This window comes from Psammomys obesus, unplaced genomic scaffold (assembly GCF_907164565.1).
Source record: "Psammomys obesus unplaced genomic scaffold, mPsaObe1.curated_primary_1811, whole genome shotgun sequence".
NCBI classification, from domain to species: domain Eukaryota; kingdom Metazoa; phylum Chordata; class Mammalia; order Rodentia; family Muridae; genus Psammomys; species Psammomys obesus.
The window spans coordinates 3,820,906-3,963,194 of NW_026596225.1; the positions used below are offsets into that span (position 1 = coordinate 3,820,906).

A 142,289-nucleotide genomic window follows, 5' to 3' on the forward strand; every position below is an offset into this window, starting at 1 on the left:
AAATATTTTCTTTTGTAAGAGTTACCTTGGCCATGGTGTCTCTTCACAGCAACAAAACCCTAAGATGGTTACTGAGGAACAGAATAATCTAATTAAGCTCTCTAGATAGAGACTCAGTTCTACCACAGCTGGGTCATTTTACCTGTCATCCTGAGTGTCAGTGTCCCAACTGCAAAGGGAGAGTGATACCACACACCGTAAGCTCAAGGCAGTGGTTTTCAACTTCCCTTGTGCCACGACCCTTCAATACAGCTCCTCGTGTTGTGGGGATCCCCAACCATAAAATTACTCATTGCCACATTGTAGCTAATTTTCCAGTGTTCTGCCTCATAATATAGATATTTGCTGTGCAGGATATCTGATATGTGACCCCCGAAGGGGTTGCCTTCCACAGGTTGAGAACAGGCTCAAGACAGTGTGAAAACACATTGCTCAGGGCCAGCCTCTGGGGGCACCATTGGCAAATTTTTGCAGCATGAACCTTGACGTTTCCGAATCATAACCTGATCAGTAGCTACCAACAGATGTGGCAGCCAGGCATCCTAGATGGAACCCAGCTGTGCTTGGTTCAAACCCTAAGCTTCCCTGAACACTCCACTGTTTTCTCTCTCTGAAATGAGCATTATCATTCCTGCCTCACAGTGCTGTTAGGAGGAAGTGGTGAGGTGATGTCTATCTAGGACCTGCATGCATGTCCAATAGCCCATGCTGGGCACATTCTGGGCTGTAACTAGTGATGGATGGGTTTTTAGCAAGCCCATACTCCTGAGCATGTCAGAAGTCCAGGCAGGCATCTATCAGGACACATACATGCCTTGGGAACCAAACCCAGACCTCTGGATAAAGTGTATACTTGCCCAGCGGCCACAGGCCTAGGGGGAGGATTTATATAGCCTGAGTCTTTTTTCTTCTTCCTTCTTCCGTCTGGTGGACAGCCTCGCAGTCATGTGTCACTCTTCCATACCCCCAGGCTCCGTTATCAGCTTGTCTTTCATTGCCTCACAAGGCTTCCAGCCAGGCAGTCATCTGGAGTGTGCTAATTCTCCTCTGTTGCTGGCAGAGCTCTGGGATCAGCTCTGCATTAGGACAAGTTGTAAGTAAACACACATTACTCAGTGTGGCCCTTTTCCCTACCACATTGTCTCAGAATTGTTTAACTTCAAGCCAGGGAACCAAAGAGTGACTGGGGAAAAATACGTATGTTATTTAATTCAGACAATTAATTTTATACAGAGAAGTTGATGGTGCTTGGTTACACTGCCAGGGCCTCGAAGGAAACTTGACAACAGACACAGTGCTCGGAGACCAGGCCTTCTGATTCTTAGTCTAAAATTCTGGTTATCTCCTGGATTTTTCTTGATCATTCAGTCACTCCAACATCTGATGTAAGCTTTGCTTGTACATTTTGAGAACAGAGTTGAAAAAGAGAGTCTCTGTTCTTCAAATCCCAGAAACATTCCCTCCTTCCTCCCTCCCTCCCTCTGTCCCCTTTCTCTTCTTCCCTCCTTTGAAGTCCCTTCCTCTTTCCCTCCTCAAAACCTAACTTCCTTTCTCCATCCACACACACCATCATCTACTCTGCACGCAGCTACCTGTGACTTTCCAGTCATGTGTTGACCTGGCCACACAGTCTGTTTGTACTTCCCTCTGTCTTCTTCTCTTTCCAGCCCTCATCGATACATGTATTTTTGCCTTAGCTGATTATCTGGCTATCAATCGATCTCAAGCCCTGACTCCCGGGCTGTGTGGATGACCACAGTAAACGGCATTCCTTTCTCTTTAGGCTTTCACCTCTCCTGGAGGAAACGGCCCCTCAGGATGTATCCAGGGCTCTTTATACAAGCAAGGGGACCTGCCTCTTATTTCTGAGAAGGCTTCATTCAGAGTGGGAAAGCACTCGCCTTAGGAGTTCCCAGTGGTAATGATCAGGAAGAAAGTTCTAGGTTGAGGGAACAATGGCAAAGCCAGAGTGTTCGGTGGGCTTGGGAGGTGGAGTGTAATGTCATTTGATGACTCTTTTCAGGAGTGACCTATCTAGTTGACAGTGGAGAGAGGTTTTTAAAGGAGAACCTTCAATTGCAGACTCGGAGGCAGAATGCTGCCCTGTAGGTATCTGGAAACCATTGCAAGGCTCTCAGCAGGCAGGGACATAGGGCAGTGAGCATTTAGAAAGATCTCTCTCGGTGGTTGGATCTCAGGAGCAACTGGCAGTATTAAGAGTATTTAAAGCCTGCTCTAATAGCCCCAAGAGAATTGATGTTGTGACATCTTAGCAAAAGAGCTGGAAACTGGAGGTGGGGTTTCAGAGACTGCAGGGAAAATGAACGATGACCATGCCCTTTGCTTAAAGACCACAGGAAGAAGAGGATGTCTGTGGGTGAAAACAGTTAACATACTTAGTTTTAGGTATCTGTGGAAACACTGAGGGGAGAGCTAGGGAGCAGTTAGTTTTAAAACCTGAAACTTCTGCAAGATGGCAGAGGGGCATTGGTGGTGATGGTGAGATGGAGTGGAGAGCATCACAGCACATAGAATGATAGCTGCCACGGAGGTTGGAACCAATAGTTTCTGGGGAGAGTTCTCTGGTCAGCAGTGGTCAGTATAGAGAAGGAGTAGAAGGATGAGAACTTTGATGACTGTACTATGGTATGTCTGTTATTAACATTAGAGGGAACAGGGTGATGCGTATTTGTGTTATTCAGAGTTCTCTAGAGGAATACAACCAATAGAATGAATATATATATAGATGGATGTTTTTCTTAACCTAGAAATGCTTCCACTAAAACTATGTTGTTATATCTCTTATGTAGCAACTTCCTAAGAGTTGAAACATTCATTCTGAAGGGAGGCTTGTTAAGACTCAGGAAGACAACTCAAAAGTCTCAGGAAGTCCATAAAACTTACCAGATGCACAAGGCTCCTCAAGGTTATATAAGCAGTCAGCCCTGCTGAGGAGAGGAGACTCTGACTTGGTGAGCTGCCTGCATGTCATAAACAGAGTCCTAGAGATGCAGCTTTCATGACTATCGTCCATGCTTGTGTGGGCTTTCAGTGATGCAGCTTTGAATTACACATATTCACGTGGGTAACCTCAATAAACTCACACCAGTGTTGGGGTGTTGCCTGGATCTGATGTTAGTTTCCTCTCTGAGGTGAGAAGATGTTTGTTCATATCTTTTCATAAAAGCGTCACACAACATAAACTGAACAAGGGCAGACAGACTAAAAAAAAAAGAGTTGGGGAGGAGTGCATGCCTCCTACAGTGGGCACTGAGACGGACAGGTGAGTGGGAGTGTCTGCAGGGGAGGTTCATATGGTGGCGGGGCACGTCCTCACAGTGCCAGTTGCATCATCGGTGTGACGGACGAAAGGACACGCCGCCGAGTCTGAGGTGTCTGAGAAGAAAGCACTCGCATGGTGGCATCCCAGGGCGGCCATCTTCCTCTGCTTGGCATGTGGGGAGGCACGCTGCTTTGACGAGGAGTCTACCTGTTGAGAACAGGGATGCCCTGTCGACATCTGCTAGACTCAGAATGTGTCACAGTCCCTTCGAGAAGCACACAGGAGACAGAACTGTAAACAGACTGAGGTATCAGCTGCACAAGCCCTGTTCAGGGCAGGCAGGCATGCAGCTGAGGCTCGGCCGTCTTCCCAGAGAGAACCTGGGCATTTAGAGGAGCAATTAGAGTGGGAGGAACCTGCAGTTGCTACTGGCCTCTATGCTTGCTTCTCATGGAAAAGAAAGTGAAAGAAAAAGGGAGGCTGAGAGAGAGGTTGGCTTAATATTTTTTATGCCTTAGGACCCTAAAGGTAAAGAGAACTCAGCTCTATCTTAAAGAGTCCCCTCCCAAAAGTTGGAAATGGGGGAGTATCCAGACAGTGAAAGAGAAGAGAGAGCAAGCTAAAGTTGGCAGAAGATAACAGAGAAAGGGAAAATCCACAATTCCATGTACAGATTGAGAGCCAAAACATGACCTGATGGGAGGGGCCGTGGTAGCCATGGAGCATTCTGTCTCACCACAGCTTGAGTTGACTTTAAATAAGTAACAGAAGGGGCTGTCACAGCCTAGCACATAAGGCTGTGGGATATGGAGTAGATGCGGTTACTGAGTCCTGTGGCAGAAACTGAGCAACGTAACTACTAGCCATCCGAGATGAAGGTTACATCACCGATGTGAAGAAAACTAGTCTTCAGTGGACCGGCTTATAAGGGCCATTGGGGATGTGTGTTTTTCAACTGCTGAGGTCCCTGTGAATATCAGGGCCAGGAAGACAGGAGAGGAAGGACAGGTGTTACTGAGAGCGTTGGGCATGAGAGAGGAAGTTCCTGATATTTATGGGAGAGCTGAAAAGGAGACTGACCAGTAGGGACCTCAGGAACGATTTAGGGCTTTAGGGACTTTGCTGACCCTTGTACACTGTTGAACACTGGCTGAGCTGCATGGCTTTGATCTAAATATAAACAGGATCCATAAGGTGTAAAGACAATCAAGAAGGGATACAAGAAAAACAAAACCGTTTAAGTGCTCAAAGGCAAATACGCAAGGTCTGCATGGAGCTGGATTATCTGGAGAAAAACATTCAGCAGAAAGCCAAGTGCTGTGCTGGTGAGTTTCCAAAAGCCGTTAAACCCCAAGCAACAGTTTAGATACGGAAAGATTAAGCCAGTCCTAGGGACGCCATTATTCTCTCAGAGTGTGTGGCGTAAAGTGTATGGTGGTGGTGGGGGCACATTAAAGACTATTCAGCAGGCTGGGGCCCTTATGCCAGCTGGGTGTGGCTGATGGAAAGGCTGCCAGAACAAAGGAGCCAGCTCCAGCAGCAGGCATGGTAGGCCAGAGGGCAGCCCTTGGGCCTGAGCCAGATCAAACAGCACGGGATGGCCCTGCTGGCACCATAGAGGCAAAGAGGTGCACAGCAGCTCTGCAGTGGCTGCATGCGGGTGAGGAGGGCAGGTGAGAGGGTGCATGGGTTACAGAGGAGGCGGGGTAGAGTCTCCCCCACATGTCCCTGTACCCAGCATTACACTTTTTTGGTGAAAGGACTGATAAAAGTGGTGAGATACTTAGTTGGAATGGAAGATCATGGCCTTCAGAGATTCTGCCCACTCTCTGTAAAAAATAAAACAAAACAAGACAAAAAACAAACAAACAAACAAAAAAAAAAACAAACAAAAAAAAAAACACCAAAAAAACTTTCTTACATAATGGTAACTAACCTTTGAGTGTCTTACAGATTTATACAAACATCTTTTTAAAAAGACAGTTAAAAATCCCAGTATAATTTTAGAAAAGGTTATCCCACACGTTTGGGGGTGAGGTGGGAAAAGGCACTCTCAAGAGCCTTAAGGCTGTTAAATTAAAAATCCCAGGGCCGGAGATGACTTAGCACCCTCTGAGTTGTTGGTTAGGGAGGCCCCAGGAGCCCCGCAGTGGTGAGGCCACTGTCGCCCTTCTAGTTGCCTGCTGGACTGTATGGAAAGCCTCCACTGCAGGTGTTGTCACGCAATGGTCACCAGACACGGAAGTCAGAGCTGGGCCGCAGGGAAGCCTTCCGGCTGCTGCTGGCTTTTGGAATGCTAAGGTGCTTCATGGGCACTAAGCACTACACCTACTTAGCTGTAGAGAACACTATCAAAATGCCAAGCAGGACATGAGCACGTGTGCAGGAGTGACAGAGAGGGGTTCGGATACCAACAGCTTTCTGATTGAATTCAAAGTCGCCTTCGTAGACTCTGAACTCATTTTCGGAGCTGTAAGTCGGGGAGGGGGGAACCTCTGTTGGGGACGTCGTGGGTCCCAGTGGGGAAACAACGGCACTGTTTTATTAGGTGAACATACTGTGCCTGTCAAGTGTCTTCTAAGAATTAACGCCTGGGCCCACAGATTGCTGTCGTCAGCTGGTAGTGGAAAGAAACCTCCTTTACAAGTGATGATGTACCCTAGAGATGCACAATTGCTTCAGAAATACCTTGGAATAAATCTATGAAGGAAGTAAAAGGCCTCTCTATGTTGAACCCTTTAAAACACTCAAGATATTAAAGAAGGCACTAGGAGCCCCCATGCTCATACTTCAGAAGAATTGTGAAAATGGCTAACTTACCAAAAGCTCATCCAGTATAATCCTCTTCAAAATTCCAACGTCCTCCCATATAGAAATAGAAAAAAAAAAACCCTAAAGTTCATACACAAACACAAAACATTCCAGATAGTGAGAGCGAAAAGAATAATGCTCTATAGAGGCATCACCACAGCTGGTTTCAGGTTAGCCTATACTGTCCTAGTGAATAGACACAAAACCGAACACACAGATCAATAGAATAGAAGGCCTAGATGTAACCCACACAGCAGCAGCCATCTGAGTTTTGACAAAGAGAAGCAAAAATAAGCACTGGAGGAAAGATGGCCTCTCCAATGGGCGGTTCTACGGAAACCGAGTGTCTTCATGAAGAATGTAGCTAGGCCATCTGCACAAACAGTGACGCCAAGTAGACCGAAGACCTTAGGGTTGACACGTGAAATGGCTAGAGGAAAATATGTGGAAACACTTTAAGTATAGTCAACTGAGAAGCCAGTGCCTCTGTTGGCTTTGATGGAACCACTACACTTACGGTTTTCAGACGGGACCACACTGTGTACCAGTGTGACACAACCCCATCTGCTACCCACACCCCTCCTTCCTCCCTTGCCGCCCAAGTGCCAAGAGTACAGGTACACATAACCAGGCCTGGCACTATTTTTGTATAAATATTCTGCTATTTTTTCCCCCACATAATGCTTTCATTGATTCTCTGAAAATTTTACATCATGTGTACCCTGATCACAGCCCCTTTCCAGTCCTTCCAGGTCCTCCTCCCCCTTGTGACCTCCTCCACAAAAGAAGTAAGAAATAAAAAGGAGATGAAGAAGGAGGAAGAGAAAAAGAAGAAGGAGGAGAAGAAGGAGGAGGAAGACTCCACTTTGTGTTATCTACATACACATTGGGGCTGGTCCAACTCATAATGACCCACCTTTTAAATAGTACTGAGCTCTTCCCCTCCCCTGCCTCCACCAGAAGCCACCAACTGTGGAGAGCTATACTTCAGCATCTCCATCATACTCCCCCACTACCTCCTGAGACAGGGTTTCTTTGTGTAATAAGCCCTGGCTGTCCTGGACTGCTTTATAGACTAGGCTGGCCTTGAACTCACAGAGACCTGCCTGCCTCTGCCTCCTGAATGCTGGGATTAAAGGCAAGAGCCACCAGGCCTGGCTCCATCAGAACTTTAAGAGCTTTGTTTGGTGGCTTCCTGTTTAGGCTATTACTTTGGAGGGGGGGAGTACGGGTTGTCTCAGAAGCCTTCCATGTCCCTCCCTCTCAGCTATGCTCAGCAGCAGCAAGAACATCAGCATGGCCTCAGGGAGAGCCCAGGCCTCTGGGGGCAGCATGGCTGCAGCACAGACCCTGGTCCTCACTGGCAGCATGAGCTGTGGCTATCATCCTGGTCCCTGGCAGGGCACAGCAGGTGGGGCACAGGCAGTCACAAGCCCAGCTGCCTCAGCAGGTTGCTAGCTATTCTACCATGCACCTGTCCCTCTGGCATTTTTTTTTTTTTTTAAGAGTTCCAAGGGATAGGGAGGAAAATCTTATATACTCACTGATATGTTTCAATTTTTTGGTGCTTTCTGCTCCTCCGTGTAGTTCTAGACTCCTATATAAGTATGATTTTCCCTTACCTGAGGGACTTCTGTTAACACGACACCTATGCAATTGTTACTTCTCTAGCTTGCTGTATCATGTGCCTTTTTTTTCTGGCTGCCTTTAAGATGTTAGATAGTTTGGGTAAAACTGGTTGTACTGTGTCATTTTATTCTCTTTACAAAACTTTTTATTGTTTCTTTGACTGTTGTCTTCTCCTCATCACTCCTGACTTGGAACAGACTCTCTGGCCCTTGTTTACAAATCAGTGCTGTGTGTGTGTGCACTTACTGTTTTTTTTTTTTGTTTTTTTTTTTTAATAAAAGTCGCAGTATAATTTTCAGCTTTAGAAGTTTGCTTTAGGGCTGGAGAGATGGCTCAGTGGTTAAGAGCACTGGCTGCTCTTCCAGAGGTCCTGAGTTCAATTCCCAGCAACCACATGGTGGCTCATAACCATCTATAATGAGATCTGGTGCCCTCTTCTGGCATGTAGGCAGAACACTGTATATGTAATTAATAAAAATAAAAAGCCTTTAAAAAAAAAAAAAGAAGTTTGCTTTGGGTGTTTTTCATTTTAAGTTCAGATAGATGCTTAACTTTCTGAATTGATGGATTATAGCTATCTTAGCTGTTTTAATGTCCTCATTTGCTAATTCCAGCATCTGTGTCACTTCTCAGTGCCAATTCGTGGGTTATTCTTTTCATTGTGGTTTATTCTTACTCTTTGCATTTCTTGATAATCTTTGATTGGATGCCAGCTGGTATGAATTCTGTTGCTGTTGGATATGTCCCTGTGAATCCATTCTCTGGCATGAAGTCAAGTTATCTGAAAACAGTTTGATCTCGCTGGGTCCTGCTTCTGTGTTTTGTTGGGAAGGCTCATGACAGTGTTTTGTCTCTGAGTCATGATTCCATATGACTCAAGGAAGACCCTCAGGAGTATTCCATTGATGTACTGTGAAGTTTTAGCCTTTGCTGTTTGGCTGTTGGTACTAAGTCCTGTCTTTAGCTCTATGTGGAATGCCAGGTAGCAATTCCTTCAGCTCTTTCAGACGAGTATTTCCACAGCCTAAGTGTTCTCCTTGTCTGCACCAGCTGAGTGAGCCTGTTTGCTGTTCCGGGCAGCTTTCTGAGCTCTGGACTCTAACGTGGGAATTCTGACCTTCTTGGTCCAGCTCTTTGACTTCTGGTATCTACTGACCTTGGCTTCTTCTGGATAGCCACAAACTTCATCCTGTTTATATCATGCCTCTCAGAGACCGTTGGCCTCTGTTGCCTGATGTTCAACATCTTAGAGACTGTTGTTTTATGTATTTTAATGGCTTCTTTGATGCTTTCAGTGGGAGGATAACCAAACCAAAACATCTGTGACTCCGGTCTCTAAAGGCTCGCTCTTCATGAACCAGCCTGCCTCCATCTTAGGCTGCAAAGTCATCTTATAGTAAAGACAAACCAGGTTTGTTCCTATTTTCAATTAAACCTCTGTTTCTCAAGGATTGGGCTATGCCCCACCTGAAACCTTAACCATAAATGGTTCTGTACTGCCTGCTCTAGGAGACGGCAACCATGTTGTTTTAAAGAGGTGTAATGACCATCTTGCAACCCTACCTGTGTTTCAATAGGTTGTTATAAGCCACCTTGTTATGACTGCTTTGCTGTGTTCTGCTGCTGTAACCCCGACTATTTTGAGCACTAAATGCCCCTACCCTTCGAAAACTCCCTACCATGGAGCTATAAAAACTTTATCTTTTCCATGTCAATTGCTGATCTCTTTAACCCTACCTTAGGGGGAGGCAGCCTGTGTACACGAATAGAAAAGCTTACTTTAGTGCACATTCACATATGCCCACAAAATAATACAATTTTAAAAAGCTTCCTTTAATTAACCTGGCCGTGATGACTGGGGTCAGCTGTCTTTCTCCTTGCATCTTTGGGATTAACAGTCTGTGTGGACTGGCTCTCATTCCTGGGTCAGTGTAGCATTTTCTCCATTATTTAACAAAGGATTAGTGAATAACTCAGTGAAGAAAGAATTTCAGGCTTCATTGTAGAGAAGTACAATCAGATGAGGTAAAGTTTCATTATCAGTACACAGCAGAGTGTAGGTTCAAAACAGACCCACTGACCTGGTCATTATAATGGAACATGGTTATATGGTTATAGTGAATGCTGCTTTAAAGAAAAGCATTTTGTTAGATGTTTAAAGCTATCTCTAGTTAACACAAATTTATGGTTGAGTCTCAGATTTGCCCTTTATTAACACTGTGGTCTTGGACGAGGGCCTTCCTCTCCTCATCTCCTCCTTTTTTCCTCCCCCTCATCTTTGTTTTCCTGGAGCCTTACTTAACACCTATAACGGGGGAATGGAAACTCTTAAATCACAGAGGTTCCTCATGGGTTAGATGCTTATAGAAGGCTCTATGCAGTATCTGGTAGTGTAAATAGAGGCCTCTCTCTCAGGTCTATTGATTCCAGGCTTCACTGGAGCGGAGGGGCAGCATAAAAACAGGACCTGTGGGGATTGTGGAGCCTGGGGCGGCATTGTTTGAAGAGAACATATACATTGCCATTGAAAGGAACCAGGTTCATTTGTGATTCTGTAATTCAGTTCTAACCCATGGGGACTTAAATTCTGGGTATAGATCAAATTTTCTAAGATAAGTCGAAAACCTCAATTTGCTTTGTGGATTCTCATGATTTTTTTTGTTTTGTTTTGTTTTAATGTCAGTATCCAATTAAAACAGAAACTATGTGGGCCAAACAATGAAGCTCTTGACTGCAGGTGAAAGGTATTCTGGGCAACAGAGCTCCCTTGGGACAAGGCTGGCAGGAGCTAAAGCTGGCTTTCCAGGGAGCTGCCGTACAGTGGAGAGGAAAAGCCTTTCACACAGGGAGGATTGGATATTGTGGGATTGGACCTTAATTATCTTTGACCTTCTTAGGCTTTCATCTATAGAATTCTCTCTTTCTTCTTTTGCTGAAATGCTGAAATTGAAGCAGAAAGCACTTCTGTGGCTCATAGAGGGAGTGCCTTCTTAGGAAAGAACGGCTTTCTCCTATCATGTGATTCATTCCTCCGGTGAGCAATAATTCCATTTTCCTTGCAGGGCCTTTGAGACTCAGACAGTAAGAATCTGAGAGTCCAACAGACCGGGGTAGGAGGGGCAAGCCTGGGCCCAGGTCTTCGTTGCCTGTTTCTCATGTGGCTACACAGTGCTCAGGGAGGGACGAAGAAATGGGCCTTGATGATGCTTGAACACGGAAGCTTCATGTTAATCTCAGAGGGCCCTGAGGTCAACCCTGTGGCTAATGTGACCAACCCTACTTCAGAGCCAAGTTGAGGTCCAGAGGGATGGGAAAGAGACTCACCGAAAGGCAGCCTCTTACAGGCTGGCACCTTCAAGCTGTCTGAGGAGTAACACGCTAGACCTGCACTCCACTGCATTTCACAGAATGCCCCAAACTGCCAGCAGATCCTCACCGGATCAGTGATTCCAGCTTGGCAAAGCACGGCTGATTTAGGCAGAGTCCTTCCTGGTTCCAAAGACCCTGCCATTAGGTCCCCTACACTGGCTCCTGGATAAGAGAATGATCTTAGAGTCTAACTCATGCGAGGGTGCATGGTTCTATTGCTAGCTAGCTTATTCCCCATCTATGGGGTGGGATTCACTTATTTGACAAACCACTCTCTGGATTTCTGGCATATGATCCGGCCATTGTTCCAAGTACTGAAGACACTGCAATGTCTTAACATCCCTGCTGTCGGTAACTTTTATCTTTGTGAGGGTATAAAGGCAGTGAAGCGGTAAAGAGTATGCAACCCATTGACAAATGCTATGAAGAAGAATGGGGTAAGGGGGCAGGGTATTCTGTGGGTGTGGCTCAGCCATTTTTTTGTATCACATGGCCAGAAGCTTCTCTGATGGTCATCTAACCGGAGACCAGATGAAAGGAGGCAGCAGGCAGCCACATGAATTTTCAGGGGGAAGATCCAGCCGCTGGGACCAGCAACATGCTCATACTCGGTGAGGCGCTACTCCAAGGGGTTCCATTGCGAATAAAACAGTAGCTTTCCAGATTGCACACTACTGTCGTAGGAAACTCCATTAGACTCAAAGGCAGCTTTGACTCCATCTTGAGGGAGAAGGATGACTGTAGCCCTGGGTGGACCTAGAAGCTGTACCATCTGTTAGACAGCTCCATGCAGCACAGCAATAAATGTCTTATCCCTGGGAACAGAAAGGGAGCCACCTTTCTGTTGGGGTGAACTGAAACTTAGAGGGCACATGGGTGATTAAAATATCAGGGAGACCAGGACAAGAACTTACTGGCCATATCAGACCGAGGAAAGTTTGTAGCTCCCTCGCCTCAACCCCATAAAGGGCTGGACAGCCAACACTGGACTGCATGGCCCCACGCCAGCCTGTCATCTGGTACTCAGCTCTTCTGCAGGCAAAAAAGTTTCTTTTTCCTTGAAGGAACACAGTACCAGTGAGTTCCACATTTGATGCAGCAGTAAAATAAGGATCCGATCAGGGTTAAGTTTGGTGATTGTGGACAGAGTTGGGGGAGGGGGAGTAGGAGAGGGGGGAGGCAATAAATGGATGCGGTAACTGTGCCCCAACAGCTCCTAAGCAGCGGTGAGCTAACCAGACTAGAGGGAAGACCTAGGAAAGGGGCTCCCACCACCAGACCCCAGCTCCGGGAGCTCCCACTCTATTCGGGGTCTGCACCACCTGATAACAAACTTCTTGCTTTGTTCTGCATGCATTACCTGTCTTCTAATTCTCTAATCAATGGAGAAAAAGAACCCACCAGCCTGGCTGCCTAGCCTCTTTGGTCATCACTCGCCGTAGTTATCTTTTTACTCCTAGTCCGAAGCAATTACTTCTTTACTTCTTGTGTATATATGGGTTAGCCTATCCTGAGCATTTCATATAAATGGAATCACACAGTCTGCAATATCTTTGTGTCTGGGAGATTCTTTATATAATATATTACATTATATGTAATATAATATATTAATATATAATATATAACATATTAATTCTATGATATGTACATATTGAAAATCAGGCACTGTACGTGCTTTACAGATACGTTCCTCAAACTTGTGGCTATTTATTTTCAAACTTAATATTGTTTTTTAAAATTTCCATTAAAATTACACTACAGCACCATGCTTTAGTATAATAATTTGTGTTAGTATCTGATTATATGGTCCTCCAAGACCCATATCCAGAGTGTTTAGTGATGAAAGTATCTCTTTCCTTATAAGAAACAATTTTACAAGCCAGGCATGGTGGTACACACCTTCAGTCCCAGCACTCTGGAAAGCAAAGGAAGGTGGATCTCTGTGAGTTCAAGGCTGGCCTGTCTACAAAGTGAGTCTAGGATAGCCAAGGTTACACAGAGAAACCTTGTCTCAAAAAAAAAACAACAAAACCAACCAACCAACCAACCAACCAACCAAACAAACAAACAATCAAAAAAAAAAAAAAAGATTCTACACAGGTCTATTTTAAGCAGATGCACGCAGCATCTGCGCGTTTCCACACTGCAGAAACTTAAGGAATTTTCCTGCTTTAATTTTACTTTGAAAATCCTTTCTGCTGTGTTTTCATGTGGAGAAGAATTTTTAATTTTGCTCAAGTGCAGCTTATCAATTTTTTTTTCTCTCAAGTCATTCTTTTAGAGTTGTAATGAAGAAATCTTTGCCCTAACCTATAATCATGAACATGGAGGAAGGCCATGATTAAGAGACTAGGAAAATGGAAGAAGTCACAGTGGGGAGATTTTCACAAGCTAGGTCTAGCAATCCCAAACAGAAAAGCCTCACCCCCCAGCCAAGCCCAGAGCAGCAGAGTGCTGCAACCCCCTGCGGGGCTAAAGCCCAGGGCTGCTCCAGCCTCTGTTCGCGTCTGAACATCAAGAACCTACCGTGCCCTTGAGTTGCACGGCTGGGATTGCCGATCTGGAACACACACACAGTGCTCACACTCACCTTCCAGGACTGAACAGCAACCAGTGTGGACTGCCCTCACTTACGCGCCAGGAAGTGGAACACAAAACTATCATAACTGGGCAAATGCTTTTCTAGGAAGGGCTCCTGCAAGCCCAGCCTACAGCCTCACATTGCAGGAGGGGCTCTGGTCAGTCCTTGATTCTACTTTGATCCAAAGGATGAATGAATTCTCGGCTATGGAGGTAGCCAGTTGACCACAATAAGGATTTTCCTCAATTTTTTACTGTCAAAGATTTTCTTTTTAAAGAGACACAAGAAACAAATTTTTTATAGTAAGTAAAACATGTATATAGTGTTAGTATTTAGGCAGCCTGCTTCTGGGCTGCCTAGCAACCTATGAGGTCATCATGTGTCCCCTGCCAGGTAGCCACACCTGGCAGGCATGGTTAAGTTTCTCCTTAAAAGTTTCAACCTGCACTTTGTCACTCTCTTGCCCTCTCGTCTCTTGCCCTCCTACCCTCTTGCTCTCTCCTCTTTCTCTGTCGAGGCACCCTCTCCCTTCCCCTATCATATCTCGATCTCTCTTTCCTCTTTCTTCATCTCCTTCTGATAAACCTCTTTCATATAAAATCTGTGTTCACATCATCGTTTCATTGGTTTTAACATTGGTGCGTTGGCTGGAAACCGAACCCTTATATTTATGGTTGTGAGCCTAGCCTTTAACGGCTGAGCGATCTCTCCAGCTCCTGCCTAAATACTGACATATAGACCCTTAGTTTTTATAGTGTTTAGCCATACTTGGGTCATTTTTTGATCTGTAAAGTCAGATATTCATGTAGTTCAAGTTCATGCTCTTTGCCCCTTACTAAATCATCAGCTATTAGTCAAGGCACAGGTATCTCTGCTATAGTTCACTCCTTGCACTAGTCTTTTGGTCGGGTCCTTGAATTTGCTAAACATCTGTCACAGAGGCTACAAGGAGACTGGTGGAGATGTGCTGTGTTGCTGGGGGTGCCCTGCAGGGCTCCACACAGACTTACACATAACAGAGCTCCATGCTGTCCTGGCATCCTGCCCTCTAAAACCGAGTCCTCCACACACACCTTCCTGGAGCACCACAGTTTACACATGTGCTTAGCTATTCAAACACCAATTGTGGTAGATGGTTAGGAATGTCCCCCAAAGGTCCTGTTGTAGTAAATTGAAAATAAATGGCTGTTGGGCTATACAAGGTTTATTATTAGCCCTAAGGTTACCACAGCAGTATTATCTAACCTGCTGTCACAGACAACAGGACACAGACCCCTGTTGGAGTTATAACTGCTTATTTACCTTGCGCCGGGCGGATATTTCACTTACACTGGCTCAGTATCCTCACCATCCATCTCCCAGCTGCCACCCAATGCCATCCACCTTAATCCTCCTCAGATGGACTACCTGCCATCCATAATCCCAAGGCACTTGCTTAGATTCTCCATCTGGGCCTTTTCACGCCATTATTGGGGTTCTTCCTCGGCCCTCATTCCTCCACTTTCCTCTCTTTGCATAGTTCCTCATGGGTTTCTCCAAAGCCTGGGAACTTTAGCCACACTCACCTCATTCTGCCCTACCCAGATATAGGCTGCTTAATTAGCAGATTGGGTATAATGAATTTAGGCAGGTTTACACAGAGGGCCAGTAATTAGCATCAGACCATCTTTCCAAAGGCTCCTTGTTAAAAGGTTTGTCAGCGGGTGGTGCCAGCATTCCCTAGTGGCTGGTCCCTTTGGTCACTAGGGTCCTGCTCTTGAAGGGGTTGTGGGGCCTTGATCTCTTCCTCTTCCTCTTTGTTTCCTTGGTCGGGCAATCGTCGTACTGCCTCACACCATGGGGTCAATTGCTTATGTACTAAAACCTCTCTCCTGTGAGCCAAATGTGACTTTGTGTTGCTATGGCAAGATGCCTAAAGCCATTTAAAGGAGAAAGGATTTACTTTGAAATTTCAGAGTTCTCACTAAAGGAGTATGTGATCAAGGAGAATGCTCACCTCATGGTTCTTGGAAGGAGGGAGACCAAAACACACCCTCTAACTTCCTGTTTCCAGTGACCCACTTCCTCCAGGCAGCCTAACCTTCCTTACTTCTACCACGTCCCCTTTTCAAATTTCTCAGTGCACTCACTTCTTATTGATTAGGTGTGAGTCCTCGTTAGCTAGCTGTGTCCGGCACGTCCTCTCGGACATTTCATAGAATGCTCTCAGTCTTTTTAAGTTAACAGTCAAGATTAACCATCACGGTGACTGGGTGTGTGGGTGTTCTGGTTGTGACATCTGTCACCCCAGCAGTTGCTGGGGTTGGTTCAGCTGACTTGGCTGTTTAGGCACCTGTCTGATTCTTCTGTCCGGGTTCCATGTTTGTCCCTCACTGAGCCCGGTGCTCAGTGGATGAGGAAGACCTTCCCAGAATAGAGGGGCACTGGTTCTCCAGGGTCTGCGTGTGGCTGTGCTGTTCTGTTAGGACCTCCAAAAAATCTCCAAAGCATCACAGGTAATTTTTCTTTTCCTTTTATTTTGGTTTTTGAGACAGAATTTCTTTGTGTGTGGGCATCGGGAACCGAGGAAAAGGGGAGTGGGGTAGAGCCCACGAGGAATCCTGGGAATCAGACTCTGGAGACCAGACAAGGATCTAACTTTATTGTCCAGGGTAAGAGCCTTTCAACGATTGAAAGGCCAATCAAACCATCTCCTGCTAGCCTCAAGCACCAATAACAATCTACTAGGTTCGAACAAGTATAAGGAATTGGGGTGGGGTGGGGGCAAGGTCACCTTAGAAGGCTTCCTTAAAGAAGGGAAAGCAGTTACCGCCCTAGCTATTTTGAGTCCATCTTGAGACCTCACTAGTGTGCCAGGAGGTCCTAGTGGATCAGCACTGTGTGCAGTGGATCAGGATCTTTTGAGGAGTTGTAGAAGTCACTGACCCTTCAGTCACCATTCCCCATGGGCCTCCAGAAGGCTCAGCTCACATTTGTGTAGGCCTGCCTATTCTGGAACTCACTCTTTAGACCAGGCTGGCCTGGAACTCACAGAGATCTGTCTGCTTCTGCTTCTGCCTCCTGAGAGTTGGGATTAAAGGTGTGGGCCCCCACCGCCCGACCCATCACGGCTAGTTTCATGTCTAATAGTTTGCTTAGCAATGGTGATAACAAGGGTAATAACAAGAACGACTGGGCATGATGTGTGCTGATGTTGGACATTTTGGCAACAGCCAACACAGTTTCTTCTCACTGAAGTTTCTCTTGTCATAGCTGCATAATTAAAGAGAATTCTGAAATTGCAAGCAAATCTAGCTTTTGAATACTCTTAACATTCTTAGTTCCTATTCTTTGGCAGACTAGAAGTTTTTAAAATATTTGCATGCTAAAAATACTTGAAAGTTTTGCAGCCTAAAAACATTGGCTCTGGGTTGCAGTGTGGTGAAATATGACACATCTGTCATCCATGACTTCTTATTCTCTTTATCCACCAGCACATTCTCTTTGTGCCCCACGATTAGCCAATGACTGACCCATATTATGGTTTGGATCTTAAATGTCCTTTCAATTCCTAACGCCGAAGGCGTGGTTTCCAGTATTCCTTGGGAGGTGGGTCCTGCTAAAAGGCCATTGTCATGTGCTCTAGAATCGATATTGGGATTCTGGTATCTCCTCCTCTCTCTCTGATTAATGGATCCAGTGAGGTAAACCAGCCTCCCTTCCCATGTGTCCCCACCATGAGCTCAAACCAACAGGGCTAAGTGAAGCCTTCAAAATTGTGAGTTGAAATAAACCTTTCCTCCTTAACAGCTGATTATCTTGGGAATTTCATCACAGTAGCAGGAAGCTAACCAATGCGCCCGATAACAAGTCAGTGCTACACCAGCGGTTACATTCCCTGGCATGTGAATTGAGGTGTGTGAGGCCCAAATGGGGTGTGGGCAATAGTGAATGTTCTTTCTTCCCCTTCTGTAGAAGATAAGCCTTTACTATGGTGGGATAAAAAATAACCTGAGGGTGGGATTCAAGGTGGCTGGCTGGGGAGGTGGGGGAACAGTTCCCTGAGCTGCACTGACCAGCAGGAGCAGGAAGCCAGTCTTGTTTGTTAAGACGCTGAGCTGCTGATGCTGGTCTTTCCTGGATTACGCTAGATTAAGCAAAGAAGATGAAATTTTTATTAGAACAGAGCTTTTTATTTGTTCTGTATTGGGTTCCTTCTATTATTTATTAAAATATAAAGCATTCTTTTACTTCCAGAAGGTTCCAGAATCAGTGACTGACTTTAAGTTGGATTTTATAGAAGCAGAGATTCCAGCTCGAAAGAGAGGTGATTTGTCTGGGGCTACTGAGTGGAGGCCAGCCTAGATAACTCCGACATCTGTAGCTGGGGCCCGTTCTTTGGTAAGGGCCATTGACTATCCATTGCCCTTATTGGCACTTCATCTCTCAGCTCCAGGCCTGCCCGATTTGGCTCCCGGCTCCCGGCTCCCAGGGATTAGATTTGTGATGGTCATGTGACCCACAACAGCTCAAATCCCAGCCAGGCCAAGCGCCCTCGCTGCAATGTCTGGGCTGTGGGTCAGTATGGGTCATCAGCTCTGGGGCTATCTTAGCACAACAAATTAGATATGAAGACAACAGTGGGGAGCGGAGCTGCCAATGCCGGCAGACGAGGGGCCTGGCGACAGTGTTGGAGTTCCTGTATCCAGCCGTGCACAGAGCCGGGACCAGCACCTTTCCTCTTCTTGCTTATGTTTTGTTTTGTTTTGTTGTTGGTGCAAGTTTCGATTGATGTTTCTGACACTTGAACCTGATTTGTGCATACTGCTGTCACTTTTTCCTCAAGGGACAGGAGTCCCTGATTTCTGTTCAGTGGTGTTTTCTGCTGATAGCAGGGAGGCCCAGGCAGCTTGTGATCACATGCTTCCAATCCTAAAGGCTTGTGACTCCCTCAGGAATGCTCCACATAGGAGTTCTCTACTGCATCATTGAACCCCACCAGAGTCCAGAAACCCACGGGGGAACACTGAACACAACATTCACCCCAAACTGACTTGCTGCTGAAGCATTGCTGAAACAGAAAGAGACATTTCTACAAGGAGCGTGCAGAGTGTGAGGGAGAAGCTCTCAGAACTTCTGAACTCACAGCCTGTGCACTAACAGATACGTAGTGTTACCGGGACTCCAGGTGCAAGAGCTGCTGTCCCCAGTGAGTGTGCTGAAGGTTGTCTGGGCGTGGGGAACCGTTCAGGGGCACCGGAAGTGGGAGGGCAGTGCGGCCCCGCCTTTCCAGAGCATAACCTGCTGGCAAGTATTCCAGTGGGGAAGGCAGGAAGGCAGGTGGCCTCCCGCTTAGAACTCGGCTCTGCAAATAAACCTTGATGAGTTTGCAAAGGTGTAAGGAGATGCAAATGGGGAGGAAGGAATTTGTGATAGCAAAAATACTGGTCACCATTACTCTCAGACAGAGAACTGTCTTCATCAGTCCCAGGACCTCCAAACCACAAATCAGTTCCAATGGCTAAGACGAATGAGGTCACCCCGGATGCAGAGGGGTGGAAAGGCGTTGAGGGTATATGAAGCTATTAATGTTGAGACAAAAATAAGCTCTTTCTGAAGTTAAGATGAAGTTGGGAAGTAGGGCTAGGGAGCAGGGGACTTTAATTTTCCGCTAATTAATCTTCGTCCACACTGGAGAGGTGGCTCACTGGTTAAGAGCAGACACGGTCCACCGCCCGTAAATTCAGGTCCAGAGGAATCTGATGCCCTCTCCTGGACTCTGCAGGCACTTGTACTCATGCACGCACCCTCCCCCATCTCCTACCCATTAAAGAAATCAAGATAAATCTTTAAAAAAATCTTTACAATTTGATTTTTTCAATTGCGCGAGCATATATTACCTTACATAGTCATTGGAAAACTAATATTAATAATGCATGGAGTGAAAAATTCAAGAGGCTCAAGGGGTACAGATAACTGTGCCAGTTATCTGTAACCAACTGATCTGGAATTAATTTGTTCCTAGCATGTACTTATGGCTTCGAGGAGGAGGAGGATGGGTGAAGAAGGCCGGAGGACACTGGGGGTTACTTCTCTGTCTTTCTCACAGTCGTTCTTTGTGCATGGGCTGGCTGACATGAGGCTTCCTGAGCTCCACTGAAGTCCTTAGAAAGCCTTCGGGGGTACCCTACCCATGGTCCTGGCTGTGGTTCTCCTAGGTCCGGATCCTGAACCAGGGGAACTAGACAGTAAGGCACTGGGTCCCCCAGGACTGGCCCCTTCCTGCCAGCTCCCTTGAGCCAGGCTTGCCTGGCAGATACTCAAACACTCATTAGGCAAGACAGATCTGTAGGCAAATATTTATCCCCGTGCAGCTGCGGGCTGCAGGTGCAGGGCCGAGGCCTGTTTACCTAGAGCGCAGCCAGGCAGGCGCTGCCTGTTTGCTAAGTGCCCTTCTGGCTCTGCTTAGATGCCCACCTGGGAGAAGGCTGAGGCAGACCGGTCAGGTTAGAGGCCGAGAGATGCTGCCCTGGCAGGGAAGCCTTGCAAAGGCCCCAGTATCCAGTTCTGATGTGGCTTACATGGTAACATGGGCTCTGCTCCCTTCCTCTCTACTGCAACCGTCTCTTGCATCATCTGCGAAGGTGGTCATTGCCCACTTCTTTCTGGGGTCTTTCTTGGCATTCAGCTCCCATGCTCACCCATCAGGGTCTTCATAACTCACTTCTACTCCAGAGTGGTTGGGGACACTATCAAGCCACTGTGGTGATCCCAGCAATTACCACATGGTAATGATGGCTGGTAACATACGGTTGTTTCTGGGACTCCTTGCCAAGACCAAGGAGGAAGGATGCCCATGGCCCTTAGATACTTTATGTGTGTGTGTGTGGTGCTGGAGCTCAACTCCAAGGCTCAGGCAAAGGTTCTACTCCTGAGCTACAGTCCTCCCAGGATTTCTATGCTTGGAATCATCTCTAGACACTTATATGTCTAACCCCGTGTAAACGCTGTGTGAAAGCATGTTGTATCACACGGCTCAGAGAACACCAAACACAGACAGATCTCTGTATGCTCAACACAGTTTCTCTCCTGAGCCGGGAACCTACAGATGTGGAGGGTGTCCACACTTTCTTTTTTTTTTTGTAGATTTGTTAATTTTAATTTATCGGTGTGAGTGTTTTGTGTGTGTATGTTTGTGACCACAGGCATATCTGGTGCCCAAGAAGGCCAGATGTCACGGTTAGGTGGCCTGTCAGTTGGTTACCATCTTGTGAGCTGCTGTGTGGGGGTTGGGAGTTGACATGCTTCTAAGTGCTGCGCTGTTTCTCCAGCTTCCTTGCTTGCTTTTCCACGCTCACCTGGCTCATGTTAGTGTTGGAGAGAGAATTGGTAGACAAGGACAGGGGCTTTTGCAGACCGTTCTTTCCCCAGGACTTCCCAGGGAGTAGAGTGCCCAGCAGATATCTGCTTAGGGTCAGCCTGATTGAAGCCAGTCCAAAAGGCTTGACCGATACACTGGGGAGGAGGGTTTTTTCTAGCCAGAGATGGGAAAGTGTTGGGTAAGGAAATGCCAATAATGTAAACAAGAAAATGATAATCCGGATGCTCTGGAGTGAGCAATATAGATTCTCTAAGGCTCTGCAATGCCTGCTCTCCCAGTCACACCCCTTCCCTCGCTCTCTCCCCTCACCCCAGTCCACTGGCCTCTTTGCTATTCCTTTGAAAAAAAAAAAAAAAAACAAACAAACCAAAAACCAAAAACAAAACAAAAACCAAAACGATGTATTTATTTTTATATTACATCTATGGGTGTTTGGCCTGCACATATATCTGCGCCATTTGTGTGCATTGCTTATTCAGGAGAACGGAAGAGGGAATCAGGTCTCTTGGAACCAGAAGATGGAAGAGCAGCTGCCTTAACCTCTGAGCCATCTCTCCAGCCTCCCCCGCCCCCCAGCCCGAGGCTCTGCTGCAGTCTGCGGCGGCAGCAGGCAGCATCCGAGTCCTCTCAAGGCTTTGTGCGGAAGATGGGGTGGGGCCTTTGGGACACAATTGGCTCTAAGTGTGTGTGGGGTCCTCGGTAGTGAAATAGTGGCAACAGGACGTCTCCACAAGTGCTGTGCTTGAGTGCATCTTCCAGAGTGTGTGTGCTGGGACTAGCTCCTCTCTGCTCCAGTGCAGTAGTCCTGAGAGATGGGGCATCTGAGAGGGATTACTTAGCAGGCTCGGAATAGTTTAATACTGCTGCTGCCTCAGGAATGGGATCCTGATAAAAGGGTGAATTTAGTCTCCTCTTTCACTCTCCCCATTCCTTCTCTCTCTCATCCCCCACCTTCCCACATTCTTTTGCATCTTCCCATATGATTGGGGTGGTGCTTCGGGAAAACCTGGTCTCTAGAAATGAAAGAATTAACCCTTCCTTCCTTCCTTTCTTCCTTCCTTCCTTCCTTCCTTCCTTCCTTCCTTCCTTCCTTCCTTCCTTCCTTCCTTCTTCCTTCCTTTTTACTTTCTTATTAATAAATTGCCTAACCTGTAGCATTCTGCTATAGTAGCTCAAGATGGATTAGGTCAATGAACTGTCTGTCTATGATGGTATTTTGTTAGAGCAACCTAAACAGACAAGATAGGGCCTTCAAACTCACTGTTTTATTGTCTAGAACTGGTTCCCTTGAATGTCACCTGACCAGACAACCCTTCCTTTTAGCACAAAGGAGCCTCCTTGGCACCCCACCCCCACCCCATCCCCATCCTGCTCATTTACATTTCTAACAGCTGAATCTGCTCACTTGCTTATTGCCTGTCTTGGCCCCTGGTACAGAAAATAGGAATGCCATCCATGTGTGTCTTGCTGTGAGCCCAGAACACAAAGCTTTAGACTCAGCAAACGACTGCTGAATGAATGAGTGAATGTGGAATAGTAAACTAAGCTACCCTGAATCTGGAATGAGCTAATGCCTCTCGCAGGGCCCACGGTGGCCCTGTTTGCAGGGCCTCACTTAACCCCCTTTGCTCCGCATGTCAGCAGGAAGAGGATTATGACAAGCCTTAAAAAGTGATTAGTGACCCTGCAGGAGCTTCACAGCCACACGAGCTGGGAGCCTGCAGGCTCACGGCTGCAGCACAACCCAGTTTTAAACTTTGATGTGCGATAATTGCAGCCGTGTGTTTTGTTTTGAAACAGTGGTTCCCTGGGTTCAGCTCCCAGCTCTTCTGTGTACTGTATGGCCTGAGACTAGGAAAGCCTCTACTGTGAGCCTCGGCTAGCCCTAGAACAGGGACAGCATAGAAAACATTTCAACAGGGCCATTTCCTGGACTACAGCATTCGCGCTGCATCCTTTTAGGGACCTGGGTAAGCTGGGTCTGTGCGTTGCTTAATCGGCTGGTTGTTTCTGGATACAGAACACAACAGTCTTTCCCATGCACTGACCGTACTGGGAGGTTGGCTAAGCCTTCCAGTTCAGGCACCTGAACTTCCGGTTCAGGCACCTCTGCAACCCCATTGTGTGCTGCTTTGCCAATGATGTCACATAACTCAGAGCAATGGGAGGTCTGGGATTGGAAGCCACACTTATTCTTGAGTTGTTCTAACTTTCTGCGTGGGAGTAGAATCTTGTTCCTTTAAAAATGTTAATTTATTTATTGTTTTGGACAAGATTTTACTATGTAGCTCAGGCTGGCCCCAAACTCATGCTCTTCCTGCCTCAGCCTCCAGAGGGCTGGAATTACAGGTGTGCTACCACACTTTGGCTTACTTCTGTTTTAAAGGTTGTGGAAAAAGAGGCTCAGGGAGAGCAGAGACTTTCCCTGGGCAAAGCTGGGAAGAGCTGGGGCCCAGATCTGTTGGCTTCTGTCTGTGCTCTCCTTTGGCCTTTGCACGTTGGGGCAACAGCCAAGTGTCACACTTCTCCTGAACGGTGGGCAGTGAGTGACTAGAGAGGGCTGAGCTTTCAAGTGTCTGCTCCATCACCAGCGTCAGAATTGAGGACAGGCGGGGTGGGGTGTGTGGATGCTGGGGAACAGAAAACCCTGTCCCAGTCTACACACGGTCTCCTCGTCCTTTCTGCTGCGTCTCTTTCTCCCCCTTTCCCTCTCTTGCCTCCCAGAGAGCTCTGCACTAATTAATCAGCAGACATTAGCTATTCCAGCTGGGACCAAGTGGGGTAGACTCATTAGTACAGAATGACATTAATGTAACATTGTTTGAGGCAAATGCAATGATTTGGGGTAGGCGCCTATGGAGGGCTGCCTGCGGAACTGGCACGGGCAAAGAAACAGTTGTGAGAGGCAGAGAGGAAGCCATGCGGATGCGGAAGGAGGGCCAGCAGGCCCGGTCTCCAAGATGACTGGACAGAGGAAAGGCACAGAGCATCTGTAGCTGAGGCAGGGACTTTTGTCCTCCAGTGCTTACTGGTATTGACTGGTTCATTCCTCAAAACCTTTGGTGGAGACCCAGCAGCTCTCCTTACCCTGTTTTAGGAAGTCTTTCTCCCTGTGCTAGCTTCTCACCGACCGAGAACCTCTCCAGTGTGGGACAGGGACTCATTGCTGACTGGCTGGTTCCTCTGGGAGGCATGTGGGGTAGCATTATGGAAATGAACCCAGAAAACATGACTCCCCCAGCATCAGCAGGTTGGAGTGCTTGCTGTGCAGCAGCTTTTGGGCCTGGATGGTTTGGGACAGGGGCTGTTGAAGCCCATGGGGGTGACATCCATCATGGAGCATGTACCAGGGGAAAGGGAATGGCCTTCTTCCCCACCTTCCTTTCAGTCTTCATTTTCTACTTAGGAGAGCTGAACAATTCTTGGGTATAAAACATTATGCGTATTGTATGTTTGCATCATGTGGGGGGGGACATGCGCGCCCCAGTGCAGGCATGGCGGTGTCTATGGAGTGAGTTATCTCCTCCCACCCTGCCATGGCTCCCAGAGATTGACTCAGGTTGCCGAGCTCGAGCAGCAAGGGCAGCTACCTGTGAGCCATCTCAGCGGTCCTCAACATCAACCCTCTTTACCTTCAGAGACAATAGACTCGCATGAGCCCTGTGCAGGGAGACTTCGAAATTGATTTCAGCCTGCTTCCCGTGCTAGGATTCATTTCTTCACTCCCTCATGTATTCATCCACACAGTAAGAGCCTCCCATGTGACAGCTGGACTGGACGACGAGGTGAAGGAGGATGTGACACCATGCTTCTGTGGGGAAGATAATTGCTAGACTACAGAATAAGGAGGGCTGTTGGATTTTCCCAAGATAGGATTTCAGATGCACTGTCTCCTGGTCCTGGCCACCACCCGAGCTGCTCTCACCTTCATTTCTTCAGAAAACGTAGCTGATGTGCCTATCATCTTAGACGCTGTGGAAAGGTGTCACTCAGGAGAAGTGAGTGTTCTAGTTTCTATCTGAAGTGTCATGTGTTGAAAACTTGTGTAGCTCATTGTGCTGTTGGGAGGAGGTGGTGGAATCTACAGGAGGTCCGTGAGGGGCCGTGCCTTTGAAGCGTACATCAAATCCTGGGGGGCCCATTATCTAACCCAGGCAGGTGGCTTTGTTCTGCCATGTGCTCCGAGGAATGGTATAGCTGGCTCATATAGTAATTCTATTTCGGTTCTTTGAGAGGCATCCACACTGAATCCCAAACTTACACCAGAGTGTGTAGGGGTTCCTTTTTCTACGCATCCTCACCAGCATTTGGTGCCATTTGCTTCTTTAGTGATGGCTATTCCAACTCATGAAGTCTTAATTTGCATTTCTCTGATGACTAAGGATGCTGAACATTTTTTTCCGTATGCTCATTCGTCATCTGCACTTCATGTTTGGAGAACTGTCTGTTCACTTCATTGGCTCTTTTACTGATTGAGGTTGTTTTTGGTATTTAGGTTTTACAAAGTTCATTATGTATTCCAGATATTAATCATCTGCCGGATGTATAGCCAGCAAGGATTTTTCCTCCTGTTCTGTAGGCATCTCCTTCTCTCTGTCTTTTATTGTGTGTATGCATGATTTGTGTGTGTGTGTGCTGTTGTAGGTAACAACTGGAAAACGACTTTGTGGAGCTGGTCTGTCCTTCAGTCTTTATATGGCATCCAAGTTTCAAGCCAGGTCGCCAGACTTCTGAAGCAAGTCCTGTTACCTCCTGAGGCATCACTCCTGCCCCTCAGTTCTCTCCTAATTCAATTAACTGTTGAATTGCTGTGTAAAAGCCCTTAATTTCATGTAATCCCATTTTTCAGCTCACGGCATTATATTCCGAGCCACTGTGATCCTGCAGGACGTCCTTCCCTAGGCTCACATCTCGAGGGGTTTTCACTACACCTCCCTGTAACGGTTTTCAGGTCTCAGATGAATGTCTCTCTTCCACGTTGAGTTCATGTCTGTAAACAGTGGTAAACAGAGACCTGCTTTCATTCTTCTACAGTGGATGTCCAGCTTTTGCAGAATTATTTACTGAAGAACTTGTCTTTCCTTCGAAATAGGGTCTTTGTAGGGAAAAACTCAGGTGACTGTAGCTATGTGTGTTTAGTTCTGTGTACACCACCCTGATCTGCTGATTGCCTGCCTGTTTTTGTTGCTATGGGTCTATGCTATAACTTGATGCCAGGCATGGTGATACTTATAACATTGCATTTTTTTTTGTTGTTGTTGTTTTTGTTTTTTGACCAGGATTGCTTTGGCTGTTTGGGCTGTTTTGTGTTACCATGTGGATTTTAGACTGTATTTTCTATCTCTGTGAAGAATGGCATCGGTTGGGGCTGGCAATGGAATTTAAATGGGTATTGCACTCTCTGAATCACTTTCTCATGTGTTATTGCTTGAACTAAGACTTCAAGGACTGTGCTGAAGGGTGAACACTCATGGTTATTTTAATTTTGGATTTTTTTTTTTTTTAATCTGCGGTGGTTAGTATCGTTTGTTAACTTGACAGGTGTGGTGGTTTGGATAGGAAGGGCCCCGTAGATTCACATGTTTGAATGCTTGGCCCATAGGTGCTGTTAGGAGGTGTGGCTTTGTTGGAGGAGGTATTGCCTTGCTGGAGGAAGTGTGTCACTGTGGGGGTGGGCTTTTAGGTGTCCTATGCTCAAGCTATGCCCAGTGTGCCACACAGTTTCCTGCTTCCTGTGGATCCAGATGTAGAACTCTCAGCTCCTTCTCCAGCACCGTGTCTGCCTGCACACTGCCATGCTTCCTGCCATGATGTGGACTAAACCTCTGAAGCTATAAGCTAGCCCCAGTTAAATGTTTTTCTTTATAAGAGTTGCCTTGGCCACGGTGTTTCTTCACAGCAATGGAACCCTGACTAAGGCTTCAAGACCTAGACTCGGTTAGGAGAAAAGCCTCTGGGCGTGTCTGTAAGACTTGAGTTGTCTATACTGGGCTAGTTAAAGTGGGACGACTTCCCTTAAATTCGGGCAACACCATAATGGCTGTGGCCTGAGACTCACTAACAAGGAGGAAGTGATCTGAGCCTGGGCTTTCATCGCTTTCTGCTTCCTGAGTGCATACGACATGACCAGCTATCTCATGTTCTTGGGGCCATGATGGAATCCACCCTCAAACTGTGAGCCCCAATTAACCCTTACTTCCTTAAGTTGCTCTTATGAGGTATTGGTATGGGACCATTGCTGAGATAAACCTGGCCTTGTGATCATCCTTAGGCCTTTGGAATTGACTTGTGGTAGGATCGTGGAAGAGTTTGCAACTTTGTGCTTAGGAAAGCCCTAGAATGGCCTCTGTCTCTTGTCAGTAAACACTCAGTGTGGCTTTTCTGAGTTCTCTTATAAACTTTGGGTGCCAATTATAACTGGACATTCTTGTACTGACAGCTCCCAATAATGACTCGGAGACTTTTTATTGATTACTGATGCTTGGCCTTAGCTTAAGCCTATTTCCCAGCTGGCTCTCAGCTTAACCTAACCCGTTTATATTAACCTACATTCTGCTAGTGTCTCGTTACCTTTCCTCAGTTTCTCAGTCCCAGACCCGTTTCTTCCTGTCTGGCTGGCTGACCTTTCCACCTCAGGTTCTTTCCTGGAGTTCCTCTCTCTGGGCATCCTGCCTTCCTCTCCTTCCTTCGCTATTTGCCATTCAGCTCTTTATTAAACCCATCAGAGGGAGTGTTTATAAAATATGATGCAAATACCAAAGTCCAGCGTGTCCTCGGTTCCCTGCTGTACAGAGATCAGCATTAGAGTGATACAAAGACAATCTTCACACGGTACACAGAAAGGTCGCCCAACATTCTCTCTTCATCTTAAGAGGCAGTCCCAAGCATTTGTAGTTGCCGTTGCTACTTTTTGGGAAATAAGCACTCCCTGCTGAGGCTGAGCCCCTAGGAAGGCCTCTAGACTCTTTAATTCTGCCTCCTAAAGTTGCCTTTCTTTCTTTGTTTACCGCAAACCAAAAGGTAGTTGCTCTGGACTAACCCCCTCCCCAGAGCTTCTAGCGTCCCCCCGTGTGTGCCACCCGCCATTGTCCTTTTTCAGGGAGCGTTTAAAACAGATCTCCACACTGCTGGGGTTTGCAGGGGACTGTTAGTAACTGCAGCCACGGTATTGACCAACCTCCTCAGCCCTCCCACTCACCCTAACCCCTGGTAAAGTTTTTCTTTAATTTTGTCTTTCAAGACAGGGTTTCTCTGTGGAGCCCAGGCTGTCCTGAAACTTGCTTAGTAGATGGGGCTGGCTTGGAGATTCACTGTCCCTGCCTCCCGACTGCTGGGATTAAAGGCGTGTACCACCCCACTAGGCTTACCCCTGAGAAATTCTAAGATTTTACTCCGTTTCTGTTTTTTTTTTTCTTTTTGACATTTCCAGATTCCACATATAAATGTGATATCATGTGACATTTGTCTTTCTGTGTCTAGCTCACTTCTCTTCACATAAATTTAACTGGGTATCCTGATTTTCAGTTACTTCCCACTTTTGACACTTTGGCTTTGCTGAAATGGAAGCCACTGGAAGGTGTGGGGCGGAGCGGGAAGGGACAGTTTCACAGCTAGCCTCTGGGAACTTTTTTCAGAGGGCAAAGACAGAGACTTATTTTGTAACTTTGCAGATAAGGAATGGTGGACTCGCCGCTGGGGAGGCACTTCAGAGAGTGCTGAGCGTGTTTTGAAGGCAGAGCTGAGCCCATGTGTGTGGGTTGGGAGAGAAATGGAGGGTTCAAGGAGGAATACAGGGCTCTTGGCTTGAGCGGCTGGAAAAGATCCCAAGGAGACGCCACTGTGTACGTCAGTGTGAAGAGATGCTTGTGAGGTAGCAGCTGTGGTCACTGTCCTGACTTCATTCGGCTGTTGGGACAAATGTCATCAGGGGCTGGGCAGCTGGCTAGACCGCCATGGAGGCGCAGACACTGCTGTGCCGCTCTGCCGCCGGCACTGGGACTTTGAGGGTCTAGTGCGCTGCTCCTCTGCAGGACACCGAGTATGGCTGTTTCTCCTTACGTGCTACGGAAAGTGGAATGGGCACAGCCTTAAGAGCAGGAGCTGTGGGGCTTCTGAGCTCGGGGACTGACACGGAAGATCTCTGATATTGGGTCCTTTGCAAGAGAGAGGGTTTGAAGGGCCGCTAGGGGACTTGACCTTGCTAGCCCTGGCCCCACATGAGGAGGCTTGGCCCACGGCAGTGGCTGGGGTTCAGGGACGGGAAGGCAAAAAGGGAGAGTGGGTTTGTGCGCGGAACTGATGGGGCTGGATGGCAGATGGACAGGAGGAGCAGGAAGATGGATGCTAGAGCCTTAAGCTCTCCCAGAGGGTCCTCGTGCTTGTCTCAGAGGCGTGCAGGCTGTCCTCACCGCATCCCCCAGCACCCTATGGCCAGTGTGCTTGTTAACAAGGAACACTCCTCAGAGGAAACATATGTGCTGTTATTTTTAGGTGATTAGCCACACTTCGTGGTGTGTTTGACAGTCGTGGGTAAACAAAAGCCATTTGTCAAAATGAGATGTTCCAGCCTCGTCCCCTTCAGCAGGCCAGTTGCCGCGCTGTGAATTTCTGTTGCAGCCGAAGCCAGGCTAATTAGCACCATGGCTCCTGAATAATAACGTCTGCGTCTGCTCAGGCTCCTGTGTGCAGGGCCGGCTTCCGGGACTCACAGGTGCAGCTTTTTTTGTTGCCACTGTTTTAGAGTTGGAGGAGCTGAGGTTAATGGAGGGAGAGTGAGTTCCTCATGGCTCCAGATCCTTGGACTGGGACTGCGAGGGGCTTCTCTGTACTCTCTGAATCCCTCTCCCTCTCCCATCCTGAGAAATGCCCTAGCAGCTTGGTGTTTAGAGGACTGCCTTTCTTCACATGGAGCTCAAATCTCGTTTCCGGGGATTCCATCCAAGCCATTCCCCATCCTTCCGCGGTGACTCAGGTAACGAGGAAACTGCCAATTTAAAGCCCTAGTGTGGAGCTGCTAAGGGAGTGAAAAACAGAGTTGGAGTCTAGGTCCAGCCCACGGGGATGCCTTGGCCCGTGGTCCCACCCAGCGGTCTCCAAATTACCACATACAGTTGCCCCTCTGTATCTGTGGGTTCTACATGAGTGGATTTTTACCAGTCAAAGGCTGAAAACAGAGAAAGGGTTTTGTTTGTGCTAAACACATACATAATATTTCCTGATGCCAGAGGTTTAAGTCAGTTTATAGAACTCAGGGAGAGGTGCCGAGGCTACACACAAACACCCATGCCATTGTGTGTGTCTATGACAGCTGACCATGCTCAGGTGGGCACCCACGGGGGTTCTGGACCCTCCCACATTGGCAAATGGAGGGATGACTGTATTTTCTTACAGAATTCTGAGTGTAAGAAGACAGACATCTGTGCTTTCAACTCTTTCTTCCCCGATGCTATAGAGAGAACCAGGCCTGACCTCCCACCCTGAAACTCACCAGTCCCAGGAACTAGGCCATAGCTCACCAATTCCAACAACAAGACAATAAAATTACCCACCCAAGGAACAGCCTGGAGGTAACCACAAGAATGGGAAGGTATCTTATCTCAGGGTGGGGCATCTGTGCTGGGCAGCCCCTTGGATCTTATAGCAGAACATTCTGGGCACAGAAATACCTAACATTCCTCAGGTCTATAGATAGCTTGCTCAATGTTAGTTAGCCACAATTGCTTTGTAACAAGCTTGCCCTTGCTGAAAGTCACCCAATTGTGTAACTGCTAAGCTGTAATTTCCCAAGCCTTGCTGTAACCCTAAATAAAAACCGCTCTCTCCATGAGCTTGGGGCTCTACACTCAAGAATCACTGTGTCAGTTATGGTATAGGCCGGAGCTCAAGCTTGTAATAAAGACCCTACTGCGTTTGCATCAGAATCGGCAACTTGGTGGTCTCTGGGGTCCATGAGACTTGGGCATAACACTATGAGACAGTTCCAAAATGGCATTGCCAGCTGCCTGCTCTGCCTGTAGAGAGGATCCTCACAGAACTTCTAAGTGTGCACTCCTGAAAGCTGGAGGCCTTGTGGAGTGGACGTTGTTTGGTGGATGCTGAGTCTATGCTGATGTGTATGTGTGGGGAGAGAGGGGTTCTGCTCCTGTGTAGTACTTTTCTGACACCTCCTGGGCTATACCCTCAGAACATGTTCTCGAAGCATCCTGTAGCTCTCTGGAGGGGTATCTCTCTCTTTTCTATCAAGCCCAGCATACCCATAGCTTGTGATTTTTTCCCCTTGTCTTTGGCTTAGTCTATTTTCTGTTGCTATGTTGGGATGCCCGAGCCTGGGAAGTGAAGTTTATTTTGGCTCATGCTTTTAGATGTTGGGAGGTCCAAGAGCATTGCTTAGCCTCTCGGGAGGTGACTGTCTCATGGGGGAAGCAGAGGGGACGATGGAAGGAGGAATCTGCTTGTGCTGTATCAGTATGCTCCGGGGGAACATTCAAGTGTTTGAGGACTCTCCCAAGAGACAGCAGCAATCCATCCTGAGGGTGGTGCCTACCTGAGCTGAACATTTCTCTTCTGGCCCCACCTCCCAACCCTGCCACAGCGGAAATAGAATTTCAACCTGTGTTTTGAAGAAACCAGCCATATTTGACTCACAGCCCTGGCCTGGTGGCCAGGAAGAGCAATGGAAATTAGAGGCAGGAGACATGACAGGAGTGTTAGCCTTCAGCGGGGAAGGAGGCCCATTTATGTTGGCTCCTAAATCCAAAGGGAGCTAGAGAGGAAACATCTGCCAAGTCTCCATTCCAGATATTGCCAATTCCACCTTGTGCTTCTGAGATGAGTGCCCCCTAGGGGCCGGCAGGGGCCTGTCATTGTTGACCAGCCTTTTTCTTTTTTTCTTTCTTTCTCTCTTTCTTTCTTTCTTTCTTTCTTTCTTTCTTTCTTTCTTTCTTTCTTTCTTTCTTTCTTTCTTTCTTTCTTTCTTTCTTTCTTTCTTTCTCTCTCTCTCTCTCTCTCTCTCTCTTTCTTTCTTTCTTTCTTAAATCGTTTTCTAGACCAACTGTGTTTAACAATGGCCACTAGTTAAATGTTCCTTCTAGTCACCCCTTTGCTCACATCTTACAAGTGTAGCACACCAGTTAATGAGTTCTTCCATCACATGCGCCAGGGCATATCCGAGCTGCGCTCCTCCGAGGGAGCCAGCAGCAGGCAGCTCAGCCAGGCAGCATTCATCCCAGGATCTGCCTTTATGACTTGCTTTCCATAGCACCTGTCACAAGCTGGGTTCCTGGAAAGGATGCTGACAGCTCAGCACATGGGACATTAATTAAGAGCAAGTCTTAGGTTGGCGTCAGTGGCAGGGAAGTGACGGGAGCAAGCTGGGGCAGAGTGGCGGCCTCAGCTGACATGTGGGAGTTCTGAAAGCGTCCTGACCCTTTAGCAGCGTTCCCAGTTAGGGCAGAAGGTCCTAGTCTTCCGACCCTGGTACTGGGCAGTTATTGAGCTCAGCGGCCCTGGGACAGCAGGCGACCATGGGTAGGGTAGGCCCTTTCTGCCCAGGTGTGGCACTTCCCACACCTGGGAAACAGGGGGACATATTTGGTGTGTCACAATATTCATTGTACCCCCTGTACACTGTTCAGACACGGTGGCACACGCCTTTAATCCCAGCCCTCAGTGAGGCAGAGCCAGGCAGATCACTGTGAGTTCAAGACCAGCCTTGTCTATAAAGCAAGTCTTGGACTTCGAGGTTACAGAGAGAAACCTCGTCTCAAAAAACAAAATAACAACAACAACAAATGGTATTTGGCTAAGTGCAGAGGCCTCCACAGGAATAGCTGTTCCGTATCAAACAGGCACTTATTTGTGGGTATTTACAAGTGAATCAACTTCAACTCAATTCATTTTCTTTAAGGGTGTGGCTTCTGGTAGGAGGGCCGTGCTCTAGTGCCATGCCATAGCCCGATGTTCAGGAGTAAAAGGGGAGCAGATTGGAGTCAGTGGGTAGCTAAAAACAAAGAGGGAGGTCACGAAGTGGGCATAGGAAGGTGAGAGTGGATCTGGAGGGAGGCAGGGCAAGAGTAGAGTGGAGACTATGATCAAAAGACATGAAATTTTCAAAGGATTAATAAAAACATTTTAGCATGGCGGTGGTGGATGCCTTTAATCCCAGCACTCAGGAGGCTCGAGGCAGGTGAGTTCCAGGCCAGCCTGGTCTACAAAGTGAGTTCCAGGACAGCCAGGATGGCTACAGAGAGAAACGCTGCCAAAAAAAAAAAAAAAAAAAAGTTTAACTGAAATGAATTTAAGCAACGAGAGGGAGTTATTTGTTCACGTACTCAGGAAAACCTCTTCAGGAATGGATGGGTCCAGGATTGTCCTGTGTTACTCAGATTACCAACGCGCCGTGAAGACCCCTACCCCACCCCCATCCCTTGTCTCTAAGTTTTCTGAGCTGGCCTCACTTCAGGCAGTATACCTTGGTGAATGGAGGCCTGCATCTCGTGAGCGCTGAGACACTAGCAGAGCAGGGTGAAAACCAGACTGAAGCAGGAAAAACCAACCCACCCAAACTGGCTAACAGCGCCAAGTTAAATCACATGGCAGGACACTCATTAAGCCAGACCTGGGTCATAGACCTTCCGTGGACTCCAACCCCTCTTGATAGGAAGCTCAAGAGATTTCCAAGAGGAGACTGATAGCCCCCCCCCAATGAGAGAAAATCTAGTCAAATCAAAGACAGCTGTTTCCTTCATCAGTTGGGCACCTCGGCCACCCTTCCAGTTGGCAGAAGGGCTTCAGGTTGTCCAGTGAAGGGTTATTGAGCTAATAGCCACAGGCAGGCAGAGAAGCTCCTGACTGGCTGATAAAATCTGCAGGCATTTGGGAATAGGGAGTCCACATAGCGACAGGAATTCACGACCTTGGGAAAGCAGAAAATAGATGCACTCATGACACATGGAATTTCCCACCCGAAAGTTCCATTTTCAGCTTTATAAAGGTCTCATCTCCCCCTGAACCTCGGAGCTGGGTCTCCACTGTGAGAGATGGCTGTCCTTCACCGACAATCTGCTTTGGTTGAGATGGATCTCCCCACATTATGATCTAACAGGCTCACAGGCCCACATGTGTAACAGATTTGTGTGTGGGTGCCTACATGTGTAACAGGTTTGTGTGGCTGCTGGGAAACACACTGCATGGTTGTCCTGGCCGCATTTCTGGGGTCCATGCGCAGGGTCCCAGCCTCTGGGTGAATGGAAGACAGATTTGGGTGGATTCTGTGTGATCTTGGGGCTGTGTCTTCCGCTGTCCCCGAGCACCGGTGCCCAGCAGCATGTTTCCCTGAAGCGCAGGGCAGACTCTGGCAGGGAGGATTAGGTGGGAGTGCGTGTAAAAAGCATCTGGCAGAAAGCCCGGCACACCGTTTGTTCGGGTATTAAACATGAGAATATTTTAAGCTACACTTCTTGGACAATCAGAGTCTGATTAGGAGGGGGTGGTTACCCTGGAAACACAGGTTTCTCTGCACAGAAAGGTCAGGAACTCCTAAGGTCTGCATTTGTCTTTCTGCCTTTACCTGGGGCAGAGATCTGGGGGTTTTGATCTGAGGGAAAAGCCTTTACCACGTTCCCCAGGGGCCCTCCTTTCCGCCTCTGAATTCTGGACTCCAGTTCCTTAAAAACCTCTTGGCAGCAGGTCCTTTGCTCAGTCAGGCCCTGGAGACAATCCTGTCCTGGCTCTGAAACGGAGACCAGGTGAGCTGGGACGCCCACACAGACCAGTTCATTTCAGAATCATTCCTTCCCTCTGCTTGTGTCCATTTAGTGTGTAGTTAGCGTCTACTTTTGCTAGCCCCAGGATTGGCTCTGGTGACCACATCTCATCTTAATTTCCGGTGGGAGGCTGAGGTCTGGGCCACACTGAGTGCCATGACTGAGTGACAGTGTGCCCACACTGGGAGGAGATGGAGTCTGCAGGAGGAGTGAGACACTGGCTTCTCCCCTCACTCTGGCCTCTGAGCAGCTCTGTCCCCTCCCTGTGAGGAGACTCAGCCAAGAAGGCTGTCACTCTTGCTTGATGAAGGTGCCTAGTTTTGGACTTTCCACCTCTAGACTTGGAGCTAAATAAACTCTATTTACAAAATACCTAGCCTCAGGCATTTCATTTAACAGTGGACAAAGTATTGACAGTGAGATTTGGGCCCAGTCCACCAGCAGCCCGTGTGCCTGTCTGACCTTCAGATGTCTCTCTTGGCTGCCGGGATTTAAAAATGTAAAAGCATGTATCTACATTGCCTATGGCTTTTAAATTTCCTATTTCTTTCTCCCTTTCTCCCTTTCTCTCTCTTTCTTTCTTTCTTTCTTTCTTTCTTTCTTTCTTTCTTTCTTTCTTTCTTTCTTTCTTTCTTTCTTTCTTCTTTTTTCTTTCTCTCTCTCTCTTTCTCTTTCTTTCTTCTTTTTTCTTTCTCTCTCTCTTTCTCTTTCTTTCTTTCTTTTTTCTTTCTCTCTCTCTCTTTCCCTTTCTTTCTTTCTTTCTTTCTTTCTTTCTTTCTTTCTTTCTTTCTTTCTTTCTTTCTTTCTTTCTTTCTTTCTTTTTCTTTTTTTCCCCCAAGACAGGGTTTCTCTCTGTAGCCCTGGCTGTCCTGGACTTGCTCTGTAGACCAGGCTGGCCTCAAACTCACAGAGATCTGCCTGCCTCTGCCTCCTTGAATGCTGGGATTCCAGGAGTGTGCCACTGCACCCACTGTGCTTTGCTTACAAGAGAGCAATGATTGGGCCTCTGCCTTTCAGGGTGGCTGTGCACGTGTCACTTGCAGGACCACAGCAGCCTGACTAAGGTAAATCTCTAGTGTACAGACCGTTGTCTTAAACCTTACCGTAGTATACATAGTATATGGGCACCCCTGCTGAGTAGGAAGCACACTTAGAGCGGTCTTCCCAGGCTGAGCAGTAGGAAGCTCCCTTCCCATGCTGGGCAGGAGCACTGAGCTGCAGCTCCAGCCAGTTTCTGGATGGTCGTAGCAAATTTAGCCCTGCACTCTGCATCTAAAGTGATACTGGCTTCTTCTGATACCAGGTAGGTGAAGTTCACTGGTGCAGTTTTTAATTTTTATTTATTTATTACTTTACATTTTCACCTGCACAGGAAACAGCACACGCTTGATCTATGATATTTTCTTTGAAATAATAATAATAAAAAGATTCATTTATTTGTTCAGTATGTGTCTATGTGTGTGTGTATGGAAGTCAGAGGGCAACCAGCGGGAGTCCGGATCAAACTCAGGTCAGATTTGGTGCTTGCTGAGTGAGCCACATTGCTGGCCCCCAAACTTTAGATATTTTTAACATAATGATGTTCTTTTTGGGACATAACTCCATTATAAGTGGAGAAGGATTTATGTTCTCACCGTGGGGCAGCTGCACAGAGAGGATTGTGGAGGAGGGAACCAAGGTGGAGCCTTGGAGCTCACAGGATGGAGAAGAAGGAATAACACAGTCCCACAAGGAAGGTACAAGCTCTCCTCTCTCGCCTGTAGGTATTAGTTTTATTTTATTAATTATTTACTTTGTGAGTATGCACGTCCACACGTACAAGTTGGCTCTCTCTTCTGTGCTATGAGTCTTGGGGACTGAACTCAGCTTGTTGGGCTTGGTGGCAGGCTCCTTAACCTGCCGAGCTGTCTCCCAGGCCTTCACCCTGTCCCAAGGCGGGGCCATCTCATTCAGATGCGAGCTGCTGAGTCAGGCTCGCTGAGTGCAGCTGTGCTCCACGCTGCCCTCTGAGTCCACTCTGAGTCCAGAGGTGCTGCCCTCAGTGCTGCTACACTCCTGTGACGGCTTGGTGTCTCCGAGCTCGGTCACTGCGGCACCTGAGGGCAGCGTCCTCTGAACGAAGGCAGAACTTTGTGATGCCCAAGGCCCGGACAACTTGCTCAAGTGCTCAGCCCTGCTTCCTGTGTGTGAGCTTCCTCCCACGAAGGCTCTCCTCATGGCCACCAGCTTCTCCAGACACGCATGTGGCTACCTCAGCTAACAGGAAGAGAGAGCCTCTTTCCCCTCAAGTTTACTAAAGTCCTAGGGACCGTTTTCATTGGCCACACCTGGATTAAGCGATCATGCCCGAACTAGCCACTATGGTTAAGGAAATACGGTCTGCTTTGGGTTGGACCTGGCTCACACAATCATCCCGGGGCCAGAGGGAGTCAAAGCTGTGCGGGCCAGGTGTGTGCATGTGAGGAAGACCCTCACCCCAGGTATTGGAGTCCTGGACCTAGACGGGAGAGTAGCTGGTCAGGAAACAGTGGCTGTTCCTCAGAACAGCCCAGAGAAACCCCAGGGCCTGGTCTGTGATTAATAGTCTGCTTTGGCCCCCGCGATAAGCTTAGGAGGCACAGGAACTGGAACCCAGTGCTTAGGAAGGTCCTTGTGGAGAAGGCACAGAAGGACATCTGGCCTGGGAACCAGCACAGGGCACATGATGCCTCTGCCATGGGAGAGTGGAGCTGGGTGCAGGCTTGGCCATGGCCAGCACCTTGGGTGTGTGGGAGTGCATTCCCATCTTCTCCACACATTATCCTGACTATAGTTTGGAGTGAGGGTCAAGCTCCCCTATTTGTGGGCTCAAGCCACAGGCTCCATTCGATGAGGTTCTCAGAGATGAGCAGTAACTAAGCAGAAGGAGGGTTTTATGAATTAGTTCCAACCCCTGAAGGGACAGAACCAGCCAAAGGGAAGGCGGAGAGGTGAGCCCAGTCCCCATGGCATCCGCTGCCCCTTTGTGCAGAAAATCCTGTGTTTCCAGGGCAACTGCTGCATCCTGATTGGATACCCCACCTTGCTGGGGAGTGCAACTTGAAACCTTCTGGTATATAATTTATTTTGAATGATCTGTGCATTGGATACGATCTCCTTTTATCCTTTCTGCACGAGGGTCGTGTTCCTTGCTTTCCTCACTGCTGTGACAAACTACCTGGCAGAAACAAGTGAAAAAAGGAAGGATGCATTTGTGGCTCACAGTTTGAGGGTTCTGTCTCTTCTCCTGGGGAGCACACAGGGCGGCTGGACCGCCCTGTCTTCTCTCTAGTCATGAAACAGAGAGAAAGAGGAATATGTTTCAGTTGCCTTCTCTGTTTCATTCTGAACTGAGTCTGGGACCTCAGTTCACAGAACGGTGCTGCTGATGTCAGGTCTCCCCTCCTCAGTCAGCCAACACAGATACAGAGGGCTATTTGCTGGGTTACCGAGTCCTGTCAAGTTGTCGAGATTGACCATGATGCCAGGTGTGATAGCATGTGCCTTTAGTCCTAGCACTTGGGAGGCAGAGGCAGGTGGATGTCTGTGAGTTTGAGGGTAGCTATATCTAGTTAATATATAGTGAGACTTTGGGGAGAGAGAGAGACTATTAACCATCACAGAGGGGTACGGTCCACATTTTACAGAAAGCTGGTAGTAAACACAAGACTCTTCTAAATTTACTTTAGGTCTAAGCAGGAGTTTTTCCAAGCTAGGTCCCCTTTGATTCTGCTAGGTCATAGACCCAGTGGAAGCCTTATGTGCCCCCAGAAGTGGCATGTGTGCGCGCACATGTGTGTGTTTGTGCATGTTGCTGGTGTCCATGGTCACTTGACAAGTGTTCCAAAGACACTCGGGGAGGCCTGACAGATATCCCATCCCAGGATGCCTTGTCAGAGTTCTTATAGCCTTTCCCAGAGCTTGGTCCTTTCTTTTTCATTTGGGGCCCAGGTCCAATTGCTCCCCAAGGTCCGGTTGCCTCAGTGAGGATGGTGAGAGGTGCAGGAGGGCTGAAAGGAGGCAGGGAGGGCAAGGGGCCCAAGGCCAAGGCCTCAGAGGAGGAGACAGGAGCAGAGAGGAGGGGCCATTATCCTGTCCCCCGTGGTCTTGGCCTCCTGTTGTGAAATCTTGGTGGTGTAAGGGGGGTGGGGTGGAGGTAAGCTGGACTGGGATGTACCTTGTTGTCATTTAACAGGGGCAGGGCTGAGGTTGGCTTCTCCAGGAAGTCATGGTGTCACCAGGTGGGAGCCACTCTGTGAACAGGAGGCCTCCTGGTCGTCTTTGGATGCAGGCAGGGAGCTGAATTAGCCTGGGAGTTGGTTCCTGTGGTGTTTCTAGGTCGCGTCACACCCTGGGGTTGGGGTGGGTCCTGGATGTCCACAGCCACTGAGCTGAGGGCAGTGGTAATCATTTCATCCCTGTCTCCTGTATCTCTGGGAATCCTCAGTCTTGTGCCATCTTCTTGTCCCTATTAGAGGTTCATGTAATTTCCTCCACAAAATGATCTGGTTCCCAGACCCCTTCTCTCTTTCATCATCAGTGCACAAACCTTCCCGCTTCCAACCTGAAGCTCTTAGTAAGCAGCTGTCTCCTGAGTGTCTCCGGGGTGGAGATTGGCTTCCAGGCATCTTGGCATCTTCTCCAACCTGCTCATCCTCTGTGAAACCTCCACTTCCACAAGGGACTCAGATAAAATACCCATTCTGTTCCTTCTTGGGCCCACCCTAGGCAAGCCCCACTCAGCCCTTTGAGCTTCCTCCTTGGGGATCTATTATGTTTTATTCTCTTTCCTTTTCTCTTTTTCAATGATTACATTTTAATCATTGCTCCCTAAACTTTTTTGATTCATGATCCATTTATAACCAAGAAACTTTTACATGACCCCGAGAACACAGATATATAAAATAAGAATACAAATAAAATACTTACTACTAGTGAATCATAAACATACATAGTACAAAATGGCAGAAGTATATTTAGGGATACTTCAGAAGTTGTTGAAAATTCTGTCCTAATTTCAAGCCAAACTGTAATGATTTTTTAAAAAATGAACTTCAAGTCAGTAGTTCAAGCATAGTTTTTAAAAATAAGCATTTTTAAAAATAAGCATTCTCCTACAGCCCAATCCAAATACAGATCGATCTGATACCTCCATGCTGAAGGATAGTGATGGAAGACATTAAAAACTTTGTTTTCCATGGTTCTACATGTTTCTTCAGGAGCAGGAAGCTTTACACACACAGTGAAGACACCACAGTCCATGACACACAGTAGTCTAGAATCAGAGCCTTGGCTGGTGCTGCTTGGAGCCATGGCATGTGCCGTCACGTGTCCAGAGCCAAGGCTGCCATGAAGACACGCAACACAACAAGGACAACAAGGCAACATGGGTGGGTGCTGCCTAAACCACCTTGACTTCATGTTTGGTTGCATGTTTGATTTCAAATTAATTTTTGGTCCTTGAGCTTCCAGATTTTCTCAACCTCAGCATTCGATGATGAGACTGGGAGCAGAGCTTGAGAAGCCAGGGTCTAGTTCACACACCTTCCCACCCTTCCTGAGGAGCTATGAAGGGACACTCCATAGCTTCAGCCTTGCTCACACTGCCTGCCTGTCCCTCTCTTCTGCCTAAAATCCCCAGTGGCTGCTCAGCATCTTTGCAGAGGTCCACACCCCTTTTCCCAGGCACCTGGCGATCGTGGCCTGCCACTGCTGCTTCTGCATGTGCCTTCAATCTTTTGCACACTCCAGGGCCTACAGTGTGCATGGTTCCTACACACTGCTGAGCCTCCACAAATGCAATGGTTTCTGCCTCGGATGCCTCTCTCTCCTCTCCTTTATTCCTTTTTGGTACCAGGAACTGAAGCCAGGGCCGCTGCCTGAGGGAGGTGTGCTCCATCACTGAGCTGCACCACCAGCGCCTGCTGTGGGTTTTAATTCTCAGCTCACTGGAGAGTGATGAAGCTTCCGACCCCTATGAAACATCCCCTGAAGCATCTGTCTCCTTTGTGCCCCAAATCTGGGCTCTGGTCACATCCTTCACAGTTCCGTATTGATAGACTTATCTCTGTCCTCCTGCTGACTGTGAGGGCCTGGAGGGCCAGTGGTGTTCATTCATGAGGTTCCCGTCACTCAGCTTGGAACCAGGCATGGCCCTGTGCTTAGCTGAGGCTACAGGAAGGATGAGATACCTGTCAATCAGTCTCTCGATAGCCTCCACCAGGGCCTTGTGATGTATTTTTTGGCCTCCTATTGCTAGTGTAACAAGTGACCATAGCCTAGTGGCTGAAACAATACAAATACGTTGTCTAACAGTTCTGGAGGTTAGCAATCAGGCAGGCTCAGTCTCACCGGGTGGAAATCAAAGTGAGGACGAGGCTGTCTGTCTCCCTTGAACACTGACAGAAGGAGCCACTTGCTGCTCCTAGACCTCACTCACTTCTCACTTTCCCTGGCCTTTGGCCTCTTCTACGTATTTTAACTTCAGGGATGCTGGGCTGAACTCTCACAGAACCTCTCCTCGTCTCTCTTCTGTTTTCAAGAGTACCGGTGTTTGCACGGAGCCCAGTTGGATGGTCTAGGGTAACCTCCTTATTTTAAGGTCAGACCCTTAGCGACTCAGTTTACCTGTAGCCTTACTTTCTGCTTTGCAACACCAAGCTCACAGCCTCAGGACTACGATGTAGCTGTCTGTGGGGAAGGAGACATTGTCCTGCTCACCACACTGTGGAAGGAGAGGATGATGCTCTCTGAAATTCCAAAAATTAGGAAAATCAGGGTCAAAGGACAATGCAGATGAGAAAGTTTTTATTTTTTTAAGATTTATTTTCTTTTATGTGTATAAATGTTTCGCTTGTATGTATGTATGTATGTAAGTATGCATTTATGTATGTTCACCACACATGTGCATGGGACCATGCTTCCCCTGGACCTGGAGGTACAGATGTTAGAGACATTGTGACCCACTAGGTGAGTGCTGGGAACTGAACCCCGGTCCTCTGCAAGAGCAGCAAGTGCTCTCAACTGCTGAGCTGCCTCTCCAGCCCTAGCAAGCAGGTTTAAGGTAGGTAGGGCATAGGGGGAGCCAGAAGGGGACTTCCTGTCATGGTGGTGAACTTGAAAGGGACAGAAAGATAAGCCTAACCAGCTTGACAGGGAGAATCCCCGGTTGCCGTTTCATGTTCCGGGTTTTCAGTGGTTCCCGTTAACTGAAGTCTGAAAACACTGAGCAGACAGAAACAACTGAAGGTTTTAGGCTGTACACTCCTCCGAGTCCCATGGTGCATCTGGTGCTGCCCTTCGGATGTGACCCCTCTCTTTGCTCTTTGTGCCATGCTGTACTCACGATCTGCCTCCATGCCCGTGGTTGCCTCCTCTCGACTGACTGTGGCAGCATCGCAGGGCTTGTGTTCACATAAGCCTTGGTTTACTTAACAGTGGTCCCAGAGCACAGGGGAAGTCACGCTGGAGACCATTACAGTATAGTATTGTAATCATTATTAATTGGTGCTATTAACCCCTTACTGTTGTTAATTCGTATGCTGAACTTTATCGTAGGTATCTATGTATAGTAAAAACATTCTATATAGAGTCCTTACTACCTAAGGTCTCCAACTGCCACTGAGGTCTTGGAATGCATTCCCTGGAGACAAAGGCAGACCTTGTTCAAGAGGAAGTGGCTGATAGTGGTTTCTCCGGGTGTGGCTTGGTGGACGTGCAGGTGATTTCCCGTAGCTACACGTCTCGTCTCTTTATCTCCCAGTTGCCTTTATCTCAGACTGGCTTCATTTCAGGCCTTCTGAGGGGGTCATACCACAGCAGCCACTCCTGCTCCTCAGTCCTAGCAAACCTCACTGAACCTTGCTCCCTCCCCTGTCCTCCCTCTCTATCCCCACCCAAACCACACACTCATTAGGCTGTGCTTAATCCAAATCATGGGTAGACACAGGGTGGACTCCTAAAGGAGATGCTGGTTGCTATGCACCAGTTGAGGGACAGTCAGGGACAGCATTTCTGGTTCTGCTGCCCTTTGCTGTATGATATTGGGCCACTTACTGTTGTCTCTAGGCCTTTTTGTAGGAGGGGTGGGGCTGGCTGCTCTTTAAGGGACCTTCCAGCTCTGACAACCTTTTCACTCAGAGGCTTTCCCCATCTGTCTAGCCCATCTGCTTTCCTGTGCTTGCAGACACTAGGAGCAACTGTCCTTAGAAAGCATAGTGCGTTTTCTGCAGGGAGGGTTGTGGGGAAAGAGCGCCGACTGGCTGGAGCAGGGCTGAGAGGGCTCCAGAGGGGGTTCCACAAGAAGTTAGCAAGGGGGCTGGAGAGAAGGCTCCCCAGTAAGAGCACCTGCAGCTCTGCCAGAAGACTTGGTTTTGGTTGCCAGCCCCCACGCTATGGCTAACAGTTGTCTGTTCTGTAACTCCAGTTCCAGGAAACCCAAAGCCCCCTCCCTGTTTGACCTTTGTGGGGACTGCACACAGGTGACATACAGACATTCATACAGGCACACACCCAAACACATGAAATAAAGGAATGTTTTTAAAAGGCTAGGAAGGGCTGTGGGGAAGAAGCATTGGGTTCCTGGAGAGCTTTGATTTGCAGGTGAGCTAACTGACAGTCGGGGTAAACACGACCCAGAGCTCTGGTCTGTCCTGGGACTTCAGCCTCACCTTGTACTTGATTACAAGGCTTAGTGTGGTCAGGGCTGAGCCTGCATCTGAATTGGTGAGGGAGTTGATGACTCAGAGTGGACCTGGTACACAGGGAGGTCTGTGCCCTGCGAAAAGGGCCATGGTCTCGTGTGAAAGCTCAGACATTTACCATCATTTGGCATATTATATGTTTTATTGCTCCTGGTCAGTCCTCATGGACTGGAATGTTAATCCTGTGTAATTCGATGACCTTGTTCTCTATGGTCATGTTGGAGTGACTAAATAGTGCAGAGGTGTGGGCGCCAGGGTAGCCAGGCTGTGTCTACTGAAGCAGGGGTTCTGCAGCCCTGTGCTATAGCAGGACCATCTGAGGGGCTCTTAAAAATCCCAGTGCCCAGGCACACAAGATGCCATTTAAACCAGAACAGTAGGAGCCTGAAGCCACACGTCACTATAGTTTGTAGAAGATTTTCCATTTCCCATTCCACTGAACTCTGAAGCCTGAGAAGCAATGTATCTGGCTGGGCACAGGCGGGCATACACTCCCCCGGGACACATGTGGCAGGCTGCCCACACCCACACAGAAGGGAGGTGTGGAGCTGGAGCCGGAGCTGCGGCTGGCCCCGGCTTCCAGGCGGTTGGATGGAGACTTTTTGTCCCCGATCTTCATCACTTTCTCAGGATGCTGGCTATGGAGGTGACTACTCCACTCTCATGGAATGGATTTTGGTTGCGAGTCAAGAAGAGCTCTTGTTCTCCAGCTAAATGATGGCAAATCAATTCGAGGTCTTGGCTGGAGCTGTTGATTAGGGCTGACAGCCAGGGAGCCTGGGGCTGTCTGAGCCAAGTCGGGGCTCAGCTAGTCTATGGGAGGAGGAAGCGGGCATGAGCTGAAGACCAGTGTTGGGTCCAGGAACCCAGTGTTCTCTCCTAAGGCTCTGGGGGGTTATAATCTCAATTTGTTTATTGTTGCAGTGCTGATAGTTTTTAAGCTTCTCCATTTGTTTGGGGACAGGGCTTTGCTTTGTAGCCTGTGCTGGCCTGGGAATTCACTGTGTAGCCTAAGCTGGCCTTGAACTCAGGATCTCCTGCTTCAGGTTGCTGAGTGCTGGAATGACAAGCTGGAATGACACCGTGCCTGACGAAGGTCTGTGGTATTCATAGTCTTAGTTATCATTTATTGAGGAGTGGAGTCTAACACATTTTGTAGCTAATTGGGCATCACAGGCCTTGCCCTTTTGTAATGCAACTCCTAGAAGGTGAAGTGCAGTATCCAGTGTTGAATGGCTCCCAAGTTCCAAACAAGGCCTCCTGGGAAAAACTCCAAGTGCTGTCTCCTGATGCTTGACTGTGTGTTGTTGTGCACATATAGACTCTGAGCTGCCATGAGTTTGGCAGATGCAAACCTACAGGTAGGCCTAATGGGCTAAAGGTAGGCCTGACAGGAAGGCCTCCAGGGAGGGTTTGCTGAAGGCAGAGGGAGCAAAGAGACTTTTACTGTATGAATGGATCAGTGAAGGAACATTTACTGACTAAGCCTTGAAGAAAGATCCTGAAATGTAGATTGAGGTTCACATTGTGAAGTATGTGGCCCCCACTACGTCCCAGGCCCCAGCCATCTTTCTTTTCGAGGTTCATGCTCTGCAGTATCTCCAACACTGACTCGGAGCTGGTGTCGGGACCAACAAAATACTACAGAAACAGCGGTGTGAGGTCTACGCCTTCTGAAGCTAAGTCTAAAGACTTCTACCTGATTCTCTTGAATGAGTCTTTCCTGTGGAGGCTAGTGGCCAGCGTTGGGAGGGCATTCAGGAGGTTCTACAGAGAGGCCTCCCTGGTGAGGAGACCTGCCGACAGGACAGAACTGTCATCTCTTAGCTGTCTCAGAGGTGTGTCATCCGGACACATCTGGTCAGTCCAGCCTTCAGATAAGAGTGTAGCCCTTATTTGACATCTTTGCTGCTGTTTTGGTATTTGAGACAAGGTCTATGCATCCCTGGCTGGTCTAGAACTTGACATGTAGCACAGGCTGGCCTCAAACTCAGTTTCCTCTGCCTCTGCCTCCCTCGTGCTGGGATTAAAGATGTGCACCAACGTTCCCAGTGATCCAGGCTGCTATCTTGACCACCTAACAGCAGATCCCCTTGCAGATTGCTAGGCCCCCACCCCAGAATTCATGGCCCAGGAGAAAAGCAAATGTGTACTGCTTGAAGCCACTAAATTGAGGAGTAATTTGTTATGCAGCTATCATTTTAAGATCCAAGAAGGAGCCCTGAAGGAGACAGTTATTATTATCTTCTTGGCTTGTTTTGTATTGTTACACTGGAAAGGCATGGAACAGATCTGGCTTTCTTTCTTTCTTTCTTTCTTTCTTTCTTTCTTTCTTTCTTTCTTTTTTTTTTTAGACAGGGTTTCTCTGTGTAGCCTTGGCTGTCCGGGACTCATTTTGTAGACCAGGCTGGCCTCAAACTCACAGACATCGACCTGCATCTGCCTCCTTGAGTGCTGGGATTATAGGCATGTGCCATCATGCCCAGCTCAGATTTGGTTTCTTAGTTATCTCTCCAATTTGGTATTTGGATGGCTGGAGTCTCCTGATCTCCTTTGAGTTCTTCTTTCTCCTGTTATTTTTCTTTTTTTCATCAGCAGCGTTGATACAGTAATCCCTTCCATGAGCTTGGTGGTTAGACATTATCACACTGCCTGAGTTCCAGTTGGTGGTTAGGCATTATCACACTGCCTGAGTTCTGGGCCAGGCATCAATTTCTGCTGTATAGCTATTTCCTCACAAAAAGTACCAGCGAGGCCATGAAACCTGCAAGACTCACAAAGCCCTTCCTCAAACAGTAAAGAGAGCGGAGGCTGTTTTTCGGAGATGGAGTGTAGATTCCGTGTGCCATCTTTCCTGCGGAGGTGAGGCTTTTTACTGGTGCAGCTGCTCAAGGGTTGCACTCACTCCTGTAACAACTGAAACACTCCTCAGTCACCAAGCTGGACTTGGATTGAGTCATTTTCTTTTTGGTCTGTTGTTGGTGCTTTATCTGGTGTAAACAGACATTTGTTGATGTGTCCTCAGGAAGTCACACAGCTTCAAAGCTTCTCTTTCTCATGTGTAAGATGGGAGTAGTGCTGAACTCAGATTGTTTTCAAGGTAGGTCATGTGTTTAAAGCAATCAGCTCTTGTGGGTGGCATATAGCAAGTGTTTACTGAGTCGGGGAGGGGGGCTCCCTTTTTCTCCCCTAGCTTATTGTATTGAATGACCGTTACACAGACAGGGTCATGCCAAATTTGTCTCACAGTGAGTGTAACAGGGAACTGATGTAACCAAGAGCTGAAGAGCTTGAGCCTGCCTCATGATGGATGCTTTGGGTCTGGAGACTAAGATGGAGATGGCCCCTCTCATGAAACCTACGAGGCTAAAACACATGTCAGCTCTATGCTTGGAGCTGGTGATGCTCTGCCTGAGCTCACACAACCTGGAAGGACTGGAGTCTGAATTAATACCCAGGTCAGCATGCACACAGAGGCTGTGTGTGAGAGAGGTCTCCAGCTGGAGGAGCCTCGCTGAGAAAACATTGTCTTCAGGCAGTATCAAATCATCTCTCAGATCAGGCAAGAAACCTCAATTAATTACAAGTGCTAAGTGAATGGTCTAGAAGCTGGGCTTTGCAGTCAATTAGTGAGATACAGAAGGAGGTTTATTAACCCCCTGCCTCCTGGCAGTTTTTAGTTTAGGGAAAGAAGGGAGCTTTAAAATTAGAGTGAGCTTCAGGATGCTGTGTGTGTGTGAGGTGCAGGCAGAAGAGGACCCCGACCAAGGGTGGCACAGGGGAATGGGTTTGAATTTAATCCCCCTGCCCACTCTTCAGGATCTTCTGGTCGTATGGTGAAGTCAGTGGTCGAATCCTTCTCAGCTGCGGTACTAGACCATGCAAAATGCAATGTGTGCTCCCTATGAGGAAGCCAGTATGGAGCACAGACTACCCACAGCATGGACTCGAACCCAGGTGCCTTGAACACAGAATACCCAAACCCAGCTTGACCCCCGCCTCTGTGTTCCGTGCTCTGGAGAGTCCTGTTATCAAGGCAGAGACACAGAACCTGGTCTAGATGCCTTCCTCACCCATGCTCTGCACAGTGGTCCTGACCACTTGCGTTCTGATGGGTCCCTTCATTGTGCTGCTTCGTCAGCATCAGCAAAAGTCCGCTGCATCTTCTCCTACCTTGATGTTGCGTTGTCTCCTTCCTGGGTTTTGGGTTTCCAGCCTCTTCCTCTCAACCCGAGAAGACATTCCTCTATCTGCATCTCTGCTTAATACCCTCCCATGGCTGCTGGTGGCCTGCAGGTAGAACCTAAATTCAATTGCTTGGCACCTCGTTTGCTTCTGCCCAGACTCAGCTTCTCACTGACAGCTCAGCCAGCTCCTGCAGACATCTCTCATGCTTCCTGGCTCCTTTCCTGCCCCCTCAACCAAACTGCTGTTGTCCCATCTCCCCCTTTGGCTTTGCTCTTGGTACCAGGGGTACCCTCCTTCCCCACTAAACAGTCTCCTCCCCATTTCAGACTCATTTCAGTTGCTGCTTTCTCTGGGGAGCCTTCACCAAAGGCCTAAGCTTAGTTGAGTGACTGGCTCTCCTGTGGTGATTGGTCTAGCTCTTTCTTTGCAAGTAACTACTTGCAAGGTAGCTGAACTGGGCTGTGTGGCTGGTATTCTTGGTATCTAGGACAGTGCCAAGCACTGTTTGATTTAACGAAGATATTAAGATGCCTATGAGAAAAACTTTAGAATTAAAACCAGGAGGGTGGTGGTGTTTATTCACTGCCAGGCTACAGGTGCCCTGGGGCCCACTGTAAGGAGAGGAGAGGGGAGGGGAGGAGAAGAGAAGGGAGAGGAGGGGAGGGAAGGAGAGAAGGGAGGGAGGGGAAGGGAGGACAGGAGAGGGGAGGAGAAGAGAGGAGAGGACAGGAGAGGGGAGGGGAGGGGAGGCATTGAGCAGCTGGGCTAAGCTATCATGAAGCTGGCGTGGGTCTTGAGGGGCAATGTCTGGACTGGCAGAGCCCATTGTGTGGTGGCCTCCCAGGCAATTCTGAAGTCCTCATTTTCTTTTTTTCCCATGGTTCTGGAGCTGAACTTGTCTTGCAGAACTCCTCAGGGAGCTCACCCCCAGCTGCTCCTCCTCCATGAGGTGTCTCCTCTAACTCTTGGGGCTCTGCCTGCGAAGGTCTGGGACTCAGGCACTGCCTGAGGAAGGGAGGCTCCAGGCTCAGTCCTGGTATTCTCACTTTGGTGCATTCCCTCCCTGTCAGTGCAGGAAGAACTTGTAATTCCTCCTGGCTGAAAGCACATGGCCCATCTTCTGCAGTTAGGTGATATAAAATTGTGTGTGGCTTCTCATCTCGAGTTATCTTGGTTTGAATACTTGGGTAGAACAAGCTTCATGTCGTGAGCTGCCTCACTGGAGGGGCTCATGGGGCAGGGCACACAGGACATTCTCCAGCCTACATCCAGGAACTGTGTCCTTCCAGCCACTGTAGGAGCTTGGGAGAGAGCCTTGCCCAGCTGAACCTTCTGATGGGGACCCCAGCCCTGCTTTACACTCTGCTAGCATCCACTGGAAAGCAGGGATTCCAGCTAACTTTGTGCCCCGACTGCTGACCCACAGACACGGGGAAGTAACCCGAGTGTTGGCCTGATGCAGACTGCAGCTGCGGGGGAGATGCGTGTCTCGCGCATTAACGGGAGCGCACAGTGCTAGTCGAGTGCCTGGGCCTGGTACTCAACGATAAGGGCCCGAGTGCAAAACTCGACTTGCTCTTCACAACAGTGGAGGTTAGAATAATTATTATCATCCCATTTCCCTTGTGAGAGGCTGCTCACAGGGGTTAAGTGTCTCGCTCGAGATGGCTCTGCAGAGGCGGCAGCGCCTGTCTGTAAAACGCTCGGGGCTTTTGTTGCAACACAAAGCTTTGTGCTCCGTGTGCTCAGTGACAGGCTCTGCTGGGTCAAGAGACAGACAGCCGTCTTTGTGGCTTTGCAGAGGGTAGCGATGTCAGAGCGAGGGCTTGAGAAGCTTGAGGGTGGGGCCAAGGGTACCAGGAGGGGCAAGGGTAATTTATGCAAATGTGATGTTGGAGTCATCTCACAAGGGGCCATTTTGACAATTTGGATGCTGTGTTTTCTTCCCCCTCCCCTTAGATATATCCCATAGGCAGGCGGAAGGGAATGGCATGTTGATGTTAGATGGACCCTCTAGCTGGGGCTGGGGTTGCCGGGGAAAGGAGAGTTGAGAGGGAAGAGGTAGATCAGTATGTGGGGACAGACCTGTGCATGACAGTGGGGTGTGCTGGGAAGTCAGAGGGAAGGCCTCACTTCTGCCTGGGCTGGGTATGTGGTCTGACTGATGGAGTGAAGGGGGTCTCCTCCTGAGCCGTCAACAAGGTGTGTCCGAGAGGAAGGCTGAGTGCTATTCTCTCTGTGTGCAGCCTCCTGCAGGCCCCCAGGCTCAGCAGGGAGTAGATGCCTCCCCCATGTTTGATTTGCCAGTCTATTGTGTTCATGGTGCTCTCAAGGTGCCACACCCCAAAGAGGGGAGAAGGGCAGTCTGGGATGGGAGGTAGAGAGATCCTGGAACTTGGGCCAGCCCTAAGCTGGGCTGGCGTTGACTTCTGAGGTCATTTCCACAGTGTCCGGGACAAAAGTGTGGGGCACGAAAGAGGATGTTTTGGGGTACCTGAGCTGTTTGTGTTGTTTGTCTGCTGTCACTGGCGGTGCCAACAGGCAGAAGAAGGCAGACAGATAAAGAGCTGCTGTACAAGGTCTTTTTCTTTGTTGTCATGGTTGGTTTTGTACATCTTAGCATTTGCATCATACAAAGGGGGGAGCACAGCCATGGCTTTTGGTCAGGTTCAAGGGGGTGCGGGGGGTAGCCCTCCCCTCCCCCAGATACTGACACATTTAAAGGAAGCAGAGCAACAAGGACAGAGCACAACTATGGGAAAGAGGTTCCCCTACGTGAGCAGGATGGCCCGTCTCACCTGGGTCTCAGCAGGACTCCCCACCCCTGTCCTGCAGCACCTCTGTTCTCTCTCTGGTAAAAAGGGTAGGGCAACAGGAGTGGGGACCAGAGCAGGGGACATTTGCTGGGAGGCGTACCCTTAGACCTGGGAGACGTTCCCCACGGGAGCCAGTCTGACCCCTAAGCCTCCCGGTGCAGACAGGGGCTGGCTAAACCTTAGAAAGATGGAAATAGGAGGTCCACCCTGCTGGCTGCGTGCTGGGTGTTTATGGAGCCGGGAATCCTATGCCATCCTTCCTCTAGCCACAGGTCTTTAGGATGGCTGGTTTGCCCGCCAGCTACCCCATGCATGACGGTTGAAATACTCTGTCTTGTTCCTGCTCTCTCTCTCTCTTTTTCTCTCATATACCTGGCATGGTCTGTGGACCTCTTACTTCCATTGAAGGAGGCACCCGTGAAGCCTTAGTGCTAAGGACTCACTTTCTGGTGCTTTGGGGCTGAAATGGAGGACAGGCACTTGGAAACCCTTTGTGAAACCCTTTCTTCTCTCTGGTGGTGGTTTCCAGGTGCAGGAGCCTGGTGGCTTTTCCCAAGAGCACAAATGTTAGCAGTGTCTTTCTCCGGCCATCTAACACTATATATGTAGCCTCTTTTCAGCGAATCATCTGGACACTGCATTTGTTTATATGTTCATCTGCTCATTCTGTGGGCCACACACACACCTCCTGCTTTAGATACCTCAGGTGAACAAATACCCTTTCCCCTGCTCAAGAGCCCAAGCTTTGTTCTCCCATGAATATGTTGTACATAGCAATCTTTAAGAGTCACCCAGACTATCTCCCTATAGTCTGGGCTGTGTCAGAAACATCAATCATTATATTTCCCTGGGTACCATGTGTACAGAACCAGGTATGTACCAAGTAGAATTTCTCTTGCCCCAACGACCACTTCCAAAAAAACCTTAAAATCTGCTGCCTGGGCATGGAAAGGAGGCTTAAATCTAGATTAAGCCAGCCCAGCCTAGAGGGCACTGAGTGGGGCTGAAAAGCCCTGAGCCCATCTGGGTACCCAGAGGAGGCATGGAAACCACCGAGGACACCGTTGAAGGGTCTGGAGTCTCTCAGGCCCAGTGAGTTCTCACATGGCTGGGTTCTCTTGCTTTTCTGCAGCTCCCTGGTCTCCACTACCTATTTGGTGCTCTGTGCCCCACCATCACCTTTGAGGTCTAAGGGTCCCTGTCAAGGGTTAGGCCTTTCTCATCACTGGTATCCATCCCTGTCTTCAAATGGGGGTCACTCTCAGGGTCTAGGGAGGCCTGGGGCCCCTGGACTGGTCCCTGCCTGTCTCTGGCCCAAGACCCCAAGGCTCTTGAGAATGACCATCCTGCCCAGGATGAAAAACAGAAACAAGCAGACAACAGGGGTGCAAGATGGCTCCCCAGCACAGACATAGACACAAACAATGGCCCCCGTGGGATGACACAGGGGCCTAAGAGGGTCGGGGTGGGGGGAAGGGTAAGTCCCGGGAGCTGGAGCTGCCAAGGCCCTGCTCCTTAGAGAAGGGACAGACCAGGGGACTTTTCTGGTTCCCTAAACATACGGATTGTTTAGTCTCGTCTTTAAAGTATTGCGGTCTAACTGATATGGCTTTAACTATTGGAAACGGACAGGGAAGACACATGTCTTTCCTGAAATAAAAGTGTAAGTCCACTAAAATGAAAAACCTGCAGAATGCAAACTGGGGCCAGTGTGACAGGGACTCCAGGGGTGGGCAAGCCGCCCCCCTCCTAGGCCCCTGCTTTTGGGATAGGCCCTGGCGGGGGCCCAGCATGGCTTCCTGGGGCACTGCCTGGGTCTGTCCCAGTAGCATTCTGAGGACCTCAGGTAGGAAACCCCCAAGGGTGGGGGGACTCTAGGCCAAGGGTAAGATCTCTGTCAGATGTGGCCGTCTGTGACGAGTGGTCTCAGGGTTGGGAGGAGGCATCTTCTCTGGTTCAAGCACACAACCGCCTGCTTTAGACCCACACACATGAACACCGTCTTAGCCCATCTGACAGTTCTCTCAAACACACATTTCTGCATCTAACATGTAACTGTCACTCTCGACATACATGCCATTTTGAAAATACATGCATATACAAGCTCACACATGCAATCTTCAAGCACATGAGATGGCTAGCACACACTGAGAACGTAACTGAAATCCAGGCATAGACCACACCCCACAAACACAGATACAAAGAGTACATCGTATGGACAACCTCTAACAGAGGTGTGAAGGCTGGCACACACATGCGATCTCAACACACATGGAACCCTAACCCTACATGATGCATGATGGGTCTGCCGTACATTATCTGGCGTGTGGGGGCTCACACATTCATCCTTCATTTGTACCTCCCCCTCTGTCCCTACTCCATTTCTATACAAGTCACAGAGCAGGAAGCCTTGACAAGGTGGGGTGTGAGGACAGATGCCATACATCCCAGAAGAGAGCTCAGTCTTGGTCAGTGGGATGAATGGACAGTCTCATGAGGTGGGAATTGGCTTCTCCCAACTGTTTGGGGCTTTGGCCAAGAAGGGTCCTCCTGTGGACAATGGGGACTTGGAAGCACATGAACAGGACATGGAGGGTGGAGGGGTGGATAGGAATGGGGGCAGTCTGGCTGTACCAATGTGGGGTCCCACGGCACAGACCATCACTGCCCGATGGCTCCAAGTATTTTCTGGGGGCCCGGGCAGCCCCTTGGCTGGGCAAACTGGGGCCTAGCCTGGCAGTGGGCTCCCAGGACCTAAGTCAGATGGGGGAGGAGAAGGGGTTGCCCTGCCCTGGGCTCCTCCACAGGTGTGCTAAGTCCAAAGAGGATCCATTTGGAGGGAGCAGCTTGGCAGGGGCCATGCTTCTTCAGGTCGGGTTGGGGAGAGGTGTGCTCCTGGTAAGTGGCACGAGGAAGAAGGAAGAGGACGGCCCAAGCCTCCCACCCAGGCTCTAACCTGGCCAGACCTAGCTAGAGCAGCTCAGGGCTGTGCTGTCCAGGACAGGCTTGCTCTGAGCAACCTTCCTGGAGCCAGGCCACTCAGTGCCTCTGCCCTGACCTGGACTCCCAACTGGGGGTTCAGAGGCCAAAGGTCAGCATGCTGGGCAGGGCTGGAATGTGTCATTACTTTGGCTGGCTGGGGACGGTGGTCCTCCTGGCAGTGGGGAGCATGAAGGAATGTATGGGGGTTACCGCACTAACATGGACCATGGGCTTCTGGAGGGGCGCCCAGTGCCTTTGGCTCTGGGTTCAATGCTCCCTGCTGGAATAAAGCTGTCTTAATTTTTTTTCCAAGCTATGTGGGAATGAAACAGGACTAGAAACCCTGGGATGAAGGGAGTGTAAAGGCGCGGAGGGGAGGGGTCCCTGGCTAGGGAAAGGGGGCAGAGGCTAACTGAGGTTTTCCCTTTTGGAAGTAAAAAGAAAAGAAAGACTAACAACAACGGAAAGAAGTCATAAGGTGGGTGGGGCAGGCGGAGGCGTTACTTCTTGAACATGTCCTGCAGCGGCCCGGGCAGGTATTTGAGCACTGTGTCTAAGATGCTCTCCTCCTCCTCCTCCTCCTCATCCCCACAGCCGGCAGGGATGGCCTTTTTGGGTCGGGTCAGGCTTCCCTCGCAGGGCTGTTCCATGGCTGCCTTCTCCTCTGCTTCCTTCTCTTCTTTCTTCTTCAGCCCATACTGGGGAAGAGAGGGACAGAGAGGGGCGTGAGGTCAGGGAGGGGAGGGGAGAGGGTTGCCTAGTGTCTCCTCAGCACTTTTAAACTCTGCAGAAAGAACGGGGAGCAGACCCCAGGCCTTAGCAGGTGGTTAATATCAAAGAACATGACTCAGCTTCTTTTAAAATTCCCACTTGCTGTAACACTCCGGGCCCCTTTGAAAAAGTTCTGAACGTGTAATGTCTCCCTATGTTTTGAGGCACTCCCTATGTTGTGACGCAGCTGGCTGGCTGATGGAAGGCTGCTTGTGCTTCGCAGAATGGTGCTACTAGACACTAAATGAACGGCGAAGGGGGATTGATGCCCCGCAGCGGGCGCTGCTTTTCCTCTGTGCTTACTTAGTTACTGCACCGTCTCTGAGGGCCTCTTCCGAAGACTCTCATTTTCCTGATGAGAGTGAGGCTGGGGGGCGGGGGGAGGCGGGGAACCTGGTCTAGGGTGAGATCTGGGCTACAGGGGACTCAGAGGCGGGCTCGCACGGGTGCCGACCTTGTCTCGGATCTGCTGCCGGACTTTCTCGCGCTCGGCCTCCATGCGGGCGTGTTTGGCTTTGCGCTCCTCCTCCTGTTGCCGCAGGGCCTCCTGTCGTTCCTCCTCCTTCTTCTGTGCGTCTGGGTCCTTCTCCTCCTCTCCCCCCAGCATCTTCCCCATGTCCTTGGTGGCCCCTACAGAGAGAGGCAGCGGGCAGGGGAGGAAGAGGGTGTGGTCGGTTGGGAAGGGAAGGCGGTGGGTTGAGGCTCGGTTTCTCCTGGGTCAAGGGTGCGTGGGGAGGGTGGCGGGCTCACCTCCGAGGGCTTGCTTCATGACGAAGTCCATGCTGCAGGCGTTGCTCAGTGCTCCCTAGCCCCTGGCTGAATGTGCATTCAGTTCTCCTGCTGCTCTGCCCTTGGGAAAGGAGCCCACCTGCAAAAGAGGAGGGAGGGTCAGACGGAAGCTCTCTTCTCAGGCAGGGTGGGTGAGCCTCGCCAGTGGCAGCCTTTTCTTGTCTGGACAGGGCACGGCCAGCTAAGGATAAGGCTCAATGCCCTGTATTTGCTGAGAGTGTATTATGGGCCAGGCATGGATCAGCAGTTACACAGCTTCTGGTCCCCATTTAAGGTCTTTTATTTTTAAAAACAGGATTTATTTACTTTTATTTTTTGTATCTGAGTGTTTTGCCCTCATGGAGCTATGTGCGTCGTGTGTGTGCAGTGCCTGTGGAATCCAGCAGAGGGCGTGAGAGCTCCTGGGATTGACATTACAGATGGTTGTGAGCCACCATGCGGGCGCTGACCTAGAACCTAGGTCTTACGCTGAAGTAGTGTACACGCCAAACCTCCGAGAATCTCTCCAGCCTGGCTTCCTTTTACAGCCTTCCTTTTGAACCTTTTTTTTTTTTTTTTGCTTGAAGCCAGGAGGATTGAAATGAGACTGGAATTTGGGCTTGGAAGAGTTGTCTGTCATGTGATCTTTAATTCACTGTCTTTCATGTGACCTTCAGCAAATGAAACCCCTTCCTTACGCTCTCAGTTTCCTCTTCCTAAAACGGAAGTGGCAGGGCCAGAGCTACTGTGGAGAACAGGAAGGAGCAAGGCTGGGCCATTGGTTCCACTCACCAAGCAAATGAACATGTGCTCATGGCTCCACAAAATCAGTGGTGCATGAAAAAAAAAAAAAAAAGTATAGCTAGCATGAATGGGAAGCTCTCCAGACTTCAGAAATTAGACAAGTAGAGAAATAACATTTATTGTTGTAGCATATTGTAGCATATAAGGTTTGCATTTTATAGCTTAATGTTGATTTTTATTTTAAATTATACATGAGGGCATTGGGGTTATTATCACCTCAGAGCTTGTGGGCTTTACAAAGTGAGGTCCTTGCAGGCCCTCTGCTAACCCTACTTCTCTATCCTCCTTCCTAAATTACTGATTTTCAGTTTTTATTATTTTTTTTATTGGTTTTTCTTTTTGTCTCAGAAGATTTTCTCCAAATAAAGTCATAATTGGAATGCATATGGATAAGACAACCCAATGGTGATGGAGGCGCTTTCAGACTGAGCACAGGGCCTCCTTCTGGAGCGGCTCGCCTCTGAGAGGAGGTCCCAAAGCTCTAATTTACAGGTCTCCTATTTTCATTTGCACTGATTTTTGAAAGTATGTTTTAAAATGCTTTTTTTTAAAACACACACACACACACACACACACACACACACACACACACGGCCTGTTACCTAAGGCGTCAAAGCCCCTGGCACTGAAGTTACACCTGGTTGTGAGTCACCCTGTGGGTGCTGGGATTGGACCTTGGTCCTCTGCTATGGCAGCTCTTAGGCCCGAGCTACCTCTCCAGCCTGAGCTATACCGCTTCTTTAACAGACAGGGCTGCTTCCCGACTTCCCTGTCTGTGCAGCTGCGTTCGAACTGTCCCAAATGCCGTGTGAGCTGGAAGTTAACTGGGACTAGGCCTCCTCCAGCCCCAGGGCCTTTTATCTCTTATCAACTGCAAGTGTCTGTTACTTTCTAGGAAGAAAAGACGGTTCTGGGAAATGATGACAGAGAGTTCTGCCAGGCTGATTTTTGCAACCAAGTCAAGTTCAAGGTCACAGGCTACTCACTGATGGATATTCCTCATTTCTTTCCGAATGAGAAATCATTAGCAGACTGTGAGCTTTTCATAATGAGGATCCAAGAATGTATCTACAGGATTAGATCAGTTAATGGAATCTTTTTGGTGAAGAAAAATCATAACGTACTAGATGAAAAAGTTTCTCAAGGGTTTTGGTACCAGCCATAACCGGTTAAACGTTCTAGACCGGGGCTGAGTCTGGTAACGATTCAGCTTGTACCAAATTGGGCCGTGCTAGTGATCTCTGTGCTGATATTTAAAGGGAAAAAATGTGGATCAAATGTGGGAGGAGTAGGGGGAAGTAATACAAATGGCAGTCATTGCTGACTGCATATGGGACCACATTAGCCCAAAATGGACACAGGCATCCCAGTAAAGGCAAGAGAACCCACCCTGGCCCGGAACCTGAGTCTGAAGGTTGCTCAGCTCTGTGGAGAAGTTTCCCATTGATTTTAGACCTCAGGAGAAGACTTAATTTCTAAGAACGGGAAATGAACAGAGAGCGAATGGAGTGATTTTAGGAACTCTGGCGTTTCTACGCAGTGTTTACACAGAGCTCACAGGATTGCCAGGTGGTAGTGGGAGACACGGGACTCTAATTTGAGATGATTCAAACTGGAAAGCAGGACACCTGGGCCAGGCTTGGCTCCATCCCTGACTTGCTGCACGACTCGGGACAGACTCTTCTGGGACCAGATGCTCTTCCACAGCTCTCCCCAGTGCTCCTGGTGAAGCTGCGCTGCCATGACCTATGCCCCCAACCCTTCCCTTCTTTGTTCTGTAACTCAGTTCTTCCCTCTTCTCTCATCTCCCCTACCTCCCCTCACTCTGTTCTTCCTCCCACTCCTTCTCTGCTGTCTGTCCTCATCCTCCCTTTTCCTTATTGCCTCACGTTCTGCTTGCTTCCCTGACTCTGGCCTCAGCCCCTGCTTCTGCTTCTTCTGTGAACCTCCCCTCAGTGGGGCTTCTTCTGGCTAGAGGCTTTGTTGATCACTGACATCACTGACATCTAGATCTCTTATCTGGAATTCAGATCCCATAGCAAGGATTAGTTGAGAACCTACTACGTGTTAGCATCTTGGACACTGAAGATGTGACAGTGAACTCAGAGAGGCACCGCTGTGCCCTCACACACATTACATTCTGAGGTGTCTGTGTGTGCATGCCTGTGGGGAAATGCACGAAAAGTAAGTCCAGAGATGCATTCATGTTCTGTTGACACCACTCAAACGCAACAGGCCATCTGTCAGTCATCACATTCACCCATTGCTCCAGCAGTGGTCATGACGGCTACCCACTTCCCTCATTGAATCTTCAGAAGGCATCGACTCAAGGACTAAATCTTCTCAGTGTCTCCATCTCTATTACTCCCAGTGGGTCCTAAGTAATCCTTGGATCTACCCCCAAATCCTGTTGTCTAATCTTAGTGTCGCCTGTTTAGCCATTAGGCAGTTTCCTTACTCATATGACTGAGATAGTCCTGAGTGACTTCTGAGGCCCAACCTGTTCCTTACTCCTGCTTTTTTTTTTTTTTTTTAGTTTTAATCTTAAAAAAATGTTTTTAAAATTTATTCTTCTCTCATATATCACATCCTGACTGCAGTTGCACCTCTCCCCAGATGGCTCCTTTCCCCTTTTTTCTTCAGAAAAGGGCAGGCCTCCCAGGGATACCAGCCAAACATGGCATATCAAGTTACAATAAGACTTGGCATATAACTCCCCTCATAGTAAGGCTGAACAAGACAATCCAGCAGGAGGAAAAGGAAATCATGGAAAAGAGTCAGAGACAGCCCCCACAGGCGCTGTTAGGAGTCCTACGAGAATACCAAGCTTACAGCGGATGTGCTCAGGACCTAGGTCAGACCCAGATGGGCTCCCTGGTTGTCAGGTCAGTCTCTGTAAGCCCCTGGGAGCCTTGCTTAGTTGATTCCTGGTGGAAATGTCCTTGACCCCTCTGACTCCTCCAATCAGAGACTTCCACAGGAGTCTCTAATGTTTGGCTGTGCCATCCAGGCCTCTTGACAGGAGACTTCCTCCAGGTCAGGCATGCTGTTGAAGGGGTGCTTTCTTCCAGTGAGGCAGCTCTTTAAACCTGAGTCTTTTCTATAAAAGAGGGGCTGCACGGCCAATCTGAAGGTTAGAAATCATCTGCAGGATGTGTTTGCCACGTGACAGGTGCTCAGTTAATGAAAGCTATTATTAAAGTGATTAATGATGGCTATTCACACACCTGCAGCCTCCCCTCTCCTGGCCCAGTGGAACTCCCTCATCCCGGATGAAGCCAGTCTAGATTTTTCTCTCTGTACCTCTTCCTTTAGCTTTTCATCAGCATGCCTTTCTTAGTCCTTACATCTTTCCATCTTTCCTGTCCTTTCGCTGTCTCTTCAGTCTTCTCCCCTTTTTAACCCTTTCCTTGAACTGTGCGCTTCTTTGCCTCACTGCCCTTGAGTGTGCCAGAGTCTGCGCTCTGTGCTGCTTCCTCAGCTCCTGGTGAGCTGCTCCGGAGGCCTGCTGTCCTAGTACACAGCCCTGAAGCTACCCTAATCAGCGTGGCCAGGAGAGCATTGCTTAGGGGGGTGTCCACAGCCCTCTGCTGCCACCGCCTCTCTCCTCCGTAGCCCTTGATGCTGATCAGTACCCTCCCCCTAATTCCAGCCTTCCCAGATCTGAATTCCATGACACAGCACTCTTGTGGGTTCCATTCTCCTCAGACAGGTCCTTTTCCCTCTTCTTTGCTCATTCCCTCTCCAGGCAAACTCCCCCTTCGCCTTCCTCTGCTCCTCCCATGGAAACCTCCTGTCTGTGCCTGCTGATTTAGGATCCTTAGTTAGCACACGCATGCACGCCAAAGCCCGCACATTTTTAACCCTCTGCTGTATGCCGTTACACACGTTTCCAGTTCAGTCTCTGGAAGATGAATCCCACCCTTGCTGGGCTCCCATCTTGTCCACTGGGGTACCTTGTTACACCAATGACTTTCACCAACGACTCCAGCCAGCGTTTCTCATGGCACACACTCCCTCACTTGCTCCCCCTGTGTTCTCTGAGCACCTACTGCCCAACAGGCACCGTGGAAGACGTCGAGGGCATCCCCAACACCAGTTCTCACAGCTCTCAGATAACCGGGGAGGGGAGGAGTTGCACGGCGGAACACACAAGGACCTGCTGAGAACGATTGGGCTAGGGGCACAGAGAAGAATTCCGGACACTGCTCACCCACCTCGCCCCTCCCACCGCATGACGCCTTGGTTCATGGCTCTCACCTGTCTTCCACATGACCCTCAGATTCATTTCCCTAAAAGGCAGATCTGCTCATGCAAAGCCACAAGCCTGCACCGGCTTCCCGTGGCCCTGTCAAGCCTACCACGGTCTGCTCTAACCCTGCAGCCTCTCACCGGCTGCCATTCTTTGCTTCTCATTTCTCATCTCTCGCACTTTGCTGTGTTTTAACCAGACCCCCACGACGTCATTTCCACCCACATCGGGGCAGGGTGATCCGGGCACACTATCCCCACAGCCTGAGGGCCGCTTAGCCTCATTCCTGCTGGCTCGCATCTCGGCACTACTACTTATTAAAAGCTCTTGAGTACTTAATGTTTTCTCATGTGTAAAATGGAGACAGTCGATGCCCTGTGCGAGGCCTGCTGCTAGCACTGAAGTTATGCAAATCAGGTGTCTAAGCCAGTGTCTGGCATGTCGTAAGCATCCCCGTTGTCACCATAACCACCCACAACAGCTGCAGCCTTAACTTCCTGAGACCCTTTGCCAACACTCTATGCAATTACAGTTCTCCTTGACAAGATGGGATGGATTCTTGCTTTCCCGAGACATCAGGCACTTTCTAGGACAGTTACGCTGCCTCTTATTCATGTTCTAGCTGCCTGGGTATCTTTCTTTGTTATCACAGGAGCTTCTCTGTTACCTCTATCTTATTTGGGGAATCCCTGCAGGGTATCCTCAGCATGCTTGCTCGGTGGAACTTAATGTCGTGTGCAAGGGCTCAAAGCATGAGCCTGCACGTCCGACTCGGAACCTCTTGGACACTGTGCGTGAGCGTGTGTGTGCCCGTGTGCCTGCAGCTGCCACCCATGGTGGCACTGCGAGGGAGAAGGCCTGCGGATTGCGTGCAGGTGAGGATTTGGGCCTCACCGCCAGGAGGCGCTCCTCAGCGGCGCTGCGGAAAGCTGCCGTCTGTTTCCCTGTTTCCTGCGCGGGAAGGGTGCTGGTTGGGGGTGGAGGCTGTGGCTGCTGGTGGGGTGTTGGACTGGGGAGAAGGGGCGCTCGGGGGGGGGGTAGGCTGATGCAAATGTTTCCATGCTGGGGACTCAGGGCAGGCCCTCACCTTCCCTCCAGATCCCCACCCATACACATTACTGCTCTCAGTCTCAGCCAAAAGGCTGCCAAGGCACCACCTACCTGCTCCAGCTCGGTGGAGTCCGAGGGACCCGGCCCCTCCCTCTGACAAGCACACAGGAGCACCTGCAGTGTTTGTCTTTGCGGCTGTTTTTTTTTTTTTTTTTTTTTTTTTTTTTTTTTTTAATGATTCAGGTACGGGCTACATTCACAACTCAGTTCAACACTCAGTTTCTTTTCGCAAGAGACTGCGCGCTAATGGAAGTGGCCACGACAGAGGACGTCCCCCTACTCCCCCATCCTACGCCCCTAGAAGCTAGGCGTCCTGGGGGTGGGGAAGGAGAAGGGGGAGACAAGGATGGGCAAGGGTAAGGGATAGCTCGTCTGGGTCACCAAAGTGGCGAGGGCTTCCCCCCACAGAGGAAGGGCAAGCTTCCAGGCGCCGCTCCCAGGGCCCTCATGGAGGCAAGCACTCGCGACAGCTCTGCCTTGGGCTTTCAGTTGGCTCGACCCCTTCCTCCATCACACACCTCTCAATTCTGAGCCCCAGCCTGCTCTTAAACTTTTCTGGGGAGGGGACGAGCCTGTGACCTCCGCCCCCCCCATCCCCCGCATGGGCTCGCGCTGCCCCAACAGCGTTCTTGCGGGAAGAGGACAAATAGTCCCTCTGCCCCCCACCGACGTGGGCACTCCTTCCTCCACCTGGCCTCTGGCACCCTCGGCTTCCCTCGGGAACCGAACTCTAGCGTCAGGGCGGCTCTCTGCTTCTGGAGCAGGGGGCCTGGGAGGGCTTCAGAGGTAGCCACACCTGGAAGTAGCTGAGGACCCCGTCTCCCACCCCAGCCTTGCGGGCTCGAAGTTGTTCTCCGGGTCCACACTTGAGCCTCCGCACTCGGGGCGGTCCGGGCTCCCCGAGCCCTACTGTCCCCAGCTCTGGGTGCCCGCCCGCCCACACATCTGCCCTCCGGGTGCCTGCAGCACCCGCCCTCCCTCCGGCCTCCGCGAGGAGCTGTCCCTTCAGCACCACGCCGAGAAGGCAGGGGCTGCCGTCCCCAGGGCAGCGCCCCGCGGTCTTGGGGAGCCCCTCACGGTCACACTGCCCGGCTTCCCCGCTCTCCCCAGGCCAGAGCGGTTCCCTGTTGCCCCCATCCCAGCTCCGCCTCCCCGGCCCGCGGCCAGCACCGACCTGGTGGTCCCAGCAACCGTCTAAGCCACTGCAGGGCTCCGGCTGACTCCAGCAGGCGGTGCCGTGTGCTCAGCTTGCTCGCGCCGCCGCCTGGTGTAACTCCGCCGGGCGAGCTGGGGCCGTGGCTGCTGCCGCGGGCGGATACCGAAGGCGCCCTCCAATCACGCCCCTCAGCCAGGCCCTGACGCCGTACAGCTTCTCTTCCAGAAGGGAAATTCAAAACCTCTCCCTTCTCCCCCTCTCTCCCTCTCTTCTCTCTCCCTCTCTTCCTTCTCCCTCCCTTTCTTCCCCCTCTCTCCCTTCTCCCTCCCTCTTCCCCTTCTCTTTTCCTCTCCCCTCTCTCCCCTCCTTTTCCTCTTGCTGCCTCCTCCCCCTCCTCCCCCCTCTTCCTTTTCTCCTTTCCCCTCTTTTTATTCTCTCAGCCTTCCCCTTCCTCCTTTTTCTGTTCCTTTTCTTGTCTACTGTGATTCCTTTTGCAGATAGCCCCGATGATTTGCCTTCAGCTAGGCTTCTTTCCAAACTCCTCTGTTTTCAAGCTCCAAGAACCTCAAGCCAGCAGCTTTGGAGGGGTGATAGGGGCAATAGTGAAAGAGCAGACACCAAAGGATTACCTCCTCAGAAAAAGCTCTCCTTGGCTCTTCTGGGCACACGATGATAGACACATTCCCCTTGAGGTACCCACTTCCCTAAAGGAACCCCAGTCTCCGTCACTCCCTTTCTCTGCTTGTGTCTTGCCCGTGAGCAGCTTCTGAACTGGGCAGTTTACTCTCAGATCATTTCTGCAGTTTGCAACTGTAGTGCCAGCTACACACTTGCTCCAGAGCCATTGGTGTGCATGATGAGGAAGGCCCTCCTAGAGGCTAAGGGACTCTCTGCTCTGGACCCAGAAGCAAAAGACTGCTGCAGAATTGCAGGGGGAACCTTAGGAGAGCTGCAGAATTGCAGGGGGAACCTTAGGCGAGCAGCTCCTGGTCCTCTGTAGATCTGTTATCCTCTGAAGAAGATATAGCTTGTGCTAATGTTATTCTATAAGGTTATCCTTTCCCCCCCAAGCCCAGAGAAGACAACGGATGCCCACGACAGAGGAACATCTACCCCATCTCAGTCTTGCCTTCTCTCTCTCCTCATGAGCCTTTTCATTCTGCTGTCTAGTCTATTGCTTCTCACCCCCTTCCTTTAATCCAGGCTGAGGTGCAGGAAATGGCTCCAGGGAGGTCCTTGTTCCTGGCCTTTGGAAACTGTGCAGGGGCTCATGCTTCCATCAGAGTTAGGTCAGAGTGGAGAGGGCTTCTCTCCCAGGAGGGAGAGCTGCAGGAGAGCAGGGAAGGAAGGAGGGGTTCAGAGCAGATGCCTCAAAGTGAGGGAGCCTTACAGATCAGGCAGCCTCGGTGTACAGACCCTGCCTCCCTGCAGAGCCACCTGTGTGGGGCTCACCTATCCAGCCCTTTTGGCTGGGTGCTTTGGGCAACAGTAGAGTTCTCTGGTTAGCACTGTTGAGGCATCAGCTTAGCACACTCACTATTTCCCTGTGATTTCCTAAGGTGACCTAAAGAATGTGTGTGTGTGTGTGTGTGCACGCGCTCCTGTTTGATTAGAGTGGCTTAGACTTGCCACTAATGCCCGAGGGGAGTTCTAAGCCAAGAGATCTGACATTTTGTCATTCTGAGAGCATCGATCCCCACCCTCCTCTCTTCTGTAAGTTCTTCAGCAGCATGCCTGAGTGGGGCCTGTGCCAGCGCTGCTCTGGCTACAACTGGGGCTTGCTTGGCCTTTGACATAGACATTGATCCAGCTAGGGTCAAAATCCGACTTAGGCTCCAGGAAAAGAGCGAGCTCAGTCCTGAGTGCTACGTTCTAAGATGGATCTGGATATTGCTCTTGATAAGATGCTAGCCTAGGGATGCAGAGGTGGAAGGGTTTGTGAAAGGCTTACCCTCAGGACAGAACTGGGGGGACACAAGACCCGGAAGGGCTGATGAGTCTTGCTTTGTTGGAATGGACTCAGTTTAACAGTTGGCAAAGTGGATGCTAAGGTATGCTTGCTGAGTGGATAAATAACCATTGCAAAGAGACCAGAGCTACAGTTTTTTTTTTTTTTTAATTTTTTTAAATCTTTGCTTGTGGTGACTTTAGGGCAATGGGGAAGGTAAGGAGAGGCAGACAGAAGCTCTAAGAGGAAGACCCAGATCTCAGCTGGGGCTGTCCTTCCATGCTGTGCTTCCTGACTGGAGGCCATTAGCTGCAGCTGAATAAGAGGGCCACCCCAGCAGCAGTTACATTTGAATCCAAGCCTTTTGTGAACCTATTAAAAATCCTCATTATCTGACAGGAACTGAGCCTCCTTGCAGAAATCTTACTGATGGGCAGAAATTCAGCTCAGTCAGGTTTGGGTGGCTTTGTCCTGTTGGTCAGTTAGGGGTAAGTCACAGAGCTACCGGTCACTTTCCATGGACAGGAAGAGGTGGGAGAGGAGTTCTCTCTCCCTGGTCAGTGTGAACAGCCTAGACATGGTTTCCTCATCTTTTGTTATTACTTAAGACAAGTGGCTGACTGTTCCAGATATTCCCCTAATGATGATGATGCCACTAACCTCAGCAACGATCTACGCTCCCAAAGGACCTGAGGTGCCAACTTTGGGGCTTTTATGTAAATCATCTTTCTCATTTAATTTCTACAAACGCTCACTGTCAAGATGCAGACACTGAAGCCCAGTGGGAGAAAGTGAGTCTTGAGTGGAGCCAGGGTTCCAGCTGATCTGGGACTGGGCTCCACTGGCCTCTTTTCACTTTGGGATGCTTATCTTGTGACATGTTCGAACATGCCACAGCCTGTGCAAGTGGAACTCTTGCAGCATGTATATGTATTATAGTAGATATTATATACATGCAGACATCACTGGCATTTGTAGTCATTTCTATTTTCTAACACACATACACACATTTACTCTCAGATCAGCGCACTCATGTCATGCAGACTGCAGTATTTCCTTCCCCTCCTGGCTGTCTAATCCAGCTCACCATGAATGAGCATGAACATAGAAAGGGCAAGCAGGCAGTGTCTGGTCTTTACAGAGTGGGGAAAGCAGGAAAGGGAGCCAGGCTTGGAAAGGTTCGAAATGGTGTGGCTATGCCTTGGATGTTCACTGGGAAGCCAATTAGGAAAGCCAGGGCCTGGACTTCCACGGGACTGAGGAGCAGTGCGTGGGGAATGACAGCTGTCACAGACTGCCAATGTGCCCATCAGTGAGAATGGCTTCCAGAGAGTGCTCGTCCAAAGGTCAGCTCATTTCTCCCTGCCATCACCTCGTCCCAGCCACTCTCTGGATGACACGAGGAAGTGGCAGATCTGCTCTGAACTGGAGCTTTGCTGGCTGCCTCTCACCTCCGCTGGCAGGGACTGGGTGCAGGGAGCCCTGAGCTGCCCACGTCCTGTGGTTCTAGCTAGAGCCTGCGGGGGCAGCACTGGCCTTGGTTTGGGGGGAGTGGCCTGGTGCACAGGGAAAGGTTCCTCTGGTGACTACCTTCCTTCTTGTCAGCATCAATGGCCAGGGTATGATGTGAGCCTTCCAGTCCATCTCTGTCAACATGGAACGCCGTGGCGTGAAGGCAAACTTGTCCTTGTGTAATGGCATACCTGTGCGCATGGCCAGTGTGAGACCGGACAGCATCCACGCAGGGTGCCCGTGCCATTATTGTTGTATCATACGGCTTGTGTCAGTCTCACTGTTTGGTGGTGAGTCCCTCCTGTGCTGTTAAGAACCAGTGTGATTCCCTTTACAGCAGAGTGTGTCAGTGGTCCCATGAAGGGCGCTGGTGTGAGGCAAGGGTACACATACAATTGTGTGGGCCGTCTGCCAGGGGGCCCAGTGTACATCGATTGTGCCAGATTCAAAGGTTCTAAGGATGTACCTCTGTTTCTGGTTATTAAGGTTGCTCTCGAGCAGAGGTGGCCCGGGTGTCAGGTCCTGGGGCACTCTCAGCAGGGAGGGGCACACGTTGCTGTGGCTGTGTGGGGGCAGTAGAAGTATACCCGGGTCACGTGCAGATGCACACAGGTACAGCCAGAAGCTTGTCCTGACCACTGTGAAAACACGAAGACTACACTGCTGGAGGTGAGGAGCCCTCCTTTCCACTTCCTTCCCACCATAACGGCCATAGCTCCTGCCCGCTTGGAAAGGAGAAAGGCTCTGAGAATCCTACAGTTTCCACTTTAGTATTCCAGAAAGTTCCTAGATGTTACTTCTGCACCCTGACTCACTGGTGACACATGGGTATGTCTGTGGAAGTTCTCTAGGGATCCTTTCTCATCCCCAGAGCCTTGTCTCGGATTCTGCACCTCCCCCCTCCTCATCCGCCTACCAGTTTCTCCTGGGTCCTGCATGCCCTTTATCCATGCCCATCTCCTCATCCAGGCAGCCATTAGCCTGTCAAAGCAGCCTGTTCAGCCCACGCACTGTGCCCTGGGGCACCCCTGCACAGAGGCTCCCCCTCATCCGGAGCGCTCCAGAAACCTTGCATTTTTGTGTCTGTTTGCCTGTCTGCAGCTGGGGTGGAGATTCTTCCTGCTCTTGTTGCAGGTTCTCTCTCAAGCTCCTGTTGTGACTTCTGTCCCCTCACTTCTACCCTCAGCTCTTCTACCCTTCAACCCTTCTGGGCATGGTCAACTGTCCCTGTCCTCTGATGACCTCAGCTGAGCATGCTCTATCAGCCCCTCTATCCTTCTATCCAGACTTCCCCTCCATCCAGGCTGCCATGACCTGACTCTTGCCTTGCTCTTGCACAGTGGGTGCCTCTGGAGGATCTCCTTCTTGATGGTTCTCCACCTTGTAGGCTCTCGGTCTCTTCCCGTCCCTGCAAAGGACCTGCTCAAAGCAGTCCTGACACCACAGAAGGCTCCCTTTCAGTTCATGGAAACAGCATACAAAGCAGAAGTCCCCGAGAGGATTTAAGCCTCAGGACTCTAGGTACTCCTGGAGGCTGCACGTCTAGCCTGCTCCTTCTCAGAGGAGACAGAGTCTGGGACATGTTCTCAAATACCCTGCAGATTCTCAGGCTTTGTCCCATGTGGAGCAAAGCAGGTTCTGGCCTGGGAGCCCCAGAACTGCATCTTTTACTGGCTCCCCAGGAGCTTCCGACCCACACACTGGCTGGAAAGCCCTGGTCTTGAGCCCATAGAATCTGAGAATGCTGTGATTCTGTACCTGATTGTATGCAAAATAAAATAAAATAAAATAAAATATCATGGAGTCACAGAACGTTTTAGGATTAACAGAGGTTTTGCTCACTCATCTAATGCCAGTCTTCTGTCCTACAGGTCTGAGTCTAAGACTGGAGCTGGAGGCTCTCCATCTGGGAGGAACTTTGGCTTTCCAGGCTCCTTGCTCGATTTTCTGTGGAAAGCCCCTCCTCCATCTCTTGAAGGACTGTTGTCACATGCCACTTGTATTTGTGAGGACCCGGGGTCTCCCTACTGGGGCAAAGGCAACTGGCAGGGCACAGAGTAGGTGAGCAGAAAATGATGTCTCTGTCCAGTTAGGAGCAGCATGTGCTGGCCCGCAGACAGATCCTGCTTGTAGACAAGATGAGCTAGCGAGGACGTTATTGCTGTTTTATTACAGCAAGAGATAGCAAGGCTCACGGATAGATGATATTAAGCTCTTGGGCCTCTGGCCAGGAGATGAGAGAATGTGTGGAGGGCCTCGGCAGGCTTTTTTCTGAGCCTGATGGAGGGGAAGAGCACACGTGTTTAGGAGACAGGACGGCAGAAGGTAGTCACGCATGCATCAGAAGTTAATAACACTCAGTGGTGGAACGCTTGTCCCGTGCACAGATGGCCCCAAGTTCAGTCTGGAGAACCACATAAAAAGGGGGAACCAGCAATGAAAAGACTGATCATTTTCTGTATTTGTACACTTGGGAAAATGGGGCCGGAAAAGGGAAGAGCTTCTCTCAAGGTCACACAGCAAGTTCGATCACCTTTGAATTCCTAGGTAGCTGTTTCTTTGTAGGTGTAAGTCAGCACCCAGCCAGACCTTTCCTAAAGGCCCCCTTTAGAGCAGCTGCTGTTTTGGGGCAGTGGAGATGCTGGCTCTTTCAGCGTGCTTGTGTTCATTTATCAAACATGGACGGAGAGCCAGCTTCTTCCCGAATTGCTCTCCCTCCTTAGCTTCACGCCAAGAGATACACACATGCTCTGATTCACACTTTCAAGGTCCTTTCGCTCCCAAACTCTTTGACGTGAGCGGCGGAGAGATGCAAACAGTCCACGCTATTACAACACGCAAAGTCCCGTCCTAGTGGAGAGGGAGCTGGAGGGGAGAAGGAAACACACAGCTTGCCAGCCAGATGGAACTGAAGGCTCCAAGCAGGGCAGAGACACGAGCTATGGTGCTCCTGGCTGCAAAGGCTCTAGGGTTTTCGAATATTCTCCAGTGCTTCTCCCAAGAGGAGACAGAATGGTTCTGTTGTAGAGAGGTGTGGGAGGGCTTTCTCTTACCCTCTGGCCTTCCTGTCTATGTGACTGAGTACTGAGTATGAGTACTGAGGGTTAGTTTCCTCATCAGTACAATGGGAGAGCCATCTTTACCTGCCAGCATAGTGGACAGAGCTTGGCTTTGAAAAATGACACCCCACTCCCTGGAGCACCAGCCTCTTTCAGCTATCAGCAAATACTTAGGGCTCTTTTCTGGAGTCTGGGACAGTGTGGCCATTAGGCACAGCCTACTTTTATGACCTTCTTTGGCCAGGAATTCTGCCTTTAAATCCTCTACGGTTTAAGTGGGGATGAGAAAGAAAAGAACAGAATGCTAAGGTAAGTAGAGTAACCCCTCTTCTTCCCTTTTACTGGCTTCCTCTCCAAATACAGGACACAGAGATGCAGAACTCCCTAGAGGGAGCCGCCCGAAGGAAGTGCAGTGGGGCTCAACAACAGGAGGAATTTTCCACACACAAATTTAGAAATGGCTGTTTCTGCTTCTCTGAAACTTCCAGCTGTTTCTTTCTGGTAAAAAAAAAAAAAAAAATAACCAAGACCAAAACAAAACCCAAAATAAACCCAAATTCCTTTTATTTGGCAAGCAAAGGTCTTAGGAAGACATAGCCAGAAAAAAAGCTTAAAGGTGTTACAGGCGGCAAAGGGGATTCTGTTCCTAGGCATCTCAGTGGGGCAGGAGACGTGCAGCCTCTAAGTGACTGGATCGCTGTTGCTGCGCTTCAGTAGCTTAAATGCCATCACCTCCACTTTACCCTCCGTTAGCGATATTCGGGTGCAGAGAGGCTAAACACTGTGGCTGGGCACCTCAGCTAAGAAATGTCAGCATCCGCATTTGAAGTTGGTACGCGATTATAGTTGGTCCTGTCCTTGGGGAGGAGCTGGGTAGTTATCTGGAGGGCCAACGGCTGTACAGCTGCAGGGCCAATGGTCCTTGGGTTTGGGGGACTCTGATGGGACATCCTGGGGACCTGTCACAGACTGTTCCTTACAGGCACTAGCTATTTCAGGTCTGAAGTAGGTCAAGCGATGGGAACTATAGGTCAAGGCTCCAGAAGGCTGCCCTGAGGACTTAGACGAGACCCTCCCCTCCCTAGCAGGCCTCCACTGACTTCCGCCCAAGCCCCAACCTCCTACCTCTGTTCTTGCCTGCTAATGTTCTTTCTAACTGGCTTTTGGATCTGTGGGAGAATGGTGCTTATAGAATATACATCTGACTGCATCCCTCAAGGCACATGGTGGCCACGGCTTCTTTTACCACCCAGCACCCACTCCTCCCTCATGTGCCGTCAGCTTTGGAGAAGCCATCTGTGTAGCGGGTCCTCAGTATCCATGGGGGAATCAGTTCCAGGACCCCCGTGGATACCAGCATTCTTGGATGCTTGAGTGTCTTGTATAAAACAGTGCAGTATTTATATAACGTGGTGTGTGCTTCACAGCCTGGATGACCATGAATGCTAATTTGTTGGCTCAGGCGCTACAATTCAGGTGGAACACAGAGGCCTTCCAAATCTACTCCAGCTCCACTGAGCTACATTCCAAAATCTTTGGGAAAATATTACCTCTGTACTGAAGATACACGAGCTTTTCTTTTACATTACACCTTGAGCGAAACAGGACAATGGACTTCCCACAGTGTTTATACCACGTTAGACATTGTAAATAACCTAGAGATGTTTTCCGGTTTATGTTTGTTTATTTTTAAAGACAGGATCTCTTGGAGCACAAGATGGCCTGGAACTCACTATGTAGCCAAAAACTGGCTTGAAGTTCTTTCCCTCATAGCGTCTCATCTGTGTGCAGGGTTCAGCTATGCACCCTCATGCCTGGCTTACGGAAGACTGCATCTTTGGACCTCCATGTCTTTTCGGGGGGTGGATCCTGGAACCAATCCCCTATGTATACCAGGGGGTACTCTAAGAGCATGTGTGAAATGCCAGAGTCTTTTCTGGGTCTGGGAAACACCCGGGAAAGCATTACAAACTTCTGACTCTTCAGTAGGGGAGCTTGGCACAGGGCTGGGGTAATTCCCAGGGCGATAGGGCTGTGGCAGATGGAGAAAAGGGGCAGCTTTGTGTCTTTGGGCACAGAGCTTTCCCGTTCAGGGCAGGGTCCTGGGAAGAATTTGCTTGGTGAATGAATAGGGACCATCCCCGGACACCCAGCAATGGCCCTCAGCCCTCCTCTGTGATGTCACCAGGGCTCTTCCGAAACTCTTTGTTGGTGATTTAGTCTCCGTTTTCAGACTACATCTCTTCCCGGGGCAGAGGTGGGGTGGCGGTTATGTAAGTAACATCTCTGGGTGAGCAGGCCTCACCTCTTCTGATGGGAGCTGAACAAAGCAATGTTCTCTTTACTCCCCAATGCTGCTCATTCCTGCCTCAGCCAGCGGCAGGACAGCCTGCTGCCCGGGGTTGACTTTGATCAAGGCTCCCCTGTCTTGGTTTTTCAGTCTTCACTCTCCCGCTCCCTCCACAGGCCCATCATCAGCCCTTTGATCAGCTCTGTGACTTTCCACTGTGCCTTGGCTGGCTCCATTAGGATGGCGAAACCTCCTCTGGTTCCTGTCACTCTCATGCTTGGACGCCATCTCTGATTCACTATTGCCTGCAGCATCGAGTCCAAATCCATGAGTCCTGGGTAGCCTTCAGCCCCCTCCCCAACCTGTACACCGTGGCTCTGCTCCCAGATACTACTCCTATGATGTCTGTTTCCTCTCTTAACATTTCCGTCCACTCGTTTGCTCCATTGGATGTTGGAAGCTGGAGGACACCGAACGTGTCTTGCTTTCTCAGCTGTAAGCCTGCCCTTTGGCTGGTGGCCAGTGACTGTTCCCAGAATGCACGGAGCACAATGTGGTGTCATGCTACTCTCATGGGGTTGTAGTAGCTTGCTGTGGCCTGGGGGACCTGTAGACACAGGTCCTGAGTGAGTAGGAAGTTCTGGGACCCTCATCATGCTGCACTCGCCCACACACATACCCTCTCTGGATGTCTCCCATACTTGAAGCCACAGTGGTGTTCTGTCCTTGGGGTATTTTGGGTATCATTTGCCGTGGGGACAGCACAGTTTTGGCCTGTCCATCAGGAGTCTATTTGGAGTACCCCGGTCATTATTATCTGGGTGGAGATGATTTCATGCTTCACCTCTGTGGAGGGCATCTGACTCAGAACTGGCTTAGTTAGAGCGCTAGGTGTCTACCTGGCCTCAGGGACAGCCCCACATGGCAACTGACACCAGGCTGGTAAGAATCAGCTTTGGGTATGAGCTGTGGGCTTTGCAGGGCCAAGGCTCTAGGTATTTTGACCACTTTTAGAGGTGCCCACCCGAGGGCAACACTAGCACAGAGAAGCCAAGGGCTTTGAGAAGGGCAGAAGGTGAATCCCTGATGCCCCATGACACTGTGAGGAGCCACATCCCTTTCAGCACCTCTGCTCATGTGGTCAGGGATGACAGCCACTAAACACTACCTTACGCTGTGGCATTGTGGTGGCTCCTGTCTTTGGGGTTGTGCATTTCCTTCTTCAGAGTGGGCTGCTATGGAATACTTCCGAGTTGGAAAAAGGAGCCAGGCACAAATTGCCATGTGGCCTATCACAGCATGACCCTACGCTCCCAGAACTCAAGGTCAAGAAGGAGCTTATAATTCAAGTTCCAACTCAAAGCTGTGTCTGAGTCACAACTTTGTATCCATAGATCCCATCTCCTATCGTCAAGTCTGAAGACACTGAAGACACTCGAAGCGGTCACAGAGCTTTGTCTGTGGCCCATCCACCTCCCCTTAACCCCGCAGTGCTTTAGCTTTGTTGAGTGGGTACCATTGCTCCTGGAGACTTTTCTGAGTTTAGTTTGCCAGTTGCAGATACACTCTCCCTGCCCTCCCTGCCCCCAGAGCAGTGTTTGGTGTGGGGCTGCGTAGAAAAGAAGGCGGGGACTTTTTCCAGGGTCCTCCCTAGTGGCAGTGAAGCTTTCTCAGAATGGGGATCACTTCAGCTCTATCCCAGAGCTGTCTCTTCAAGCATCTTGCTGGGCCTTTGACCTCTTTTTGTTTTTGATTTATTTGAAAGAATTCTTATTCTTGGCTGTATAGTCTTTCCCAAGGTGGCTTCTAGAGTATTTTTTTGGACTGTGTAATTTTGAGGTCTCTCTTCTCTAAGTTGGTCTTGTGGTTCCAAGGCATCAGTTTTAAAAACCTTTGTCCTGGGACTGGAGAGATGGCTCAGAGGTTAACACTGACTGCTCTTCCTGAGGACCTGAATTCAATTCCCAGTACCCACATGGCAACTCACAACTGTCTGTAATTCTAAGATCTGACACTATCACACAAATGTACATGCAGATTTTAAAATAAAATAATTTCCCCAAAGGTTCAGCAATCCTAGCTTGTTGCTTTGTTTTGTATGGGGCTGTGCAGGGGACTCGCAGTGGTTCCGGCAGCTCATGGAGCCCCCAGTCTTAGCATGTGACTTTCGGGGAAGGCATCAGGATGTCACCAAGTCTTTCACTTCGCACGTGTTCTTTCCACGCTGCTTTGGGTAGAGGAGGCTGTGCCCTGTGGCCCCTAGTGTGTAGATTCTAGTTGGGTTTTATAAAAATGTATTGGCAAGGATTAGAGGCAGAGGATAGAGTGAGGTTAGAGCATTCTTTGGCTGAAATTCACAGCTCCTGCTGAGTGGTTGTTTGTTGTACAAGCAAGTCTGCCATGAGTGCACGGCTGAATTAGCTTGTTCTAAGTTCCAAGTTTTCTGATCCCCCTCTCCCCCTTAGGTCAGTTCTTTTAGCAAGTGGCTGTTTTCAGAGACCCAAAGGCTTCTCCTAGGATTCTGCACAGACTCTGCCACTACTGGGGAAACCAAGGCCCACAGTTGTTTGGGTCCTATCCTGGCCTCATTGATAAAGACTACGAACAAACTCCCCTCCTGTCCCCTTGGCTGGGCTCTGGGCAGAGCAGGCCTCACATGGTCACCATCTCTTTCCCTGGCACGACTGACTCCCTTTGTAAATAAGGAAACTGAGGACTTGGTGAGGTCTCTCCATCACTGCTCACCCCAGGACCCCCCCCCCCCCCCGCCCCACTGCATGCAGCAGCCCACACAGCATCCTGTAAATAACTGCATGTTCCCAACACCTCTCCCTCTTCTCCTTGGAAACCTGTTCTGCCTTTGGACTTGGGCTGTCAGATTTCCCTGCTCTGCACAGAGCAGAGCACGGCAGGCGCCAGGCACTCGGGCTGCACTGTGCAGGGCGTAGAGCCGGGAACTGGCTTTGGCCGCCACCAGCTGCCTGATCTTTGTCACATCACTGTACCTTTCTGAGCCTTAGGTTTCTGGTTTAGAATGCAAGGATATAATAGCTGATGTCTGCGGTGGAGATTAAACGGGGACCGTCACACTCAGTACTAGGCTGAGTGCGCGTAGTAGGGGGTCACTGAAAACAAGTCTCACACACACTGTCACGTGCGGCAGCCTTGTGGGATAAATGCTATCGGTAGGCAGATTTTTGGATAAAGAAAAAGGGAGGGAGAGGGTGGGAAACTGGCCAAGGTGACACTGCTCGAAGGTGCCAGAAAGATTTGCGTCGGGGCCTTCTGTCCTTTTGAATGGAGATGGGTTCATTACACGGCTGCGTGCAAGATGTCCCAGGAGACTGCCCAGGACTGCTTACACTGCCTAGTCTGTGGCTGAGCTGTGGTTTGAGAACGCTTTGCCCAAGTTCCTGAAAAGGAAATTTAATCTCCCGTCGCAGCTCTGCTTGGGAGGTGTTCAAGCAGTGTGTGGAGCCCTCACTCTGGGTGAATGCCTTCCTCCTGTGGGCGAGTCCTCTCTCTGTCAGGCCTGATTAGTCACTGGGAAGAATGTTGTTCCAAAGAGTTTGTCTCTTTCTCATGGGCTCACTCGTCCTTACACCTTCAGCTTCAAGTGGAAGTGGCGCAAGGCTGCCACTACAAACAGAGCAGATCTTAGTACCGCGCCCTAGGGCGTCCTCACCAGAGCAACCCTCCATCATTACAGACCATCCACTCCAAGGCAGCCACTCACGGCAGCAGACAACAGGCAGACCACTGTGGTGGGCACAGGCTGGCTCGTTTGGCCCTCAGAGAGCCTCAGCATTCCCTTTGGGCAGCTGCGCCTCCCCATTCCCTCATGCTGTCTAGACAGGGTTGACTCCCTCCCGCCTCATGTTCTAGGCATTGCCATGGAACCCAGGCATTTGATTTCAGTTTCATATAGGGTTGGACATGTGACTGAGAGGCTAGTGAGACACAATCCTTGGACTTAGGGATATTTGAAAAGTTCTCATATTTGGCATTGCTGAGCCAGGAGAGTGAGATGGAGAGCTGCAGAACCACATTGGGGAGTGGGGGAGCCTGCTCATGAGGAAGGCCAGGCTAGGTGTGAGCAGAGCTGGCAGGGAGCAGACCTGGGGACACAGGACAAGCTGCTGTGTCAAGCTTTTCTGAAGTCCAGTCCACTTCTCATATTTGCCATCACTTGAACCAATACTACTCCTTTCCTTTGAAGCCATTTTAGCTCCTTTCTCTACCAACTGCATATAAAATAGACCTGGCTGGCATTGTGCTCTGTGTGCCATTGTTTGTTATTCTACTTAAGCCAATGAGGCGGCTAATATGTCTGTTACGTGGAAAACAGAACAGGGCTAAGAGACAAGGGTCAAGTTAGCTGAGGAGTCATGGGAAGGCTGGGACTAGATTCCAGGCGTTCTGACTCCAGTCTCCAGACATTCTAGCACTCTCTCATGGTTGCAGGTCTGCTGATGCCTGTTCAGTGCTGAGAATGGCCTCTCTTCAACACCATGGCAGCAGGCTGGTTTACTCACCCCTTTTTGGTACTGGGGATGCAGCTGCAGTTTGGCTGTGTGCTGCCAACATGCCAGCTCCCATCCAGCCCCTCACTTTCTACTTCCTCAGGGGAGACGCTTTTGCTAGCCACACCTCCTGACCAAACTGTGTCCTGGAAGGTATTATTGCAGCCTTACGCTTGCCTGCCTGCTCTCTCTCTCTCTTTCAAGACAGGGTTTCTCTGTGTTGCCCTGGCTGTTCTGTAACTCACTCTGTAGACCAGGCTGGCCTCGAGTCCCAGAGTTGCCTGTCTCTGCCTCTCAAGTGCTGGGATGAAAGGTGTGTACCGCCACTGCTCAGCTCAGCCCCCTAATGTTTTTCTTGGCTTGACTGGACCTCAATAATTACGTGGTCCAGGTTTAGCTCTTGTGTGGGGGAGCACAGGGGGCAGTGATGACGTGGTCTGGCCCTTGTTGGCCCAGTGCCTGGCCTGTGGTGGCTGTTTGCACGGCCTTGCTCCAGCACTGTTTCACACATCTGTGAGAAAGTGTGCTGGATTGTTTGACTCTGCAGAATTCCCTCCTGCCCGGGTGAAGATGGCACAGCAGGTAGAGGGACTTGCTACCAAAGCCTGGAGCCGTGAACACAATCCTCAGAGCACATGTAAGAGTGGAAGGAGAGAAGCAGCTTCAGCAAGTTGTCCTCTGATGATACACACTTAGGATATTGATCCCATTGTGAGCCCAAAAAACTGTGAACTATAAAAACCTGTTTCTTGTCTGGTGTGGCTAAGCCCCAACATAGGCCTTTAAGCCAAGAACTTTCTGTTTATTGTAAAGAGGTGATTATGGGGCTGGAGAGATGGCTCAGAGGTTAAGAACACTGGCTGCTCTTCCAGAGGTCCTGAGTTCAATTCCCAGCAACCACTTGGTGGCTCACAACCATCTATAATGAGATCTGGTGTCCTCTTCTGGCGTGCAGGTGTACATGCACACAGAACACTGTATACATAATAAATAAATCTTAAAAAAAAATGGTGTGGTTCACCCAGCCTTAGCACATACCTTTAATCCAAGAGCTTTCTGTACACAGGATTTAACATGTGCCTTCCCATCACACACACACTCACACACACACATACACACATACACACAGGCACGCACGGACACATGCACGCACATACACACACATTAAGTAAGTAAATATATATATATATATCTAAAACAATTCCTTCCTGCTTGCCTGTTCTGCGGCTCCTCAGCCACAGCATCTCTTCTTTGCCTCTGTATGCTGGATACTGTGGAGAGTAGTTCTGAGACTCTTTCCTTGGTGATATTGATAGTAACAGCAGGACAAAGAATATACCAGAAGTGTTACAATACTGCCCTATTCCTATGGCAACCCTCCCATTCACTTCTCTGATCCACTGTATGCCGTGGAAGGCCGAGGCCCACACAGGACCCTCTGGCTGCTTTTGTTTCATGTTGGAGTTGAATTCTTTCTCGTATGACTGAGAGCCCTTGTTTTCAGATGAGTTTTGGTAGAAATGACTCTGCTGGTGGGGGCCTGGCTGTCCCCTGTTGAAAAAGAGGCCTTTGTGGGGCCAAAAGAAGGAACAAGGACCTGTGAGAAGTAGGGAGAGCCTCAGGTCAAGGGTTGGGGTGGTCCCAAGCTCAGGGATGCTGGCCTGAAAGTGTTTCCGCATGCGTCCCAGCACCTCCTCTGTGCCCTGGGCACTTCACCTGAGTACACTTTGCAGAGCTGATGCCAGGACAGAAGTAACACCAGAGATTATCTAAGCCATGTCTCAGACACCGTGCATGAGTGTGGGCTGCAGGCCAGGGATGCAGAAGATTTTCAACCTGTATGCCATCATTACAACCCCAAGGGATGGTACCACGTGCCAGGGCCTGGCACTGGGGGTGAGGAGCACTGTGTCATTCCCGTCACTCACTGGAGTAGCAGCTCCGTGAGTCTCGCCATGCCCACATGGCACCTATGCTGTTGATTTAACATTTCTCTCTAATGCACTCACTTACAAAAATAAAATCCTTCATTGCATTTATTTTACAAAGAACCCTCAGAGGGCCACTTTAACCCAGTGAGCCTGAGTTTCTCCTGTGCACAGGATGAGCAGTCTCAATAAGAACAAGGAGAATGATGCCATGAGAACTCTGAGTGAGCTCCAGCTGTTGAGGACCTGAGAACCAGGATGGCCCTTGACGCTGAGGCTCTCCCTACAGTCAGTGAAATGAGAAAGGAATGTCAAGGGAATGTTGGGTCCTCACACTCAAATGAGGAATGTGCACTGAAGGAGTCAAAAAACCAGAAAGGCTTCCTCTGTGGACCTTACCTCACAGCCCAGAGAGGAGGATGTGCTCACTGCTGTGATCCTCAGTTCTCCCAGTTCCTAGTGGTTGGAAAGTGCACATGTGATTCCTGGTGCCAAAGGACTACTATCAGGCGCCACGTGGGAAGTGTCAGCCAGAAGCCTGACACCGAGGATGGACACACGGGTACTGCCCCTTGATCCTGATCAGGCTGAGCTCTTTGCACGCTCTCTTCCCACCCAGAGAACCTGACAGCCACTGGTTCAAGTCCTTACCCTTAGGCCCCCCAGGGTCTGGGCTCCTCTCTGTGCAGTCACCTCTCTGGGTTTCTGTAGAGCCAACACTTGCCTCATGGGAAGCCTTACATGCATGTGAAGGCCATCTCTAGTCTCCACAACTCCCCGGCAGTGAACAGGTTCCCCGTGCCCCTGGATCAGTTTGCCCCCCGGGAAATCCGAGCCCGCACGGAAGGGTCCAGGTTCCTGACAGGGGATGCGGCTGCCGTCGAGGGGGATGTTGTTGCAGTTTTCAGCTAAGGCAGCTGCTGTTTTTAGCCGGAGTCACTCCTCAGCCTTCCCCCTTCTCAACCCAAAGAAGGAGCTCGGTGCAGAAATAGCCTGTCCCAGGGGCTGCCCAAGACAAGGGCTTATTTTGACTTAGGATTGCTGCTGAGGCTGTGGCAGCCTTGTCAAAATACATCTGCCTCTCCTTATGCTGCCCACGGATCCTGAGCCGAAGCCAGGACCACAGTGCCAGGTGCTCACATCTGGAACTTGACTCCTGGGAGCTGAGGACAACCAGCTTCGGCTCCAGGGACAACCACCTCCTGAGCGTTTGGGGGCAAGAGAGGGTCCCTAATCTGTATTCAGGTATACTCACTTGTGTGGAGCCATGGCTTGGAGCATGTAAGCCTTTCCGCTGTGACCCTACAGAGGGGCTGCAGAGGAACAATAGACGCCTGTTCCATGGGAGGGGAAGCTGCCCAGGAGGGACCTCGTCACTGCAATGAGTCTGTGTCCAGCCCACACTTCCTCCCAGTCCAGGTCCTTTGCATCCTGAGGCCTCATCAGCCCTCTCCCTGCAAGCCCCTTCTTTTGCAATTGCTCATAGCCCAGGCCCCACGCACTTGCCCTGGGCAGGGCTGCTCGCTAGTGCAAATTCACCACGACCCTTGCTTTCCTCCTGATGGCTCAGCTTGTCCCCCAACTCTGAGCTGCAGCGCCGAGTGGCTGATAAGCAGTGATGAGTGATGCTACAGCGAGGGCGCTGCCACCCAACCCTATCACGTCCAGGGCGGTAGAAAAGAGTGGCGCACCCCGTGCCACAGGAGCGCACTCTTCCTGCATGAGTGTGGCCCCATCCGACCTCTCTTCTGCCCATTTCTCACCCACCCTGCCTCCTGCATCCTTCACGCTCGGGTGTCACCCTGGAGCCCCGGAGGTGTGTCCCAGCCTCTGCCTGGCTCCCCTGGTTGCTTGCATTCCAGCCTCAATTTTGTCTGCTGCTCAAGCTGCCTCTGCAACGTCAGCTCTGACCCTGCTTGAAAAGTCAGTCAGCAATGTGTCTGGTCTAGGTGGCCTGTCCAGGGAGTTAAGTGGGGGTGTGGGCGTCTGTGCAGCTGAGGGCCTGTGGTCCAGGGAATACACATGACTGGTATTAGAGGACCCTCAGGGCCTGTCGTATGCCGCCGTGGGCTGTGATTTTCAGAGAGGGTACACAGTGTGTTATTTCCAGAGCTTCCTTGCTCACAATCTTTCTGATGGAGAGCACGGAGGGCAGGGGCCACTCTTACGAAATGCTGGTGTGTTGGTCAGAGCCCAAACTGCCAGCTCTGGTGGCCAAGGCCCTTCTCTGGGTGACTCCTATCTACTTATCCAATAGCTGCTCTGGCTAATCTTCTGATATCCAAAAACATTCCAGGCGAGAAAAAGAAATAAATGAAAAAGGAAGACCAAGCTCTCTGGGCCTCCTGTGGCTTTCCTGCCTGCCTGCTGCCCACTCACCTCCTGCCAGGCCCACTCATCTCACATCTCATGTGTTCTAACCTGCACGATGCAAGCGCTAGCATGTCTGGCCCCTCTGCTGAGCCCTCTGACAGCGGCAGAATGCAGGAGGCAGCTACACAGGGAGGAAGACCCCTGCTCTGCTCTTGTACTGGGCCCTGAAAGTTGGCTGGTGATATATCACACCAGATATGATGGATTACAAGGAATCTTTGGACTTACTCTAATTTGAAAACAAACAAACAAACAAACAAGAAAACCAAAAGCCCAAGCTTCATTTGTGAGTGTCAGTATTTTACTCAGCCCTCCCAGCAGGTGCCTGCCGTATCCTGATGGCGGGGGAGGGGGGGGCGGAGAGTGGGACCCTGTGCTCGGGCTGTACATTTGCACTTGGCCCACCCCAGTCCACTCAGCAGTAAACAGATGGCATGGAGAAAGACGGCACGAGGAACCACATGACTCCTGCACTTTCGGTCTTATGGTCACCCCCCTGCCGGGATGGTTCCACGACGGCCTAGGAGGGACTGGCGAGAGGGCTCACTGCATTGGTCAAGGCCAAACAAGAGCTCCAAGGGGGACGGAGCCTCGGAGGCTGGCGGGCCTGGCTGAGACACTGCTGGTAAGCAACCACATGAAGAGTCCTCCTTTGGGTGAAACCAGCTCCCTGGCTCTTCTCCTGTAAGGACTTGGACCACACCGTCTGCCCAGCCTCTGTGATCTCTTCCCGTGAGGCTCCCTCAGGCCACTACACAGCACCCCAGGCTCAGGAGTCTGATCTGTGCACATGTCCTCTCTAGACAGATGCTTCTCAAGTCCAACAGAGTCCTGCAGAGCTCCTCTGCCCTGGAGTGTGTACGCACGAGTCAAGGGGCCGATATTTCTTGGCCTAAGGAGGGTTCTGACCCTTTGGAAGGCAGTCCCAGAAGGATACAAGCCGAGGCCCTGTCACGAAGCTCACCATCATACCGGAGAAGCCCCCTTTCCTCTCATGGTGGGAAGGTGGCTAGCTTCCTGGTGACCACACAAGGGAAACTACTTTGAGCCCATTTAGGAGACAGCTGATGGAAGTGGGTTGGCAGCACCCACCGAGCAAATAACGGAGTTCCGCCTGCCCCTTCTAAAACGCCAGTGCCCTCGCCACTTGCACCAGCTGTGGACCTCCGCCCGAGGCCCTCTGTGAAACCACCACAGTTAGGATGTGAGGCCTGGTCTCTGAGTCCCCACAGGACACGAGTCTCCATGCGACCCGACTCCCCTATCCTCTGCCCTCATGTGCCCCACTGCGGCCCCTTGGACTCCTTGTCCACTTTGAATCGCCAGGCTTGTTCCTGCCCCAGGACCTTTGCCGTTCTCTTGCACCAGCCTCGCCTTTCCTCCATCTTGACTTGGTTGGCCCCTCAGAGTCTGTGTTCTGCTTTCTCCGCCGCTGTAGTGGGGGCACTTCCTACACTTGTGCTCTGTCTTCACGGCACCTCTGCTGTCTAAATGGTATTTTTGCCTCTGTGTGGCTCTAGGGGCATCTCCATGAGGCCCTACACACCCTCTGCCCTCCGAAGCACCCACTGTGAGCGCTGCGTTCTCTTATCCCCCACCCCCGCCTGCTCGCCCTTGTCACTTACCACAAGCTTCAGGCATGGTGGCTGTGCACTTGCTGGCTCATCTCACACTGTCCTCTGGCCTCCGAGTGGCTCCTGCTTCTCCCTCTGCCCCTTCCTGTCACTTGGCTTGCACACGTGTCTCCACACAGCTCAGCTTCGCACCACTTGACCTTGTCCTATACACCAGCCCTGCCAGTAGCGCCCTGGGCCCCTCGTCGTGTCCCTGCTCGGATCCCTCCGACCCCTAGCCTGTCTCCCTTTCTCCTTCCCCTTCCCTGTCCCACCTTAGGGGATCTTCCTGAAACCTGGAGGAGGTGACAGCCCTGTCTCCTGGGGCCATCTGTTTTTCCCATCACCTTTCCCCATCATGGTGTCCACTGCCAGCCTCAGGGTTGTTTGCGGACAGGACTGCCTGAACGTTCAGCTAGCCTTAGAACCAGGCTCAGAGCCTACTGCAGAGCCAGCGCCAGGAGGGATGGCAACAGGCCACTGCTCGCAATGGGTAAGCTCTGCACAGGCCCCAGAGGTGTCTGCGGCCAGGAGGTGTCTCTCTATAAGCTGGGATAGGAGGAGAGGGCTGGGGTCCCGGTGAAGCACCAGAGACACCGCCTTCTGCGGTTTTGCTCCACTAGTCGGGGCTGGGGGGAAGCACTGAAGTATTGGCCCCAAGAAATGGGTCCTGTTTGTACTCTGTGGGCTCACAGTCCTCCCTGTTCCTTTAAGCTGGTCCAGGAAGCCCATCAGAAGCTTCCTCAGGCTTCACGTGGGACAGCTTCGTTCCTTTGGTATGCCAGCACAGAGCAGCACTACATGAGGTGTCCTGTGCACCTTGGTCCTAACACGCCTGGCTCTGATGGCTGCCCTGAGCTCAGCTGCTATAGCGAAGGTGTTTTTTGATAAAGGAGTTGGTGCAGCTCAGAGAAGGGCCTGGTTCCATTTTCTGGGTGATGGTGACAGCCCTGGAGTTTTGGGTGTAGTCTGGGATAGGGCCCATTTCTCATATTGCCTTAGACACTGGAGGATTTTGGGGGGGCGTTTGCAAGTATTTTCCAGGCACGGATATACTCATCCTCCCCCACACAGCTCCACAGCTCAACCTGCATCATGTTGCCAAAAGAACCTTCCTGAAATGCGGTGCGCAGCACGCCTCACTGTCACCTCCTGCTCAGACTGCTGCAGTGGCCTCACATCCCCTGTGACCTCATGTCGCCTGATCCCCCTGCAGTCCTCAGTCTTCCTTGACTCTCCAAAGCTCCTTACTGAAGTCTGTCTTAGCAGCATCCTCACAGAGAAGAGACAGCCTGGGTGTGTTATGTGTGAGGAAGAGGAGGCTGCCCTTTCTGCAGACCTGTGGGGCCTCTTGGTGCCCAGGTCTTACTGCTAAGGGCTACCTTATGGCAATACAAGCGATACAAGATGCAGAGCCAAATATACACATGGCTGGAACAGAAGGGCTTGGGGTGTGGGCATTGAAGGACAATCTAAGCAGTGAAGGCTTAAAGCCACAGTGTAGCCAAAAGCCACCTGTAGAAGCCTCAAAAAACAAAACAAAAACAACAAAACTCTCCTTTATTTAGGTTGTTTAGGCCTCTACCTCCCCTCCCCCAACCTTAAGTAGGAGTAGAAAAGGTTAGTGGATAGAGAGGGCCCAGACCCCTTTACTTCTCCCTGCTGTTTAAGGTCGAGGGGTTCTTTAATGGCTCTACACCAATCTCCATCAACCGCAGACACAGCCAGCAGGCTCCTCCATGCTGCTGCACCCTAAAGCCTTTCTCCCCATCTGTCTGCTCCAAACCGTCACACCGTCTCTCCAAACTGCTCCACGCCACACGCCAACACCGAACAGCACACAGAACACCTCACTGCACGACACCAGTCTCTTTCTCACTCTCATTTTAATATAGTCCTAGACTGCGTCCCTCTCTATGTCCAACATGGAAGGCCATTACCAGCTGTCAGAGACCACGCCCCGCACAAGACAATTATCAGCTGTGCACAAACTACAGCCCAACTAAAATCCCACACTTGGGATTAAAACAAAAGCATTTTTACATGACACACAGAGAAACCAAAACTTGCATCACAGAAGGCTCTCTCGGCAGCTGGTATAAAGGAGTGGTGCAGGCCTGGGCTAGGCCTCTGCAGCCTGTAGCTGGGAGGACTTGGGCAGCTTCTTGGTTTTCTGTGCTTGGGACTGTGGTCTCAGGTTGGTTGTGAGACTAAAATGTGACAATAGATATACAACAGAAGTTTAATGAAGGCACCATATCTTAACTGTCCCTTCTCACTGGAACTGAAAAATTCTCTTGAGGACATTAATTCTCCCTGTTTTCATTTTGCAGATGAGGAACTCAGACCTCAGAGGAGGAAAGCAGCTTGCTTGAGCTGTTCCTCCTGACTCCCCACCCAGCTGTCCTGTGGAGCCGATCATGTGTGTTCCACTTACAGACTCCAGGAAGCACAGTAAGTGCGGGGCTGGTGTGCCATGCCTGTCCTGTGGGGCTGCTGACTGTGTGCAGAACGGCTAGTGCCTGCTCCTGGCCTTCTCTGGAGAGGATGTGGTCAGGGGTTGGGGTCAGGGCTCTGTGTCTGCTCAGCGTGGACAGTGTTAAGACAAGCACTGAAAGAAGGGAAGAAAGGGTCCATGGCAGCTGAGTGACAAGGGATTGCTCAGTCTCTAAGTTCTGGTCCCCACTGATTCCAGAGTATGCAAGGGTAGGTGGCCTCTCCATTCAGTGCTGGAGCTGAAGCTGGAGGGGTTGGAAGCAGGGTGCATCCTTCGAAGCCCTGGAAGAGACTCTGGCCTTGGGAGGTGGAGGTGAGAGTGGGCTCAGCTGCAGTCAGCTAACAGCTGTGGCAGCACAGGCTCCGCATTCATCCAGCCATCTTGCTAATCCCCTTCCGTGACTCTGTGCCTGGCAGAGTGCCAGCCTCGGGACTAGCACCAATGGCAGATAATATATGAGCAAACAAAGGCAAGAACATTCTGGACGCACATGCCCTGAATAAAAAAAAAAAAAAAGCCACAGCGAGGCACCAGGGGAAAGGAAAGAGGAGAGGTGTCACTCTAGGGGAGAACCCCTAGGAAGGGGTCATAACTTTTACAGGATGGGACCCTATTAGGGTAGGCCACCCCTCCCGTGGGTTTCACTAGATCCTGCTGGGAAATACTCTGGTGATCACACAAGTCTGCATTTTGGAGAACACTCCAGATCCAAGCTATAACACGGCTGAACTTGGGGAGGAGAGCACAGTGAGGTTCAGAGAGAGAAGGGTGTATCTGAGGTCTCAGAGCAAGGCAGCAGGGGAGCTGGGAGGAGCGGGGGTCTCACCACTCTGTGTCTTTAACTACTGTGACAGTTTGGTCTAGGACACCTCCTGTCCCAGCCCCCACGCCTAGAGACCTACAGCCCCCACGTCTCTGAGGGCTCCTTCCTGGGCCTTGTACAGGGCGGATGTGTTCCTGCTGCTGAGGGGTTTGGCCCTCCTGAGCCTGCCATGGAGAGGAGGCCTCGGGGTGTCTAGAGTCTGTGGATCAGGGAAACAGTTCTTGTAGCAGCAAAGTGTGGGTGCTGGGTGTTTACAGCGGGGACACTCAGAGGTGCCCCTTCCTCTGTAGGTTGCATGGGCAGCTTCCTGGGATGAGCCCTCCTGTGTCCTCTCCTGGGAGGGCTGCCCCCTGGGTGGGCCTTTGTGCCCACTTGAGTGTTCCCTCCCTATGAGAATGCAAGCCATGGATGGGCCTACTGGGAGGCCTATGCCAGTGTCTTCCGTGCCGCTCCGAGTTCAGGTTATTGTCACAGTGTCTGTACCCATGTCTGAGCGTGCAGATTTGGGGGCTCATGTGCACCTGTGTGGGAGCTGGACAAGCCGCCTGAGAGAGCACATGGAGCCTGGAGCTGTGGGCAGCCAGTGGCTTGGACTTGCCTTTACCTCAAGGTCTTTGCTTCATGAATTGGAGCACAGAAAGCCTTGTGTGCACCTTCCAATAATCCTGCATGGCCAGCCTTTGCTGTGCTGGGGGCTACTGAGTTTCCCACATTCCTACGTGCTGCTGTCCTGTGAGGTGAGGACAATCAGACGGGGTGGGCCTTGGAGGTGGCACCAATGTGCCCGTGGAGAATCTCTCTGGGCCAGGTGTGCTGTAGAAGGAAACTGAGTCAAGTGGTATATAGGCGTGCTTGCTTCCTGGGCACATGTGAACAGGGACAGTGCCTGGCACTCTTGCAAGGCAGGCTCAGCACATCCTAGCTGTGCTCGCCCTGGTACAGAGCAGGTGAGACCCTCATGAACCTGCTGTGGACCTCAGGATAACTGCACGCTCCTGCATGGCAAAACATGGCTGAGCGGGGCTTTCCTTACGTTGCCTCTGCCCGGATACTTCACCCGCATGGAGGGCTAGCCATTCATCTTGCAGACTAGAAAGATGTTTTCTATTTAAGATGAATGGGGAACACAGAATCTTTGAAGCGATTGTGGGCTCTGTGAACTTGGATGCAAACTGGTTTCCCAGACTTAAGGCTTCCCCTAGCAGGGTCCATCTGGTGGATGAGTTGAATATTCCACCCTTGCTTTATTTTCCTTGTTAAATATCCACCCAAGGAGAAGGCAAAGATTTAGAAGTGTTTACCAGCTGCTCTCACCGAGCTGGGCATTGCACGAGGCTTGTAGCTAATGGGACCAGTGTCTTGTGCTGTAGGGCAGCAATCCCATTTCCATGGGCAATGTGCTCAGTGTAATCTTTCTTGTTGCTGTGTGCATTTAGAGCCAGGGTTTAAACCTTGGCTTTCTGGCTCCAAGTTGAAGCCCTTGAGGAAATGGCACCCATGGTTCAGGTGAATGGGTATGGAAGCCAAAATGGGTGATTCCCGCCGGTTGAGGTCATCATGGTGGGCTTAGAGACCCCTGCATCCGCTGTCATTCTCTCAGCTGGCAGTGAGACCTGTTGTGGAATCTTGGGACTTCAAAGAACACATCTGGAAACTCAGGTGGCCACTGTGGCCAACTCCACAAGAAAAGCCCAGGTCTGAGGGCTGTGTGGCCAGACAGCCCAGGGAAGGGACCAGAGAGGAAAGATATGAAAATAAAAGTGCTCTTGTGAAAGAAAGGAAGGGTGCAAGGCTGCAGGCTCCCTGCAGCCCTTTGGACAGGGGACTCACTCCCTAGGTGCTCCCTGGCTGTTGCAACAAAACTCACAGGTCCACAACGATGTCCACGGTTCCCATTTCTTAGGGAACACATCTGCGATTTTCTTGATAAACATGGTAGGAAGCATAGGACTCTACCATCTGGAATCATTTTTGAGGTGTATAAAGCTTTAAAAATAACCTACACGGGATTGTTTTTAACAGCCTCGTGAAGATGAGTTGTTATCTTGCTTAATTACTTATTTTCCTGTTTTTGTTGATTTGTCCATGTAGACTGTGAACTAAATGGGAGTAAGGACCTCGCTGGTCAGTGCAGCACCCCAGTCCCTGGCCCAGTGGCTGGTCCATGACGAACACTTAAGTCTGCGCGGCTATAATCTGGGAGGGTGAGACAGAGTGAGCTGGAGTTTGGGGTCAGCTCAGGCGACGTAGCAAAACCCCGTCTCAGAAACAAAAATAGAATTTAAACACGGTGAAGGACCAGGCAGGCCGACAGAAAACGTTCTCTTCCTTTTGCAAATAAGAGAACCAAGGGCCGAGGCAGGTTGAGCACTCCCTCTGTCAAGGCCTGGCTCCCACTGCAGAGCCAAGGCCTCATTTGGACCCAGCTTTCAACTTTGTTAGTGGTGGGGCAACAACAGCCAAAATAAATGTATTTATTAAGCCCTAATCTTTTTTTTTTCTTTTTTTCCTGAGGTCAGATTCAGCATCTTTCAGTCTAAAAGCCACTAGCCTGTCTACAGAACAGGACACAAAGACAGGAAAGTCTCTCTGGGGCTGGAGGATTAGATTAATCAGCAATTAGTGTGCAGAACCCTTTCCAGACAAATGCTAAGTATTATCAGTATTTAAATTTGGTTTCATCATCCCTGCAACCTCACAAGAGGGAACAGATGGTCCTGGCTTCAGGTGGAGAGGAGATTGGGACCAAGAGGGAAGTTAGCAAGGCTCTGGTTTCCAATTAGCTCCATCAAGCCTGGGAGGTCTCCCCTGCCATGGCCCTATGAAGATGCATGGAAGCCGCAAGGCCTCCTAGACACATGACCTTGAGCAGGACTCTTGCCTCTCACGTCTCCAGCTGACAGCACTGCCTCAAAAGGGAGGAAATGAAGCCTGTGAGGATGCCCCATGGGCTGCAGTTATTCCTCTGTTCTTTAGGAGACCCAAACAGGGGCTGGCTTTCCCTGGAGAGGTTTGCTAAGACTAGGGAACACTGGGGATGTGGAATCCCATGGATGGATCTGAACCCAGGCTTTGCTCTGACTGCCTGGGTGATCTGCTCCACTTTGGACCTTGTGTTGCTTCCGTGACAGTGGCATTAACTCTGCCTGCTTTGCTCAGGAGGAGGCAACACAAAGGCCAGTGCTGTGGGGACAATGACTCCTGTCTCCTTCCTGTTCCCAGCAAAAGCCTCTGTCTATAGGCTGTGGAGGGGAGGTGTGGGCAAGGCACAGAAAACCTGTCCAGACTTCCTCCCAGGGTGACTTGCAGTTAGGTGGACAAACACCTGGTGTCAAAGGTGCCATTTTGCCACCTCAGAGGCAGAGCTTTGCTTGAGACGCTGGGACAGTCCAAAAGAGGGCGAGCGAGGCTGGGGAGAGCTGGCCTCCTGGACACTGACAGCGGCTCCAGGCTACACCTGGTCTTTGGCATGACCCAACACTTCTCTTTCTTTCAGTTGCTTTAAAAGGCCGCTTGCACCTGAAGTTTTTCTGATGGAGTCACCTGCCATAAATGACTTGTGTTAAAGGGACCTTGATTTCAACCAAGGTTGTGTGTGTGTGTAACTCAGGTGTGAGCTGCTATGAAGACTGCTTGGAAGGTTGGGTTAAGTGTGCTAGTATTTTGTGCAGTTTCCCTGTCTGTGTTCCTGAGTGGGGCTGGCTGTAGTTTTCTTGTAATGTCCTTCTCTGGCTTCAGGGCCAAGTTCAGGCTGGCCTCCTAAAATGAGGTGGGAAGGTCCTCTGCTGTTTTCTAAAAGATTCGGGGCAGAATGTATATTATTTCTTCCTTTAAATGTTTGATGGAATTTACTGGTGAATCACGATTCATATTTTTGATGCTATAAATTACTTTAAGGAAAAAAAAAAGGAGCTGTTTTGCTCACTATTTCTGTCTTATGTGTTGATTGAACTATTTCCCAACACTTTGTTTCCCAACATTTCTCCTGGGTTCTTGTTTGGGGCTGTACCAGGCTCCAGTAAATGAAATATGATCTAAATTTACGTGTTGTGATTTTTCAGTTTTTACTTTTCAAAAGACGTAACAAATTGCTTGCAATCTGTTTAAAAGAAATGAAAGGTTGACTTTGATCTCATGCTGTTATGAGCAGCTTCCTTTCTTACTCTGGTGTCCCTGACTGGCCCCTGCTTCTGCCTCCTGCCCTTTGCCTATTCTGCTGTCTTTCTCTCAGACACCTTCCCCAGAGCCTGGCCTGGTTTGCTCCATTGGGATGACACTTCTGTAAGACCTTTCTCTACCTCCCAGGCTGGGCTAGGTGACCCCCTTGGCAACTCTGCCTCCTGCGATTGGTGTCCTCAGGCACCAACCATATTATAGTCACAAACCGCTTAACCATTGAGACATGCTGAGAAATGATTTGTGTGACTGTCACAGAGCGCTTACAGAGACCTAGGCAGGACGTGCTAGTCTGGCCTCCATGCGTTCTAGAGACAGGGAGAGTATGAGATGGGTGTCCCAGAGGATGGCACAGATTGGCACAGGGAGCCTGGTAAAATTCTAGTTGAGTGAGTGTTTATCCCTATTCATGACGATGCGCACCTGGGTTACCATGTGAGCAGCTCTTGCTGTGGTTCCTGTGCTTGGTGACAACATCTCATTCTGTGTCTGTGGACTCCAGGACTCAGAGAGACATAGTGACTGCACCAGGTTCTACAAATGGCAGCGCTAACGTCAAAGGCTGCACCTCTGGGTTCCAAATCCAGGGATTCCCCTGAGTTTCAGCTCCGTACCAAGATGGCAGTGGTTTGGGGATGTCTTAGGGTTCACTTGTAAGTATAATCTTACAAATGCAGCAGAGAGGGTGCTCTGGGGAGGAAGGACAGACATTTCTCCATCGGTGGGCTGGAGCCATGCACCTATAGAAGCTTCACATTGAAGTCGGACAGGCTCCCTGCTAATCAGGAAAGGAGACGAGAGACAGCATGAGGCAGGTAGCAGCAGCTGACAGCTGCGATGGTTTCCTAAGGGGCCTGGCTAGTGTAGGTGGAGAGTCCCCTTCAGTCTTGGAACTTGCTGACTTTGGGGATAGGGTCAGCTACTCTCTGTCCAATCTCTGAAGTCCATCTTGTATCTTTGTTTCCAAACTTCCAGACCACAGCTTCTAGACCACACACAGCAAAACAAGGCTTTTACAAAGTGCACAGGCTAGCATCTGGAGCTGCCCGAGCCTTTGATCTATTGCAGACTCTTCTTTCTCATTTCTGCCTAGATCATCTTTGGGGCTCAGCTTGGTTGTCCCACCTTGAGGAAGCCTTTCAGATTTTCCAGGTTCGGAAGGGAGTTCCTTGTACACTCCTGCTCATCTTCTAATCCAGATGTGTTACCCTGGAAGTTCACTGTGTGCTGCTTTCTTCTTCTTCTTCTTCTTCTTCTTCTTCTTCTTCTTCTTCTTCTTCTTCTTCTTCTTCTTCTTCTTCTTCTTAATCTTCTTCTTCTTAATCTTCTTCTTCTTAATCTTCTTCTTCTTCTCCTCCTCACTTTTTTTGAGACAGAGTCTTGGTACATAGTCCTGGGCTGGCCTGGAACTCATACTGTAGACCAGGCTGGCCTTGAACTCACAGAGATCCACTTGCCCCTGTCTCTTGAGTGCTGAGATAAAAGGCATGCTCCTCCACACACTGTGTGCTTGTGACTGTTGAGCACAGGTTTTTGGAGATTAGAGCCTGGCCTTCTTCAGTTTGTCCATCATGACAGCCAGTGATTTTCCTCTGCAGAGTGAGGGCAGCAGTTTCTCATCGGGAGACTACACACTGGAGGCTCAGCAATACATGAGCTTCCCAAAGCCTCCCAAACTCTATAGGTGGCATCACAGGGGAGGAATCTGGTTTTGTGGGTGAAGTTGAAGAGCAGGTGCCAATGACTTCCTGTGTATGGCCTGCTCAGGTTGTATCAGTGCACATTTCTTCCTTTTACTTTGAGTGTGGTGAATTCTGGGTAGAGGGACTTTCCTGACAGGATGAGGACCTGAGGGGCCAGTCAGTCCCCTTAGTTTTCCACATACCCCCCATCACCCTGACCCTGGCGTCAAGCCTGTTTGGCTTACATTGGTTTCCCCTAGAGGAAGGTCTCTAAGTCTGAGGGCTGACAACCCCTCTCCTGCCTTGCTTCCCCCAGCTCCGATAGCTTTTCCAGGAGCATGTGACTGACAGGAGCTCAGGAGTCCAGCCAGATGAGTACAGGCAAAAGAATATCGGCTTTGGTGTTAGCAAAGCCTAGACTTTCACCTGCACACGCAGCACAGCTTGCAGAGGGAAGCCAGGCTCGGCGCTGCACGGACCTATCCTGGCCTGGAGGGCTAGCAGGCTCAGCTAGTCTTCCTGGCTCAGCCCGCGGCTTCCTTTCAGAAACAGGGCTTTCAGCATTTAATTTCCTGTGCTGTTGCAATGACCCACGTCTGGCATACCACGGTGCTCAGAGTCCCACCTCTGGCCAGGACTTCTCTACTCATCGCCCTGGCCTGGGGCCAGGCACAGAGGAAATGGAGACTTGTAGTGTCTCCTGCCTTCCGACACCGATCACGCTCAGAATCCAGAAGCTTTTTGGTGCTCAGGACACATTTGCTGAATGGGTGAATGAATTCCAGTTGGTGGGAAGGAATGAATGAATTCCAGCTGGTGGGAAGGAATGAATGCATTCCAGATGGTGGGTATAACTAGACTTTGCACAAGAGACATGGAGGGCAGACTGAGTAGACCAAGGAGGGAGGGTAAGAGGCTGGTGTATAAACTGTGCCCCCAGCTTGGAATGCCCTTTCTCTTTCTAGCTCAGCCTTGTTTGTTTGTTAGATTCTCATCCAAATGTCACCTCCTGGTGAGCTTTGTTTAGCCCTCTGCATAGTCAGCTGCTTCTCCCCCACCCCCCATGTCTTTTTGGGCCTCCACATCCACCTCACTAGGCCCTTTCTGCTTCCCGCCACAGTTCTCAGTTTACTTCTGTGAGACAGTGAGGTCTTGAAGGCAGTGGCTACGCTCCCCTCTCGGGATCGCTGTGGTCTCAGAACTGGGTGGCTAACAGGTTAGTTAATTTTCTTTCCTTGCAGCAAGGCTTGGTGATCTAGTGGGGATCTAGCCAGAGTCCTAACACACACCTTAGCTCTACCTGTTTTTCTCCCACCCCCTTGGAGCCCAGTGGGTGGGTGGGTCAGGAGAGCAGGGAGCAGCAGCTGTGGACCCTGGAGATGGAGGTGCCAGGGCCACCAGGTTACCAGGCTTTGGGAACCAGGAAGCACACCTAGGTCCCCGCTGCCCTTGGGGCAGGTCCCTCCTGGCTTCCCTTTCTTTTCTGTGCCTGAAGCAGTGGGAGGGAAGGGATTGAGCCACGGGGAAAGCCAGTGTCCCTCCTACTTCTAGAATTCCTGAGATTCTTGGAGACTGACAGACACACGCCAGTGCTCATGTACATACACACCTACACACATGTACACAGAAGCAAACTATGCAGAGGTGTGTAACACATAAACGCAGGAGAGTCCCATCAGCACGTACTGGCTTTCTGCAGGCAGATGCATACACGTGTGCCTAAAGATCACATTCGCATTGGATGCAGAGACACACTTAGGCTGACACACTCACCCTAGTTTCCCGGGTGGGACTTTGAAGTCTGAACTCACACAGTCTCACTGAAGCCACGAGTGTGGACCCCAGTTACACACTCACAGAACATCACCTGGGGAATCCAAAGTCCCTCCCACTCATGGCGATGAGGTCATTAACACAGACCCGCACCCTCTCCTCTGGCAGGGTCCTCCCCCTCCCCCCCCTCGCCCCAATCTTTGGGTAGGTGAAGAAAATGTAGCTGAGAGCTCTGAGCAGGGAGACCCACGGGGGTGAAGATGGGGATGAGCCTGTCTCCCAGGTTACTGCGGAGGGATGCTGCCTTTAAAAAAAAAAATGCCGTCTTGCCGTTTCTGGGACAGCTCTAGGGAATGAGGAAAGACTAGATTTGCCTGTTCTCGAGCCTGCCTTGCCGGTAGAGCCCTGTGCAAGGGGCTCCTTGAGAGACCACTGAGGTTCCCATGGCTGTCCTGGAGCCTGTGGCAGAGGAAGAAATGAAGGGTGGCCGGTAGGAGTGAGAGTCTGGCTGCTGCACATGGTGCCTGAAGGCTGCCTTACACATGACCTACTAAACATCTGTGGGGGTGGGGCAGCGTGCCACAGTGATTTGTACCTGGCTACGCTTCGTGTTTGTGGGCATCAGTGTTCACAGGAAAATAGAGCCACTCAACTCTCCCGTCATCAGGACTGCGAGAGTGAAAACAGGAGAGCCTCACCTGTCCCTCTTGTTTGAATGGGCCCTACCTCCCTGCAGTCACACGGCACCCCTGGGCCTGCTGTGGTTTGCACCCTCGTCCTTATTCTCCTTCCTGGCCTCCTTTGTGTGCACTGTCTACCATCTGCCCTTCCAGCCCACCTTGTCTTTGTACTGAGTGACTAGTCCTCACCTCCTTTCATCTTCAGAATCTCAGAGAGCTCAGAGGGATACCAGGCAAGGGGAGCAGGTGAGGGGGACCACCAGGCACTGACCAGATGCCATTAAAGGCAAAGAACACTGACATTTGGATGGAGAGGAAACTGGTGAGGCTCTGGAAAGCGGGAACTGGCAGCTGGTGGGCCCAGGGCTAGCCACCATGGTGTTTGCTTTTCCTCACATCACTGTGAGTCTCATGACCATAAAGTCCCTTCAGGAACCTTGAGGAGACATTGTCACAGTGGTGAAGGCCTGAGCCTATTTTTGTGAGAGTCCTGGTAGACACTGTCATGGTGGTGAGGGTGTGGGCTTGCCCCTGGGAGAGCTCTGGACAGACATATATGATGGAAAGGGTCTAGTCCCTTGCCCCGACTTCTGCCTCCTGTGGTCTTGGGGATAAGAGGTGCCCTCTTGGTTCCTTCCTCTGTATTCCAGGCCTTATCCTGTCTGTATTACAGGGTTATATCAGGGAAAACTAGCCGTGGAAGACATATAGGTGTGGCCAGATGGGGAGGTAGGGTAAAGAGCTGTTCCTAGGAACAGTGTTATGGAGACCAAGTCCCTTGAAATGACAGGGAAAATGGAGGCTCAGAGAGAGCAAATGAGGGGTTTCAGAAGACTCAGTGAATTCAGAGGGCTGGGGAAGCCCTGGGCTCGCCTAAGACCCACCCCTGCCTTTGGAGTTCAGAGAGACTTGGAGCTTAGGTCTGGCTCTGGCCTAGTGTCCTTGCTCAGGAGTGACTCCTAGAAGGGGCGAACAAGCTCTCACACATCCTTAGGAGGCAATGTGACTCCAGTGCTCTCGCCGCCACCGCTTGCTTGCTAACTGGCCACAGACAGTGGCTGGCACCTCTGAGCCTCAGCGACCTGGCCCCCTCCCCCACCAAGCTGGAAAAGGCAAGGCCTCCTGTGCAGGGCTGTCATGGTAGGGCTGAGGTGAGAAGAGTCTTAGATGGCTTACAAAAGGACCAGCGTGGGACCTGCCTCCACCTCTGGTGCTGACCTGTGTCTGACCTTGGCAGACTAGAGTGTCATGGGGCCTGGGCAGTGGGGAGGGACAGGTCCAGGTTGTTGGGGTGGGAGGTGCTCCTTGCCTGGACTTCACTCTGCCTGTCTGAGTGCAGGGGAGGAACTCCCTGTGGGGATGAATCCCAGCATCTCCAGACAGAAGGCTCAGACAGACGCTGCCTCACACCTGCAGGCTTGCTGGCCTGGTTAATCAGACACCAGACACTGGGAGCTTTGAAACGTGCGGAGGCAGGCATGACACCCGGGGGTTATCTAGGTCACTAAGGCTCAGAGAGGGGTGTATTTCACCCAAAGCCACACAGCAAGAACAGTAACGAAGCTAGAACTGTGATCCATGGTTCAGAGACCTCCTCCTCACTGGAAAAAGCTAAGGTCATTTGGTCCAACTTCCCACCCCGAGAGTCCTTACATACTTCTAGGATCAAGGAACTCACTGCCCTCCATGGCAGTCTGTACACTTTAAATCAGCTAGTGTCCCAGGCGTTTATATGGAGCTGCAAACCGACTCCCCGTCATGGGACCTGTTACCCTCAAGTCAGCAAGCATGCTGCCACAGCTGCCCCTCTGCGGGAGGGCTTGCATATGCTGGGTCTTTGTTTGGGCAGACTGTAATGGAGTGCTCCTCTCTTAACGCAGAGGCTTTCAGACCCTCCCCCGCCAGCCACTGAACACCACACTTTCTCAGAATGCAGGGCCAGACTTAAAGAGGATAAACCGGGAGGCTCCCAGAGGCTGCCTTAGTGAGACTGTTCGATAAATGTAATAACAATTAGGTATTTTTATCAGTGGAAACAAAATTGACTCAGAAGTAAAAGGAGGATTTTTAAAGGCGTTTTCAATTCCTGACTTTCACGGAAGTCAGTTACGTTGGCAAGCAGATAAAAGCATCCACGGGCCGGGGAGATACGCAGTGCCATGCAGGTTTTGGAAAGTGAATCTTTCTGTGCCAAACTGTCAGATTATAGAGCTGCAGTGGTCTCTCCTCACTAGGAACTCCTGCAGGTCAGAGCCAGGGACTTTCTAACCCTATGCTGGCTAGCACACATTGGAGCAAAGACACAGACAGACACAAAGTTCTGGGTGGCTGGTATTTCAGTGTGTAAAAGGTCAAATGCATCTCTCTGTGTCCATTCAGCCTTTGGACTTCGTGCATGTCTTGAGGGAACCTAGTAGAATACCATGATGTGGGTGTCATCCACTGCAAATTCTGAGCCACCCTGGGCAGCGCAGGCTGCTGTGGGAGCCCTGAATGATTTGCTTGTCCTGCAGTCCCTGCCTCCACTTCCTTTTTTGTTAACAAGAGCACAGTCTGTTTCCTCCTGGGGACCAGTTTCTCTCTAGTGTCTTCTTGCATGCTTTGGGGGTGCTGAGTCCCAGCCTGGAGCTCCACTAGAGGGACATGATTTGATAAGTCAGTGCAATTCTTCCGCACATAGCTGCATTTAAGCCACATACGGCCCCTGGCTCTTACCTGCCTCCATGTAGTTTCTGTCTCAAGGCTGATCGCTCAGTGAGGGCAGGCCAGGTCCCTTCTGTCTCTGACTCCTCAGAGCCCCGCCTATACTGGCACAGGAAAGGGCTTCAAAAGCCTTTTGTGCAGTGGTCCCCTTTATCCAGGCTTCTCTTTTTGTAGTTTTAATTTCTCTCATCACTCATGGCTTAAAAAACATTAGTTAGAAAGTCCCAGAAATAGATATTTCACGAGTTTTAAATTGTGTACCTTCCTGAGTAGTGGGATGAATCTCAAATCATCCTATGTCTTCCCTCCACAGATGCGGGTCATCTTTTCATTCAGAGCATCCATGCCATGTATGATGGCCACTTTCTCATCACTTAGCAACCATTTTAGTTATCAGAGCATCTAGTACCACATTCACTTTACTTCCTCCCATCCTGAAGGTACTGTGTGTATCATCCAACATCACAAGAATGTAGTGAGTTTGGGCTGTGGGACATATTCCTATAAAACATAAGGAATGGCTCTATGTTGAATTTCTGCCTGAGGAGCTGCTCATTGCTCTGGCCCAGTCCCTAAGTTACCAAGGGCTGTGTGTGTGTGTGTGTGTGTGTGTGTGTGTGTGTGTGTGTTATGTGTACTGTGTGTGTGCATAAGCATGTGTTCATGCATGTGTTCATATGTGTGTGTTAAATTTGTTCACTTAAAACAACTCCCAGGGAGAGACCAGTCAATTGCTCAATTTTTACATTGCTCAAGAAAGAGAGGGAAAGGGATAGGTTCACCTCCCTTAGTTTTTAGGAGCTGGAATTTTATTCCAGCCTCATTATGCAGTCTTTGGAAGTATGCAGGTTCTCTGGGGTGTGTGGAAAATTTCAACCATCCCCAACCCAACATCTACAAAACCAGACACTGAAGCAGCTGGCCACAGAACAACGGTACTGGGGGAGGTGATCTTGTCCCATCGTCAACCATCGTCCTACAGTTATCTGGCCCAAGGAAACAGCCTAGCTAACTGACAACAGAGGAAAGCAATAGTTTCTTGTTCCACAGCCCGGGAGACCCCCAAACACAGAAGCAATCAAGATGGCACATTCTGGGTATGCCAGATAGAAGAAGAGGACATCAATCTCAAGCACTGTGTCCCTCCCTTCCCAGCTGGTCGCTTATGTATGCCATGATCCCCTTGAATGCTCGGTTTTCTTTTCATACCAGGAGTGAGGGATCCAGGGGACTCTCTGCTGAGTCTGATGTGTATGTAGTGTGGAGACACAGTGATGGTGCTGGCTATAAAGCCACTTCCTGGCCTCACTCTCTGCTGTTAAGGTCTCCTGTGTGGCTGACCTCATTGCCAAGTTCTAGGTCAGTTAAACCGTGAGGGGGGGCAGGCCCCTGCCTTCAAATCTCCTGGATCCTGCCACGCAGGTAAGTCCATTCTTGTTTCTTGGTCTCAACTGCACAGTTTGGGTAATGAGAGCGCTGTGCAGAGTCCCTCTTCTTCAAGCTATGGCTTGCCTATTTCTGGACTTTTTTCCCTGAAGTAGGATAGTAACAGAGGGTATCCGGCAGCTAGACAAGATGACTACTGATATTGTCTTATTTCTTCACTTTGAGTTAGAATAATTTCACCTTGTGGCTTACCTCTTGCTGATCAAAGCTCTGACTGGCAGTTAAGTGCCTTTGATTAATAAAAAATGGGGGAAATGAATTAATCATGACTTCAATTCAGAGTGTTTGGGAAACACTCTTTAAAAAGCCAAATCTGCTAGGGCCAGAAGGGGAAACACAGTATCCTTTGGGGTGAGAGGGTGGAGGCTGATGGGGCTGTCTGTGGATGGCTGGCTCTGGGCAGAGGACCTGTGCAGGAGCAGGCAGCCTGGTGCTGCTGCTTGGACGGGAGGCTGGGTCCCTTTAAGGCTCCTCTCCCCCCGGAGCCCCAGGCCTGTGCGGAGGAGGACATGCATTATTGAAAGCGCATTTCAATACCTATCCTCTCCCTCCTCCTGTGGGCGGCAATCACAGTTTACATAAGCTGTCTCTCTGTGCTCCCAGGCAGCTGCTCCCTTCTGGCTGAGTGGTTTGAGGAGGGAGTAGAAGGGAGGGATACTAACTGTGCTGCCACCTCAAGCCTCAGCCAGGGTGTCTGGTAGCGAGGGGTGGCAGGTCTTGGCACCACACAGGCCCAGGCCCTAAAGTTCCTTATGCACCAAGTACTTTGCCCCTCCCCTGAGATCTTACTTTGTGGTTTCCTCCCTAGTGTCCCTGTTAATGGCTTCCCACCTCTGTCTACAACACAGAGGTGTGTCCTGCTCTCCAGGTTCTTCCACAACCTGTTTGTGGGGGCAGCTGTTGCCTGGCTCATAGGCAGGTCAAGTTCAGCAAACCCCAAACTGACCTTACCAGTTTTCTCCCAAGCCGTCCACTCCTTCCATCTGTCCTGGCTCTTTATCTTCTCATCCTTTCACTCATGGGACCATCACCCATACATTCACTCTCTGCTTATCCCCTCACCCGTCCATCATCTTTACTGCCATTCACTTATCTACCATTTCAGCCGTCCATCTATCCTCTCGCCATTTACTAAGAGCAGATTTTACTGTCAGTATTGAGAGTCCAGATGCTGGGTTTGTGCTCAAATTCTTAGAATCTTCTGACCACAACATGCAGGCGAGTAGACTACTGAAATAAACGCGTTGAGTAGAGAAGAGGGCGAGGGGCTGCAGAGGCGGGGGGGGCACTCTGCAGTCCTGCTGAATATTGACCACTTTGTTCGCTTATTGTTTATTAGTTTGTTTGTTTGTTTTGAGACAGGGTTTCTCTGTGTAGCCTTGGCTGGCCTGGAACTCACTTGGTAGACCAGGCTGGTTTGGACCTCAGAGATGAGCCTGCCTCTGCCTCCCGAGTGCTGGGATTGAAGATGTGTGCCACCATGGCCTGCTTGAATACTGTCGTCCATATGATGACACCGAAGCACATCCCTGAGCGCTATGGAGGGCACCTGCTTCTCTCCCCCGATCCCTTGTCTCTACCTCCCCTGACAATACCTCTGTGGGAGGAGTTCCTCTTCTGTTCCTTCTTCCTCATGGTCTTTTTTTGGCCTGGGTGGGAAGGTCACATTGTCAGCAGCCACAGGTGACAGTGGGACCTACACCTGGCTGTGGGAACGAAGTTAGGGCTTTGTCTGCTGACACTTAATCCCGAACACCACTGCTACCCTGGAAGCTGGGCACCCATTCCCAGCAGGGATGCTTGGCTGGTAGAAAGGTGGGTGGATATTTGCCACTTGACGAGAAAGCTCGCCAAAGAGTGAGGAGCACAAGGAGAGGCCAGACAGATGGGAAGGCAGTCCTAAAATTTTCTGCAAACCTGTCTGGCAAGCCTATCACTCACAGTCAAAGGAACCCTTGTTAACAGCAAAGATCTTCAGAAGCAGCAGGACACAGTTCCACGTTCGTCTTATTTGATTTCGAAACAGTCCCAGGAGGCTGTTTACAGGTGATGGGACGATGAAGAAGACCTAGACAGTCCAGTCAGCAGACCTAGCCTGGAGCTTTTAAGACAGCCTTTACTCCGAGGGGAATCGGAAAGGATGCTGGAGAAGATTTGAGAGGGAAGGATGGATGGAAAGGAGCTGAAGAAGCCCAGACGCACTGGTCTCTTGATAGGGTTGTTGTGAGACGAAGAGAAGGTGGATTGGTAGGAAGTGAGTTAGAATTGTAGAATTGCAGAAGTGGAGGAAAGGTGGCAGCATGAAGTTCAAGGTTTGCTACATTCTGGCCACGTGAGGTGACATCTGGGCCACCAGTGTACCAGAGAGGGCCTCGCCCCCAGCCAGCCCGTATTGTGTTGCTTGACCATATTTCAAAATCTGACCTCCTCCCGGAAGCACCCCTCAGACCCAGACTCCTCCCTGTAGATTCCCCAGTCCTCCCCCCCACCCCCACCCCCGTCTCCTCTGTAATGCTGGTCATGCTGGTCTCCCTGACCAAGTATGACTCATCCTCCCTAGGGAAGTCTATGCCTTCCTGGACTGTGGTTAGACCCCAGGCCTGGCACCCAGGCGTGGCTGAATGCATATCTTTTAAAAAAGGGTTTATTTGAAGGAAATGAAGCTAGATAAGGCGTAAAGTCAGGATATGAGTGTGACAGAAGGATAGAGGCAGGCAAGCAAGCCACGCAGAGAAAGATCAAATCGGTGAGGAATGCAGACAGGGAAAATGGAGGTCTGAGGAGAGGCTCAGAGTGCAGCCAAGGGTGAGGCTCAGAGACCATTGGACCTCTGGGATTCATCTGACCTTGGTCCTTGCAAAGCACCTCACCCTGTTCTGTGGGAGGACCATCCAGTTGGCCCAGCGCCTCTTAGAACTGGGCAGACGAATCCTATAGGTCGGGTGGGAGAGGCAGGTGCAACAAGAGTTCTTGCAGTTCTTAACCCTGTCACCGGGGCAGGCGACAAGACACGGTGGTGAAAGGATGGTGCAGGAAGGAGGGCTGCAGGTTGGGGAAGAAGGTCCCTTGGTGCCTCTGCCTCCTGGGACTTTCCTGGGGAGTCTGCGGTATGACCCTTCCCTTCAGTAGCTGCCTGTGGATTCTAACCCAGGAAAGGACCCACCTTCACAGCCTGTGAGTTCTCCCACCCTGCTCTGGAACCAGATGGTTGACCAACAGTCCCTGTCTACCACGGCTTTGTCTTTATCCTCTCTAGCCCTGAGCACTGTCCAAAGTAATCCTATTTATTCTGTCCATCTGTTTGTTTATTGTCTGTCTCTCCCACTGTGGGAGACTCTATGGCAGAGACTGTGTGGGTCTCGCAGTGTCTAGTCCGGCACCTGGAGATGCTCGCTGAATGATGAGCAGCTTAGTGAATGGGAGGACAGGTGGATGGGTGACGTGGGGAATGTGATATGCTTGGACGTGGTGTTGATGAAGCATTTCACCAAGCAGGGCTCCAAAAATAAAGGCACCGAGCTGTGAGATGAGAGCCCTTGAGAAAGGCCCTTCCTTCCAGGGCTAATTGTGTGCTGTGAGCTAGAGAGCAGCAGCTGCCGGGAGACGGGAGACGGCAGACAGGGAGGTCCCCATGGGGGGGTGCAAACCCAATCCCCCCCCCCCCAGGACACCTGCTCTCAGGCAGCCAGGAAACCCGCCAGGGGCTGGCTGTCACTGTAAAGACAAAAGGATGCTAATGTCACTACTTAGAGACTGGGGTGGGGCGGGGTTCCAGCACTGGACTGGGTAGGGTATGAGGCACTAGTCCGTGTGCCTAGTGAACCGAGGCGAGGCATGTTGGACACTTCTGTTATTTGTTTGTGTGCCCTGTCTGCCCTCCGCCTCCCCCCCCCCCCAAGGGCTCAGAGGAAGACCCAAAAGCCCAAAGAGCTAGCGGGATCCGCTCAGCTTCTTCCTGCAAGTGTGGCATAGCTGGGGCTCCATCAGCCTGGTCTGAGTGGATGAGCATCTGACATGGCATCAGGGTGGGCGCTCACCTCTGCTGGGATCTTCAGTGTGCGAGAACCAGGAAGGAAGGACAAACAGGAAAAGTTACTACCCAGAATAGGGGTGAGAGAGATGACTTTGGCATGGTTCTTTCTTTTTTCTTTTTCTGTTCTCATCTCTCCTGTAGCTGCCTGTTCTCATCTGAGACTTGGATAAAAATGGGCACAGGGTCCCCTTGCTGCATTCCTGTCTCCAGCTGCGGAGTGCTGGGCCACCCACCCCTTCCTGTGAGGTGTTGATAACAATTTGGAACCCCAAAGGCACAGCAAGGGTTGAAGGAGGCAGAGGAAGTAGGTGAAGTGTGCCAACAGCTTAAGCAATGCTTGTGAATTAGTTGTAGACCTGAGGCCCCTTCGCCAAGATGAAGTGCGGACCTGCCCCAGACCCCCAGGGGCGTGAAGAGACCGTTGTGAAAGAGGGCAGTGGGGTATAATCTAACAATGAAAATATTATAACCAAGTACAAAAGCACTAGAGAATCTCAGCCACAACTGAGCAAATGGAGACAGAGACTTGACTTTAATTTTGGCGTGACTTCATTTATACGAAGTTCAAAACCAAACTGAATGTTCTTATGAGGTTAGACGTTTGGGTCATTCCTTGTGTGGGGGAGGTGGCAATTGTGAAGAGAAGCAACGGGGCTGTCTGTGGAGCCTCCGTTCCTTCTCTGTGGTGGGTTATGCCGGTCTAGTTCCATGTGGAACTTTGTGGAAGACTCTGAGTGCAGGTGAGTGGTTGGACTTGCTCTTCGTGTTGAAGGCTTGGTTCCCAATCAGGAAGGGCTTAAAGGTGGAGTCCTGAGAGGTAACGGGCTCTGAGAGCACTGTCTGACTGGTGATGAGCTCAGAGCTGAAGGCCTCCGTCTCCCGAGGCGTGTCCTGGAAGACTATCCGCTCACCCTTGTCCAGGTTCCTGGCTGCCTGTGTTGCAGCTTTTCCTTGCCACCTTTCTGCTGTGGGCTTTCTTCTGCAGCACGGTATAAGAGCTACAGCCAGTCACCCCTGGGGTGAAACCTCTCAAACCTTGATTCAAAATAGATCTTGCCTATTAAAAAAGGTTATTCTTATTTTATGTTTATGACTGTTTTGCCTGCATATCTGTGCAGTACCCACAGAGGTCATGAAAGGGCTCTGGACTCCCTGGACCAGGAGTTACAGGCATTCGTGAGCCTCTATGTGAGTGCTGAGATTTGAACCTGGGTCCTCTGCGACACTGTACCCTCAATCTTTGAGCCATCTCTGAGCTGATTTTCTTTGGTGTTTTGTCACAGCAGTAGAAGGCCAACTAACATAGTGATATTTCAAGGAAAGTTTTCTGAAAAATAGTCTACAAACAAAGATTAAATGAGAACTCTATCTGAGGCTCTGTCTGTCTTGGGACAGGGCCTCAGCTTTGCGGTTGTCACCTGTACACTGCCCTGTCGTAGGCTCTTAGCCACCCTCTGCTTTTGCCCATCCTTTCCTGAGGAGCTCTCCCCTGGCGGGCCACGTGCTCCTTTCCCAGCTCCCAGTGGCCCATCACCTCATTTCTCTCTGCAGCTCTCATGCGCTTTCACATTATCTTATCTTGTCAGTTCCCCAACATCAGGACCAGTGACTGATCCATTTCCATGTCCCCATGCTGAGCACAGAGTCTTGGCATGGTGGCACAACAGCATTCTGTGGTACGATTGAAAGAAAGTATTCTTTAAATTTTTTTTTTTACTATGAGGCTCTAGCTGTCCTGGAACTTACTAAGTAGGCCAAGATAGCCTTGAATTCACAGAGGTTTGTCTGCCTTCACCTCCTGAGTGTTAGACTAAGGGTGTGTGCCGCTAGACCCGGCTTAGGAAACCATTATTATTTTAGGCTCCTATCTGCCGTACTAGGGAGCCCATCATCTGATGTAGGTAGACCTTTCTTTGCTGTTTTGTGACACACCTTCCAGAGATTTCTATTCTCTAGGATAACTGACCCTAATTTACATATTTACACCCTGTGACCCACAGGATGGGTTTCCTCCTTTTCTTTTTGGGTTCTGTTTGTTTTTGTTTTTGGTGAAGCACAAATGGGTACACAGCCCTTCTCCTGATCCATCACCTCCACCCTCACCATGAGAACAACTTTCTGGAGGCCAAGGTGGTGATTGGTCAGGGGGAGAGGCAGGCCCTCTCCCTTAAGCCTGATTCTTTAGGAACACCAGGCCCTCTCATTGCAAACACGAGGACATTGTTCAGCACAGAGCAGGACACTGGAGGTGTGTGTGTGTGGGGGGGGGAAGCTATGAGCCTCTTGTCATCAGAGACATGCAAGTGAGAACCGGCTGATAGCAGTCAGGAGTTCCAGGTGGGTTGCTAGAGTCACCGCCTCTAGACCCAGTGGAGAAAGGGAAGAGAGATGAGGCCTTCCAGTGCGCAGCTTTTAAACACAGTCCCATGGACTTCAGAGGTAGTTCTTTCTGCTCTCTCTACCTTTTAGAACACTAAATGTGCAAGTGAAGAGAGGCTTCCACACCTGACTATGAGAAGCCGTTGCCTGGGTCCTGATGCCTGAGGCCCTCTGGGGGTCTGAGGTCACCTCTGGATCCCCAGACATTGGTTGCAGGTCATAGTCCTTATTGTAGGGGGCACAGGCTCAGTGAATATAAGCTTTCATTAATTTCTCCACCTCAGGCATGGAGGCAGCTAATGAGATGACTCCTGGCCGATGGCCAGCAGAGAATCAACGCCATCACTTCCGGGCTGAGGTGGTTAAGAGCACGTGGGTCCTCCGCTCCTGCCCTCCCCTGCCGCACAAGGATGAAGCCAGCCTGTCTCCCAGAGTTGCCACTGGGAAGGAGCTGCAGCTGGTTTCACAATGATGTCATGAGAGGGAGAAATGAGAGCTACTGTGTCAAGCTACACACATCCGGCCTTTATTGGTCACTGTGGTGTGACCTAGCCACAAGTAGCTCTCCTCCGTCCCTGCCACAGCGCTATGCGAAGCAGGCGGCAGGCTCCCATTAAACCCAGCACAACGACTCCTGCGGCCAGAGAAGCGGACAAGAACCAATGAGTGTTTAGAGCAGAGAGGGTCAGGATTGTGACAGGAGGGGAAAGGGGCCGTGGATGCCCAAGGAAGGGTGATGAGACAGAGGACGGGGGAGGTCACAGGAGACTTTCTGCGGGAAGTGACATCTCAGCTGAGTTACAGATGATGAACAGAAGTGAATTCGGCAGCGACCAGCCGGCACGTGCTGTCTAGTGAGCACAGTGTTGATATCTGCTGTTAACTGGTAATATTTAAGAATGAGTTTCCTGTAGAAGTCTGGGTTTGACACTTCGCTTTAAAATAAATATTGAAAGGTGACTAAAAGCAAAACAAAAAGGAAGGGAAACACAAGGCTATCTGTCAATGCTAGGACCTGTGTGGTGACAGCTAATTTGCTTCAAGCCGGCAGTGACTGTCATGTAGACACATAACCAGGTGGCCACAGCTCCCTGGGGGGGCATCTGCCTCCTGCTTTCCCTGCGCCCAGCAGGGCTCACAACACCTCCGACGGTAGATTCTTCTCCAGGTGTTTCCTACCTGTGACCTGTAGCCTGATACAAAATTGCAAATTTACTTAAAACAGTGTGAGTCTTTTCCCCTCTTCTTTTCCTTTTGAAACTCCTGGTTCTTAAGTGTCAACTTGAATGGACAGTGTCATTTTTGCAGTGTCGAAAGGTTGGACACCCCATTTGGATTTCCTCAGCCATCAGCAATGAGGCCAAGGGCCACTGGCTCAGCCTCCTTATCTTCCCTAGAATGCCTGTCTAGAAGATTCTGGAGCCCGAGGGGGTCAGGCTGAGAGAATCGCATTGCTGGTGCCCCCTTGGCTCTTGGGAAGAGACCGCTACTGGTTTGGGCTTTCTAGGATGTCTCCATCCTTGCTTTGGTCTCAGCTCTTTCTCAGTGTCCAGTCCCGCAGGTTGTCTGATTGGTGTACACAGGGCCAGGCCCACTGGCCTCCCTGTGGATGGGGACTCCCAAGCTCAGCTGTGTCAGCTACATCCCATGGGAAACCTTGAAACTGCCAACCAGGGCCTCTTCCTGAGCCCTGCTGTTTCTTTGACTTTTGTTCTTCCTGGGCCTGGCAGCTAGTCTGCCCTGAGTCCATGGGCAGTTGACAACCAGCAGACCTTTCCAGCTGATGCTTATTACCAACATGGCTGAGGAAACACATGACCCTTTGAGGGCCGATGTGAGCAGTTTGGGTTCACACCCGGTTTTTCAGATGCTAAACTGGCCCAGGCTACCTCTTCCTGACCCTCAGATCTCTTCTGGGGAAGCCTCCCCATCATTCTTTTTAAGATCAGCCTTGCTAGATACCAGAGGCCTGAGCTCTGTTCCAGCTTGAACCTCTAGCCATGGCCCAGGTCCTGTCTTTTGGCCAAGCTGTTGTCCTGGTACTTAGACCTCCGGCTCAATCAGGAGACTCTAGGTCACTTCCCCAGCAATTTCCTCCTTCTCAGGAGTCTGCATTACTCTCTCCAGGAGATGCCCCACAAGGCTGGTGGTGTGGCGTAAGAGGCATCCTTGTGCATGGGCTAGCGTGAGCTCTGAGCTAAGGGTCCCCCACCATGTTCCTGCTGTGCTAGTGCTTCTTTAGTCAAGGGCTCTCTTGATCTTATTGGCTCCTGAATATTTCGCTTGTAGCGCTCCACAGTTTGTCGGTCACAAGAGGAAGCGTCTCACCATCTCATCCTTAGTATATATGCTTTTAAAGAGGGGACATGCACGCTGCTGTAAGCAAGAATCTGGTATAGACCCTTCTGGATTTACAATGGGGTCATATCCTGATAAACTTATTCTAAGCTGAGTGCGTTGTAAGGAGAAACACATCTAAACACCTTCTTTATGGAATGCCCAGCTTAGCCTAGCACATAGTACGTGGTGGAGCACTGTGTTCCTCTTTTTAATGGGTGGCTGACTAAGACCTGGGCTCCCTGCCACTGTCAGGCTCTGCTAGAGACAGGCTCACACGGCGTAGTGATAGCTTAGATCACAATGTAAGGCCCCAAGTGCTGGTGTGTGTGTGTGTGAGGACACACACACATGCGTGTGCCGGAGGACAGCTTCGGTGTGGCTCCTCAGGCACTGTGTATGTTTTAAAGAGTTGCGCTTATTTGTTTGTTTGTGCACGCCTGTCGAGGTCATAGGGACAGCCTTCGGGAGGTGGCTGTCTCTTGCTACCGTGTAGGTTTTGGAGACTGAGCTCAGGTTGGTTGAGCACAGAGATGAACATCTTCCCTCAGAGCCATCTCACTGGCCCTGAAGACGTAGCCTCGGCCGCCCTCACGCTCATGCCACTCGTGTCACCACAACTGGCTCCCCCCCACCCCCAATACCATTCTTCCTTTAGTCTAGGATGGGCACCTGCTCTGCCTCAGTGGATGGGCTTGGCTCCAGGTCTGTGCACATAAGAACACGAGAGGGAAGAGAAGGAAACCAGAACTCCAAATTTCGACTCCCTCCTAAGTGACAATGTGATTGCCGTTTTACATGGATCATTTCAAATTCCCCCCTCAGTTTTATTCACGTCCTCCATCCATGATTTGTGCCCTACACATACAATTCATTTGCCCTGATTTGCCATTTTTAAAATGCACAATTTTATCCTCACCGAAAATGCTATATTATTTCCATAAATCAGAGTTTGATACATGGCTTTCATATTTCTAACATGCCTCGCTGTGAGCTGTTAAAATAAAAACCGCGCTTCTGAATACCACCTAAAGTCATCTTGCGAGGCATTAGTCTTCTGCGAGACGGCCTCTGGGAGATTCAGCAGCACCCCAGCTAAGGCAGACACACTCCTGGGAGGATGCTCTACAGGCAGGAATAGGGAGGCTCCGAAGCGTCCTTCTGGGGGGCGGAGGGGGGATGGACTTGAACCCAGCCATCTATCTATGGGTGTGTGAGCCTTTTCAATGCCAGTGATTTTTAAGTCTATGTATTTTTGAGTCCAAAGACTTTAAAAAAAATTAAACTCAGAGCTTTGTGATTAAAATGGGGCCGGGAACCCAGGGCTTCTTTTAGGGGCTTTCTTTCTGCTAAGGTTGTCATCCTGTTAATATCGCATGAGGGCCTTTCTCCGAACCCTGTGACACATAAAGGGTGTCATTTCAAACCCACAGTCTGTTACTGTCCCTTGGTTCTATTTAGTTCCTCTTTCTCTGTAGACTCCTGAGGGTCTGTCCTGTCCTTCCTGGTTGGGCCTCTCTGCTTTTGGACTTTGGTCACTTTGACACTTCATCCTGCCACCTTGAAATATTCCTCTGGCTTTCTAAGCCTTGCCCTGACTTCATTGTTCATCCATCACCCGCTGATATAACTGTACCTGGTGTTTTAGAGGGCACAAGCAGGACAGGGAAAACTGGAAGGTCAATCCTCTTATGGGGTTTCACCGGTGTGGTAGACAGACACAGTGTGTGGTGTGACAGACACAGGCATGTCCAGGGTACAGTGGTGAGTGTCCCCTGCTCACCCAAAGCTCATTCATTCCCCAGGTCCTTGTCTTTCTCAGGGCCCTGGTTATATTCTGGGTAGTAACTGAGCTAGTCAGGTAAAGAGCCCCGGGGATGCTGGCTGCCCTCCACACTGCCATGCCGAAGGCCTTAGCCCGTCCCCACAGGGTCCTATGACATTGTTCCTTTCAGCAGTGTGTGACTGAAGCTGGAGTCAGAGTCACACCCCACATCCTCATCCCAGTGAGGGCTTGTTTGTAAGTTTATCCCAGCAACTGCCTGGCTCCTGACCTCAGCCTGCTTTCCCTTCTCATTGCTGAGTTTGTTGGATCCCCTAACTTAACTTAGAGGTGATCCCTATAAAGTGAGAGCTTCTAAAGGGCTTCTCTTTGCCTAGAAAGAGAGGAGCCTGTTGGCTTAAAAATATTGCAAGCTTCGGACAGAATTCCAGTAATTTGTAAATAGTTCTATGATATTCTACCTCTCTGGACCCTTGGCTATACCAACACTACTACCCTCCTTGCCCCCGTCTTGAATCTGGCCTTGGCCCTCTCTGAAGTTCCCTGGAATATCCTTAGAGCACCATCTTTGGTGGGAGGGGGTCTTCCTTGTGCCATAAGGCCAGGTCTCAGCTAAGTTCAAGTTTCAGAAAGTTTTGCCTGAGTGGACCATGTACATTACTAAGTTAAAAACCACACAAGTCAGTCAAATAACTGCTCAAATCAAACCGAGTCAGTCAACTCCAGCTGGGGCATACCTGCTGTGAACCTCTGTTTGTCCATCAGGGAATGAGAGAGCCCAGAAATGAACGAGACAGTCTTGACTCTCCAGGAGTGGTTTTTGTTTTGAATCAAGATTCCCATCCCCGCATTTCCTGTGCATGAAGAGCTGCAGAGGGGATTCGACACTCTTGGCCTTCTTCCTAAGGTTTGCTCTAGTGGATTTAATGCTGGTGCCTGGTTATAGAGCCCAGGGGGTGACGCCTGCCTGGCAGAAGGCCCCTGTGTGTGCCTCAGGCCCCCTCTAACTCCCAGTATTCGTCATATGAACAGCTGTTACCTTACACGCCTGCTGCTTCAGGTGGGGTAGTCCTACCCCTACACTGTCTCTACCATGGGGAACCAGAATCATAACCAGGAGCCAACATCATCTGCCCCTCCTGAAGTGGCTGGCAGGTGTTCTGTCACAGGGACTTGCCCCTCTCAAACTACCTCCCGGAGTAAGAACCAAGCACCTCAGCTGGCAAAGCTCACCGGCCCCTGCCCTTTTAGGGTCTGCTGCATAAGGGTCCTGAGCCATTCCACCATCATTCAGTCAGTTGTTTATCTACTCGTAAGCAGTGGGCACAGATGTGTTCAGTTCTATGCAGACATTATCTCATTTAATTCCCTGTGACAATTAAATTGTCCAGGACTCTGGGTAGTCAATATAAATCTAGAGCTGTTTAAGTGGCCAGCCCTGCCGCCAAAGCCATGCTCTGTGTGCTCTCTCTTCTATCTGTTAGAAGAGCCAAATAGACTGTAGTCACCAGTGCTTAAAGAGGGAAAGAGGCGATTAATGGATGTTTTATGGAAGGGCCGAATCCCACCAGACTAGTTTATTAGAATTCTTTGGGAAGTGAACTAACGTAGGGAGATAAACGGTGACTTTCACAAAAAGCCTTTGTTAAGTTTTTATCCCCAAAGCCTATTAATAAAATTGATTCATTATAGAATTGGGCAGAAGTGGGTGGCAAGTAGGAGGGAGCCTATTTTTATATGGATAGAGAACTGGCTCAGAGACAAGAAAGAGGGTGGAGATAATGGCGCTTCTTCAAATGGAGAACCAGGGTTCTACAGGAATTGCTATTGAGTTAGGTTGGACTAAAGCTCAGTCTATGAGCACACAGGGTGTGCGAGTCCTGATCCAAACATGGCATAGCCCAAGTGAGGGAGATTCTGCTGGCTCTTAGAGGGTCCAAGGAAAACAGTGCTGAGTGATCCTGCAGGGATAGGATGCTCCTCAGGGGAGCCACAGAAGGTGGCCAGGGAGCGAAAGACCTGCTGTGGTCAGCAGGCTGGAGGGGGTATCAGGTCTGTCACTGACTCTCTGTGGGACACTGGGCAGGTCCCTTACCCTCCTCAGTCTCAGCATTAATTCCTTTCCTATACAGTGTTGGCTCTGGTGGCCTGGGAAGGTGGAATGCTCTGTCTTGAAACAAGAAACTCTAATGGGAAAGTTTCTGTGTCTCATAACCATAGTGCCCCCTCTGTCACTATTCTGTGATGGGTTTTCTTCTCTCCTTTCCCTCTTCCTCCCACCCCCTGACAGTGAGGCAGAGAGCCACGAGGCTGTGGTGCTGGGGCTCAGAGCCTGGGATTCCTCAGTGGCGTTGTCTGTGAATGACTCAGCATCATAAATAGCTCCCATCTGGATGAGCCATGGTATCTATAGTGCTCAAGCGATCCCTGTATCCACACACACTCTTTCTGTGCAAATATGTGGATCACTGTATGCTAAATATGAGGTGGCCTGGAGCCGTTCCTCCTCTTAAAAGACTATTTGCTATGAAACTCAAGGCTGTTTATTTAAAGAAACGAGTTTACAACTACGCACATTAGATTACTGGCAGTGGGTGGTGGGGAAGAGAGGATGTGGATGGAAGGGTGTGGGGTGGGGGAGGTTATGCTTGGCCTGCTAACCTGCAGGAGGGCTGTTGATTGCTCAGTCCATGGTCCTCTGTCTTTGCAGAAAGAGGCAATGGACACCATTACTGACATACAGGGTGGGGCGGGAGCAGAGGAGGGGTGCTGTGATTCAGCAGAAAGAACAAAAAGTTGGTGGGTGACGGGAGAGCCAGGTCCTGCCTCAGCCCTGCCCTTCATCTCATCACACATGATTCATCAGCTTCCTTATTCATCTGTCAGATACAGACCAAGTTGCCCTGTGTGCACAGGCTCCTGGACCACAGACAGGGAGAGGAGATTGGAACGCAGCCTTAGCCACCTGCCAGTCCTGTGCCCTGGGCTAGTCTCTGAGCTTCAGTGTTCTTATCTGAACCAGGGACAGGAATGCCCACCTCGGCCTTTCAGAGGGAGTGCTGGATAAGATAATGTACCAAAGATGAAGCCTGAACCTCCTTACTCCACTCATTTCACTCGAGATAAACGAGGAACCTCCTTTCTCTCAGTCCCAGGCAAGAGACTCCCCCAAAACCACCCATGGCTGTGACTGTGGGCAGAGCCCTCACCTGTGCTCCCTAGATAAACAGGGATGTAGGGGCCTAGGCAGCAAGCATGGTAAGTAGCATGTCAGGGCTGCTTAACCTCCTAGGGAAGGAGGGGATTTGGAGCTGAGAGTGTAGCCAGGGTTTGGGCTTCCTAAGTGAACATGAGGCCCGGTGTCCTCACTCACTACCATCTCCAGCCAAGGTCACTGATGCTTTTCCTGTTCTAGCAAAGGGCTGGGTGGGGTGGGGCTCTGTCTGGCATCAGAGACAACAACTGGCCGTGCTATTCCACTTAACAGTTGCCCATCTTGCTTGCTGGCTCAGGGAGCACTTGGATGGTGCCCCTGGGCTGTCTGATTGGTGACAACACACATGTTTCATTGTCAGTCATGTCTGGTTTCCAGCTCTGGCCTTGGGGGTATCCGCTGAGTCTCCCCGAGACGCTGCCTCCTCCTCTGTGTAATGGGCTTTAATGGTGCCCCTTTCCTGCATGTAAGCTGGACCCTGGCTGTGAAGGCACATAGGAGACAAGAGCCTCTCAAATCCTAGTTGCTTCCCTCGCTTTGGTCCTGGGGTGCCAATCATGCCTTAAGAGGCCAGATCTGGCTCATCTGTGTCTGTTTCCAGACCTTGCACAGGGTCTGGCCATGTCTGTAGCCCGCCGGTGTTTGTTGACTGAGCCGGCTCCCATGGTCTGGTGGAGCTGTCTACACACCGAGGATTACAGAGGTCCCATTTAATTGAGCACAGAGAGGGCAGCCAACATGGTGGTCAAGTTCACATAGGGGAAGGCAGAGCTGGCATCCCAACATGGCCCTCTCACTGTCCCTCCCAGGTGGTGATCTCAGGGCCTGTCGGGGCTCTTCTTGGCTGAGCAGCGGGTGTGGGTGTGGAGGGGCAGTGAGATCTGCTTGCCCACTTCCTCCCAGACTCCCCCTCTCCTTCCCAATAACGGTCCTACTTCCAGTGCTGCAGGAGCAGGTGCAGCTGTCATTTACTAAAGTGGGGTCTGAGGTTCAGAAGGATGCCTGGCTCACACAGGCCCTGCGTGGTGGAGCAGGGAGCCCTGGAGTGCTCAGCTCCACTTCGGATAACGTGTTCATCTAACCCTGAATCCTGTGTGGCTTACCTTCACCACCACACGCAGCTCCAGCCTCTGACCCTACCTCAGGCTGCTCCCCAGAGCCCAGGACTGAGCAGGATTTGGCATGTGTCTGATGAGCGAGTGAATGGGCAACCGAGTGGCTGAGTGAGGATGCCAGGCCCTGTTCTGTGGTACAGCAGCAAAAGGGATGGGTACGATCCCTACTCAGGGGGAACCAGCAACTGCAACCGTGGCCAAGTCACTGCTTTCTTTGGCTGTGGCGGGGAGTTGGAGCTGTGTGTGTGCGTGTGTGTTTGGGGAGACAGAGGGGTGAAGGGATTGCATTCTGTCCAGGAACAGCATCCAAGTGCAAATGGCGATAGTGTGTCTTTGGGCTGGGCCACCTGGGTGTGGGGTCAAGTATCTGACCTTTAAGAAGGCAACAAAGAACAATGCATAGGTAAAAATGTACAGATAGCTGCTTGGTGTCAACCTCCTGACTCCCAAGCGGCTAGTACTTTCAGGTGTTGGCACATAGTAGGTACTGGCACATAGCAGGCGCTTAGTCAACTCCTGAGTGAATGGGAGAGTAGGCGGAGATCGGGTCAGGGTAATTTACATCTCAGGGCTTGTGGGCTTCAAAAGCATCGACTCTCAGCTTGACTGTAGACCCTTCCACAAGCTAGCTACTCTAACCACACGGGGGAGGGCTCAGTTTCAGCCCCATCTTCAACATCTCACTCTCAGGCCAGCCCAGTATCGTAGCTTCCTTCTACAGAGGGTGGCAAGGAGGCTCAATAAGGACTTGACCCATAGCTGAAGCCAGGTTTCCTGCCCTACTCTAGAAGAAAGGAGCTGAGGACAGCTGCCAGGACAGTAGCCGACTGGATACAGTTCGGGTCCCGCTCTGGTGCAGGCTTGTCGAGGGTTACCCTTCCAGGAGCAGCGGTGGCTTCCTCGAGAAGACAAGCTGGGGGCTGACACTTAGAGAGACCAAGAGTGGAAGGAACACCATCTGCAAAATCATGGAGGGACTGTGATCCAGTGAGGGAACCTGGAAGCATGTGGCTTGGCTTGGGGCAGGATCAGCAGGGCCCACTTGTGAGGGGCTTCAGAGCAGCCAGGGATAGAACCGTTGATGGCCTCAGATTTGTGCCCCTGGGGTGATGGGGATAGGATTTAAGTGCAGGGAGAAGGTGGGAGCTTGGAATTGTCTTGCCCAGGTTGTGGGCAGAGACTCAGAGGATTGAGATGGGAGAAGCAGGAAGCAAGATTTGTGCTGGAGGAAGGGTGGCACTGGGAAAGAAGGGTCTCAGGCTCCCCACGTGAGTAGAGTAGTGACAGGTGAGAGGCTGTGGAAGACCCATCCTGGAGAGATTCTCCAAAAGACCTCAAGAGATTCTCTGTGGCAGACCCTAGCCTCTGCTGCCTGCCCAGCCCCACCAGCTACTCAGCCGTTCCCAGTGGCACCCTAGCGATCACACAGTGCAGACCTTGGCAATACCAGCCTCTGAAGGCTCCCACCACCTTCTGCCCACACTGTCCACCACATCCCCCTCTGTTCACTCCATCATTCTGCAACCTTGCTGGGTTTCCCATGACTCAGGACATCTGCCCTTTCTGTTTCTTCTGCTTGCTTGTCCCATGGCCAGCCCTTTTTTTTTTTTTTTTTTGAGTTGTTATCTTCACTACCTCTTCCTGGATTTTTGCCAGATGCTTTGTTAAACAGACCCACTCTCTGTTACACACTCACTCTTAGATTATGAAACCTGGTGAAATGATCATATGTGTCCATTTTCTTTCTCCCCACTAGACTTAAGCTCTGTGGAGGTCAGGCCCTTGTCCTGGCCCAAGGAGACACTTCTGGCTTTGCTTTTGCACATTTTGGAAACAGGATGCTCCCACTTTCTATCTGAGGTTATTGACAGCATTGAGGATACCCTGGTACAGAGCCTGCCAAAGTCAGAATGACTTCAGGGGTCCCCCCAGCCACTCTCAACTTTATGCATTATGACATTGAAGCTGAGAAAGAATGAGGCTGGCCACATGGCCCAGCTGGGAGGAGCTGGGATGGGCTTCTCTGCTGCTGGAGAGGTGCCTGGCCCTGTACCCTGCTCTGAGTGGGCGTTCAGCAACGAGAGCTGGCTCTGGGCTCCTGCAGCCATCTGCTGCTTGAACGGAGAGACCCTGCCTGCTTGCCCGGCTGTCACAGCTTTCCAACCAGTCAGCCCCAGGAATTCTAATGGCTGCGGCTTTGTGGAGCACAAAGGCCTGCCTCCTGCAAATGGAGAAGTGCATTTTCTCTGCATTGGCAATTACCACACTGAAGGTCCAGGCAACAGTTTTCATCCTGTGGACGTGTTACCAAGATTAACTTCTGGACACTATGAAGGATGCTTGTTTCGGATTGAGGGGCATCTAAGGAAGTGCACACACTGGTGTCTGTCATCACAAGAGAACCTGGGGTTTGAAGGGGCTCAACACCAATGTCGTCAGCCATTTGATCTGTTTTATGGGGAGTGCTTTCCTCATTGCCTTACATGCTTTGTCTTCTCAGGGATTCGAAGTTTCTGACGTTTCCTGTCCCACTTGGTCGCTGACTCAGCGATGTATTATGTAAATATTTACCGAGAAGGCACTAGGAGTTCTTATAGGCTATGACAATGTCACGGAGGAACAAAATATGACCTGCCGTTGTCATCCTACAGACACGGGGGAGACAGATGGCAGAGTCCTGCTGGAATCGGGCTGTGTGAGTGTGGGTAAATTCCCTTCCCTTTCTGGGCCTCGGGGCCCTGTCGCTCTCGGCGGCTAGACTCCCACCTGGCGTGTTCTGCCGGCCCTCACTTAGGATGGCACATGGCAGCGCCTGCTTGGGGCTCCAGCTGGTCTTACTCAGCACAGGCATCCTGCTCCCCCACTCTCTTTTGCCCCCTTTATGTAGCAGCATACACACTGCTCTCTTTTTTGTTTTTAGTTATTCTCTGCATGTGGCACATGTGATTGTGTTTGTGCATATGCACCCCCCTCAGTGTGTGTGTGTGTGTGTGTGTGTGCGCGCGCGCGTGCGCACATGTGCAGGTGCCTTCCTCAGTTGCTTTTCTACCTTATTATTATTATTATTTTTTGAGACAAGGTCTCTCAGCAACTTAGTTAGGTTATCTGGATGGAAAGCCCTGTAAAACCTCCAGTCTTTACCTCCCCACACTAGGATTCCAGGCGCACACAACCACCCCAGCTTCTTAGGCTGGACTGGGGATCTGAACCCTCACGCTTGTGCAGCGAGCACCTTCTGATGGAGCCATCCTCCAGTTCCCATGCTTACTCCCTGAGTGCCAGCACTCTCCGAACATCTCATTGTTTGCTCCTTACAGAATGCCCTGGAAGGAGGGACTTGGATGCATCATCTCCACTTTAAGAATGAGGCGGTGTAGGCTGCAGAGACCATGACTTCTCTGAATTCACCAAGTGTGTTTGTGGGGGCTGTGGGCTGTGCTAGGCAGACCCAGGCTGTGCACCTCTCTGCCACGCTTGTCTCTGCCTGCCTGTGCAGCACTTCTGTCCCTCTCCTTCCGGATAACAACCTGACCCCACTGCCTGCCTCCACAGGCTCCCAGAGGCCCGTTTTGAGGAAACCCTTCTTAGGCCTGTGCTCCAGAGACCCTGCCCATGCTGGGCCTCACCGTGGGGTGGTGCGATCCTGGTCTGTTTGTGTGCTGAGCACCTTCCTCTCTTCCTGCTCTTAACCCAGTATCCTGGGCCATCCACGTCCCGCACAGCCACCAAGAGCTTATTTAAGAGTCAAACCCATTTGTTAAAAATCATTTTTATGTGTTTTGAATAAAAGAATAAAAAGCCACCCATGACCATGGCTTGGAAGGTTCTGCACTGTTTAGTCCTGCCCTGCCCTTCCCCGCCCTCACCCATGGCCAGTCCTCTCTGCACACTTAACTCCAGACACACTGGATCCCTGCCAGTCCCCAAAGCAGCCCAGGCTCACATTCAGCCCTTTGTTCTTTTGGAAGGTTCTTCGCCACATAGGGTGTGACTCGGTTATTTGGACCTCGATTCCATGTCACTGTTTCCGTATCTGTCTGTCTAGGTGGCACCACGTTTGCCTTTGCATCTTGTTAATGACGGCGTCTCCTCTGAGTGTGTGAGCCCCTGGAAAGCAGGGGTCACAAGTGTCTGGTTCTCCCGGCCACCGGCACCTGCCATGCCTGACATGGAAGAGCCAGTCAGAACTGTCTACATAACAACCCAGCTAGGCCCAGGGAGGGCAACACATCTGGACCTGTTAGCTCAGGCTGACCTCACAAGGCGAGCACTCACTGTAGGTCACTAGCTTTGCCTGGGGCAGTCTTACACCCAGTTGTGGGGCACATTCGTTGGCTGCTTTCTGCTGGCTCCCTTACACTGGGGAAGCTAAGAACTCCTTGCCTGTTTCCTCTTTTGTCTTTAACTTGGGGTGACTTATGAAATATTATTTTTCACAGTATCTCGAAGGCCAGGGGCTCCCCAAATGCTACCTCTTAAGTCAGAGCACTGAGGCCCAATCAGGGCCCTCCCACTCAACACAGCTGCCACATTTCATCAGTTGCTGGAGAGACTTTGTGCTCTAGAGAGACACAAAATGCTGAGTTCTGCCAGGGCCTGGGCCAAACGCTACTCACTGAGTATATAAAGGAGCTGCAGCCTGGAGCCCAGAGGGAGGGATGGCCAAACTCAAGGCAGATGGAGAAAGAGGCTCCTGTTTGTCTGGGTAATCCTACCAGGACTGACAGAAACTGTGCAGAGCTGCAGAGGCGGAGTCTGGGTGTCTAACTTCAGAGCCCTGGGCTAACAGGAATCAAGGAGCCACGTGGGAGGGTCGGTGCCACGGACCTACATTCAGGTCACTTCTAAAGCCTGTGGAAAGGAAGCTTGTCAGGTCTCAGAGACCAATGGCCACAGGTAACTTTCATCTTGGAAACCAGGAAAACACTCTCTGCCCTGTCGTTGGGCAAGGAAATAGCACACTGCTGTGTGTACCAGGAGACCCCAAGGCCATATCTTCTAAGCAAAATAGTGAACTGAAAAGCTCAATGGATGATATTTCAAGGATCCTGGCCCTGCTCTCAGCGCCAGCGAAGTCCATGTTTTGGTAAAGTGTGACTTATTGATCACACCTCCCATCCTGTGAGTTCATGATGAAGGTCACGTGGAAGGAAAGCTCACTTTTTCTTTAAAGGACTCAGTTTTTCTTTTGATTTTCTTTCTGGATACTGGCTGATAGCCTCAGTCGTGGAAGCCGTTAAGCTGCCATCATCGTACTTTTTTGGCTTGGTAAAATTTGTCGTCACCCCATTCCTCCCAAAGTAGCTCCTTCTAATGTGTGTGCCACCAGCATGGCTTAGTCCTCAAGACTTCGCCCTGAGGGTAGGAAGGCCAAGATTAATGACAGCTGAGGTGGCGCGGCATCCGTGTGACATCAGTGGTTACTGACGTTAGAAAGATCTCGGCACAAAATGACAAGAATTCTTACATGATGTCTTGGGCTTTTCCCAAAATTAAGTCTGCGTGTGTGTGTGTGTGTGTGTGTGTGTGTGTGTGTGTGTGTTGAGAGTGGGCATGGGTGTAGAGGAAATGAAATGGGCCAGCCACTGAAGCTGCTCCCTCCTCTTCCCTGCTCCCTCCCTTTCCAGGGTCTCCTGTAGTGCAGACTGGCCTTGAATTCACTTTGTAGGCACAAAGAACCTTGAACTTCTGAACTTCCTGCCTCCACCTGGGATCACCATTGTGTGCCACTATGCCAGACTTATGCAAGAGAAGCACCGGAAACAGACAGACAGGAAGAGAGGAGGAAGGAGGATGCCACGATGAGTTAGCATGGAGAGGGAACAACGTGGGCTAGGAGGAAGGACTCCAAGGATGGCATGGATGGAGAAGACACCAAGATGAAAAATATAAACCGGTATAGGATTATGGGTGGAAGGTAGCCCAGTCAAGAATGGCTAAGGCAGATGGCATTGGATGGGGGTTTTGAGGTTATTGAGACGGCATAGGTAGAAATATTTGCTCAGCCAGCCCAAGGTAAACAGGCAATTGTAAAATCTAACAGGCGTCTGTGTCTTATTATTTGTGATAGCGGGTTAAATAATACCGCCGTGCTAATCATAGGGCAAATAATAATAACATGTAGCCCAGCACTCTTATTTGTTTCCTACAACAGTAGTGCTGGGGATCGAACTCAGCACTTGCTGTGTGCTAGGCTGCTGCCCTAACAATTGAGCCACATCCCTAGCCCTTTATTTTCCCTCTATTCAAAATAGGCTTGAAACAGTCCGTCCTGAAAGGCACTTTGGGGACTGGCCTCAGCCTATCTGTTCTCATTTCGCCGTCCCCACCCTGAGGACCTTCTGGCATGGTGACATTAACCTGGTGGCTGTGATTTCACACCTCTACGGCTTTGTTCACAGCTCCATCTGTCTTCGATCCCCTTCTCCCAGAATCCAACACTCCCGCCTCTGAAGTCCCACAGCCTTGTTTACTAGCCCGAGCTTATCACACCACAGTTTTCATTTTACATTACGCTTCCTCTGCTGGCCCCTGGCATCCTCGGGGTGCTTCTCCATCCTCCCAAATGTATCCCCAGAACATAGTTTCAGAAAGAGTAATTAATGTTGATAGCTACCCAGTTTATTTATTTATTTTTCAGTATCGGTGTGCCAGGCACAGCACTAAACCTATTTCGTAGCTATGACATTAGATCTTAACCCAGTGTGTACCGTTAATGCCATCAACCCCTCTTGAATAGTTAACACGGTTTCAGGAGGTTATTTACCCCTAGCTGTGTGCCACAAGGTGACAGAACGGAAGCTGCGTTCAGAATAAACACCTCCTGTTCTTCCTCCTCTGGATCCGTATGGTTCCAGGCACTGAGGAGATTGGGTTCTAGGCTCACTGCTGCTACAGATTGCTAAGTGACTTTAGGGGACATCTCTGCCCCCTAGGCCCTGTCTGCCTGCAAGAGTCTTTGAGAAAAACTAGAGGGTCACGTGATACGAGGGCCCTCCCAGCTTCAACTCCCCAAGAGGAGATCCTTTTTCTTCCACGGTTGGTTTTCTGCCCAGGAGCTGGCTTCCCTGTCTGGGAACCTCCCAGCTTCTCAAACCCAGCCTCTTTTTTGGCTAATTGTAATCTCAGAGCAAAACCGCGTTTGCAACCTGCTGCCTGAAGGCCTCTGTGTCCCTCCCTCCCCGGCAAGCTGGGGTTTCTCTATAGGTGGGGGTGGAGTCCTGGGCAGGAGGGGAGCCCGCAGCTTCCCGGCTCCTTCCTGCTCCCTGTTGTTTCTCAGCCCCTTCCTCTCCTCCCCCCGAGGAAAACTCAGCCTCACACTTTCTAGGGATGTTCCGGGCACAGCCGGAGCCAGCGGTCGCAGGCAGCAGGCGCAGGCTTCTGGGTTGGTCTCTCCCAAGCCCGCCGCCCGGAGGTGGGGTGGACGTCTGCAGGAAAGGAGGGCGGCGCGCTCCTTCCTCCCAGTTCAGACTAGGCCCAGCGCGCCCCGCCGGAGCCGTAGACCCTTCCGCGCCGGTCCCCCCAACCCTCGTTCAGTGTGCTAGCTGAGCCCCGCCATCGCTCCGCCAGGCCTCGGTGCCTGCAGACCCGGGCTGGGGCCGCGGCGGTGACTAGGCCCGGGTCCAGCGCTCGCCCGCCGCCGCCGTTCGGGGAGGAGCGGGAGTCCCCGGCAGGGCAGCCTTGCGCCCCGGGAGCCTCCAGGCCCCAGCGCCGCGCTCTGCGGGTCGCGGCCGAGCTGCAGCGGCTGGCGAGGGCGTCGGGGCGAGCCCAGGCGCGCTCGCGGAGCCCAGCCCAGGCCGGGAGCTGTCCCCGGGGCGGTGCTGATGGGAGCAGGGGAAGCCTTGCGGAGGGAGAGGCCGGAGCGGCGGCGCGCGGGGCTCCGGGCAGCGCGGGCCCTCGGCCGGGGTCTTCCCCGGGCCGCTCGGCTGGCGACGCGGAGAGCGAGCGCGGTCTACGAACCTGTTGGTGGCTGCAGTTCCTCCGCCGCCGACCAGGGCGCCCGGGACCGCGGCTCTGGCGCTCTTCTCCCTCCCGTCCTCCTCACTCCTCCGCCGAGACGCTCCCTCCTGCCGGGCTTAGCGCGAGCCAGGCGGGGGGCGCAGAGCCCCTCTTCTGCAGCCCCTGAAGCTGGTGGAGCTGCAGGGCACGCAGCTCAGAGGCCTCCTCCAAGGGCAGCCCGGCTCCCAGGGAGACCCGAGCTTCCTGAGACGGGAGGCGGGGGCTGGCTGCTGGGACAACACAGAGTGGCAGAAGAAATGGCTGGGCAGGCGAGAGGGAGACGGGGGAGTTCCCTCGACTCACAGCTCTGCCTTGAAGTTTGGGGACGCTGAGTGGGGATGTCTGTTGCTAGGACATCGCATCTTGAAAGTCTCCTCCCCCTTCCCCTCTCCCTTCTGTGGCCAGGAACTACACATGTGCTTTACCTGCTCAGCATCAGACTCCACTCAGCTCTGCTGTGCTATCTCATGCGGGTTTGTCTTTAAAAGTCCCTCAGAGAGAGCTTTCTAAAGAGGATATTTAAGGTCACTCAGCAGCAAAAGGCCGATCTCCTTCCTGGTTCTCACCGGGATAGGGGACTTGCTCGTTCTGAGCAGACTCACCCCTGGCCTTAGCACCTGTGTCTCTTACCTTTTGGCTACAACCTTACGACTCAGGTTTAACCCACAAGGTAAAGCGTCCTCGCCGTCAGTGAAGTCTCCTGTGCTGTAAGGTCAGCCTGTAAGTCCCTCTACTCGCTGTTTGGTCATGTTATAATTATGTATCTCCATCCCCGTGGCTGCCACAGCTGCCCGTCTTGTCAAAGCTGGATCCCTATTTTTCTCAGGGTCTCCACCACCTAGCACACAATAGCTGTTCAGTTATAGCCGCTGAACCGGGGGACTCCCCTTTCTCCCTGTGGCTGCTCGCTTGACCTCTGTGTTTTCATCGCAGCCTCCCAGGCCCCAGTTGGCAGCCTTGTCGCCCACACTTCCCTCCTGAGTCACTAGCTTCCTCACAATGGCCTCACTTTCCACCTTGAGCTGCTTAAAAAAATAGAAGTTGCTATAGTCTCTTCACTTGCAGCACTCAGCAGCCCCACTCACAGGGCTGAATCCTTCTGGCCATTTGGATTTTAGCGCCAACGTTCAAATGCCACTCCCTCAAAGAGCCCATCTCTGACCATGCATTTACTCCAGGCGTGCCCAACACGTTCGTAGACGACAGCACCATATCACAGTATCAAAAGGGGACGCACCCCTGATGTAATCCTCCCTCAGTTACTGAGTAGCATTACTTCACACTTTTCCTTCGCTGTACTGAGGCTCAGATTTCAGTTAGTTAGTAGTTACTGATCTCTGAAATGATTTTACAGCCATCCCTTGCTATCTCTGGAGGACTGGCTCCAGGAACTTGGTACAGAAGCCTGAAGATGCTTAGATTTCTTATATAAATTGAGTTGAATTTGCATATGCTCTACATAGTCTTCCTGTAGGTTCTTTTTTGGAGACAGGGTCTCATGTAGCAGGCTGGCCTTTCCTGCTGCTAGGATTGGCAGCCTGTGCCACCGTGTCTGGTCTCCTTCCATACCTCCAGTCTTTAGATGACACATGCGGCTGCTACGTGATAAGCCGAAAGCATTCTGAGCAGATTTTATCTTAGTCTGCACATCGCAGACTCTTATCTCTGTTGAGGCTGGGGCTGCTGTGCGGGTGACTGTGAAATCACCTCTGGGCCAGAGGCCACTAGAGAGGGCTTGAAAAGAGGGGTACAGACATCCTTAGAGAGGGAAGCAGTGGCTGGGGAAGGATCTTAGGCCATTTCATCATTCTTTAATGGAATGTGCCACAGACTGGGCAATTTATCATGAACAGAAATGTACTGGCTCATTATTCGAGTGCCTGGAAAGTCCAATACAGCAGAGGCAGGGAGAAAGAAGGGCTTTTTGCTATGTTATCCCAGAGAGGGAGAGAATGAAGAGAGACAAGGAAGAAGAGAGGGGGAAAAAGAGAGAAACTTCTAACTTTAAGCTCTGTTACAGTGGTCATTTATCCATTTATGAGGACAGAGCCATTTTTGAACTAGCCTCCCCTAAGATACTGACTACCATAGTGCCTTAAGAATTCTGTTTCTACTATATGAACCTTGAGAGACATGGTCAGTGACAGGGAGATCTCAGGTGCTCAGGCCTGCAGTTACAGGCCCGAACAATGGCCCTTCCCCATCCTGGACAACAAGTCAGAGAAACAATTTTCTTCTCCTGAGGGCAGCTCACACTACAGCTCTCACTTGATACACAGCGCAGCCTTGTCCATCGGACATTGTTCTGCCCACTTTCTACTCCACGCGATCAGGGACAGCAGAGGCACACTGACTTGACCGAAGTGCAACAGCTTGTAAATGGTGGTACTATTCTTGGTACCATGGTGCATGCTGGGATCTAGACCGAAGGCACAGCCTTTCGCATCTAGGGATCCACATCACCAGCAGACACAGAGTAAACAGCAGATTGCACCTCAAGAGCTATTTTCAACCAGGAGAGGGGTGGGCCAGTGTAAAAGGAGAGGCACCCGAATCAGGGTAAAATGAAATTTGACTACAGCTACAGCTTGTTGAGAACTACTCACACATGACACTGTGGTAAGGGCTTGACATGCTGTGTCATAGCTAGTCATTCTTGCTGATCCTTCCCCATTTTACAAAGAAAGTGGAAGTCACGAACTGCTGAAGAGCAGGGTGGGGCTTAATCTGAGTTCATTTGACTCAAAGCCTGAGATCTTAACCATTAGGAGCTTCTGATCTCAATTCTGGTGAGCAGGAATGGCCCAGGATTTGCACCTGGTGAGCAGGTCATAGAAAGCCTGTGCACAGGCTGTCTGGATGCCTTCACTCCCTGAGTGACGCCTTCACTTCCATTGAGAATGCTTTGAGTGGGAAGGGCTGCCAGGGAGGCCAAACACGACCCAAGGTAAAACTGAACCTTTAAGATAAAACTTTAAGGTAAAACTAACCATGGACATTTACAAGCAGACAAAAAGGGAGAGCACTTCATATAGAGGCAGACTACCCAAGGGTTTGGGGTGTGAATGCGAAGGGTTGTTTTATGTTTGGTGCATGGGATAGTTACAGTTTATGTGTTACATGTTGTGTGCTCATGAAGAGGCCATGGATGGGAAATCAGGCTGGAACAGGGCTTGTGCTCGGCTATCACAATTTCATCTCCGAAGCAGTTGGAGACCCACGGACGGGCAAGGACTCCCCCATTAGCAGCTACTGTGGTGTCCTCATTATCCCATGGTAACAGCGCTGCCCTCTCCACTGTTCTGACCAGGGTGTTCTCCACACACGCTGTGCCCGACTGTGCAGCGATGAGTCTGAAGCTTCGAGAGGCACCGTGCCTGTGCTTCTTCCAGTGAGCAAACCTTGGCAGCAGACCTGGGCCTGTGCAGGTGCCCAGTTAGTGGTGGCCAAGAATGAAGACGTGCAGGGATTCTAGCTCAGAGGCACCTGCTTCAGGTGACTGAAGAATTAGGAGTACACAGATCTTTAGAATATGTACTCTAAAAAGGCTGCTGCTTCCCGCCTCTACGCTCCTCTGTGAGGGTGGGATTCAACTTTACAAAATGGCTGCTGAAAATCACAACCCATCTCCCCGTCCATCTGCAGAAAGGCATGTTGGCACCAGGCTCCCAGCACCCAACCAGGCCTGGGCTTCTCTGTCGTGTTATGTCTTCTGGCTCCTGGATTTCAGTTCTGGTGTTCCCAGAACGTGTCATCATTTGAGTTTATGTTTTAAGAGGTCGTTGCTGTGCTAATGCTGTTCTCTGCTCAGGCACACAGGTCTGCCTTCTCTCCCCCACCCCTCCGGGGAGTGCTGTGTGCCTGGGAAGGGCTGCCTTGCAGAGCTGATGGGATCAGTATGCCCACTTTGCAGCACAGCTGCCACTCAGTGTCCTGCCAGTCCTTGCACATGTCTCCTTGTCAGTGTGGGGTCATGGAGGAAGATTATCTCTTGGTGCTCTCGCTGTGGTCTGAAAGTCTCCTCAGAGAAGGCAGTGCTGCCTGCATTCATTCACCAGTGCAGTTCCTTCCCGTCCTGAGCCATAGTGCGATTACCTCTCATTTTATTTCTGATGACACCTTCCGCTCTTTGAAATGTCTGTTCACTTATCCCTCATTTCTCTTTCTTTCACTGAATCCCATCTCCACGGGAAGTGAGTCTGCTGTGGTAGCCCTGAACCCGTTCTTTCAGTCTGCTTTATGTTGCTATGGTATCTGAGACTGAGGAATTCATAAACGAGTAGAAATTGATTTTTTTTGAGTCTGGAGGCTGGAAAGCCCAAGATCTGTGAGCTGGCACATGAGGGGACAAACACTGTGTCCCCTTAGGAGGAGCTAAGGGTGTGAACTTATCCTGTGAGCCCTTTCCTACCCAGCATGAATCCATCCAGGACGCCGCCCTCAAGGTGCCACTGCCTCCCAGGAGCCCTGCACTGCTGTTTTGGGAAACGCTTGCAGATAGCAGCTGCTGCAGTCCTGGGCTGGGTAGTGTGTCCTCTGTACCCTCCTGTTAGGCACTCACCATCAGAGCAATACACCACACCTAAGAAATTCCAGCATGTGACATGCCAGCCCTGAGCGACAGAATTGCCACCATTATCCATTTCACACTTGAAATGTTTTTATGAAAGGTGTTTCGTGTTTTATTCATGTGTATGTGCTCGAGTGTGTGCCGCATGGGTACGGGAGGCGGTGGAAGCCAGAAGTGGCCATCAGATCCTCTGGAGCTGGAGTTACATGCAGGGAAGAGCTGCCACCTGTGGGTGCTGGGAACTGAACCCAGGTCCTCTGGAAGAGCAGCCAGTGCTTTCAACCACTGAGTATCTCTCCAGGCCTCTGTTGATGTTCTTAAAATCCCAGTTGCTATTGTTTTAGAGAGTCAACATATTCATTTTTGAGAGGAAAAAGGGGGAAATGTAATTCTTTAATACATATATATTCTATCTCATTTAAGTCTTGAATTGAACATTTGAAGGCAGAACAGTCAGCCTTCTTCACAGAGGAAGAAACAGACTTGGGAATCAGAACAATGAGTGCTCATCCGGATTGCATAAAGATAGTCTGGTGATGCCAGTTCAAATCCGTGTAAGAATACACCTCAGAGACCATGCCACGGGCTGTTCTGACACTTAGGGAAAGATGAAATTGCCCCTGAGGAGCCATGACTTTGGTTCTAGGCTGGCCTTTCCTCTCACTGACTTCTGATGTTAGGAGAGCATGTGAAGCGAAGTTTCCTCATGTGCACAACAAGACTAGAATAGACTGTATTTCTTAGAATTATTTTTCAAGAAGCACGGACGGTGATATGCCTGTGAAGAGGGGGGGACGCTCGTAGCCGGCGCCGCGCTGTTGTTTACAGTAATTTCCTTTGCTGTTTCGCGTTGCCATAGAAGAGCTGCAGTGAGGTAAGACACCCAGGGCTAATCAGCAGAGCACTTCCTGGCTGTGCTGAAAGTCTTCAAAGCGGGGCTTTGGACAACGATTCTCTTCTGATGGGAAGTGATGACTAACCTTGGCTGCCAAGTTGACCATGTCTGGAAGCAACTAAAACCCATGCTGCTGGGCACCCCTGTGAGGGGTTTTCTTGACTGGATTATTTGAAGCAGGAAGACCCACCCTGAGTCTGGGCCACACCTTCTGATGGCAGCCCATATACTAAAGAGACAGAAGGGACACTTTTTACCTGCTTGCCCTCACTCTAGCTGGTAGTTCACCTATCTTGTTGCTACAGCCAGTATTGAACCCAACTCTTGAGGATTTCCAGCATAGACTGAAGGCCGGTGGCTCTCTAGGAGTTCCCCGGGGCCCCAGCACTAGACTGGGACTACTGATAGCATTTATCTTCAAGGACTAAATAGATTCCTGGCCATTCCCCCATGAGACAGCTACCGTGAGACCAGCTGGATCACATGCCATAAGCCAGTCTAATAAATATCCCTATAATGTACAGTCATCCCACCAGTTCTGTTCCTTTGGAAGATGTCTCTAGTTCCTCGTATAGAAGGAACTTGCAGGTCCAGGGGGAAGGGTTTGGTCAAGGACACAGAGCTTGACTTCAAACCTCAATGGTCTTACTCTCAAGCTTTAGAAGGATGTGAGTCACCCAGGTGCTTGGTTCCCTCCCCTGGACTCTGAAATTACAGCTAATCTCCTCTCCATTGTATCTGCCACAAGGGGAGAGAAAAATCCACAGATAATCTCTAACCCTCATTTGAGCCAATAATCACACCCATTCATCTCCCCACAAAGCTGCTTAGTACAAGGTGGACAAGAGGCCCAGCCGGCAGGCCTGCAGCTTCTCAGGGCTCTGGAGGCCTGCAAACAGGGTGTTTCTAATGATGGGAATAAAATGGCAGCTAGCCACCCTGCTTCATTGTCCAGGATGGCATCTTCGGAGCCGAGAACAGCATTTACTTGCTGTCCACTGCAGGGCAAGAGATGAGATCTGTGAGCCCTTTCCTGAGAGAGGGAGCTCTGTGAGCCTCAGTTCCCCTATCTGTAAAGTAGAAATAAGCCTGTGTGCTGCGGAGCCCTCGAGACACTGAATAAGATCTACGTGCAGAGGCATGTCCGTGGCTGTTTGAGTCTCCGTGTCAGCCATTCACAGAGGCCAGTGTGACATCTAGACACGGAGCACTGTCAGGCCAGGCGAGGAGCCAGCCCACACATGAAAGGCACGTGAGTGGATCCGAGGCCAGTTCGGCCAGGAGGAGGGATAAAAGCTTGATGTTAAAGAGAGGAGCAAGGGAGTTTCTGTGCAGATGGTGCCCCCCTCTAATGCTGTCGTGAGGGACGGAGCACAGCTCCTCCTGAGTGAGAGGAGCTTTGGGGAGATCCCAAGAGCTCATCTAGGTCTGCTGGCATGGAGGGCACTGAGAGTGGTCCATCGTGTCTGGAAAGCTCTAGAAATAAGAGGCTTGGTAGATCTGAAATAGAGGTGGCTGGAGCACACCTTTAATCCTGGTACTTAGGAGGCAGAAGCAGGTGGATATCTATGAATCCAAGGGCAACCTGGTCTAAATAATGATCTCCAGGACAGCAACATACATAGTGAGACCTTATCTCAAACCAAAACCAAACTGAATCAGAGTGAAGAGAAAGACACGCTGACTGTCCCCTGGGATGGAGGGATACGATAAACACATAACGGAGTGAGGCATTTCTTATGGCAACTGTTAGCCCATGGTCTGGCTGAACTGAGGTGCGCACTAGCTTCCCTAAGGGGTCAGAGAAGACTTCACATGTGCGATGATATTTATACAGAAACTTGAGGGAGCCAGACGGGCAGAGAGCAGAGACTGGGAACGCTCCCGGGCAGCCGGTGTGTCTGAGAAGCTGAAGAGTCTGGAGTGGTGTGAATGGGGAGAAGGTGACACTGAGGAGAGGCCAGAGGGCTAGTGATGAGAGGCTTCAACAGCACGGCGAGGGCCCGGGTCTGGCAGGGGCTCAGCACACACTGGATGGAGAGAGGTGGGAAGAGAGAGAAGGAGGAGGCCTTCTCCCTCATTTGCACACGTTACCTGTACCCTCACACAAATGTGCTTTTGCACACATATAAACACAGAGGCAGACACAGACACACAGACACAGAGACGCACACAGAAATACAGACACAGGTATACACACACACATAGTGTGAAAACTTATGTACGTGAAAATCTTAGACACAGATGTTTATTGTGGCTTTAAACATTAGCTTTGCAAAAACGGGAGGCAGCCGGAGATGCCCTTCAGCTGCTGAGGATAAACAAACAGCTGTGGATAATGAAACATTTTTTTAGTGTTCAAAAGAAAAGCACTATCAAGACTTGAATAGACACAGAGAGAATTTAAATGCTTGCGACTGAGTGCAAGAAGCCAGGACGCCACAAAGGCTACTTATCCCATCACTCCAACTTCATAGCATTCTAGAGGAGTCAAAACTACAGAGGCAGCCAAAGAAGCTCAGTGGTTTTTGTGAAACTTTCCACACCACGCCTCATGGCGGCTGCATGTCCCTCTCTGGTCCCAGCCCCACCCCGGATTGTCTAAGAGGAAACCCAAGGTGAACTCTGAGCTTCATACGGTTACCATGTGTCAGCACCATCAGATGTAACAAACATGCCAGTCCTGCTGCTGGCTGTGCCTGTGCTGTACGGGGGGGGGAGGTCAGCTCCTTAGTTCCTGCTTAGTTCTGCTGGGAACATAAAATTGCCCCAGAAGGAAAAGCTGCTTTGGAAAAGGTGGCAGAAACATGCCAGCAAACCATCTTTGGGATGGTTACAAGTTTAATGTCCTCCGTCCAGGAAGTAAGTGGGCCTTGTGGGCTAGAGTGAATCTTCAGCTTTCAAATACCCACTCTCCTTTTCCTAAGTGTGGCTTAGGGTTGACTCTCCGGAGGGCAAACACAGTTAGTTTAGGCTGAGCAGTGTACCACATCCTCCGGACCACAGAGGCTGTGTGAAGATCAGTTGGTGGCACAGAGTCCAAGACACCCAGCTGGAACCAAACAGCTTCAGTGACGGACCTCGCTCTGCCTGTTGGGGTGTGAATGTGTAACCTTTGGAGGTACTGAAAAATGTCGTCTGGTCAAGAAAAGGGGCCAGCTCTGTGATGAGGTCTGGAGGTGAGCATATTGTCTCAGAGGGGAGAGCCTAAGGAGGGAAGGAAACCGCTCTCCCACGCAGCGCCTGAGCGACTGAAGCCAGCCTTTACTTGAAGCTAGGTCTGCTAGCCTCTTCTTACCAGACAACGCATTCCTTCTATTGTTCAAACCAATTTAAATTGAGTTTCCTAATATTTTCAGCACATGGAGTTCTAGCTGATATGTAGTGGATTATAAGCCAGCAAAGCGTGGTAGGAGAAAAAAAAAATAGATTTCGAGTTTCCTGTATTATCCATAGACCTCCTGCCCCAAGGCTCAATCCAAAGGTTTTCACTAGTTTGGCCCAAATGCTTGCTGAAGGCCAATATACGTCAATGTCTGCATGGTTATCTGGCATTTGGGACGGCGCTGGGTGCCTCTAAGAAGGAGACTGGCGCATATGGACTGAAGCATGCATACGTGATGAAAATTCACACCCGGGCATCTGCCTGGAATACGCAGGCATCTCCCAAAATCCATACTTGGCTGTATTGAGAGATGCATATGCCGGCACCGACGAGGAGTGCAGAGGCATGCTAAGGTCAGCACAGGGGGCCAGGACGGACAACAGTGCCGCACCACCGGAGACAGGTGCACAGGCATGGGGAGACAGGCCACGAGGAGACTCTGGAAACTTGAGGCTGTTCCTGAGTGGCTGCAAGGAAGGGATGCATTTGTGACCCACAGGCATTTTTGGGGGTGAAGAGGATCCTGAGAGGTTGGCTCATGGGTAATCCTTTCCTCCTGATGCTGAGGAAAAGGAGGAATAGCAGACAGTGCTCTGGAGCCAAAGGATGCAGCAATATGGTCTAGGCACAGCAGAGGTAGCCGGTTTCTCTGTTTATGCCCGTTATGTTGGGCCTTGGGATGCCCAGGTAGATATCTGACATTTGAGTGTGATCGGAAAGTCTTAGCACTTGGCTGGTGGAGCCTGTAATGGACATGGCCTTCCCAGTGTGGGGGACATCCCACAGTTCACTGAGGCCTGAGCAGAACAAGGAGGTGTAAGAAGGACTCGTCTGCTAGGCCTGGGCAAGGCCTGACATCTCCTCTCCAGCCTGCACCTTTTGATTCTCCATCTTTTAGAAGCAGTCTGGATTTTTATCATCAGCACGCAGGCTCTCAGACCTTCAAACGACAGCATTGGTTTTCCTAGGCTTGTAGCTTGCAGACAGCAGCTGACTCGGGTTTCTCAGCCTCCAGAGTGGTGTGAGCCAATTCCTTATTATAAATCTTTTCATACATAGATGGATATATATATATATATATATATATATATATATATATATATATATGCCTTTCTGAGAAAGAGAGCCTATATATATACACACTTTCATCTATACATGCACACTTATATACACATATACACAGACATATGTAAGTATACACAGAGACATACACACAAATGCATGCACATACATACAAACATGCACACAGTTTTTCTGCAGAAGCTAAATAGATTTTTCTATAAATAATTGGAGACTAGGAAAAAAATTCTATACAATGTGAATATGAATTCTATGCAACACTTCAAATAGGAATCAAAAGTTTGACATATAGGCAAGTTAGAAGATTTGACTTGGAGTGTCAAGGGTTTAAAATGAGATAAAATTAAATGTCTTACATTGACAAACACATAGGACACAGGCCAAAAAGGTGAAATAATGTCTGATTTTAAGGATGACAAGGATTATTGCCAGGGAGTGCTGGTGAGAAGGCTCAGTGGTTAAGAGCCCTTGCCGCGTGTGCAGAGGACTTGGGTTCGGTTCCTAGCCCCCACATGGTGACTCAGAACTGCCTGCATTTCCAGTGTCAAGGGCTCTGATACTCTCTTCCTGTCTTCATGGACACCAGGCAAACCTATGATGTATGCAGGGAAAAGCACTCACATATGCAAAATAGAAATAAACCTTTCTACAAGAGCATTCCTTGAAGATGTTGTTTTTTTAATGAATTCGTTGAATGACTCATTATTGCCTCCATCATTTTTCATTTGACATTCGTAGTGTGTTGAGCCAGAAGACCGTTTTTGTACAAAATATTCCTGGACTCAAACATTTTCCCCGGTGGAATTAATCTCCTTATTATTCTGAGATCAGAGTGATTCTGGCTGCAGTGTTTTTGCATTCACAGGAGTGTGTATCGCTTGGTTTCAGTGCAAGCCTCTCCAAAAAGTCTGTGCTTTGAGAAACACCCCCCTACTCCCTTAGCTCACAAAACTGTGGTCTGGGTGGGGCTGTCACAGGGACAATCACAATCAGCTTGATGTGGGAGGAATGGTTCGTGTTTGGACCATCTTCTAACAGCATTGCAGTCTAACTCACAGAGGGACCTGTGGACTCCTTCACCTCATGTGCAAACACTCTCTTTGTACTACCTCCCCAGAGCTCACCCCCTGCCACCCATAGAGTGGAGCTGGCTCCTTAGGGTCTTTGCTTCTAATGCAGGTTTTCTAACAAGTATCACTGGGTGATAGTCTTTTCTTTTTCTGTTTTATTTATTCATCATGTATTCTCTCCTACAATACATCCTGACCACAGTTTTCCCTCCTCCACTCCTTCTGCACCTCTTCTCTCCCCCAGATCCACTGTTCCCCTGTTTCTTTTCCAAAAAAGGACAGGCCTCCCAGGGATATCAACTGAACATGGTATAACAATGTGCAATAAAACTAGACACAAACTCTCATATCAAGGCTGGACAAGTCAATCCAGTAGGAGCAAAAGGGTCCTGAGAGCAGGCAAAAGAGTCAAAGACACCTCAACTCCCATGTAATGGATGCATTGCTTTCTTTAAAAACTCAGTTATGCTATGTAAATATATTTTTGTTTTGATCCCAAATGTGGGATTTTAGTTTGGGCTTTAGTTGTCCATAGCTGGTAGCTGCCTCCATGGTCTTTGCCAGCTGGTAACAGCCTGCCTCCTGCAGCACAGGGAGGGGTGTGGTCTAGGACTCTGAGGGATATAAATACCAGAGCCCAGGAAGAGAAGGGTGGCAGTTTGGAAAGACCAGAGACAGACGGTATGTTTGTTTGGAAGAGACTGTTTGCTTCGTTTGCTGTTGATGGAGACTGAGCCTCCGAAGAACCCATCGACCCTAAACAGCCGGGAGAAGTAAAGGGTCTGTGCCGCCTCTCCCCACTAACCTTCTCTCTTACCTAGGGCTAAAGGGTTGGTGGAAGGGAGGTGGAGGCTTAAACACCCAAATAAAACAGAGTTTAAAAATGAGCGCAACACCCCACCGTTAGGAGCCCCACAAAACCCCAGCTATATAACCATAACACATAGGCAGAGTCCCTAGTGCAGGCCCACGCAGGCTCCGAGACTGCCGCGCCTGTGAGTACCTGTAAACCCTTCTTAGTGATTCTGTGTGCTGTGGTTTCCTGGAGTCCTCGACCCCTCTGGCTCCCACAGTCCTTCCTTCCTCTCTTCTATAGTGTTCCCTGTATCTAATGTTTGCTCAGCCAAGTTTTTATCCTTTCCACCATCTTTGTGCAAGAATAGGAAAAGTGTCAGGATACAAGACTCTTGCGAAAGGGACCAAAGGATGGGCACCATTCACTACCATCACCTTAAACTTCATTATTTGAAAATAATTTCAGTCTCACAGAAGAAAATGAAAAGACCAGTACCAAAGACTCTAATGTATTCCTCACCCAAGAAGTAAAATCTTAACAAATTGCTTCCTAATTCCAAAATAGAACTTCAGTGTGGGGTGAGGGGTGGGGGATAAGAGGAGAAGGTATCCCAGGGTACACAGGCGAACCTCAGGCTTGCCTGCAGGCACATTTAAAAATTACTGATAATGAATATATTGTGCCTACATGTCAGGGATTTCTCCTGTAATGGTAACAGGGTCCCTTATTTCCCACTAGGAGACCATCTCTCTTTCTCTCTCTCATTCGACAGTTGATCCCATATTTCCCACTGGGAAACCATCTCTCTTATTTGACATCAATTTACTTGGAACTGGCCATACCATGGTTCTCTTGAGCCCATGCAGATGGGACCTCTGGGGGCTTAAGTAGCATGAATTTTGTAAGAATTATGTGAGGAATTCTGGTGACCTGATTTGTCCTTGTTTGATGGACAATTGGGAGCATGTACTCCTAGGATCTACTTGAATTTTTATTTTTGTTTTTAGGCATCTCAGGGGCACACCCTGAGATGGACTCAAACACTGGAGTAGACAGGCCTCCCGCTGGTCCAGGGCTGTGAAGAAGAGGCCACTTTTGGACTTTTTTATGCTTATCAACCAACAAATTCCTTTTGCTTTTCAGAAGCCGGTTTGAGCAGCCACAAGTTTGCTAATATACTTATTCCATGATAGTAGTTTTTTGGGGTCAAGGATAAAGTCTGGTGCTGGAAAAGATCCCGGAGCTGGGGCAGAGCTGTGGTGACCACGTGTGTTAAGCCTTAGAGAGCTGGTGTTCTCCGGACTTCCTGCTTCTGTCCTCAACTGGCACATCGCTGGGCCTGTAAAGAGCAGGGTCCGGAGGCCCCAAAGGAGAGACAAGCAAAGTAAGCACTGTGGTGATCTGAATGAGAATGTTCCCTACAGCCTCCTGTGTTTGAATCCTTGGTGCTGTTTGGAGAGGCGTAGTGGGTGCAGCCTTGATGGAGGAAGTTCGTCATTGCAGAAGGGCTTTCAGATTAAAAGCCAGGCAAGCCACTTCTAGTCTATTCTCTCCTTGTGTTCATGGTTGAGGACATGAGCTCTCAGCTTCTTGCTCGGCTGCCATGGCCCCTGGCCAACTGTGGTGACTCATTCCTCTGAAACTGTAAACTAAAGAAAACTCTGTCTTCCTTAAGTTACCTTTGGTCATACTGTTTTATCACAGCAGCAGGAAAGTAACTCATACAGGCCTGATGCTGGAGAGAACAGAGACCATGCTGTATTAGGTCACCCTGGAACACAAGAACCATGACTTTAAGGCTGGACAATTTCAGGGAGCAAGCAAGCAGGAGAACTGGGGTGCTTAGATACCTGCACCCAAGTGTCAAAAGACTCAGATGAACAGAATGGTGGTTAGAAGGAGCACTGGGTCACAGGAACACACAGTGTAGTGTGTGGGGGTGATGGTGACATTGATGCCAATGAAGATGACAGCATTTGCTGAAACGGCCCCTACATGTGTTTATTACACGTTAATAAACATCTCTTGGCCTTCCAGGGTCCACGCTCCCTTCGTGGGCATAGCATCCTGATATTCTTTGCCACACTTCATTCTCCACTGCTCTCTGGTTAGAGTCCAGTCAGTCTGGAGTCTAGGGCTCAGACTAGGAACATGTGACCAAGTGTTGGCCAATGGAAACAGTGCTTCTCCCCAAGCACTGCCATGGCTGATTGAGGGAGTAAACATGGACCCTGAAGTGGTTAGATCCGAGGTGATGCGAGCCAGCCTTAAGACTGCGGGGAAAGAAGCGCTCTCTCAGCCATGGAAAGGGAACCTAGAACTAGTGGCCAGCTTGTCACAGAGAAAAAACCCTGAAAACACAGTCAGTGTGGAGGACATTAGAACAGAAGGGAGAGAGGAGCTTTTATGATGATAGTCACGTATGTGCCTTCAGCTGTGTCTAAAGTCAGAGCTGCTGGTTAACTTTTCAGTAACACTTTGAGACATTAATCCCCCTCCTTGTTGGTTTTTGTTGGTGCCAATCATCCCAGTGAGAAGTCCTAGTAGCATAATCATCCATAGAATATCCCTTATGTAGACACTTAATATTTCTGTTTCACACATAGGGAAACTGAGGCTCAGGTTTAAAATGGCTGAGTTTGTAAAAATCAAGGCCCCTTTTCATTCCAGGCTCAACTAGTTTCACACCCTGCATTTTGGATACCTTTCCCATTCTTTCTCAGATCTCAGATTCTCTTTCTGTCCTTGCTGTCTCAGCATTGGATGGGTGCCAGATCGGGGGGCAGCAGGTAGCGGACCAGCTGCTGCCTGGGTCAGGAGCCCAGCATGCTCTCAAGGACACAGATGGGTTGGCAGCCTTGCACATGGGCAGGGAGCCTGAGGCGGGGGTGGACACTGGTTCCTGTGAAAAGGCTCATTCAGGATTCGCTAGGGGTCTGGGCTCCGAGCCCCTGGCATCCAGGTTCAGTGTGACTTCTCTTTGTGTCCCAGGGCCCGGCATGGAGCTCTCAAGAGCTGGTACACAGCTGACAGGAACCCCATGCTACTTCAGTGGTTATAACTGTTGCTTGGATAAGTGTGTTGTAGGAGGATGGAAGAGCATGGATACCATGGAGGCAGAACTTAGCACAGCCAGGAGATCAGAATAAAGGCTTGTCAAACTGCGAAGAACAAACATCTGTTTCCAAATCTCTTTAAGCCATTACACTTTCAGTGTTTGTCTTTGATGTTGCATCAATCAAATAATAGATGGCTCTTGTAGATTACAGATAAAAATGTCTGTAACTACCTGTTGGCACCATTTATGCGATACCTACTGTATGACAGGCAGTAGCTTGTTGCTTTCTATCTGAGAGCTCATTGGCTGTTCATTTGGTCTATGAAGAATGTGTTACTGCCCCATTTCTACCTTGTAGATGAAGGAGCATAGGTATAGAAGAGTTAATTAACTCATGCACCCAAAGCCACACAGAATGCATGTCAGCATGGCAAGGCATTTCCAGCAAGATCAGATGGCTTCACGGCCATGGCTTCTCCACTCTGCTTGTTCTGATGGTCATTATTAAGAGGAGCAATCAGAACTCCCAAAGTGTTCTCACCCGGTTAAAGGGCTACAACAGTTCTGTTACTGAGCTATCTTCCCAGAAGGAAGGAGAGCATCTCTGGGTCCATGGAATGTCTCTGCTAGATGCTCCAAAGGTGTGTGGCTAGTGAAGAACCCTCATCTCCCCCACCCCAAAGCTCCTACTTTCTTCTTCCCAATCTCAGTGGGTGTGGCCCACTGAATAAGACAGAGGTTGGGCATTAGCAGAGACTTTTTTCTGTCACTTTCTCACACCCAATCTATTGGAGGGTCTTTGTGTTGGATAGCTTTTGTTTGTTTGTTTGTTTGTTTGTTTGTCTGCTTGGCATAAAGTAGAGTCATCTGTGAAGACATAGTGTCAATTGAGGGAGTATCAGAGTGTCCTGTGTGTTGTAGAATATCTAGTAAACTCTAAGGGACGATTCTGTGACCTGGCTACCTACCCCTCACCCCCAGCAATCAAGACAGAGACGTATAGATTTATTTAAACAGCTTTAGTACAGCAACTGGGCAGTCTCTAAGCTGGTCTGGCTACTTCCCAGCTGCACCCCCAGGGTACTTGCTAATAAGTTGTCCTGTCTGGGCTGGATCCTCTCCAGCAGGCCATGACCTCTTTCTTCATCTTCTTCCTCTGTTCTGCTTCTTCTGGCCTCATGGTCCGTAGCTGAGACCCCCAAACCGGCAACCAAAGGTTTGCCTACCCCTATTCTGCCCAGCTACAGGCTCCAGCCATTTTTTTTTATTAGCCAGTCAGCGATAACGGGAAGCAAAGTCTACACAACGTCACTTGGTGTGAGTGAGTAAGAGTTACTCCTCTGGACTGTAACCAGATCTTGAGCACCAGCATTTGGCATTTGAATACACATCAGCACCAGACCACTCCCAACACCCGTGGGCATATCTTAGGGGGAACTTTCTTGATTAATGATGGATGTGGGAGGGCCCAGCTCATTGCGGATGGTGCCACCCCTGGGTAGGTGGTCCTGGGTTGAATAAGAAGGCAAGCTGAACAAGCCATGAGGAGTGAGCCTGAGAACAGCATCCTTCCTGGTTTCTCTGCTTCCTGCTTTGAATTCCTGCCTACGTTGCCTTCAGTGATGGCCTTGCATTGGGTCATATAAGCCAAGGAAACTCTTTGCTCCCCAAGTTGCTTTTTGGTCAGTGTTTCATCACAGCAGCAGGAAACAGATAGGACACTCTTATATTGTGTGCTACCCCAACACCACTCCTGCTCTCCATATTATTTAAATATCAACCGTTTCTTGATCAGGTTATTATAGGATCCTCATTCACAGCCTCCCTGTCTTCAGCCTCCTCCAATCCATTCCCCATGTCTGTTTTGTGGATATCATTTCTTTAGCAGAGATTCAATACCCATTAAACTACATGGCTTGTAGGATTAAGTCCGAATGCTTCCTATTTTGACATCTCCTCAAAATATGGTCTCTTGACAATTTGAAGTCATCAGTATGGGGTAGAAGATCTAAGATTCCTGAAAAGCAGGAGGTGAGAGAGATGGTGAAGGAAGAGAGAGAGAGAGAGAGAGAGAGAGAGAGAGAGAGAGAGAGAGACTGAGAGAGCTGTGACAATGAGCTGGCTTTGTCCTCCAGCAAAAGCTGTCTGTTCGATGCTGTAGGCTCTCTTAGTCACAATTGCACTCCCTCCTCTTGAGAGAACAAGTTGAGGGATGAGGAGTCTGCAGAGTTTGGACTGGTCTCCACTCCATACAGATGCTGTTGGGGGAGAGTAGGAATACAACGAGCACGGACAGCTGGGGCCTTGCCCTGCGTGAACCTTCCTGTGTGCAGCAGAGACTTGTCATCTGCAGAGCGATTGCGTGATGCTGAAGGCAGGCTCCACACCAAGGCGCTGGTGACTCTCAGCCTTGCGATGTCACCAGCCAGCTGCGGTCCAGCAGGGACCGGGAGCATTTGTCATGGTGCAACCACTCATTTCTGTGGGGTGCTTCCGGAGACTTCACTTTGGCGTTTGTAAGGACAGCAGTTCTTTTGGTATTGCGTTTCACAGGTTCACACCAGACTGAACTAAAAAAAACCCAAACAAACAAAACCCCCAAACTCCCCATAATTATAGTGGTAGTTTATGTAAGGGATTTCAACATCTGCAGAGTTTGGGTATTTTCTCTGTGTGTGGTGGTTGCAGAGTGTTCTGTTCTGGAGCCTTGCTGGTGGGGTCCCCTGGAGGTACACGGAAATGCAGCTATGGACAGACACACTCGGGTGCGGCTGTGGACATGGAGGTGCCGGGAGCTGCGTGCAGAGGCACTCGTCGTCACAGGGTTCCTCCAAGGCGAGGCACGCTCAGTTTGGGCGCTTCCTGCTTCCTGCTGATTGTTTTCCTTTTATTTTGGGTATTCCAAATGGAGAGAAAGCTTAAAAAATGAAAAGAAAGAGTCAGTTCTCTTCTTTTACCGTGTGGGTCCTGGGGAGCAAACTCAGGTTGTCAGACTTGGTGGCCAGCATTTTTACTGTTGAGCCATCTTGCCAGCTGGGAATCTGAATTTTGGTACTGAGCGGATTTGGGCCTGCATTTCAGCATATGTCTTACTTTGGGGCCACCACCACCCGGCCTGACACTTCTGTCTTAGTGTTTCTGTTTTGTGAAGAGACACCATGACCACAGCAATTCTCATAAAGGGAAATATTTAATTAGGGCTGGCTTACAGTTCAGAGGCTTAGTCCATTATTCGTCCATTGTCATCAGGGCAGGAAGCATGGAGGCACACAGGCAGACATGGTGCTGGAGAGGTAGCTAAGAGTTCTCTGCCCAGATCAGCAGACAGCAGGAACAGAGTGACACACTGGCCTGGCTTGAGCATCTGAAACGTCAAAGCCCAGCACTCATGACACATTTTCTCCAAAAAAAGCCACACCTACTCCAACAAGACCACGCTTTCTAATTGTTCCACTCCCTATGGACCTATGGGGGCCATTTTATTCAAACCATCACACTCCCTGAACCTTAATTGTGTTCTTAAACAGGAGCACACACAGTGTGTGTGAGCCCGGCTGCAGAGTAAGCAGCCGTGAGGGGTGTTCGCGTGAGCACCCTACTGTTTCACGTGAGCACCCTAGTGTTTGCACCTTTCTGTGGCTGCATGGCTGTTTTACAAGAGAGCTCCCCAGATAGATCAGCATCCGATTCTACTACCCTGTCAGGGACCAAGATGCTCCAAGTCTGTAGAAGAAGTCAGTTGTCTTGTTCCTTTTGGACATGTTAGTAATGTCTGGGTTTCTGTAGGAGGCCACGAAGATGCTTCCTTGACAGGTTTGGGAGGAAAGAGGGAGGCATCAAGGTTGGGAGGGGAGTGGGGTAGAGGAAGAGAGGACCAGAGAAGAAAGCAGGAGCACTGGGGCTGAAGCCTGGAAGGCTGCAGGCGTCTGAGGGAGGCAAAGCTACTCTGTTAACTGCATGTCAACTGGGTAGGCCACGTAGGTCCTTGGGTGGGAACTGAACTGGTTCCAGAAGCCTCTTGGAAGTGACAGCAGATGTTCTGATGGGAAGAGAGGTAATGCTTGCCAAGTCCTTGGTGTTTGGGGTGGGGTTCTGGGTATGTTAATGCCCATCACTATTCTTGCTCACACTGACCTGGAGGAACAAGGCTGGTCACCACCAACAAATCAAAGATGAGAAACTGAAGCCCAGACAGGCTGTGTTCTATCGGATGCCACGCAGCTAAGAGAAGGCTTTGAACCTGCTCAGTCTGAAGCAGTGGCCTGGCTTTTTCCACATGGCATTTGATTCCCAGTCTGTTCTTGGGAAGGGTACACACTGTGTTGAAGGCACAGCTTGGGAGGCCCCTCGAAGAGTGCCGGCTTGAGGCTCAGGAGCTGTCCGAGACTTTTTGCACTGCTGTAACCTGATGTCCAAGGCTCAGTGACACATGAAGCACAGACGTGGTTTGTGTTTCTTCTGCTTTCGGAATCTGGGAAGTTGAGGGTGTTAACATGTTGGCATGTCGGGTTATTTGGTGAGACTGTGCTCTGCCTCCACCATGGAGCCTCAATAGTGTGTTCCTGGGAGGGCCAAAATGCCATGTCCTCATGTGGTGGAATGTAGATAAGGAAAATGGGGAAGCTCCCTCTGTATGCCCTTCCTGAGGGCAGCTGGTCCTGTTCTTGAGGAAAGAATCTGTCCCTTATTGGGCCATCTCTCATTCCATCGGCATGTCCTGACTGTTAAGAGGGATACATTCTGTCCACCTTACGGGGACAGGACTTCTTTCTAGCCTGCTTCTGCTTGAGCCCCACCCACAGGTATTTGTGAAAGGCTTTAAAAAGATTTTATTTTACTTTTTATAATTTATTCACTTCATATCCCAATGGTAGTGCCCTCCCTCATCTCCTCCCGGTCCCACCCTCCCTCCCTCTTCCTCCCCCGCATCTCCCTTTCCTAGTCAGCTGAAAGGGAGAGTTCTATCTGACCCTAGCCTATCAAGTCTCATCAGGACTCCCTGGTTCCTCTTCCTCAGTGGGTTGGTCAAGGTCACCCTGCCAGACAGAAGTGATCAAAGAGGAGGCAACTGAGTTGCCAGAGTTCATGCCACGGTCAGTCCCTGCTTCTCTTACTAGGGAACTCACATGGAGATGGAGCTGCCCATGGGCTACATCTGAGCAGGGGGATTAGGTCCTCTCCATGCATAGTTAATTGATGCATGGTTGATGCATCAGTCTCCTCAGACCCCCCTGGACCCAGATTTTTTTGGCTCTGTTGGTCTCCTTGTGGGCTTTTGTTCCCTTAGTTCCTTCTACCTCCCTTCCCCCCTTCTTCCATAAGACTCCTTATACTCTGCCCAAAGTCTGGCTGTGAGTCTCAGCATCTGCTTCGATCCCCTGCTGGGCGGAGTCTTTCAGAGGACATTTATGGTAGGCTCACGTCCTGTTCCCTCTCTTCTGCTGCTTCCAGTGTCTGTTCTATTTGCCGTTCTGAATGAGATTTAAGCATCCTTCCTGGGGTCTTCCTTGTTGTTTAGCTTCTTTAGGTCTGTAGATTTTAGTATGTCTATCCTATATTATATGGCTAATATCCACTTGTAAGTGAGTATATACTATGAGTGTATTTCTGGTTCTGGATTACCTCACACAGGATGATCTTTTCTAGTTCCATCCATGTGTGAAAGAACAGAACATGTCAGTAACATGCCAGGCCTTCAGTTTCATATGCTTTATTCCATATGTCCCCCAAGCAGTAAATGTCTCAGTACACTGTGGCTCAGAGAAGTTAATTACCTATCCTAGATCACACAGCCAGAACTGGCAGAGCTGGGATGCTCTCAGAGATGATGCTCCTAATTAATAATGATAATGGTGATCAGCCTTGACCTGGGGTGGCTGAAATCTACAAGGTGGCCCTGGTGAAGGGGCATCTCCCAAGTGCAAAGTGATGAGGTCCTCCTCAGCTTTGGGCTTGAGCTGTCCCCGTTGGTGCTGTTGTTTTGTTTTTCTCTCTGCATTGTCACTAATGTTTCAGCCGGTGTTTCTGTCCCGAGGCGCTTTAATCACCAAGGGCCCTGTTCCAACGTGCTGTGCATAAATAATGAAGGAAATAAATGACTCTGCTGCTTCCAAGAGGAAGCTGCCAGGCTGAGCTGAGCTGCCTCAACCTTGCACTCTGCAGTGGGACCCAGCTTTGCTTGTTCTGAGGTGGGGCATGGCTTCCTGCAGGCCCCATAAACTTGCCTACTTTAGTTTCCTGGTAGCCAAACAGGAGGAAAACCTGGTCATTAGTCCTCACAGCCAAGGGCAAATCAGACAGTGTAGAAAGGTCTGGAGAGCAGGAGAAGCATAAAGGTTGAGGGTTGGAGTGTATCCATCAGGGATCATCCTGTCAGTGTGACAGAGAAGCCCTAAGGCTCTGAGAAATATGACAGAAGCCCCGAGCCACCTCTGAGGCTCAGGGAATCGGTGAATCCAGTGCGGCTTGCGGGTTGACGGCCATGCTGCCTGTTCCACGAGCCAGTGGTGGCAGGCCAAGGAGAGCTGTTGCCTGAGGCTCTCCCTCACAAGCTGGCTGGTTTCTTTGAACAGAAATCTTCAGATTTACAAAGCCCCTGCAGCACCGAGAGGTGAACAGGGCTCTCAGCCAGGCGTGCGTGGGTGGACTCCCTGCTGCCCTGAGCCTCTCACACAGACCAGACACCATCAGAAACTGAATGCAGGACACAAGTGTGTGGAGGCCGGGCAGGAGGAGCTGGCAGTAGGGGCTTCTGGGAGGAAAGAGAGGGCCCCTGTGGGTCCCCATTTTTTGACCTGGAGCCCTCTCCAAGGCGTGAGGATTGCAAGCCCATGAGACTGAAAGTGAGTGCTCTGATCCTTAACCTTTTCACACTTGTGACCTTGAGCAAACAACCTCCCCTTTCCCAGCGTCCCTTTTCCATAATATTCCTGCCTTATGGTCTGTTACGGACATGGGGTAATTATGCTCTTGTGATGTAATAAGAAGCGGAGACATTGGTCTCTGTGTTCCTCCATTCCTGACAGTGCTCCTGAGACCATTGTGGATAGAACACTAGGAGAATCGTGGCTTCTGGTATTTAGTCTTTGCCCTAGTTCCTGACACAGCGTACCGAGGCTCTCCCCAACTTCCTAAGTGATGGAAACACCTTTTGTTCTCATGAGTCATACCTAGGGGGCTCCTGGGGA

At 50.2% G+C, this 142,289-nt stretch overlaps 1 protein-coding gene across 2 annotated transcripts; it reads right to left on the bottom strand.

Moving 5' to 3' along the window:
- Nucleotides 1-50,272: 50,272 nt before the first annotated feature.
- On the bottom strand, nt 50,273-120,595 carry Cplx2 (complexin 2). Of its 2 annotated transcripts, none has more exons than XM_055595836.1 (4): nt 120,210-120,595; nt 55,024-55,141; nt 54,728-54,903; nt 50,273-54,200 (listed from the first exon to the last, which is right to left on the bottom strand). In XM_055595836.1, the coding sequence occupies exons 2-4, from the start codon at nt 55,052-55,054 to the stop codon at nt 54,003-54,005; spliced, it is 405 nt and encodes a 134-aa protein (XP_055451811.1). In that variant the 5' UTR covers nt 55,055-55,141; nt 120,210-120,595; the 3' UTR covers nt 50,273-54,002. The 2 variants fall into 2 exon arrangements, with proteins under 2 accessions (XP_055451811.1, XP_055451810.1); XM_055595835.1 differs by lacking the exon at nt 120,210-120,595 and adding an exon at nt 62,382-62,646.
- Nucleotides 120,596-142,289: the final 21,694 nt, after the last annotated feature.

Excerpts from the sequence above, each read along its gene's own strand:
- Cplx2 (XM_055595836.1), bottom strand. The coding sequence starts at position 55,054 with ATGGACTTCGTCATGAAGCAAGCCCTCGGAG. Across the intron at positions 54,904-55,023 it reads CATGAAGCAAGCCCTCGGAG|GGGCCACCAAGGACATGGGG; the intron begins GTGAGCCCGCCA and ends CTCTCTCTGTAG. Across the intron at positions 54,201-54,727 it reads GGCAGCAGATCCGAGACAAG|TATGGGCTGAAGAAGAAAGA; the intron begins GTCGGCACCCGT and ends TCTCTTCCCCAG.